This window comes from Corylus avellana, chromosome 1 (assembly GCF_965113065.1).
Source record: "Corylus avellana chromosome 1, dhCorAvel1.hap1.2, whole genome shotgun sequence".
Classification (NCBI taxonomy): domain Eukaryota; kingdom Viridiplantae; phylum Streptophyta; class Magnoliopsida; order Fagales; family Betulaceae; genus Corylus; species Corylus avellana.
This window is the reverse complement of record NC_142490.1, coordinates 39546076-39690254: the sequence shown is the minus strand read 5'-3', so window position 1 is coordinate 39690254 and position 144179 is coordinate 39546076. Positions and strand designations below refer to the sequence as shown.

The 144179-nt window shown below is 36.2% G+C and overlaps 9 protein-coding genes and 1 pseudogene across 11 annotated transcripts; 8 read left to right on the top strand and 2 right to left on the bottom strand.

Moving 5' to 3' along the window:
* Positions 1 to 18112: 18112 nt before the first annotated feature.
* LOC148589823 (uncharacterized) lies at positions 18113 to 19426 on the top strand. Its single transcript, XM_088512378.1, has 2 exons — positions 18113 to 18732; positions 18918 to 19426. Exons 1-2 carry the CDS (start codon positions 18114 to 18116, stop codon positions 18956 to 18958), a joined length of 660 nt encoding a protein of 219 aa, XP_088368504.1. The 5' UTR covers position 18113; the 3' UTR covers positions 18959 to 19426.
* Positions 19427 to 43366: 23940 nt separating this feature from the next.
* LOC148589822 (glutamate receptor 2.2-like) lies at positions 43367 to 45998 on the top strand (annotated as a pseudogene).
* Positions 43976 to 54711, top strand: LOC132169772 (glutamate receptor 3.4-like). Of its 2 annotated transcripts, XM_088510730.1 has the most exons (7): positions 43976 to 45200; positions 45898 to 45911; positions 46310 to 46391; positions 47011 to 47235; positions 47370 to 47725; positions 53371 to 53416; positions 54251 to 54711. In XM_088510730.1, exons 4-7 carry the CDS (start codon positions 47019 to 47021, stop codon positions 54709 to 54711), a joined length of 1080 nt encoding a protein of 359 aa, XP_088366856.1. In that variant the 5' UTR covers positions 43976 to 45200; positions 45898 to 45911; positions 46310 to 46391; positions 47011 to 47018. The 2 variants fall into 2 exon arrangements, with proteins under 2 accessions (XP_088366856.1, XP_088366855.1); XM_088510729.1 differs by lacking the exon at positions 45898 to 45911 and having other exon boundaries at positions 43979 to 45193; positions 46247 to 46391.
* Positions 54712 to 59059: 4348 nt separating this feature from the next.
* On the top strand, positions 59060 to 60448 carry LOC148589821 (zinc finger BED domain-containing protein RICESLEEPER 2-like). Its single transcript, XM_088515240.1, has 2 exons — positions 59060 to 60275; positions 60408 to 60448. Exons 1-2 carry the CDS (start codon positions 59060 to 59062, stop codon positions 60446 to 60448), a joined length of 1257 nt encoding a protein of 418 aa, XP_088371366.1.
* A 4360-nt stretch (positions 60449 to 64808) lies between these two features.
* On the top strand, positions 64809 to 69370 carry LOC132171621 (glutamate receptor 2.7). The gene is made up of 5 exons (XM_059582991.2): positions 64809 to 65193; positions 65272 to 66509; positions 67317 to 67626; positions 68041 to 68438; positions 68782 to 69370. Exons 1-5 carry the CDS (start codon positions 64830 to 64832, stop codon positions 69256 to 69258), a joined length of 2787 nt encoding a protein of 928 aa, XP_059438974.2. The 5' UTR covers positions 64809 to 64829; the 3' UTR covers positions 69259 to 69370.
* Positions 69371 to 81282: 11912 nt separating this feature from the next.
* On the top strand, positions 81283 to 100832 carry LOC132170627 (RNA helicase family protein). Of its 2 annotated transcripts, XM_059581673.2 has the most exons (23): positions 81283 to 81476; positions 81573 to 81717; positions 83199 to 83273; positions 87682 to 87771; positions 87995 to 88074; positions 88447 to 88516; positions 88631 to 88716; positions 89384 to 89447; positions 89614 to 89709; positions 92735 to 92840; positions 93566 to 93612; positions 93719 to 93802; positions 93905 to 93958; positions 94422 to 94522; positions 95424 to 95514; positions 96279 to 96443; positions 97162 to 97251; positions 97700 to 97771; positions 98612 to 98710; positions 98971 to 99057; positions 99622 to 99675; positions 99830 to 99909; positions 100423 to 100832. In XM_059581673.2, exons 1-23 carry the CDS (start codon positions 81370 to 81372, stop codon positions 100568 to 100570), a joined length of 2091 nt encoding a protein of 696 aa, XP_059437656.2. In that variant the 5' UTR covers positions 81283 to 81369; the 3' UTR covers positions 100571 to 100832. The 2 variants fall into 2 exon arrangements, with proteins under 2 accessions (XP_059437656.2, XP_059437657.2); XM_059581674.2 differs by lacking the exon at positions 81283 to 81476 and having other exon boundaries at positions 81627 to 81717; positions 87686 to 87771.
* A 3896-nt stretch (positions 100833 to 104728) lies between these two features.
* Positions 104729 to 107373, top strand: LOC132173100 (sodium/calcium exchanger NCL1-like). The gene is made up of 5 exons (XM_059584679.2): positions 104729 to 104902; positions 105956 to 106077; positions 106169 to 106433; positions 106715 to 107017; positions 107125 to 107373. Exons 1-5 carry the CDS (start codon positions 104768 to 104770, stop codon positions 107371 to 107373), a joined length of 1074 nt encoding a protein of 357 aa, XP_059440662.2. The 5' UTR covers positions 104729 to 104767.
* A 2991-nt stretch (positions 107374 to 110364) lies between these two features.
* On the bottom strand, positions 110365 to 111113 carry LOC132168536 (uncharacterized). The gene is made up of 3 exons (XM_059579529.2): positions 110989 to 111113; positions 110768 to 110894; positions 110365 to 110655 (listed from the first exon to the last, which is right to left on the bottom strand). The coding sequence occupies exons 1-3, from the start codon at positions 111111 to 111113 to the stop codon at positions 110482 to 110484; spliced, it is 426 nt and encodes a 141-aa protein (XP_059435512.2). The 3' UTR covers positions 110365 to 110481.
* Positions 111114 to 116680: 5567 nt separating this feature from the next.
* Positions 116681 to 117799, bottom strand: LOC132172455 (E3 ubiquitin-protein ligase ATL41-like). Its single transcript, XM_059583964.2, has one exon. The coding sequence runs from the start codon at positions 117686 to 117688 to the stop codon at positions 116954 to 116956; it is 735 nt and encodes a 244-aa protein (XP_059439947.2). The 5' UTR covers positions 117689 to 117799; the 3' UTR covers positions 116681 to 116953.
* Positions 117800 to 124584: 6785 nt separating this feature from the next.
* IQD9 (IQ-domain 9) lies at positions 124585 to 130477 on the top strand. Its single transcript, XM_059583090.2, has 6 exons — positions 124585 to 124733; positions 125356 to 125474; positions 126428 to 126565; positions 128903 to 129130; positions 129694 to 129807; positions 129876 to 130477. The coding sequence occupies exons 2-6, from the start codon at positions 125394 to 125396 to the stop codon at positions 130224 to 130226; spliced, it is 912 nt and encodes a 303-aa protein (XP_059439073.2). The 5' UTR covers positions 124585 to 124733; positions 125356 to 125393; the 3' UTR covers positions 130227 to 130477.
* Positions 130478 to 144179: the final 13702 nt, after the last annotated feature.

Genomic DNA, 144179 nt, shown 5'->3' with positions numbered 1-144179 from the left:
ACTGTAGCTACAGTGTGCTCGAGCGCACACGCGCGGCAGAGACTAAAAAGAGTCCAAAATTGATAAGTTTTTCTAGGTCTCCCAATCCGACTGGGAGACTGAATTACGATTTTTCTGGGATTCCTAGGGCTACTAGGACTCTCCTAAGCCTTATAAATAGGCCTCTAAGCATTGAGAAAAAACACACCGCCTCTTAGAGCTAAAATTTCAGTAAATTGTCTGTGGAGCCTAGAAGATCATGAGCAGCTAAACCCAATTGTGGGGTATTGATGTAGCCCTTTCCAAGCACAATGGTTTGATTGTATTTAATTTTTAGTTCTTTTATTTATGCATATTGATTGTATAACTCTGAGGATTGCTACAATTGATTTATGTTCTTCATATTAAATGCAATTGTTCTTAAATTCCAATTCAATATTAGTAAAATTCTTATCTTGTCTTAGAAATTATTTTATTATTATTGAACTCAAATCATTCTTATTTTCTGTGATCATGAGAATGATGGTTATACAATGGTTCTTAATCGACATGCAATCAACAGGGTTAGATAGACCATACCTAGGAAAGACGGATTGTACTACACCCTAGCTTAGTGTAATTTAGGTAGACGATCCGTGCCAACCGAAGATGGGTTATGCTATTCCATTGATTGTATGAAATTATTTCTCAATCATGTTTTTCTTGTTTGAATTATAATATGCATAAAATAAAAAGCTTGAATTGAATACAATTGACCATTGATGTGTGGATCGTGGTGAAGTCAATACTCTACTCTCTCTCTCATATATTTACTCCTTTTATTTTCATGCACTTTAGTTTTTAAGCAAATCAAATCAAATCCCCCTTTTAATTAAGTTAACTTTAATCTTTTAAATTTTGATAATTAAACCCCTGCAGTCCTTGAGGTTCGACACCCTCAATATAGCCCTATCCTACAGGATTCGTACTATTGCGAGTGGTAATTTATTTTTTTGATATTTTTGGTCACAAAAATACCACATCAGGGGGTAAGTCTAAAGATTTTGTGAATGTTAATGCACATAATACCCATGCCAGTTTAGTGGTGAACTCTATGTAAGAGTTTAATCATGCCGGTTTTCCATAGGTGTGATATAGATATATAATACATGCTTATAATCATAAGTAACAGTGATAGTTCAATAGTATTGTAACGACTCAGGGAAAAGCGTTAGCCACATTTGCGCTATCACCCCAAAATGACTAGTCAATTTAGAGTTTCCCTAGAATTCATTATAAAGCCCAGTTTCACCTAATAACTAGGTAATGTGAGACTTAGTACTCATGACTATCTTTATAAACTACCCACTCTATGTGTGCTTCTATCATCTTCCCAATATGGGACCAAGGTGTTACAAACTCTCTCTCTTAAATTCTTAACGTTGTCGTTAAATATGGGACTGAGGTGATACCACATGACCTAACGTTACTAGGTGGCTCTGATAGCACTTGTAACGACCCTGGGAAAAGCATTAGCCACATCTGCACTATCACCCTAAAATGACTAGTCAATTTGGAGCTTCTCTAGAATTCATTATAAAGCCCAATTTCACCTAGTAGCTAGACAATGTGAGACTTAGCACTCAAGACTATCTTTATAAACTACCCACTCTATGTGGGCTTCTTCTCATCTTCCCAATATGGGACCGGGGTGTTACAAGTATGGTCTACCTAAGATATTACCCCTTCTAAGGAGGATTGGCGCTGTCCCGAGGGACTTGTAATACAACACCGGATCCCCAGATATTGTACGCTACCGTAGATAACATTAGTGGCACGACCTAGTCCAACCTTGGGTGGCCCACATCACTAATGATTTACGCCTTGTAGTGACCGCCCGTTAAGGCTGCACTAGTCACGAAATAACCATTAGATCCAAGGGCCATATAACAACACACATACTTGACCATAAAGTTAACATGTATAGTAAGCCCATGGCCGTTATCCCGCACGTACCGGTGTATCATGTCATACGATGCAATTTATCTTGTCCATATTTTACATGCATGCTTTAACAAGTCTCACTTTTGTTAACATATTAAGTACAACATTTTTCACAAATGCTAGAGTTCATGTGTAGCAGAAAATATGTTTCCGTGAGAGTTGCAAACATGCATGTTTTGATACACAAAATAGACATGCAAATGTGGGAAAATAAAGGCAAGCATTATGTGAGTTAAAACTCACCTGGGTCGATTAAAGTCTATGAGAAATCCTCCAATAAGTTCGGGTTCTCCAAATCTGTGGAAAATCCCCCTATTAGTCCTAAGTTCACTAAACCAAATCCTAGGCTCAAAAACAGGGGTCGTTGGGTACTTGGCCAAAAAGGCAATCTCCTGAACGTTCCTTGGCGAGCTCTCGACCTATGGACGAGCGTTCGTCCAGTGAGGTTCAGGTGGAAACCTCATTTGACCCACTTATTTCTCGAGCTTTCTAATGGTTTCTTATGCTATCAAAAGGCTTTCTATCACTATTCTAAGCATAACAATGTTCTTAAACAGTAAAATTAAATAGGGAAATGCTAACCAACAAAAAGCTTACAACAACTAAGCTATCACTACAAAAAAAAAAAAAACAAGGTTTACTAACGCTTGGAATAGAGGTGCTTTAATAAAACATCCCCTTATAGGGACGTTTTATGGTGTAAACGACACATAATAAAATTAGCAACGCTTACGCAGAAAAACATCCTCTTAATTCGAGACATTCCAATAGAGCATGCCCCAATTTAGTTAATTAAGTGTGTCTGGCTGGCAAGCGCCCTTAATTAGGGACGCGCTGCTTGCCCTTAATTAAGGGCGCCTGGATGGTAAGCGCCATTAATTAGGGGCGCCTGCCAGCTAGGCGCCCTAAAATAATGACACCTGGATAGCAGGCGCACCGAAATTATTTTTAGTTATATAAGGGAACTAGTTGCTCAAACATTAAGTTATATCAAAAAAAACTTAAACACGATAAATGATAAAAGATAAAGGAAGAACAACATAAAACTTGAAATTCTAATGTTGGCTTATCTTTTATCCTTTAATGTTGGCTTATATAACTTAAACACAATAAAAATTATTTTATTTTGTTCTTCCTTTATCTTTTATCCTTTTATAGGGGAACTAGCTACTCAAACACAATTCATTACCGTTGACTTAAGAACATATATATGATTGCATAATATACATTTGCATCTATTTATATATAGGTGAGAATGGATTAACAAATGAAGATGAGTATGCAGCTGATGCAGAAGGCGACCATCATGGATCATCACAAAGTATGTATAGATCTTCATATTTTAGTACTTGTAATATAATCTAGTTATATATAGGTTTGCACTTTCAAAATAGTTAGATATAGGTTTGTAATTTAATATTTTTTTTGGTTTTATCATTTGCAGGTAATCGTTAAGTGACGTACGTATACTTAACTTGTTAGGTTGGGTACGTATTTGATGCCAAGTGCTAAGTGAACCCGTTGATATATTTTATTTCATATGCAATATAAAATTTTTGTAAACTTTTTAAAGAGGTGGTACATACTGTGTTTATAATATCGTTTTGGATATTTTATTTCATATGTATGGTACAATTTTTGTTAACTCTTTAAGATGTGGTACACTTTGTGTTTATCATATCATCATTTTGAATTTAGATGTCTTATAAGAGATGAGATTGTATATATGGATTAGATATGTATTGTGAGATATGTATAAGATTGTATCAGATTGATGAATGGAGAAAATATTTATGGATTAATGCAATATTTATGGACAAAATATGCAATACAATATTGTATTGCGTACTGTATATCAGGAGAAAATAAAAAATATATATGCATTGCATGGGAAAACATTTTCGCCATATATTAATTATTGGAGGCGCTTCGCGGTGTGGAAGCGCTCCCATATAGAAATAGGGGCGCTTTATATGCAAACGTCCCCTTTTATGAAAGGGGACGCTTGCCCACTTAAGTGCCCCCTTTTTAGAATGAGGGCGCTTCCAAGACAAGCTCTCCCTTTTAAAAAAGAGGGTGCTTGCCTAGGAAGCGCCCTCATTCTAAAAAATGGGCATTTTTCACCACTAAGCGCCTCCTTTTAAAAATAGGGGCCCTTTGTTCCAAACGTCCCTTTTTTTACGCGTTTTTTAGTAAAAAAAAGGTCTCAAACTTAAATTCTAGTAGCCATAAAAACCGACGTGTCCCAAGTACCCCTAATCAAGCGTTACGAAATCAATAGAAACCTTTTTTTGGACAAAAATGCCCCAAATAACCATGTCACTAAACCTTGTTTTTTTTTTGTGGTGTATTTCGAACGAAACTCAAGAAAATGGTAAATATTACCTCAACCGAGCAAGACCACCAAGTAAAATCCACCAATACCCACAAAATCTCAGTACTCTCACAAAAACCAAAATGACAGAGTTTCCTTAAGCTTCTGGGGTGGAGAAAATAGAACGGGGTTATGTAGTATTTATAGGGGTGAGTCTAAGGGTAAAATGGTGAATAACAGGAAAGGGGCGAGCACCCGTGTACTGTTGTTCAGTGGGGTTAGGTGGCAGGTGACACGCGCAGGTAAAAACTAGCTGTCAACAAAAGGTCAACGAGTGCTTGACCTGGTCCCTACCCGAGCCTTCGTGTACGGTTGTTAGGCAAGCGCTTGTGTGTGGTCCCCCACACGAGCATTCATCTACTTTAGCTTCGAGATCCAAAAATTTTCAAAAATGCCCCTCCAGATGTCCCTAGTGGCCTAAAGCCTAATTAACCCTTTAATTAAGTTGTCTTGAGCATAATTGATTATTTGGATCACTAGAAATAGACCATCCATGTAGCACCCTAGATTTTAAAAGTCTTATTTTAGATATATTTATTTGATGATGATTAGGTAATGACATTTATTCTTTAGGAATTTATTAGATCATATGAGATTGATTTGAGATTATATCTGATTGTTTTATTGGGTGATTTAAGAGATATGATAATTGATGATCGATTAATAGAATTTGGAGTATGATTATAATAGTTAGTGATTGATTAAATAAGGACAATAGACAGATTATTTTAAAATGCGAGTTAACCTGCAATACTTGCTCATAATCACCTTATCTTTAATTCTCTTTTATTTTATTATTACTTTTTATTATTTTTCTCCACATCTTTGCCGACCAACCCACCTAATTCCTATTTATTTTTCTTCTCCTTTCTGCATTTTCTTCACAGCAGCCCCACACCCATTCATTCTCCTTTGAATTATTGACTAATGCTTTGTTCTTTAGTTCTCTCTCTTTGACCGACAACCCCATCCACATTTCTTCTTCTTCTTCTTTCTTTGTTTCTTTGCTTATTTATTTTCCTCCCTTTAGTTGAATCAGAGCAAAATTGAGAAAGGGAGAGAGAGCCTGTGAGAAGGAGAGCTAAGAGAGATGGAAGCAGAACATGGGAGATTGAGAGGGAGATTTTGGAGATAGTGAGAGAAATATAGAAATAGAGACAATGAGAGATATTGAAAGAAAGAGAAAATGTGCGAAGCAGAATGGGTTTCAACCAGAAATTACCTATGATGATCTATTCATGTAATCCATTGTAAGTATTCTTATTTACTGAGAGTGATATTAATATTCAATAATACAAATCTTTGTAATTTTATTAAATACCTGGCTTTTTGATATAATTGCTTCAACAATGATTTATATTATTGTGAATCAATTGACTCATTACTTTACAGTTTTTGTAGTGCTTGCAGGAATGGAAAGTCAAGGTAATTATGCAGTTGTGATTAAAGCTTCATATTTGAGATGTACAGAGATTCTAAGTTGGTGAAGTTTGTCTAGAGTTTATACAGTCATATAGATTTGTATAAATGCCTTGTTTGGCATAATTGTGGGTATTTTGTATAAAGAAAAGTATTTTTAAGAGTATTGTTTTGTATTGATAAATTTCAAATTTTTCGCTGTTTAAGATTATTTCAGCGTAACACTCAATTTATTTACAAGATAAAAGAAGAGAAATATCAGGATGTTATAAAATAGTATCAAAGCATTGCCTAGCCTAAGATGGTGGGAGCGTACACAAGTCTATGAGGGCCACTAGTGGACATACGTTGGTGATGCCAAAAGTGGGTTATATTATTAGGGTGTCAATTAAGACACAATGAAATGTGTAAGGGCCAAAAGTTAAGGGCCGAGAATGAAGAAATTTCCTGAAGATTACCAACGGTGACATTGGTGCCCAAGAATAGTGCTTGTGGTGTCTCACATCACCTGAGTATGGAATATGTTATGGTATTTACTCTATGAATGGATTACAGTTTAAAGTTATTTTGTAACTTGAGTAAGTTATGGTTTAAGTATGATTTGTTTAAAAATTTGGTCACTCAATTTGAAGTTATGTGGTAATTTATGGGTTTTAATTTCGAGGACGAAATTCCTTTAAGGAGGAAAGATTGTAGCACTCCAGATTTTAAAAGTCTTATTTTAGATATATTTATTTGATGATGATTAGGTAATGATATTTATTCTTGAGGAATTTATTAGATCATATGAGATTGATTTGAGATTATATCTGATTGTTTTATTGGGTGATTTAAGAGATATGATAATTGATGACCGATTAATAGAATTTGGAGTATGATTATAATAGTTGGTGACTGATTAAATAAGGACAATAGATAGATTATTTTAAAATGCGAGTTAACCTGCAATACTTGCTCATAATCACCTTATCTTTATTTTTTCTTTTATTATTACTTTTTATTATTTTTCGCCACATCTTTGCCTACAAACCCACCTAATTCCTTTTTTTTTTCTTCTCCTTTCCCCATTTTCTTCACAGCAACCCCACACCCACTCATTCACCTTCTTTGAATTATTGACTAATGCTTTGTTCTTTAGTTCTCTCTCTTTGACAGACAGCCCCATCCACCTTTCTTCTTCTTCTTCTCCTTTCTTTGTTTCTTTGCTTATTTATTCTCCTTCCTTTAGTTGAATCAGAGCAAAACTGAGAAAGGGAGAGAGAGCCTGTGAGAAGGAGAGCTAAGAGAGATGGAAGTAGAACATGGGAGATTGAGAGGGAGTTTTTGGAGACACTGAGAAAAATATAGAAATAGTGACAGTGAGAGATATTAAAAGAAAGAGAAACTGTGCGAAGCAAAATGGGTTTCAACAAGTAATTACCTATGATGATCCATTCATGTAATCCACTCTAAGTATTCTTATTTACTGAGAGTGATATTGATATTCAATAATACAAATCTTTGTAGTTTTATTAAATGTCTGGCCTTTTGATATAATTGCTTCAATAATAACTTATATTATTGTGAATCAATTAACTCATTATTTTACAGTTTTTGTAGTGCTTGCAGGAATGGAAAGTCAAGGTAATTATGCAATTGTGATTAGAGCTTCATATTTGAGATGTATAGAGATTCTATGTTGGTGAAGTTTGTCTAGAGTTTATACAATCACATAGATTTGTATAAATGCCTTTTTAGATTTTCCGTTGTGTAAGATTATTTCAGTGTAACACTCAATTTATTTACAAGATAAAAGAAGAGAAATATCGGGATGTTACAATCCAGCTGAGACTGCAATAGATAAAACAATACAAATTGTTATTGGTTTAATCATAGGAATATAGGTCTCCTCAAAATCAATCCTGGCCTGCTAATGAAAACCCTTGGCAACTAGTCTTGCCTTATATCTCTCAGTACTCCCATCTGCTTTTTGCTTGATTCGGAAAACCCACTTCGATCCTACAATATTCATAGTAGGTTTAGGAGAAACAAGGGTCCATGTTTCATTTTTCAACAATGTATTGAACTCATCAGCCATAGCATCTCTCCCAACTGCATGCTTGACTATGGATGAATAACAGGTGGGTTCCACCTTAGGAGAAGCAACCGATGTATCCAAGGCATGAGGTAGAGGGTATTTAATGGTTCCATCTGGAAGTAATTTTGGCTTGTGAATTTTATTGCGAGCACGAGTGACTATGGAATGGACTGGAGGAGGAGGTGAAGATGGTACATTGGACAAAGGATCTATGTTTTTTGGAGAAGATGTATGACCAAGGGACATGCTTGGAGCATTGTGCTCAAGAGCAAGTTGGACCACAGTTGGAGATGAACAAAAATCGAGAGAGAGAGAGAGAAAAGGAGATGTGGCGTAATTTATGGGTTGAATCACGTGTGGTGTAGGAGAGTTTGAATGAAGATGAGATTCTAGAGAGAATCACACGCAAGCTGATTTTGTGGGATGACGTGATTTATGTGTGGTATCACATGTGGTGCAAGAGAGTTTGAATGAAGATGAGATTGTTGGAGAGAATCATGTGGAAGTTGATTTTCTTGGATAATGTTGGACTCTTGTAGAAAAGAATCACGTGTAGTTGATGGTGTTTCACGTGATGGACTACTGGATAATAGTGGGGACTCTTGTGAACATGTATATGTGGACTGGGAGACCTGACGAAATTTTGGCAATGTAATATTTGATGGAGAGGTAGGTATGGGACTCTTGACCAGAGACGAGCAGAGGTGATATCCAAGCATTGATACCTGATGTGGGATTTACCGTACCCAATAAAAACACAAGATTTAGATCGAAAAGAAAATTTATGAGAGTTATAGGGTCTAAGATATGGCCAACATTCACACCAAAAAAAATTTAAAAATTTATAATTAGGTGTTTTGTGGAACAGAAGCTCATAAGGAGATTTGAAACGATTGACACTTGAAGGAATTTTATTAATGAGGAAACGAGCTGTTTAAAAGGAACATGAGAGTAAGCAAGCGAGGAAAGACTAGTGTCAACAATATGTCTATGTTTTCGCTCGACACTGCCATTTTGATGATGAGTATGAGGGCAAGTTTTGCAATGGGAAATCCATGAGAGGCGAAAAATTTTTTGTAAAGCAACAATTCCCCCCCCCCCCCCCCCCAATCAATTTGGACAGCTTTGATGTTACGATTTAAAAATGTTTCAACCGATTGTAACACTTAGAGGTCAGATGACCAACCCTGTTGCATATTTGGCAAACAAGACGATTTTGGGAAGAAGATTGTTGACAGAACTGATGGAAACCACAACCATGCCCCTACCTCTTCCACGGCTAGAAGATTGACCTGAGTGAGGTGAAAATGTCTTCTGATTTTTGCCAGAACTGGAACTGTTCCATTGTACAACATTCGTTTGTGGGAACAATAATATCACCTAGAGCATGAAAAGATTCAAGTCATTGTTCATGAATTAATATATGACCATACAAGTTGTCAAGCATAACTGGCTGAAGATGAGTTGTATAATTGGTGACAAGTGAGTCATATTCTACACTCAACCTTGCAAAGATGCTGGACACCAAGTCGGATTCTTTGACAGGTTCACCAATGGCAGCCAAGTTTTGTGCCGAAGTTTGAGCCTTTTCAAAGTAATCAGAGATAGACATTGCCCCTTTCTTTAATGATGCAAGTTGGAAGCGGGACTGCATCACATGTGCCTTGGATTGACAGGAAAACATTTTATCCAAGGTGACCCAAACCTTACGTGAGGTTTTCAGGTTAACAACATGTGCCAAGATGTTTGTAGACAGAGAAGAAATCAAGGCACTCAAGATAAGTTTATCTTGTCGATACCAAGTTGAGTAAGCTGGATTCTCAACCATAGCAGCTGAGGTGCACGTGCTACTTGCGGAGGCAATATGACATGGAGGACATGGTAATTCTCCAATGACATAACCAAAGAAATTATGTCTTTCCAAATAAGGGACAATGATGGTGTGCCATAGAGGATAATTGGCACTTGTAAGATGATAGATGGAAAGGTTAGTGAGGTTTTGTGGTGTAGGTGTTGCTGATGGTTGGGTGACGGAGATATTGGTAGTTTTCTCAGACATAATGTTTAAAATAGGAGGAGAAAAAAAAAATTGGTGGAAGTAGCAGTAAGTGACGTTTTTCTTAAAGCTCTAATACCATATAATGACAAATGGATATTGATTTGTAAAGTGTTAATAAAGTCTTTATCTTCTCATGTATTTATAAGCAGACTTACAAGTGAAGTTTGAAATATACAAACAACTACGATCTTATCCTAACAACTATGATATTATCCTAAGATAATGCTAGTACAAATAAATCAAATTATACAACAAAACAACTAGAGATACAATCTAAACAAATTGAAACAACGTGAGATACAATCTAAACAAATTGAGGTAAGATTATCTCATGTAATATTTGTAATAAGATTATAAGATCCAATAGTGAAAACCCTCATTTTCATAGCACTGCAAGAGCTCGATCGACCTGCAGCACTTTGATTTTCCCAAAGTTCTCCCAAAACCCCACCTTTTGGCTACTTTTCACTTCAACAAATCCATAGACATTGTAAACTACATGTATACATGGAAAATTACCAATTTAAAATGTTGGAAAACTTCAAACTTTCAAATCTATAAATAAAACATATATATTTTTAAAAAACCTCTACTTTTGTAAAGACACCATTTTAAAACCTTGTTTTCATCCTAACCAAATTTGGCAAGCACAACGACGCATTTACGGACATTTTTCGCGTGCCATACAATCCCCTTTTTATACTTTTATCAAAACATCTATTAAAACCCTATTCTATCAAAACTCCATTACAATAATACAACCACTCATGTGGCATCATAATATTTCAATGGTTTTAGTATCGTATAATACTACACTTGCATTATAACGACGCTATGATAAGTACAAACGAATGGAAAATGAAAGTGCGAAGGGTCACATCTTCACGGCCACACGCTACTCCAGAATTTGTCGAGGTTCCACCTTAGGGCTATTGTGTGCAAAGCAAGTCACTACTGCATCAAGAGCATCGGTGGCCGCTCTATAAGACTGCACCTCGGTTTGAAGTTATTTTTGGCCGTGTCAATTGCGACAAGGATGTGTATGGTGTAGCTACAATCCATTGCACTTGAGGGCTACTCGATGGGGCATATCGTGACATGCACGTATCACACTAAAGATGGGCGAGGATGATGGGACCTATACATCATTGATCGGAAACGACTGCTTGGCTAGGGATTGTATCACAAACAAAGAGACAAGAGGAAGGGAAAAACTATGGAACTTTTGAGGCACAATAAGATGGGTCACGAGTGATAAGAAAGTTGTGAATAACTTTGTTAAATTACTAATTATCCCAAAAGCTTAAGCTGATAGGAAGAATTAAATTTAATCACTTAATCATTACTTTAACATTCACCTTCATGTGTGGTCTCAAACTCTCTTTTGATAGGTGAGGCCCAACACGTGAAATATTTAATTTAAATAGGGGGTGAATTGACGGAGTCAATGTTCGATACTAGGACCATTAACTTTGATATCATATTAAATTATTAGTTATCCCAAAAGTTTAACTTATCTCTTAAGATAAACTCTTTGAAACCCTTTGTGTTTTTTTCCCCACATCTTTCATGATGCTTCACCGCCTACTTGTGATTGCCTCCTCGGGAGGAGGTGTGGTTTCCATCCTCCTCCCCTCTCTTTCATTTTCTTATTTTTGTGTCGCTTTCGCTTTCGCCTTGTTTTTCTCCATTTTTCTAATTCTTGGTGTTCGTTGATCCTATACCTAGATTGCCGCTCGATTTTCCAACTTTTCAACCACCACAGAAGTGCTGCACCTGGCCTCCATTCCGCCCTTTCCCTTAGCCACATCTACCCTTATCCTCGCTATTGATAGTTTTTTCAGATTTGTCATTTTTCACCAATCCTACCCTTTAACGTGCCACACCACTGCCCTATACAGCCTCTTTGAGTCTCACACTCTCCTGTCTGCCTCACACGCTCACACGCATGGCCCTCATATGCACTTGTTGGCACGTGGAGTATACACGCTTCTGGCCCGCCATTAGTTGCCTCCCGCCACCACCACTTCCTCCCCTGCAGCAATAGTTTGGCTTTTTGTTGTATTTATGTCTTTGTTGTTCTTTTATTGTTTTTCTATAATGCTTTTTTTATTGCTTTCCTGGTTGTTTTTGGTGAGTTCCTATGTTCCAAATCTGACGTGGTTTAATCTTGTAATGGAGATTTGTACCCCGTGTCCATTTCTTATTGATAAAATCCATTTGGTCTAATGTGGTTTGATCTTGTAGTAGAGACTTTTGTAGCCAATGTCTATTTCTTGTTGGTGGAATCCGTTTGGTTCTCGAGAATACTTCCCTTGCACAACCACTTCATGGTGGTTGCTACCTTTACCATTTGAGACTCCTCATCGAATTTCTTTGCCCTTTGTTAACGTTTCATGTGGTCCTTAGAAAGGCCCGAATCCTTTATGGTTCTATTGCCTATTATTTATTTATTTTTCCTTGTTTTTTTTTTTTTTTTTTTTTCAGATTTTGTTGTTGGGGAGCACATCCTTTTTCAATTTGATCCCCTGTAACCCCTTTTCCACTATTGACAAAAAAAAAAAAAAAAAAAAAAAGGAGAAAGGTTGTGTTTGGCAAACCGATTCATCCACTCGTTACTATTCACACACCATTTTCCTAAAAAAATAAAAATAAAAATAAAAAACATTCTAACTTTATTTTTTTTTCTTCACTTTTTATATTATATTATTCACTTTTTATTACTATTCAAATAAAAAATAATAACAAAACAAAACCTTTTCACTTTTCATACAAAAAATTTCAGAACTTTATATCACATCAATTATTTCTAATAGAGTAAGAAATGCAAAACCATTTACCTAACAATAACAAAAAGAGAGAGGAGAAGAAAACAGTAGAGTTAAAATAATATTTTAAAAAATAAAGTGTGAAATATATAATTCGTGGAAAAGGTAGTAGATACAATAAACAAATTGAGAAAACTCCACATATCTCTCAAACTACCACCTAATTGACAATGTCCCCCCAAACTTTCAATTGTGATAATGTCCCCCCAAACTACCTAAAATTATCAATATCCCCTAATGACAAAAATACCATATATATATATATATATATATATATATATATAACTTAAAAAAAAAATGAAAAAGGGAGTGACAATTTATTTTAAGAATCGTTGTGAAAAAAAATTTAAATTTGTTTGTTTGTTGTTTTTTAATTTATAGGAATATTTTTGTTTTATTGACAAATATTTAAGGTTATTTTTGTTTTTTTTTTACTAAGAGGATATTGTCAATTTTTTAGTAGTTTAAGAGGATATTATCGTAATTGAAAGTTTGAGAGGAACATTACCGATCGGGTAATAGTTCAGAGGAAGAATGTGGTCTTTACCCCAAGAAATTTGTAATTTGAGCAGTAAAATAGTTTTGTTGGAAATGTTGTGACAATTTTGTTTTTAACCATTCTATTAATCCTGAAAACCCTCTTCAAAAAAAAAAAAAAAAAAAATTCCTGAGAACCCCGATGTTTCGCCTACAGGCTACAGTGAGAACCGGCTAAAAGCTTCTACAAGTAGCAGCGAACCAATACGAACGCGTAGAAGCAAAGCACGACAAACAATGTCGCAGTTCTGGAAGCAGGCACCGAGAAGCCTTGTATAGTCGACAACGAAGAAGGCGGAGTTCTCTTCCTCTCGGCTTCTGCTTCTTCCTCTTCCTCTTCCAGGTGTTCTTCTTCTTCTGCATTATGATTTTGATTTACATTTTTTTGGTGTTTTTCGCTTGTTTAAGTTTGTTTTTGGATGTTATATTTCAGTTGTAGATTCGGGTATGCGAGTGTGGAGAAGCAGGCACAGAGGCTTCCTGTGTACAAGTACCGCACAGCCATTCTCTACTTGGTTGAGACTCACGCCACTACCATTATTGTTGGCGAGACCGGTAGCGGCAAGACCACCCAGATTCCTTAGGTTCGCTTTCCTTTGTTTTATTGATGCAGGACAAATAGAATTTGAAAGATAAAAAGCAGAAAAGGGGAAAAAGAAAGGGATTGAGTCACAAAATCTAAAGAGAAGGGGAAGAAGAGGAGTCACACCTCACAAAATCTGTTTAGTTAGTTATCAATTCTAGTCAGTCTCCATAGAAGTACAAAGTAACACTTGAAAGTACACCCAAATCCTAATCCTAATTTGACTAACTTTGGGCCAAGTTTATTATTGAATTACATAACACACTAATTCTTAAAATTTAGTCATCCAAAAAAAAAAAATTCTTAAAATTTAAATAAAATATAAAATTGAATACTAATAACTTTATTAATTAATAAAACCTAAGTAAAACCAAAGACCCAATTAACTTTGTCTTATCCTGCATCATTTATACTCAAATGGGTTTGTTTGTTTCTTGGGAAAAAACAAGAGAAATCCATTGAAAATGTTTGTTTTTGCTTTTTGGGTCTATTTTATGCTCTTTCTGGTACCAAGTAAAGTTGTAATCTATGTTTATAGAAGGTATTTGTTTTAAGAGTAATGCTAAAAATCACATTTTTGGTAGTCCAACCATTGGATTAGTTTTGTTTAAAAAAAAATTTCAAAGTTTAGTTCGGACTGCCAAGTACTTATGGGATAAAATATGGTTTCTAGCATTTCTCTTTGTTTTATATGCATCACTTGAGGTCATTTTGCTTTTGTTGGTTGCTGAGAAACCAAAGGAGAATAACAGAAATTCGAAGTTAAAACTATATAATTGCCAGTTTTTTTTTTTTCCACCCAATTTTTCAGGAATTATTTACAGCTAATTTATTTTACATTTCATTTATCTTTCATCAGTTTGTTGGGGCGTGTTTGATGCCTTGGAAGTTGGGTTATTTCAATGTCTTTATGTAGGCACTTGAAGTAGGGCGTTGAATTCTTTGATTATAGCATTTCTAATTATCATGTTCAGAATTTCATGAAATGCCTTTAGGGATTTGTGCTTTGTCCAATCACACAGAATACAAATGTTCGGTTGATTGATTTTCATCAAATGACTCGGAGATCCCTAACTTGTTAGTGCCTGTTTGTGATTGCATTTAAGAAATAGAGCTTTTAAGTTAAAAGGCGTTTTTTGACAAAAACTTCATTTTTAAGCTTTTGTCAAAAGTGTATTTTGGCAATTTTTAAGATTTTTAGACCCTTAAAAGCGCTGTTAATTTTTTTACTGAATGAATACTTTTTTCTTCACACAGACTTTTTGAGTGTTAAATACTGTTCAGTTTGAATGTTAACCCTTATTTTCTCAAACTGTAGTACCTCAAAGAAGCAGGTTGGGCTGATGGTGGGCGGCTAATAGCATGCGCTCAACCGGCCAAGACGATTGGCTGTCCAGGTGAGTTTTAGTTTGTGCTACTGCTTTAAATGCTATCTCATCATACATACAGAATAACTTGTTTACTTCTTTTAATTGAGTTCAATTTTCAGTTGCTTATAGTGGTTTTAAAATGGATGGTTGTTATAATATCATTATTAATATTGTCAAACTTGCTCAATCTGGTTGTAGTTCAGAAATTAAAATCTTTAGATTCGCTAATTTATTTTTTTATGTTTAGACTGTGAGTTGTTAGTCCCATGGTTTCTTGAAGGCATCATTTGTGGCTGCGGAAAGAAACCTATACCAAGGATGATAGTCATGCGAGTTAGGCTACTACTAAGACTACAATTTGGAAACATCAAACTTCTTTGCTTGGGCCATACTGTCCTCAACCCCCTCATAACTAGGGGTGGGCATCTACTCTGATGGAGTAGGAAATGCCCTCTCTGACTTTGATGGAGGCAAACTTCCACCGAAGCAGGAAGCGTTGGAAACCTTAGACATCATGTTTGACAAAGGTAATTTTCGAGCCGATGCTGACTTCCAAAGGTCGGTTGGAAGTTGGTTTGGAAAGTTGGTGGCTACTGAAGGTGGGTGGCCACCACATATCAAGTGGTGGCCGTTGCACATAAAGTCGTGGCCGCCATCATCAAGCGGCCAAAACTCAAATAGAGAGAAAGGTGAAGATCACAACCATTGATAGAAAAAATCCTAACCATTTGTTGTGCGCTCAGCTTTTTATGCAATGGAATGATATGTGAATCATGAAATGAACATAAGTTGTGTGTTCATAGGGTTGTGAAAATACATTTATTGGCAAGTTATGCTCATGTCATCCGCTCAGATTTTTTTATTTATTTATTTTCTTTTTTTAAGGCCGGGTCAGGGTGGGTGCCGTACACTTTTAAAATGATATTTCCATTACTTATTAGAAAAAAAAAGGGTCGTGTTGGGTCAGAATTTTTCAGATATCTTATATTCTCATTCTGACTTCTTATAAAATTTTAGAAATTCTCCTTAAAGTAATGATTAAGCGATTAAATTTACCTATTCTTATCGGCTCAAGCTTTTGAAATAAGTGGTGATTTAAAATGTAATAGAATTGGTAATAAATAGTTAGGGACATACTAACCAACAGAAGTTACTCTATAAGGCTGCCGGATAGAGAGGGAGAGTTTGCGAGCCTTGGACGTTTTGTTGAAGTTCTGAACTGCAATTTCCATGCAGATTTTCTCTTCTTTGCCTATACGGGAATTGACATCAATGATGGCACCAATCTTCATAACTTCGTCACCAATGGTGGCTTCAGCTCCATAGTAGAGAACGAAAGGAAAAGAGACGAATGCAAGAAAGAGAACCACTGATCTTGAGATTTTGGTCACCATTACAACTGACCAAGCCGTTGGCGGAAATTTTGGGATAGGGAGTTAATTACTGATTCGGGTTTAAATGGCTTCTTTTGGTTTCTTGCTGATTATCAAACTAAAACAAAATAAATGTGATTGGTTTCTAGGAAAACGAAGGAAATTGGTAGGAAACTGGGCATGAAAGTTCACTTCTTTGACTTGGTTTGCTAGAAGACAACATTAATTAATCATTCGGTTACGTACAGCTAGTGTATGCTACCAGTTTGTAATCCTGCAGCTTAGACTTGTCGCTGTTTCTTGCAACTCTGTTTGCTTGCCTACGTTTCTTGCAACTCTGTTTGCTTGCCTAGTTTCTTATAGATCGAAGAAGAGAGATGAGTCGTGACTGAGGAGGTCAAAGCTGTTAAGGAACCAATAGAGTCTGTTTTATAGTTGTTCTTATCTTTTAGTATTATCCTTATAGTTGTTCTTATCTCTTCTCTTTAGTGTTCTAGTTGTATTTGTTTTACTTATTTGTATTGAATTAGGTCTCCTAGTTTGTATCAAGTTTGGGTTTGTCAAACTTGATTACAATTGTAACTCTTTGCCTATATATACAATGAGAACGAAGCTGAGACTTCATTCTGCCAAAAGCAATTTTCTTTGCTTTCTTTCATGGTATCAGAGCCTTACGGTTCATACCCCTCTCAATAAGATCCTTGACCCTCTCAAATTTTTGGGCCTTCTTCAACGGAATCAGCTTCTTCTCCAGGCAAATTCGCAGCTCTTCTTGCTGCCCTCAGATCACCTTTTCTCTTGCCGCACCTGCTGTACTGCACCAACATTGCCGCACTGCACCAGATTGCCGCACCTACTTTCTTTCTTCTTGCTGCACCAAATTACAGCCTCATTGCTGTTCTTCTCCTTGCCGCACTAGACCATAGCCGCATCTCCTTGCCGTGTCCTTGATACTGCACTCATGACGCAATCCAGCGACGCTGCTCTATCTTTCACAATGCCAAACATTGCGCATCTCTGTCAATCCAAGCTCGATGACAGCAACTATCTCGGATGGGTATTTCAATTTAAGCCCATCCTCAAAACTAACGGCTTGATGGGCATTGTTGATGGCTCTGAGCCATGCCCACCAAAGCTTATTCCATCTTCTCCGGACAAAACTACTCCTGATGTCCCAAATCCAGAATATATTCTCTGGGAAAAGAAAGACCAATGTATTCTCAGTTGGTTCATTGCAACCTTAACTGCTCCACTTGTGCCTACTATTTATGGGTGTAAAACCTCCAATCAAGTATGGAAAACCCTTGCCACTCGTTATGCTTCTCCATCAAGGTCTCACGTCACTCAATTGAGACGCCAACTTCAGACTCTCAGACAAGGTAATAATCCATGTGTTACCTTTATTCGAAGTGCAAAATCCTTGGCTGACCAGCTAGCTATCGCCGGCAGCCCCATCACCGATGATGACCTTGTATCCTACATCATTGGTGGATTAAGCTCCACCTAAAATTCTTTTGTCATGACCTACTCCATGATAACAAAGAATACCACTATGTCTCTTGAAGAATTTCAGTCTGAATTACTTGGACACGAGCAACTCATTGAACATCAGGCTGCCATTGATGAACCACAATCCTTTGCCATGACTGCTCAGAAGCCAGGTTACAAACAGAGATTCAACAACCAAAGGAAACATTTCTCCAATTACAGAAATTCCTATCCCTCAAAGAAGACTTTCAACGGATCTCCTGGTATACTCCCAACCCCTGCTTTCTCCCAAGGAAAAACTATTACTGGAAGCACTAGCAACTACACTCCAAGAAGCAATTCTCCCAACAACTACACTCCAAGGAGAAATAACTACACTACAAGGAGAAATTCTCAACCTGGCATCCTCTCATCCAACAAACCTCTTTGTCAGATATGTGGCCGCTCCAATCATCAAGCATTGGACTGCTTTCATCGCATGGATTATTCATTCCAAGGACGACATCCACCATCTGAACTTGCTGCAATGGTTTCCCAATCCAACGATCTACAAGATGAAGATGAATGGCTTGCTGACAGTGGAGCCAATACTCACATCACTAATGACTTGGAAAATCTAACTCTGCAGCAACCATATCAGGGTAATGAGACAGTAGCAGTAGGTAATGGTAATGGACTTGGTATCTCCCACACTGGCTCTTCCTCTTTTCTTCGCTCAAATCAACTCCTACATCTTAAAAATATCTTACATTGTCCTGATGCTACAACAAATTTACTTTCAATAAATAAATTTTGTCATGACAATAATTGCCATTTTAAACTAACTGATACCTATTTCTTGATTAAGGACAACCTCACAGGGAAGATCCTCCTACAAGGGGCAAGTGAAGATGGTCTCTACCCATTAAGGCTACAACACTTCACCAAAAATAAAGTCAGAGCATTTACTGCGCAAATTGGGATCAGGGTGTCTTCTTCAGTTTGGCACAACCGCTTAGGGCATCCAAGTCATCAAATCTTGCAGCATCTGCTTCACAACTACTACCTTCCTGTGTCTTCAGTTAAGTCGAGTCAATCTATTTGTGTTTCATGTCAATTAGGAAAGAGCAAAAAATTACCCTTTATTGAGTCAAGTCGTATTACCACTGCTCCATTGGAGCTTATTCATAGTGATGTATGGATTTCTCCTTTATCTTCAATCAATGGAAGCAAATGTTATGTTATCTTTATTGATGATTTCTCTAGATACACCTGGCTATTTCCTCTAAAACTCAAATCAGATGTTTTTGAAACCTTTGTTAAATTCAAGTGCTTGATAGAAAATTTATTTTCCCTTAAAATTAAACAACTTCAAACAGATGGGGGTGGTGAATACACCTCTCGTAACTTTACTAAATTTCTGTCAACACATGGTGTTCTTCATCGAGTCACATGTCCACATACATCTCAACAAAATGGAGTTTCAGAAAGAAAACATAGGCATATCATTGAATCTGGTCTTAGTCTCCTAGCTCAATCCCACCTTTCTTCTAAATACTGGGTTGAAGCTGTCAGTACTGCCGTGTATCTCATCAATAGATTGCCTACCCCTACTCTTCAAAATTCAAGTCCTTTCACCAAACTCTACAATAAGGAGCCAGACTACACCTTTTTAAAAACTTTTGGTTGTGCTTGTTATCCTCTCTTAAGACCCTATGCCAAACACAAATTGGAATTCAGAAGCAAACAATGCATCTTCCTTGGATATTGTACCCACCAAAAGGGTTACAAGTGCCTTGATCCCATCTCCAATCGTGTATATGTCTCTAGACATGTTATTTTTGATGAATTGGTGTTCCCTGCACAGAATAGAGTAGCATCTTCATCCCCTAACGGATCAGATCCTTCCCCTACAGGTATTGTTCTTGATCATTCTCATTTTTACTCTATGAATAATTCTGACTCTAATACTGTTCAGACCTCACCCCCAATCACCTTGCCTTCCCCAGCACAAGTACCTATTCTAAACACTCCCCTAACTACCCCTACTGCCGAATTACTACCACCTACCCCTGATCATATCCCCCACCTAGATCAATCCTTACTTCAGCTTTTGCCTGCACCTACTGAACCAGCCTCTCCTCATATTGTCACAAGATCTATGACTGGAAACTCCAAACCTAAGTCTTTTCCCAACTATCAGCTATTCCTATCCTTAAAATCAACCAAGCATCCACTAAAATCCTTTCATGCTACACACTTGCCTTCTATCCCTACCACATTTGCTCAGGCTGTTTCTAACCCTAAATGGTTTGCTGCAATGGAAAGTGAACTTCAAGCTTTAGTTGACAATGGTACTTGGTCTCTCTGCCCTAGACCTTCACATCGAAACATCATCAAGAATAAGTGGGTTTTTCGGCTAAAGGAAAAATCAGATGGCACTATTGAAAGATACAAGGCAAGACTAGTGGCTAAGGGTTTCCAACAAAGAGATGGTATTGACTACACTGAAACCTTCAGTCCAGTTATAAAACCAGCCACTATACGGATCCTACTATCCTTAGCAATCCACTACAATTGGCCCCTCAAGCAATTGGATGTCTCTAATGCCTTCCTTCATGGTTACTTGAATGAAGAAGTCCTCATGGAGCAGCCTACTGGTTTTGTTGATGCAGCTTTTCCAGATCATGTTTGTAAGCTCAAAAAGGCCCTCTATGGTCTAAAGCAAGCCCCACGAGCTTGGTTTCATAGATTGTCACAAGCTCTTCTCCATCTTGGTTTTGTTGGATCCTTAGTAGATACCTCTCTTTTTATGCTTCATCAAGGCTCTGTTCATATTTACATACTGATATATGTTGATGATATCATAGTAACAGGTACAGATTCATCTATCATGGAGACTTTCATCCACGGCCTTCAAATGGAATTTAAGTTGAAAGATCTTGGTTGCCTTTCATACTTCCTAGGCATCCATGTCCTTCGTGACAAAACTGGCTTGCATCTAAATCAAGGTAAATACATTATTGATTTACTTGATCGTGTGCAAATGCTTGGAGCAAAGCCCTATGCCGCACCCTGCACTTCAGGTAAGAAGCTCACCAAGCTTGATGGTGATACTCTACCAGATCCCACAACCTATCGTCATATCATTGGAGCTCTACAATACTGCACACTCACAAGACCTGACATAGCCTACACTGTCAATCAATTGTGTCAATTTCTCCATTGTCCAACTACAGAACATATGAAGGCTGCTAAAAGAGTTCTAAGGTATCTCAAAGGCACACCAGATCATGGCCTTCACTTCACTTCAGGTCCTCTTCAACTTCAGGCATACTGTGACTCTGACTGGGCAGGGGATCCTCTTGATCGCAGATCCACTACAGGGTATTGTGTTTTCTTCGGCTCCAACTTAGTATCTTGGCATGCCAAGAAGCAGCCTGTTGTCTCGAGATCTAGCACCGAGGCTGAATATCGTGCAATGGCCATTACAGCTGCTGAACTCTCATGGCTTCGAATGCTACTCAAAGAATTGCAAGTTTCTCTCCATGATCCTCCTGTACTCTGGTGTGATAACATAGGAGCTATTGCTTTAGCTTCTAATCCCATCTACCATGCTCGTACCAAGCATATAGAAGTTGACTACCACTTCATCCGTGAGAAAATTCTTCACAAAGATCTTTGTGCTAGCTACATCCCAACTCAAGATCAATGTGCTGATATCTTTACAAAGGGCCTTACCTCCTCTCGATTTCTTTTCCTCAGAGACAAACTCATGGTTACTCCCCCTCCCATTCGTTTGAGGGGGGCTGTTAAGGAACCAATAGAGTCTGTTTTATAGTTGTTCTTATCTTTTAGTATTATCCTTATAGTTGTTCTTATCTCTTCTCTTTAGTGTTCTAGTTGTATTTGTTTTACTTATTTGTATTGAATTAGGTCTCCTAGTTTGTATCAAGTTTGGGTTTGTCAAACTTGATTACAATTGTAACTCTTTGCCTATATATACAATGAGAACGAAGCTGAGACTTCATTCCGCCAAAAGCAATTTTCTTTGCTTTCTTTCAAAAGCTAGCGGTCGGTGCTGCCGGCCTCTTTCATGGAAATCGTGGACGGCTAACATATTCAATTGATAAGATTATGATAGAATATAAATTTAATAATTTAATTTTTCAATTCTTACTTCTTTAAACTGTTAAAATAATAATTGATAATTTAATATGATTTTAGAGGGTAAGTTTAAAGTCAAATCATATTTCTGTCATTCAAGGGAGAAAAGAAGTGTCTTTGAGGTTTGCAGTTAAAGATTTGAAATCCAACAACATGCAAACACGACTCATAGCTTTTTGTCGGGCTTGTAATCTAAAGCTTTGTTTTTTTTTTTTTTTTTTTTTTTGCCGTAAGGTGTTCTCCAAATTAATAACATTGACTCGCGATCACTAAGATATCCCCCGTCGTGAGAGAACGATGAGAATTCTACGGTCAGTCGCTGTTGAACTATAATGAATTTTCGAGAGTCACAACAGAAATGGAAAACAAAAATTAATCTCGGAGCTTTGACTAAAGCTCACGTTGAAGAGAATTGATCAATGGCTTTGAAGTCCTTGAACCCGCGGCTCCAAAATCTTCAGATCTTTCTTTTATGTTCTTTTTTCTTTTGTAAAGTAAGTGCTTAATTAAAAGTAATTATAAAAGAAAATAATAAAATAATAAAATTTAAAAACAAAAAATAATAAAAAACTTGGGGTGGCCGGCCACCCCATTTTTGGCATTGGGGTGGCTTCGGCCACCCCAACCGGCGGTTGGGGGTGGTCAAAGCCACCATGGCCCTTGGGGGTGGCCGATCCACCCCCAAGGGCCATGGGGGTGGCTTCGGCCACCCCCAAATGGCGGTTAGGGGTGGCATCTGGTCCTTGGGGGGTGGATCGGCCACCCCCAAGGGCCAAACCCAAATTTTTTTTAAAAAAAAATTGAGTTTGACCCTTGGGGGTGGCCGATCCACCCCCAAGGGCCATGGTGGTGGCTTTGGCCACCCCCAACCAGCAGTTGGGGGTGGCCAAAGCCACCCCAATGCCAAAAATGGGGTGGCCGGCCATCCCATATGGCAAAATTGGGGTGGCCGGCCACCCCAAGTTTTTTATTATTTTTTGTTTTTAAATTTTATTATTTTCTTTTATAATTACTTTTTAAATTTTAAATATTATTTTATTATTTTAAAGGTTTTTTAATTTAATGGGACACGTGGCAGGATCCTGGCCTTTGGATTAAAATGGACGGCCAGGATCCCCTAATTTTAGAATCTAGAATCCCCTGAGGATTTCAGGGGATCCAAATTCAGAGCAATTTTGGTACGGTGTGAATACGGCATTCTCCGCTTCCCAACCTTTGTTCTTTGTGCTCCGATGACCACTACAAAACAATAACTAGATAAAGAGAATAATCATAACATTTTATTCTTTATTTGTTCATGATTACAATTTTAATGTATTCAATAGGATCCAAAGAATTTCTAACCATATTTATAATATTTGACTTCTATGGCTTATCTTACCTACACCACATATGCTCTATATACAAAGAGGACTTCTTATAACACAATATATATAATATCAAATCAATATAACAAACATGTAATTTTATAGGGTATTATAATGATAGATGTAGGATTCTACCACCAAACCACTATGAATTGTTGTATTATTCTCTCCCAATACCTTTTATATTTATAATATGAGAAATGATAATATATAATTCATAATCTCATCTTTCACCTATATCCATGGATGAGTAAATTCACCCATGATTTTGTGAGACCCACATGTGGGTTCAACAAATCTAATAGTGGATTTACCAAAAGGATGTGTGAGAGATGTGAGGGAGAATGATATTTAACATGACGCTTCTATTTTTTTTAGGGAAATCTTTCATATTCATTCCTTAAAAAAAGATAATTAAGAGCATAAAGCTCTTACATCAGAAAGCATAAACCTCTCATAAATCATAGCTAAAGCTATGAGGTTATAGCGTCATAGAGACAAACATAAGAATCTTACAATCAACTCCTATCTATGATTTCAATGTTCGCTAACCCATGTCCAAACTTCAGTTATAGAACAAATCTGTTCCAGGCATACTCAATCTAATACATAAGTAGCCCATATTCCCAACTTTTATTTTCTCGGTCATTAAAGTAAAACTCTCACACCGAAACTAATCATCATCGACCCAAAGGCCAAGATAAAAACTTTCACAAAACAAAATAAAAAAACTAGCAAACAGCAACTACAGCTAGGGCGAGTGAGGCGAATCACACTGGCTGGCGCATGGTAGACGAGATGGAGCTGTTTTGCCGAGGAGCACAGTGGGTCGGTGCGTGGCTAAGTGAAATCAGTTGAGAAGACTAGATCTAAAGCCCACTTGATTTTGAGGAAGCGAAGTGCGGTCCAACAGATTGGAGGGTGGATGGGGCCATGTAGCATAACATAAACAAAGGAATGGCCAGAGCAACTTGACTACTCGGAAATGCCAAAAAAATAAAGTGAAAAAGAAAAATAGAAAAAAAAATTAAAAAAAATAAAGGGGAGGGGGAGGAAAGAAGAGGGGAGTTGGGGGGGGGGGGTGGTTCTAGGTTTTCTCCTAGAGAGAAAAACCAAGGGCTGGCTATAACATGACGCTTCTAATATTTTTATAAAAGATTGAACCATCTCCTGTTATAACTTTGCATGTAGGATCTCTTATAATATAGTATACTATCAAATCAATCCAGTTAGAATTTATATATTTTCCATTTTTTCAATATTAGGCTGATATCAAATATTGGGGTTCAAATTGAAAAAGATGTCAAACTTCAGGGGGTAAAGTGCATTTTCTTCAATATTCTTTATTTAAGGGTTGATTGTAATCAAATCTCAAATTTCAAGAATTTGATTTCCATACTTGTATTTACTCACTACTACCTTTGTATCGTAAATAAACAAGTCAATGAGCACAATATAGTTCTATAGGCTATTCAGAGTTGTGGACGTATATGTCTAAAGCCGAACCACCCGTAGTTATTTGTCTTTCTTTTTTCTCTTGCTTCCGCTGTTATTCTTGTATTTTATATTTACCCATGAACTTCAACATGGTACCCGGGCTTAATCATTATTTCAACAAATACAATAAAAATATGAGGGATGATAGAGATATAACTTTAATTTAGACATAAAAATTGTCATTTAAAAAAAAAATGGTCATTATTATGAAGAAAAAGACCATTTAAAAAAAAATACCAAATAAAAAAAGAACCACATAGGATGTTATTGCTTCATAAGTTTTTTTATTTATTTATTATTATTATTATTATTTTTTAAATGACCATATAAGAGAAAAGTTGTGCCAAAAAGTTGCGCATTTATCATTTATCTTTTTTATATGGTATTTTTTTTAGAAATGATAAAGGCACAACTTTTAGCCCAACTTTTCCTTATCTGTGAGCCTAGTTTATACTGAGAATATTAAATTAGACATTAAATATATTTTCCTAATATATTTGATTTAACTTAAGACCAAAATTTATACTAAAGCATTCTTAGCCATCCTAATAAATTTCTGGGGTGTTACATCGGCGGCCGGATTGCACTTGTCATCGTTGCAACCGCAGGCACATGTGTTGTAAGGTATAACAGAGTCATTGTAATAGGCAAAGAACACTACAAAAAATTTACTCATCAGGTGCGACTTATTAGGGGCGACTTTTGACAGTCACCCCTAATAGTTAAGTATTAGCGTCCACATCCATGTGGACGCTAATAGCCGATCGAAAAGATGAATATTAGCGTCCACTCTGCAGTGGACGCTAATAACTCGACCCCAATGTACACGCGGGAATTATTCAAGAGGCGGGAAAAAGATCAAAAGTCGACCCTAAAGACTAGGTAGAAAAAAAAAATAAAAAAAAATAAAAAAAATTGAAGAGCAATAGCATCCACTCAAAGTGGACGCTAAAAACCAATTATTAGGGTCGACAAAATAGACCCTAAAGAGTAAGTAGAAAAAATAAAAAAAAAATAAAAAAAAAAAATTGAAGAGCAATAGCGTCCACTCAAAGTGGACGCTAAAGACCAATTATTAGGGTCGACTTTGAAAGTCGACCCTAAAGATTAGGTAGAAAAAATTAAAAAATAAAATTGAAGAGCAATAGCATCCACTCAAAGTGGACGCTAAAGACCAATTATTAGGGTCGACTTTCAATCGACTTTGAAAGTCGACCCTAAAGAATAGGTAGAAAAAATTAAAAAATAAATAAAAAAATAAAATTGAAGATCAATAGCGTCCACTTTGAGTGGACGCTAAAGACCAATTATTATGGTCGACTTTGTCGACCCTAAAGACTAGGTAGAAAAAATTAAAAAATAAAATTGAAGAGCAATAGCGTATACTCAAAGTGAATGCTAAAGACCAATTATTAGGATCGACTTTCAAAGTCGACCCTAAAGACTAGATAGAAAAAATTAAAAAATAAAATTGAAGAGCAATAGCATCCACTCAAAGTGGACACTAAATACCAATTATTAGGGTCAACTTTCAAAGTTAACCCTAATACTTAAGTAAAGTCGACCCTAAAGAGTAGGTAGAAAAAATTAAAAAATAAAATTAAAGAGCAATAGCGTCCACTCAAAGTGGACCCTAATACTTAAGTATAGTCGACCCTAAAGACTAGGTAGAAAAAATTAAAAAATAAAATTGAAAAGCAATAGCATCCACTCAAAGTGGACGCTAAAGATCAATTATTTGAAAGTCGACCCTAAAGAGTAGGTAGAAAAAATTTAAAAAAAAAAAATTAAAAATTAAAATTGATGACCAATAGCGTCCACTAAAAGTGAACGCTGAAGACACAAAGTCGACCCTAAAGAGTAGTCCAAGCTTACTTAAATAAAAATAAATAAAAAGCAAAGTAAACTAAGAAATAGTTTAAAAAATTGTTTACAAAATGGTTTAAAAAAAAATGACCAAAATGAATATTAAGAACCTCAAGGTTCAAAAAATGGTTAAAAAATAGAATAAAATTTTTTGTTATTATATACGTGTAATTAAAATTTATAACATAGATGGACTTTTTTTTTTTGAAAAGTAATGTAAAACATACATTGACTTATAACATACATTGAAACTAAGTCTCTAGATACTTAATTATTGTATTAGTATGTATTTGTATATTTATATCATATTATATATGTATAATTTTTTATTATATAATCATATGATTTAATAATCAGTTGATCATGTCATATAATTATATAAATTATAGTGATAATACATTATACTTAAATATTATGAAACTCTTTTTTTTTTTTTTTGAAGAAAACAAATATTATGAAACTTAATTCATGAAGAATAGGACAAAGTTTTCTTTAAAAAAAAAAAAAAATTATTAGATCATGTTCATATGTATTATCATTCTAATTACACTAGATCATACTTAATTAACTAATTAAGTATGATCTAATGTAATTAGAATGATAATACATATCATCATATCATTGTTTTTTGAAAATAGTTAACTTACTTAGTAATACTTGTTGTTTTTTAAAAAAATGGAACTTACTTAGTAATACTAAGTTAGTATATATTAACAAACAAGTATATATATATTAAGTAACATATAATTTGTTTTTGTCAAAATAACTGGCCTATAGTAAATTATACTAGGTTAGTAATTTAATTTATTAACTTAGTTAATATGTTAGTTTATTAAAATAACTAGTTATTAAGTATTTGGGTACTTAATTGTTGTATTTGTATGAGTTTGTATACTTCTGACTTATGTCATATTATACATGTATATTTTGTTATTATATAATCATATGATTTAATCATCAATTGATCATTTTATATAATCATATAGATTATAATGGTAGACCATATGATGTAACATTTAACTTATAATGATATCTACACCATAATACTCTAAACATAACAAGAGCATATATTTCTAAACAAACACATTGTTGATTATAATATTAATCACTTAATTTGTGATATATATGATCATATGATATAATAATTCACATAATCTTTAGATCATGTGATCTACCACTTAACTTAATATATAGTAATACTAAGTTAGTATATAGTAACTAACAAGTATGTATATATATATATATATATATATAATACTCATACAAATATTAAGTAACATAATTTTTTTGTTTGTCAAAATAACCTATAGTTAATTATAGTAAGTTAGTAATTTAATATATGTTAACTTAGTTAATATGTTAGTTTATTAACTAACTAGTTACTAGTTAGTATGTCAATACTAATATATAACACACACATGTATAATAAAATAAGTAATATACATAGAAGTATTGAGTAACATTTACTTAATTATATTTACTTAATATATATTAATTAACTAAATAATATGTTAATTTATGAACTAACTAGTTAGTATGTCAACTAATACATACACATAAATATTAAATTATTCATATAACATATACTATTTAATTACTAATATATATATATATATATATATATATATATATATATATATATATAAGGAATTAATTGAGGAAAGTGGTAGAACGACCCCGTTTTAGGGAAAATTTTTGCCGGGATCCATCAATTATATTTCGGGCTAGATATTTCGCACAAAATTTTTGTTTCCCTTGCTCACCTCCCTCATCACTCTCACTATCGATCTCACTCTCACTCTCGATCTCTCTCCCTCAAAAACACCCCCCTCTCACTCGATCTCTCTCCTGATGCTCACCTCTCTCTCACTCCGGTACCCAGTGACCCGCACGGTTGGCCAACCCACCGGCCATCTTCTCCAGTCGAAACTGGCCGGCCATCTCCCCAATCGATCAACGTATCCTCTCTCTACGGCACCCAGATAGTGCTCTCTCTCTCCGGCCGGCGATTATTCCACCATTACTGTTCCTGCACTAGTGAGTCTCTCTCTGTCTCTGTCTCGATTTTTCTTTGTCTCTACTGTCTCTTTAAGTTGTCGATTTGGGATTGTAATAGTCAGATTTTTTATGTATTATGATTTTTAGGAGAATTAGGGATTTTAAATTCAGCAAAATTCTTGATTCAGTTTTGGGGTTTGTTTGAGTTTCTGGGTTAATAAACATTAAACCCATTAAGATATTTCAGTTGCAAAGCAGTCAAGGCACTTGAAAACTTGATTTTTGAAGATTGACAAATTGGGGTTGTGTTGAGCTCTAAATTGAATCATTATATATTTTCCTTTTAAAACCAAATGATGCCTTTGATTTTCCCCTTCATGCTTTGGTATTGCCTTGGATAAAGGGCTTGAGTTGCAGGAAGGGGGTTTGGGTGGAGTAATGCAGGTTTATGCATGATGAACCTATTGAGTTCACTCTAGAATGATGAACAATAATCAATGAATTCTTTTAGGCTGTCAGGTTCCACTGAGAATCAAATTGAAAATTTTAATCCATCGTTCATTACAGGTTTATGCATCTCATGGGAGTCAACCCTCTACAATAAATGGTGAGAATTTTTTCCCTCATTCTACTTGCTCTTAATTTTCTATAGGTCACCTGCATTGACATACGTTAAATTACCTTAACTTTATAAGTTTTAGTACAGTACCAAAGATTATTATATGTATTGTTATAAAAATTACCTTAACTTGAAAGTATTAGTTTGGTTTTCCATTCATTGGCATTATATTAGTTCATATATTGGTTTAAATGTTCTTTGAATTTCTTACTGGTTATAAAAATGAGTTCGTAGAACTTCAATCTTAGTGATGTTTTGTGTTTCTTTTACATCCCTTCCTATGCTCATACCATACATTCATCATGGTACATACACATTGGAAGAACTAAAAATGGAGGCATTCATGAGAAGTTTGATGCAGAGCCTGTTGGTAATGAGGACAAGATGAGAAAATACCAGTTGACATAGTTGTTTTGTCTCTCCTGTATTTCATTCATAATCAACATATCTTGTATAGTTTCTTATGTTTTTTAGTTTGAAGCACCTTTCTTTCGGCTATTACCTTAATTTTGTTATTTGTTGAAACACATTATATGCTTGTATGGGCATTAAACTTCTGAGAAATTTGCTTCTTTTAACTCTTCACTATAGTTCATATTTTTCCTGCAAAAGTAATTAGGGCAGATGTACCTTTAACTTTTCAGGTTTTAAAGAGGAGGTTTTCGGGCTTGCAAATGGGGAACTTTTTCCAGAATTTGGAATGTGCAAGATGCTGATCATCTTGATGCAATTGGTGCAATTGGTAATGTGCCCTTTTGTATAAAATGCATCCATATTATCCTGGGTTAGCTACTTGAAAAGTGAGCTGCACATTAAGATACATGTGTGCATAAAGATTTTCTCTTTGTTTATTTAATGTACTTGTTTCTTTTGCTGATTTAATTCAACTTGTCGCGATGCCATTATTTGATACTGCATTACACACTGGAAGAAATTCTTTATTGACAAGCTATGCACAAATCTTAAGCTGTCTCTCAATTTCAGGTATTGCTCGTTGCTTTACTTTTGGTGGAAGTAGGAGCAGGGTGCTGCACGATCCTAAGATTCAGCCTCGATCAGATTTATCCAAGGAACAGTACATGAAGAAAGATGAGCAGACTACTGTGAATCATTTTCATTAGAAGCTTCTGAAGCTGAAGGATTTGATGAAAACCAAGGTAAAAGCAAACTTGCCTGCCCAGGTTTTCTTATCATTTGTGTGCTTAATATGAACTTACAACACAACAGATGCATGTGCATTATTAGACTTATATACATTTATATTCACTATATAAATTCAGGCTGGGCAAAAGAGGGCTGAGAAAAGGCACAAGTTCATGGAGGAGTTTCTAAAGGAGTTCTATGAAGAGTGGGATGGGAGAGCTTAAAAGAGAAACCTGTTGTTACTGTCAGCAATTTGATCCTTCAATTTAACACAACAATGAAATGATTTGATTTCCTAGTTCTTTTATATTCTAACAACACATGGACAAAACGCCAATTATGTTTTGGATGAATGGACTTTGCATGTTATTGAAATGGTAATAATTCAGAATGCCAGAATTTTTTTAGCTAAAACTATGAATATTTTTTGTTGTCGGTATTTTCTGAAAGTGAAATTCCCAGAAGTTTTCCTATTATTTGTTATTCTAGAGTACTTTGTTGCCAATCTGATCTGGCATTTTGAGTGGATGGCAGTGGACGATGTTGATCTAACGGAGAAGGAGGAGTTCTTGGTTGTCATGAAGAATCCTGTGCGTGCCCAGGTTATCCCAAGAGTCAAATAGATACCCTGCACATACTACTTCTTCTGAGTATATGAATAAGAAGGCCCTTTATGTATTTTTCTATAGTATCTTTGGTTAAAAATCACTCTTTTGTATTGAAAAAATGGGTAATAAAAACTAATGCATTTATGGTTGTTTTACTTTTACCAATCTTTCATTAGATTTTATTAGATATATTTGTCCTAGCTTGATCCCAGACTATGGCTGGTCTAACATGCACCAAATCAATATTAAATATCAAACATTGTATATCCCTAGTACAGATTTATGTATTAGCTAAGCATGTATATCTGTACATTTACACCAACACACTTGGACCATTCCACTCTGTGTTGAGACATATATCCCCCACATAGATATATAAAATTTTCTGCCTAGCTTTGATAAACTAAAATTTGAGGGTAATGGACTGGAAGCCTGGGTAACCATCTGTCTTAATGGGGTGAAAACACTTATTGCTTCAAATCATGTGCTTTTTTCAAAATAGAAAGTGTTTTTCCTTCATGTATTCTACTTTTATAATGTCTGACATTTGCTTATAATCTTATCTCTTGTTTTGCACAGGATAAGACCTCTTTGGCCTATGAACCAGTTATGGCGATGAGCAAGCAAGGTATTAGACCAATTTCTTGTTTTGCACAGGAAAAGTTTTGTTTATGAATACATAATTGTTACCAAGCAAGGTTTATCAAATAATTGTTACAAGCAGACATGGGATAGGTATCAAGTGAGTCAATTCAATTTATCCTGTGCGGTCTTGGAGCCGATTATGATCTAATCATATCTTTTATGGTCCCATTTTATTTTAAGGCATATAAATGATGTCCTGAAGCCATCGTTTGTTACAGTTATTGGTGAACAAGACACTCTATGAGAAAACCTTAGCAAGTGGCTTTGGCTCAGTTCATTTTCTTTTAGATGCTTCTGAACAACAGCAAGTGAGAATTCTTTCAGTTTTATGAATGTATTTATCTTTCTGCATCGTATAGGTTTTATTGGGTCCAGAGTATGTTTTTGCATAGTGGAAGGTTTTAAATCAGCCACATCCTTTAGGATTGAATTTGATCATGTCAGGTTTAGTTCCATGTCAACATCAAGATAGTGGATTGGGACTAAATTATTAGTCTTGTTTAGCCATTTAAAGGGACTTTTTTTCCTCCATTCTATATGGTTGAACAGAAACTATTTGATTTATTTATATGTTAACAATATGGACTGTCTTTATGTGGTCTGAGGGAGAAGTCTTAAGTAATGTAACTCATAATTTTAGTTATGTGGTGGAAAATTTTAAATAGCTTTCAAAGAAGTACAGGTAAGGAAAAGATAAAATTACCGCCAAACATGCACATCATTTTTCAGTTTAATGGATCTCTTAAACCAGCATATAATGATTATAAAATAGAGCCCAAAATGGATTCTAAGGCAGCCAAGAGAAATCTAAGTTCCACGAGTATATGAATTTGTTCCCTGGTTCTGTGATCGATCGCACTCCAAGTGCGATCAATCGCAAAATGTCGAAAACCTACTGGTACTGCGATCGATCGCACACGATTGTGCGATCGATCGCAGATTATCTTTTTTTTTTTTTAGGACCATTAGGGTCCACTTTGTGGACACTAATGGTTAACTATCAGCGTCCACTTTGGTTTAGACGTTGATAGTTAATTTTTTTTTTTTAATTTTTTTAGGACCATTAGGGTCCACTTTGTGGACGCTAATGATTAACTATCAGCGTCCACTTTTAGTGGATGCTAATGGTTGACTATTAGGGTCGACTATGGCTTTCGTTTATATCATCTTTAGGGTCAAAACATTTCGACTTTTAGGTTCGATAAAGTGGACGCTAAAAGTGATCTTTAGGGTCGACTTTAAGTGGACATTGATAATCATGCATTTGATCATTAAGGGTCGGGCTATTAGCGTCGACACCTTTAGGGTCGAAAAGTCGATGTTGTTGTCAACAGCGTCCACTTTAGGACTTTTAGGGTCGACTCCAAGTCGCCCCTAAAGACCTAAATTCTTGTAGTGGAAGGATTCTTGACCCAGCAATGCTTGGGAATGGGGTTGGGGGGTGGCCAAGGGTGGCATCCCCACCGCTGGCCACCCCTTCAACTTTTTTTTCTTTTTACTTTAAATTTTATTTTTAAATTAAATTAATAAAAAATTATTATGCTGATATGGCAAAACGGTGTTTTTTGATTGGGACTAACGGGCGTTACAAAAATATAATGGTAGAAATTTTATTGGCATTCCAATTAATCAAGAGGGTAAAAATTCGAGAAAAAAAAAACCTAGGAATTTTTTAAGTTTGGCAGGTTGACTTAGGGATTTATAATATATTTACCCATTTATTTATTTTATTTTATTAAATTTATCATTAAACCTATAAATTTATTTTCACAGTAAAAGAATAGGGTTTCTTTTATTGATTAAAAAGATAGTGGGAAGCCTTAGAAAATGAAGCTAGAATCATTAAACCAAATACAACAATTCATGAAACCACTTGGTATATAGATCAGCAAAAAACTGCTATAAGAACCATAAATTTTATGCTGAATAATATCCTTGAAAGCTTGCAGTCCTACTCTCCTTTTGTAAAATTTCGGTGCATGGAAACATAAAGTGATTATTTGTGTTGTGACTAATATGGTTATCGTTTACTTCTCAATACAGTTGATATTCCTTAAGACCACGTGAATCCAAACCCAAAAAGGTTCGTTGATCATTCTAGTTAAATCAAACTCATCCTTTAATTACATTTTTTGTGTTTAAATTTTGTTAATTGTTGCGGGTGGAACGAACAGGGCGCGCTTTGATGTGTTCTCCTTTTTATGTTTTGTTGTCTAATCTCTTTGTCTACATTAACTCTCAACTACATTTATATATAAAATCTTATTGATGGGATGTATATGGTTCATATATTTTTTGCATCTATGGTAATAATCAATTTGTCACACGTTATCCTCCCAAATCATAGAATTCATTATTTTTTTTTTTCACTCTACGCATGCAAGTCCCCCTGCAAGCATGCTGTTTTTATCCCCCCCACTCGTTGTCCGGGTCAACAGTGTTATGAAATGGGAAGAACACGAGGATCAACTGATTGACGTTCTGAGAGAATTCCTTGAAGAAGGTATACGACCACTATATGGTCAAAAATTAATTCCTCGCATTGTTCAAAGGCTAAACAACCAACTTAATGATGGCACTCAGAATACGGATTACCAAGTCGGTGAGAAAATTTGTCGCCTAAGAGAGGTGCATGCCGATTACTCGTCCCTTAAAAATGACAACATTGGTATTGGGTTTGGTTGGGATGATGATCGTGGGACGATCAATGCAACTCCTGATTAATGGGAACAAATCCGAACCATAAGCCTTTACCTTTATTAGTAACATTTATTTATTGTTATATCATTTGACTTACTAAATTAAGGTTGTGCTACTTTTTTTTTTTTTTTTTTTTTCTTTTAACGGGATCTGAAATTGAAAAGGTATTACAAATTTCGTACGTGGAAAGAAATTTAAATTACACATATTTAGGCAATGTCTAGCCTAGTAAGAGTGCAGTACTGTAAGGCTCCAACAATGTGTCTACATGCAGTAGGATCTAGTAGAGCATCACCATCCATCTTTGTGAGCTTCTGGCCTAAGGTGCATGGAGCTGCAAAGAGCTTAACTCCAATCATGTTGACCCGTGTAAGGAGATCAACTATATATTTGCTTTGATTGAGATGTAGTCCAGCCTTGTCTCTGAAAACATGGATGCCAAGGAAGTAGGACAGGCAGCCTATATCCTTGAGTTTGAATTCTTGCTGCAAACTACAAATAACTGATGCAATGACAGTGGAGTCAGTATCAGTGATTATAATGTCATCAACATATATTATTATAAATAGATGGACTGAATCTCAATGAAGTATGAAGAGGGATGTGTCTACTAAAGAGCCAATGAATCCCAGGTGAAGGAAAGCCTGTGAAAGTCTATGAAACCAAGCCCTATGCTCTTGTTTTTGACCATAAAGAGCCTTTTTTAGCTTGCATACATGACGAGGGAGCTTACTGTCCACAAAACTAGTAGGTTGTTCCATATATACTTCCTCATATAAATGACCATGTATGAATGCATTTGATACATCCAGTTGTTTGAGTGGCCAGTTGTAATGCATTGCTAGACAGAGAAGTATGCATATGGTGGCTGGTTTAATGACTGGACTGAAGGTCTCCTTATAGTCTATTCCATCTCTTTGTTGAAAGCCTTTAGCTACAAGTCTAGCTTTGTACCTCTCTATTGAGCCATCTGCGTGCTATCTCACCTTGTCCACCCATTTATTCTTGATGATGTTGTTGTTTGATGGTCTAGGGCATAGAGTCCAAGTGCCATTATCAAGAAGAGCTTGGATTTCACTTTCCATGGCAGCGAACCAATGAGGAATGGGAGCAGCCTTAGCAAAGGTAGTTGGGATTGGAGGGAGAATAGAGCTAGTCATAGCCTTGAGAGGGTGTTTGGTGGATTTAAGAGAGTGGTATAGTTTGTAATCTAGAAAGGGTTTAGGTTTAGAAATTCCTGTCATTGATCTGATAACCATGTGTGGAGATAAATGTTCAGATGTGGGAGATATAATTTGAAGCAAAGAAGCATCAGAAGAGGGGACAATAGGGTTAGGCTGAGATGATGAAGGTAAAGGGGGTTCATCATTCTGAGAAACAAATTCAGAAGGTAGGGCAGGTGACTAAAGGTTTGGGGATGAATTCTGAGGGGATGAATTTTGAGGTGTGCTACTGTCATTGGGAGGTGCTGATGGAGATGGTATATTGGTGGGTAAGGCTATGGATGGAATGACAGTAGTATGAGCAGTTTGGTCATTGGTAGATAACTAAGATGAAATATTTTCAACACTTTCTAGTCTAGGTGGTGAAGCATGAATAGAAAGAAAGTGAGATGGATCAAGAACCATACCTGATCGAAGAGAATCACCCCCTGGAAGAGTAGTAGTGGCTACTCTACCCTAAGCAGAAAATAGCACTTCATCAAATACCACATGTCTGAAAACATAGATTCGGTTGGAAGTGGGATCAAGACACTTATACCCTTTTTGGTTTGAGTTGTAACCTAGAAAGACACATTGTTTGCTTCGAAACTCTAACTTGTGTTTGGTGTAAGACTTTAAGAGAGGATAACAGGCACAACCAAAGGTTTTCAAGAAGATATAGTCAGATTTTTTTTGAAAAGTTTGTGAAAGGGACTAAAGTTATTGAGAATGGATGTAGGTAATCTGTTTACGAGATAAACTGAGGTACTAACAGCTTCTACCCAATATTTAGGGGAAAGATGTGATTGAGCTAAGAGGCTTAGGCCAATTTCTATGACATGTCTCTACTTTCTTTCGGCAATGCCATTCTGTTGGGAGGTGTGTGGATAGGTTAACCTATGAAGGATTCCATTGGTAGATAGGAAGCTTTGGAATTTGTTTGAGATGTACTCTCCACCACCATCGGTTTGGAGTTGTTTGATTTTGAGAGTGAAATAGTTTTCAACAAGACATTTAAATTTGACAAAAGCATCAAACGCATCAGATTTGTGTTTAAGAGTGAACAATCATGTATATCTTGAGAAATCATTTATAAAAAGAACATAGCAAGTGCTTCCATTTATTGACTGAATTGGAGAAATCCGCACATCCTATGAATAAGCTCTAAAGGGGCATGAGAAATTCAACTAGACTTAGAAAAAATTAATTGTTTGTTGTTGCCTAACTGACAAGAGACATTAAGGGACTGACTCGACTGAATTAAAGATATTGGAAGCTGATGCTTGTTGAGAATCTACTACACAACAGGTTTACTGGGGTGTACTAATCTATTGTGCCATATTAAGGGAGGTACTTTGACTCCAATGTGGCAAGTGAGAGCTCTCACTTTGTTTCTGGTGAAGTGCTGCAGCTGAATAGGGTAGAAGCCATCCTTACTGGCCCCTTGCAAGAGGATCCTTCTTGTGAGGTTGTCCTTAATCAAAAAATAGGTTGCTGTTAGTTCAAACACACAATTGGTATCACAGTAGAATTTATTTATAGAGAGAAGGTTTGCAGCAGCATCAGGGCAATGTAAGATGTCATTAAGGTAAAGCAAGGAATTTGAGGTGGGAAAGGAGGAGGAACCAGTATGGGAGATACCAAGCCCACTACCATTACCTATTGCCACTGTCTTATTGCCCTCGTATGGTTGCTATATGTTCAATTTGTCCAAGTCAAGTGTGATATGGATGTTAGCCCCTCTGTCTGCTAACCAATGATCCTCATCTTCTAGAGCAATGGATTGAGATGATATCGCAACAAGGTCTAATAGTGGATGGCGCCCTTGGAAAGCAAAGTCCATTCTGTGGAAACAATCGAGAGCTTGGTGGTTAACTCTGCCACAGATTTGGCATGGAGTCTTGTTTGCTGCAAAATTGCTGGAGATGGCTGCTCTGTTTGGATTAAAGTGCTTAGGGCAATCTAATAATTTGTTTTGCCTTGGATAGGCATGTTTTATAATCAAGTTAATACATGCTCTATATCAATCACAAGTGCTCAGTAATAAGGGGTGCCAACTGCCATGCATTCATACTTATAAACAACAAAATGCTCAAGAATAAGGGATGAGTCTTTCTGTGGAAAAGACTCATCCCTCCGCCTGGATGACTTTATAAACAACAAAATAAACTATAGTTGTGCAGATATTACTTTCCTATTTTCGAACCCAAAAAAAAACTGAGCCCTTTTTTTTTTATTTTTTTTCTAATAGAATAAGCCCTTTAGGTTAAGTATTAATATATGTATAGGTAAGGTGTGTCAGTTCTCCTAAATTTCCAAATAATGGTGGCTCTATATCTTCATTCTTGCTTCCATTGGTGAAACCTTGTTATGGAGCACATTAGAACTAAACAAGGAATGCATTATCCTTAAGAATATTGAAGGAATACATGTTTCTAAGAATATTGAAGTGTTAACCCATGATACCCATCCATGGATGACTTCAAAAGGTGAGTTTCTCCTAAATTTTGTGAAACAAGAAGACTTTTTCCCATCCATGCATATACGTTGATTTACAAGGAGAGTATAAATTGTCGTTTATACAAGAATCAATTGTATGCGATCTTTTCCTTTGAGTAGCAGTAGACTGTTGGCGTGGTCTCCACGATTTCTTTATAAGTTGACATGGTCTTCTTGTTTTGCATTGCTAGCGATTATTGCCTTTGTTGAATAGTGTTGCCTTGTGTGAATGGATAGAATTCAAATGCATGCTTTATAAGGAAAGAATTCCATAATTCGTAATTCACCAAATCACGTTTGGTTGACTTACTGGTCTACATGTTTGACTTCAAATATTTTTAACCCTTTTAGAAAAAATGTTTTTTTTTAAATATTTCTCTGCGTTTAACTTGTACCTAAAAAGAGAGATTGCGAAAAATGACCTAGCGACTTCTTGCAACCTCTAGTGATGGTCCGATAGCTTCTGATGGTGGTCTAGCTAGATTTGAGAAGATAATCTCAAACTTAAAAAATATTTTACAGTTTTAGAAAAGGTTTCATTTATTTTTCTCTTAGGCTCCGTTTACTTCGACATAAAAATGATTTTCGTCGGAAAATATTTTCAGGAAAGCAATTTTTTCTAAGAATATTTTATGTCGAAAACATTTTTAAGGCGTTTACTGTGCACACGGAAAATAATTTTTTTAAAAATATTTTTTTATATATATTTTTTTCCAATAAGGTCCCCGCCGGGACCTCCACAAGACATATTCGAGACCTCGCAAGGACCTGCTAGGGACCTTGCCGAGACTTGATCGGAACCTCGTCGGGACCTGCCCAGGACTTGACCGGGACCTGCCCTGGACTTCTTATGGACCCGCTGGGACCCACCCAGTACTTGACCGGGACTTGACCAGGACTTGATCAGGACTTGCCTCGGACCCCGCCGGGACTTGACCGGGACCCACCCGGGACTTGCTAGGGACCAAACCGAGACCTGCTAGGGACTTGACCGGGACCCCGACGGGACTTGACCAGAACCTGCCCGGGACTTGACCGGGCAAGTCCCGAGCGGGTCTTGGGCAGGTATGGTCAAGTCTCGGGCAGGGACCTAGGCAAGTCCCTGGCCAGTCTTGGTCAAGTCCCAGCAGGTCCTGGGCAAGTCCCGATCAAGTCTCGAGCAAGTCCTAGGTGTGTCCCGATTAAGTCTCGGTCAAGTCCCGAGTGGGTCCTAGCCGGGTCCCACCGGGGTCCCACGTAAGTCCCGAGCGGGTTTCGGGTGGGCCCTGGGCGGGTTCCTGTCAAATCCTGGTCAAGTCTCAAGCGAGTCTCGGTTAAGTCCTAGGCGGGTCCCGGTCAAGTCCAGAGTAGGTCCTATCAGATGCCGGGCGGGTCCCGGGCAGGTCTCGGGTGGGTCCTAGACGGGTCCTGGGCGAGTCCCGGTCAAGTTTCGGCGAGGTTCTGGACGGGTCTTAGCAAGTTCCATCGATTTAAGAATGAAATACTCATAGTCGGAAAATGGTTTATGGTTTTCAAAACTGTAAACCATTTTCCGAAAATTAAAGAAGAATTTCTGGTCAAAAAGAAAATATTTTCCGTTGACCACTATTTTACGTCGAAGTAAATACCATAAAATGTGAAAATTATTTTCTAAAAACTATTTTACGTCGAAATAAACGGAGCCATCGGAAAATATTTTCAGGAAAGTCATTTTCCTTAAAATGTTTTATGTTGAAAACATTTTACGGCGTTTACCGTGCACACGAAATTTTTTTTTTTTTTTAATATCTTTTTCTATATATTTTTTTTTCCAATAAGGTCCCCGCTGGGACCTGCACAGGACTTGTTCGAGACTCCGCAAGGACCTGCCCTGGACCCCGCCGAGACTTGATCGGGACATGTCTAGGACCTTGCCGGGACCTGCCCGAGACTTGATTGGGACTTGCCCGGGACCCCGCCGGGACCAGCCCAGGACTTGACCAAGACTTAACCGAGACTTGCCCGGGACCCCGCCAGGACCTGCCCGGGACTTGACCAGGATCCTGCTAGGACTTGACCTAGACCCACCCGAGACTTGCCCGAGGCCCTCTCGAGACTTATCTGAGACCTCGTTGAGACTTGACGGGAACCCGCCCGGGACTTGCTAGGGACCCCGCCAAGACTTGACCGAGACCCTAAGGGGACTTGATCGGGACCTACCCAGGACCCGACCGAGCAAGTCCCGGGCGGGTCTTGGGTAAGCCCGGTCAAGTCTTGGGCGGTTCCCAGCGGGATCCTAGGCAAGTCCTGGGTGGGTCTCGGTCAAGTCCCGACAGGTCTTGGTCAAGTCCCGGCGGGTCCCGATTAGGTCTCGGGCAGGCCCTGTCAAGTCCTAAGCGGGTCTCGATCAAGTCTAGGGCAAGTCCTAGGCGGGTCCCGGTCAAGTCTTGGTCAGGTCCCAGTCAAGTCTCGAGCGGGTCCCGTCGGGGTCCTGGGCAAGTCCTAAGCAGGTCCCGGTCAGGTCCCAGGCGAGTCCCGGTCAGGTCCCGAGCAGGTCCCTAGCAAGTTGCGGCCTGTTCCCGGGTGCGTCTCGGCCAAGTCCCGAGTGGGTCCCGGTCAAGTCCCATGCAGGTCCTGGCGAGTGCTAGGTCTAGTCCCGAGAGGGTCCCGGTCAGGTCCCCAACAGGTCCCGAGCAAGTCCCGATCAAGTCCCGGGCAAGTCCTAGCGGGGTCCCGGTCAAGTCCAGGGCAAGTCCCGGCGGGGTCCGGGCGGTTCCCGGTCAAGTCCTGGGCGGGTCCCGATCAAGTCTTGGGCAGGTTCAGGCAGGTCCCGTTCAAGTCCGGTTAGGTCCCGGGCTGGTCCTTACGCAGTCCTAAGTAGGTCCTATGCGAGTCCCGGTCAAGTCCCTGCGAGGTTTTGGGCGGATTTTGACAAGGTCTATAGATTTAAAAATGAGATGCTCATAATCGGAAAATGGTTTATGGTTTTCAAAACTGTAAACCCTTTTCCAAAAATCAAAGAAAAATTTTAGGTCAAAAGGAAAATATTTTCCGTTGAGCACTATTTTACGTCGAAGTAAACACCGTAAAATGCGGAAATCATTTTTTGGAAACCATTTTACATCAAAGTAAACGAAGCCAATATTGTTTGCATCTGAAACGGTCAATTAAATGCACATTAAATATATATTATAATCCATATAATTATTTGAAATACCAAAAATAAATCATTTTATTTATTTATTTGAGATAAAGCTAACAGTCCCCTACTATTTCAAATCACTTTGATAACTAGCTAGTAAATGAAAATTTTGTGCATTTTTTTCAAAAATAAGTCGCTTCAATGAGCGTGTCTTTTGTACTTGAACTTTCACCGAGTGTAGATATATTGAGACTACGCATGTCAAGGTGATCAGTGAACAAATCTTAAAGTGATAATCCTATTATACTAGTCGGATATATTACATGAGTTTATTTTCTGATTCTCCGAGTGTTTCACTTATTCTGCACTTTTCTGTCCCTGTGCAATATCCCAATTTCATGAGAGCTCTTGGTACGATCAATACTATAGGAAGCGGTCACACTTCCTACTCTCATATAGGTAAGTTCATCAAAAGTGATCCTATTTCACCTCGACAATTTTGTCTATGAACTTTCTTTTGGTTTTCATAACCATACTTCTCAATCACTTTCTAAATGTAATGAGATTGTATCAAGGATAAGCCATCAATTATTCTCACAATTTTGATCACGAAGATCACATCAGCCTCTCCAATATCCTTAATGTCAAAGTCAGAAGAAAGAAACTTTTTAGCTTCTTCTACACATTGAAGGTTACTGCCAAATATTAATATATCATCTACATACAAACGAATAATCACACTATATTTATAATACACATTTATGTACACCATTCACTCTAAATTCAAGAGATAAAACTATTTTATCAATTTTTGCATGATATAGTTTAGGAGCTTGTTTTAAACCATATAAAGACTTAATCAATTTACAAACTTTATACTCATGTCTTGGCAAAACAAAACTTTTAGGTTACTCCATATAAATCTCTTCATCTAGGTCACCATTTAGAAACACAATTTTTACATCCATTTGGTGAACAACTAAATTATTAACAGTAACAAGAGAAATTAAAACTCAAACATTGCATATTCATTCATGCAATAGGAGCATATGCGTCAAAATAGTCTATCCCTTCTCTTTTTCTATAACCTTTAGAAACAAAACAGGCTTTAAACTTATTAAAGGTACAATCAGCATTATGTGTTTTTTTTTTCCTTCTAAATATCCATTTACATCCTATTGCTTTTTCTTTTTTTTCTTTTTTTGAATAGAATTGAGATTCTTATATCATAACTTGAAAAGTCTAGAGTACAAAGACTCCAAACAGCAAGAGCTAAACGCTCTAAGAGGAGAATATCTTGAATACAACATGGAATTTCTTCCAACCAAATCTGTTCAGTCTCCAGCCCGCCAATAGCCCTTTGAGCAAGACAATGGGCGACTGTGTTACCTTCCCTGTGAATATGCATTGCGCGCCAGCTTCGGAAGCAAGATAAGCCCATCTTGATGTCCTCAATGATGTGCCCATAAGAACTCCAGTTCTGGGAGATAGCAAGAATGGCTTTGATAACTTTTTGAGCCTCTGTCTCTATGAGATCATTCTGGGCGGATAGGAGATACAAATCATCAAGATACGCCAGGGTGGTTCGACCTCATTGTCGACACTCTTGGTATTGTTGGAATAACGATTGCTCAAATTCCGATGATAAAAATCGTGCCTTGAGTAGCCGCTTCGTCTTCAACCATGAAGTCATCGGCCTCTTCCCTTGTCGGGCTTAGGAAACCTGTAATTGTTCCCACCAAGCAAATGCTCCTCCTTTGAACTTGTATGCCAACAACTTCACCTTGTGATCCTCGTGAAAACTCATATAATTAAAGAACCTATCTACCTCCATCACCTAATCTAATAAATCTTTGATGTGAAAATGTCCGCCGAATGATGGGAGATCAATCTTCATCCGGTATTCATGGGATTCCTCCCTACCATAATCCTGACACCTAGGTTGCTCTCCATAAACACCTCAGTAGCCAGCACCTTCATAGACATTCCCCATATTGCCAGTATATGAGTGCAGGCCGCTGGTGATGAAACGAAGTCTTCATCATCACTAAAATCATCATAGACCGGTGGTCAGTTTATGAGTACAGGCCGCTCGTGATGAACAAGCCTCACTCGGATCCCATCATTATCATAGGCATCATTGTCCTTGTGATTACGATTACGACCCAATTGCAACTGGCAGAACGCCTGCTGCCTCGTCTACTGGAACTCCTAGAATTCGGCTCTCGAAAGGATTTGTAAGCTGAAATTGTGTGTATTTTAATTCTGCTATAAGGATGAGTTTTCTAGATTTGGCTGTCCCAAAATGGTTTTACTGCTAAGGGGTTCTTCAATGAGTTTCCACTTCATCACCTAAATTGTTATGTCTGATTAGTTTATTGCTTTACTTATTTTGGTAATTGTTGTGTGGCTGTTAAATTTTTAAATTAATTAATTATATTACTGTTTTTAATACTAAAATGCACCAACAATTTACATTAATAGAATCTATAAATTTTGGTATGTAACAGCTCAAGAATTGATCAGAGAGGAAAAGGTGAAAGTGATTATTGGCATGCACACATGGCAGGAAGCCGTTGTAGTAGCTGATGTTGGAGGGCAAGCTAATGTTCCGGTCATTTCGTTTGCAGCACCAGCCATCAACCCACCTGTAACATCGCTTCGTTGGCCTTATTTGATACAAATGGCTAAAAATGGTTTTGAACAAATAAAGTGTATTGCAGATATTGTTCAGGACTGCAATTGGCGAAGGGTCATAGCGATTTATGAAGATGAAACATATGGTGGTGATTCCGGAAAGTTAGCAATTTTATCTGAGACTCTCCGAAATGTTGGTTCGAAAATTGAGTACCGTTTGGTTCTGCCACCACATCCTTTGGTGTCTGACCCTGAACATGTTGTCCATGAAGAGCTGGATAAGCTAGTGAACAAACAAAGTCTCGGGTTTTCATAGTTCTTCAGTCATCAGTAGAGATGGCGACTCATTTGTTTAGAGAAGCTAAGCAGATGGGACTTGTAGGAAATGACTCATCTTGGATTATTGCAGACAACATTGCAAATTTGCTGCACTCTGTTAATGATTCCGTCATATCCTCCATGGAAGGTGCATTAGGAATCAAGACTAACTATTCTGAGAATCAAGATTTTTATGCCGAGTTTCGGAAAATTTTCAGAGCTTAATATCCGGAGGAGCATAACTGTGACCCTGGAATTTATGCCCTGCGAGCATACGACAGCATTAGAATTGTTATACAAGCGATAGAGAAAATGTCTGGTAACACTACTAGTCAAAAGATGTTGTTAGAAAAAATATTATCAAGCCATTTCTTCGGTCTAAGTGGAAAAATACATTTTGAAGCAGGCCAACTCACAGACACTCCTATATTGACAATTATTAACGTTGTTGGGAAGGGGTACGAGGAAATAGACTTGTGGAAACCAGAGTTTGGTTTCAGAAAAGGAGAAAAGAAAATTTTGGCCAGTCATGTAATTTGGCCTGGGAATTTAAATCGGACTCCGAAAGGTTGGGAAATACCTACTCATGCAAAGCCACTGAAAATTGGAATTCCTGCTAAAGCAACATTTGAAGTTTGTGAAGGTTGAGTATAGGGAGAAACCGCATCCGAACAAATATGATGGTTTCTCCATTCAAATTTTCTGGAAGGTGCTGGAACTCTTAGAGTTTGATCTGCCTCACCAATTTGTGGAATATAATGGCACCTACACTGATCTGGTTTATGTTAGGAAATTAATCCTATTTCTTAAGACCCGTAAGATGCGAAAAATAAGAAGAATGAGGAATAACAAAGATAAGCAATCACATACGACACAACGATTTAAGTGGTTCGGCTTAACAAGCCTACATCCACTGACGGAGACGACCCGGAGAAAATCCACTATCAAAAGATGGAGTACAAAAATAGTAGAGAGAAAATCACTCAGATCCCAAAGCCCCAATACACCCAAATCTCACTATTACACAAGAAAGATTATTCCCAAAATAGAATACAAAAGACAGATGTACAAACTCTTCTTTTGCTGGAACAGATGGCGGCTGATCTCTATTTTCTTCTCTCACTCTGCAGCACCCTTTTTTCTTCTAATCACTTGTTTTTGGCTCCTCCAAAAACCACCAAGAAGAAAACACCCTTGCTGCCTTTGTACCTCCTCTCAAATTCTCTCTTTTTTCTCCTCCCTTGGTGCTTCACGTTTTTTACACACACAAATTCACCTTGTGTTTTGTTCCTTATATAGAAGCTTAACTTTCTTTTTACATGTTGGTCTAAGATTTCTACTATAAGTCAAATAAGGAGTCCAATTACACATAGGAGAATGACTCCAAAACAAACTTGGACAAAAGTATCCTAAACTCAAAAAAAGTAGAGAACTAGTAGGGCCCACGTGTGATAGGTGGCAAGTTACACCTAACAGTTTATCGTGTCTTTAATAAGGTAACAGCTTTTTCTCCGCCATTTGTCATTGAGAAGTCCTTATTCAATGAAAATCTGAGGTCCACGATACACTATAAACTTAATTAATGTTCAATTATTATGTGCCAATTCTGTTTACTGATTTTACCATAAACAGGAAGCCTTATTATTGTACAAACCACTGCTTTTCGATTTAATATTATATGTAAATGATACACCACCCATTTGTATTGTGTTTTTTTGCCTGAGCAATACAAATCCGTAAGTAATATTCTATGAATAACTTTAACTAAAGCCCCTAGGAAAAGCAGTGAATCTTTGAGTAACTACTTTCTCTCTCTCTCTCTTTTATATAGTTACAATCAATTGTTCTGATTAGGTGTGTATGCTTGTCATGTGGGTCGAAATACAATAAAAAGACTTATGACGCTGTCATTGGCGACGTGACCATACTTGCCGACCGGTTGCAATGCGTGGATTTTATACTTCCATATACGAGTTGTCAGATTTGGTGACTTGCTTTCACAAGTCTTATCGTGGGCCTACAGCAGTATGGCATCCATATTTTTTGACTTGTTTTTCTCTCACACACGTTCATTTTGCTCTCCATTGATTGAGCTTCTTCTAGAAGCTTTGTGAAAAGGCTGGCTTTGTTTTATTATTTGAAGCCATTCGGTCATAGAAGAGGAGGGCAGCAACTTTAGCCGAAAAGAGAGAAAGAAGAAAAAGAAACGCTTGCCGAGAGAGACAGAGAGGGGCTTGTGCTGCATAGAGAAAAAGGCGTACACCATTTTTTTTCATTTTGATCTCACTTTTAGAGTGCTGAAATGCTAAAAGAATTTTAGAGAATATTATTTTTCTCTTTTGTGTTTAATTCTCTTTTAAATGAAATTGGAGTGTATTGAAGCTTTTGGGTTTGAGTGGTTTTGTTTGTACTACTTTTTGTACTCTACTTTTTTGTTAGTAAATTTTTCCTGAATTATCTCCGCAAGTGGATATAGGCTTGTTAAGCCGAATCACTTAAATCTTAGTGTCCTGTGTAGTTGTGTTATTTTTATATTCTGTACTTTTCTATTTCTTTGGTGATCTTGGAATTTACATTTGTCACAACATGAGTCAGATTTGGCGATGATAGTTCCGGCAAAACTTGAAGGTTCAGTACCAATGACATTTACCAAACCTTTCACCTGGAGAATGTGGGAGGTGACTGGTGCCATCTTGATGTACACGATGATCATTGTTTGGTTCCTAGAGCGCCAATCGAATCCAGAATTTAGTGACCCATGGAAGAATCAAATTAGCACTGCACTTTGGTTTACCTTCTCCTCTCTATTCTTTGCTCATAGTAAGTATAAAGTATCAATATTAGTATAGAGCCGCCCATCGACATTCTATTATATATGCTAGCTCTATGGAAAACTAACTAATTGCTTTAGTTATGATTTGAAAGCACTCATATCACATGGTTTGATGTTGCAGGGGAGAAAGTCCACAACAACTTAACACATATGGTTGTTGCAGTGTGGCTCTTTCTCGTGTTGATACTAACCTCAAGCTACACTGCTAGTCTGTCGTCAATGCTCACCGTGCAAAAACTGGAACCAAATGTTACAGATATTGAGTGGTTAAAGAAGAACAACTTGAAAGTTGGTTGCGATGGCGGTCCATTCGAACAGAAATATATCGAGAATGTGCTTAACTTCAAGCCAGAGAATATCGTGAAGGTTGTCAGAGAAGACAAGTTCCCAAAGGAATTCAAAAGCAACAACATAAATGTTGCCTTTCTTGAACTCCCATATGAGAAAGTTTTCCTCGATAAGTATTGCAAGGCATACACTGGCACTAGGGCCGGCAATTTTGACACGACCCGCAAATCCGACACGAACACGACACGAAAAAACAGGTATTGGGTTTGGGCTAATCGGGTTCGGGTCGTAATCGGGTCTACCCGATTAAGACCCGGAAATTTCGTGTCTGGCGGGTCGACCCGCCAGACACGATTACTGTGCGGGTCTGGCTGGTCGACCCGCCAGACCCGCATAGTATCCGGGTCTGGCGGGTCTGGCGGGTCGACCCGCCAGACCTGGTTTTTTTTTTTTCTTTTTCCTGGACCCGTCACCCGCCAACCGCAACCCGGTTTGTTTTTTTCTTGGTTTTTTTCTGGACCCGGCACTGGGGCACGCACGACTCTCTTCTCTCTCGCCTCAGTCTCCTCAGACACTCCTCACGTCAGACTTCAGTAAGTCAGTTTGCTTACTTTACCAATTACCATTTGATTTTTGAACTAAAAAGTAAAAATAAGTCTCTCTAGTCTCTGTAACGTAAGCGTAACCTAACCCTCTCCCTGACTCCCTCTCACTCGGTCTCTCCCTCTCCCTCCGTCACCGACAGTCCGGCATCCCACAGTCCCACTCGGCCACTCGTGACTCTCCCCGTCTCCCGATTCTCCCTCTCTCTCTCTCGGGTCTCCACAGCTCCACTCTCCCAGTCTCCCTCCTCCTCGTGGGCCTCCTCCGCTCCTCGCCGTTAGGAACTTAGGGGCCTTAGGCGTTAGCAAGAGCCAAGAACGTACCTCACCGTCGCCGACTCGCCGTCCTCACCGAGTCACCGTTGCCGTCAGCCGCAGGCCCGCAGCTCTCTGTCTCTCGTGGTATGTCTCTGACTCTGATTTTTTTTTTTTTTTTTTTTGTAAGTCTAGACTTTGATTTTAATTGTTTGAAAATTTTATATATATTGACATTGTAGTCTGTAGACTCTGATTTTGAATCTTGGATTGTTTGAATTTTTGATATATATTTGTCTTTCAAGCAATTATGTGAATCATGTGATATTATATGGTTTAGGGTTTATACCTTAATGGCTTAATTACATTTCTCTGACTCTGATTTTTTTTTTTTTTTTTTGTAAGTCTAGACTTTGATTTTAATTGTTTGAAAATTTTATATATATTGACATTGTAGACTCTGATTTTGAATCTTGGATTGTTTGAATTTTTGATATATATTTGTCTTTCAAGCAATTATGTGAATCATGTGATATTATATGGTTTAGGGTTTATACCTTAATGGCTTAATTACATTTCTCTGACTCTGATTTTTTTTTTTTTTTTTTTTGTAAGTCTAGACTTTGATTTTAATTGTTTGAAAATTTTATATATATTGACATTGTAGACTCTGATTTTGAATCTTGGATTGTTTGAATTTTTGATATATATTTGTCTTTCAAGCAATTATGTGAATCATGTGATATTATATGGTTTAGGGTTTATACCTTAATGGCTTAATTACATTTTTTTTACTATATATTAGTGTACATAATTTTGCTAAATCATTGATTGAATTTGCATTGTTGAACAATTTATGGCAAATATGGCCAAAGCAATGATTTTTTTTAATTAAAAATAAAGATTTTAAAAACTTAAAACTGAAAATAAAATTGGGGGATTAAAAGTAGAATGGAACTTCATAAAGAGAGAGAGAGGAAAATAAAAAAGATATTTAGATTAACCATAGTTGCTTATTGCAAGATTTGGGTTGGATTATTTTATTTCACTTAGCTATATAGCTTTTAATTTATTCTTAAATATTTAATTTATAGTTATATAGCATATAGTCATTAGTCATATACTTTAATAGTTTAACTAATGATTATGTAATTTATGTGTGTAGATGAATATTGAAGAAGTTCTTGAAGATGCATTCGACATTGATGACGATGTGGTCGAATTACCGTCACTAGAAGGTGACTCTGTTTCTGTGGGGACTGGGAGTAACAAAAAGGGAAAGAAGCGGAGGAGGACCTCAACTGTTTGGCAATATTATGATGTCGTTCCCAATACGGATCCAAATGACCCGGAGGTGTGGGCAAAATGCAAGACATGTGGTAATAGGTACAAGGCTCGAAGTTCATATGGGACTGGGAATTTGAGAAAGCACATTCAAGTTTGTGGGGGGGCAAACACTCGTGATGTTGGGCAGATGCTCTTAGCTGGGAAAGCAGGATCTCTGTCAGTAAGTGGCTCTAAATTTGATCCCAAAGTATATAGAGAATTGTTGGTTGCTTTGATTATTAAGCATGATTTGCCCTTTTCATTTGTTGAATATGATGGTTTAAGACAATTACATCAGTACTTGCGTGGTGATGTACCCTCTATATCTAGAAATACTGCTAAGGCAGATTTGGTTAAGATGCATATGAGGGAGAAAGAAAAGATTAAATCTATGTTGCATGCTTGTCCTGGGAGGATTTGTTTAACATCTGATATGTGGACGTCTTTGACAACCGATGGATATATGTGCCTTACTGCACATTTTATTAACAAAGATTGGGTATTAACTAAAAGGGTGTTAAACTTTTCTTTTATGCCCCCACCACATGATGGTGTTTCTTTGAAAGAAAAGATATATGATTTGCTACAAGAGTGGGGGATTGAGAACAAGATTTTTACTATAACATTGGACAATGCTTCTGCTAATGATCGTTGTGTTGACTTTTTAAAGCAAACACTGAACATTAAGAAAGCCCTTCTTTGTGAAGGTGAGTTCTTTCATATGCGTTGTTGTGCCCATATTCTTAACTTGATTGTGCAAGATGGATTAAAAGAAATTGATGATGCTATCGAAAAGGTTCGAGATAGCGTAAAGTATATTAAGGGATCACAAGGGCGAAAACAAAAATTTCTTCATGCGGTAAATCAAATGTCATTGGACAGTCATAAGGGATTAAAACAAGATGTGCCAACCAGATGGAATTCTACTTATCTTATGCTTGAGAGTGCTATTCATTATCGTAGTGCTTTTAGTTATTTGGCAATGATTGATTCAAACTATACACCGCATTGTCCTAGTGCACTTGAGTAGGAAAAGGTGGGTGATATCAGTAGTTTCTTAGCTTGCTTTTATGAAGCTACATGTGTTTTTTCTGGTACTAAGTATCTTACTGCCAACCTATACTTTCCCGTAGTTGCCATGATTTATTTATCTTTGAAGGAAGACATTGTGAGTGAAGATGAGCATAGAAGATTAATGGCAACTCAAATGATCTCTAAATTCGAGAAATATTGGTTAGAATTCAGTGCAGTGTTGGCCATAGCAGTTATATTAGATCCTCGTTATAAGCTTCATCTTGTAAATTATTACTATACGAAGATCTATGGAGTTATGGATTCTATACAATTCGAGAATGTTCGTGAGAAAATTAAGAATCTTTTTATGGAGTATAGTGCTTCTTCTAATACTTCAAGTTCAAGCTCCATAACTGCTCGGCGCCCCCAAGTACCTAGAGCAAAACTATCTTGGCAAAAGGTGAATAATATCATTAATTTCTTATCTTTTTTGTAACTTAGTATATATATATATATATATATATATATATATATATATATATATATATACTCACTTATTTATGTTTATATTCTCTTTGTTTTATACTTTCATGTAGGACTATTTAGCATTTGCTGGAGATGATATTAATTTTTAAAAGAATCAATTGGACATTTATTTGGAGGAGCCTAGGTCTGTCGATTTGGATGATACATTTGACATCCTTTCATTTTGGAAAGGAAATCAATTTCGATATCCTGAAGTAGCTGCTATAGCTCGTGATGTTTTGAGTATTCCTGTTTCTACTGTTGCTTCGGAATCCACTTTTAGCATTGGTGGACGTGTGATTGATCAATATAGGAGTTCACTCAAGCCTGACATTGCTGAGGCATTAGTTTGCACCAAAGATTGGTTATATGGAGATGAAGGTAATATTAGTTATTTCCATATTTAATTTCTTCGTTTATGTGTATTATTTTTTTATTACACTATAATAAAATAATACTAATTCTTCTTATTTTTTGATATAGAACTCACACAAATGAAGTTGGACTTGGATGGCAAAGAAGATGATGTTTTGACAATTTCCTGTGACATTCCAGATTCATCTGGAGCACAATCTATTAATATTTCTTAAACTGATTATATTTGTAGTGTTTTATAATTTATATCTTTGGACTTTGATTATATGGGTGGATCATGGATGCCTTCATGGATCCTTAAGTGGAGTGGCATAATAGACATTGGCTCATGGGAACCTATTTTGTATTTTGCAAGGAATTATGAATCTAATGTTGATGTAGTTTTGAGTTTTGTTTCTTTTTGTATTTATTATTTTGTTTTTGTTAGCTTTTTTTTTATTTCGTTGCTAAAATGAAAATCACTTAAATTATAACTATTCTATTATATTACACATTTTGATAAATGTATTTGCAGTATGAAAGTATCAAATATGAGTAGAAAATTACTAGATATCGAATGTTAATTGTTACTGGCGGGATTATATGCATATGAGAAGTGAATTTCACAGACCACAGTCCTCAAAAGGATTGGCCACCATGGAAAGCAAAACCCACCAGAAACAAGAATCCTACCATTGCTTGAGCATGCACTGGGGAAAAAGAATCCTGTCATTAAAGCCTAACACTCTTTTCCACTTCCCTGGCCAGTGGTCACCCTAAGAGGACAAGGCTACTCAAATAATGTCACAACCAACTTCAACTCCAGATGCTGCAGCCTTCTCGAAGAATGGGATTCCAATGCATATCTTTGTATCCACAGAAACTATTCACCACCAACCCATTCTTCACTTCAACAATCTAGGGAAGAAAATTCGATGGAACCCTCACACAAAACATTGGGTTGAAAAGTCAACAATCTCCAGTTCCACATATAAAATCCTATCCAACTTCCTTAAACCCTTCCAAAACATTTATGATCTCTTTTTTTCCTGAAACCCACTCCAGGAGACCCTTTAACCTCCTCTGTCTTTGCACAATTAAATAAGGATCTTGGTCTTCTATGGCTCTCATAGTCTCATGGTCATGGAATTCAAAAATATTGAGTCTTGGCCCAGGGTTGGATGCTAAAAAAAATGTCTGAGAATTTGTATCTTTATTCAAATTAATTTTTTAACACTTTTGTTACATGTGGGACTAAATTATAAGTGAACTATTTTAATAAATGAACTTACTTGTTTTAACTTTTAACTTTTAAGTTTAGGTGAAATTATGAGTTTAGTAATTTATTTTGGAGTACAATTTGTCAATTACGGTCACTTTCCAATTTTTTTTTTTTTTTCTTATCCTTTATTAAAACCTTTAATCTCTTAGAAGTTAGAACTCAATTTTTTGCATTGACTATATTGATGTATTAGTATTATTATTACAATTTTGAATTTTAATTTTTTTTTTTAAAAAAAAAAAATTATAGTTTAGGGTAATCGGGTCGTGTCGGGTCGTGTCTACCCATTTATACCCGGTTATTTTAAACGGGTAAAACGGGTCGTGTCGGGTTACCCGATTATTTTCGTGTCATAATCGTGTCAAACCCGATTACCCGTTTAGCTAAACGGGTCGTGTCTGGGTATAAGCTAATCGTGTAATGGGTACCCGCGGGTCTAATCGGGTCGTGTATGGGTACCCATTTTGCCACCCCTAACTGGCACCATATATTCCACAAGATCTGGAGGATTGGGCCTTGCGAGTGTTAACTGAAACATTGCAACAAACTCACTTCCACGCACACACCCCTTAAATTTTAGAATAATGCCTCTTGATATTCTTTATTATGCATTCATAATTCTAATAATAGAGTATACTCTGTTTAAAAGATGTTCAACTTTGCAAAGAAACAATTTTGCACAGAGTCTACAGCAGCTAAACTAATTGAGTAATGCTATACAAACTTCCACTTCTTCACACTCATAAGTAGCTTTTAAACTTGTCATTGAATTTGTGATAGATCTTTATTGATTTTGAACATAATACTGGTTTTAAAAGCAATCTATATATGGATGTAAAGAAATAAGAGTGTGTATATGTATAGCATTACTGAAACTAATTTCATTTCCCATTCAAGTTAATGCTTATGCTTAGAATGGTGCAGCTAGAGAGATAACTGGACATAAAATACATGTTAGATATTTATTAAACCAACTGTACGTACCAAGTTGGATCCCCTACTTTTTCTGTCATACGTACATATATGAGACCTGCTATTTAGTACACCTTAGGATTCACAAACACTCATGTATGAGTCCTACAAATTTAATGGTTGATTTTCAAAATGAGAGGATAGGAAAATTAATATAAGAAAGCATTTCTCTACGTATATATGCGGATGCGTGTTTTTGTTTATCTATTCCATATATACCTACATTAATTATTGTATAAGTTTTGGGCAGGGCCAATTAAGAAACCCCTTTAAGGTTTAACTTTTTCCTTTTATCACCCTTTTGGAGTCCTCTTAGAAAGTAAAAATCTGTTTCATCTACTACCAACAAGACCTATAGAAATCTTCTTTTGTTCCCCATTCAAGCATTCCAGAAAGGTTCGCCATTTACCAGGGATTTTTCTGAAGCCATTCTAAAGCTATCGGAGAAGGGTGAGTTAAAGTCACTGGAAGATAAATGGTTGACTCCCTCACAAGAATGCTCACCCAACAGAACTTCCAGCAAACCTGAAAGCTTGAGCCTCCGGAGCTTTGAGGTTCTCTATCTACTATCTTTTGGCACCTCTACCATTTGTCTTCTACTATCGCTAATCCGCTTACCAATAGATCGTTGGCAACATCAAGTTCCAGGTGATGAGAGCGTTTGGAAGATGGTTAGACTCGTAAGATACTTGAACAACAAGAATCTGCAAAGAGCTCCAGCTTTGGCGGACACAGACGACAGCTTATGGAAGAAAGCAGCTACACTAGTAAAATACTTTTATATGAACAAAGCAAGAAGCGCTCCAACTCGGGCAGATACATCGGCTACAAATGAGACGCATTAGATGACGTAATCCTCTTATCCTGGCCGGGTTTTTAATCCTCATCAAGAGAATGTGGTTGGTTAGATATGAAGTAGTAATGAATAAAGTTTATGTTGATTATCATTATCTATCAATGTTGGTTATAAAACCATTGTATTTAAATGACAATTTCTGATGGAATAAAGTTTATGATTGATATTATATATTTAGGGTTAAATATTCTTTTGCTTCTTAGGATTTAAACTCTTTATTTTTTTCCCTTAGTATATGAGATTTTCATAAAGACGAAGATGGTACTTCCGATAAAATTCCGTCCAAAACTTAACAGAATGTCACATCAGTACCAATCAAATGTTATCACGTATCATATAATTAATTTTTTTAAAAAAAAAAAAACCTAAAAAGGATTAAAAAAATTATATTCTTACAAGAAAAAAAATATATATTGGCCACCCCATCTGGCCAGTTTGGGGTGGCTGGGCCACCCCAAGGAGCTAAAGGGGTGGCCCTCTCACTCGCAGTAGTTCCAGCTCTCTCTCTCCACAACTATGGCTTCCTTCATTTCCAACCTCTCTTCGATTCCTGTGTCAATCTCCATTGTGCCTTCATCTTCCTCTTCCTCTATGGGTTTTATAGCATAACTACATGTTTCTTTTGAGGAATAGATTGGAATTCCAAGTCTTCAAAATCAGTGAAGCTCAGAGAGGACTGGAGGAACAGCTCCAAACCCCCATCCGACAAACTAGCCAAAGGGGTGGCCGAAACCACCCTCAAACCCATTGGGGTGGTTTCGGCCACCCCTTTGGCTCCAAGCCACCCCATCCGGCCATGGGGGTGGCGGGGTCCGGCCATGGGGGTGGCTCGCCACCCTCATATCAGCCAGATGGGGTGGCCCATGGCCAAAGGGCTTGGCCAGCGGAGTCACCCCAAATTTTTTTTTCTTTTTTCTTTTTTCTTTTTTTTCTTTTTTGAAAAAAACATAAATATTTAATCTTTTTAATTTATTTAAAAAATATTTTCTTAAAAAAATTAATTATATGACACGTGGTGGCATTTGATTGGTTCTGACGTGACGTTTCGTTAAGTTTTGGACGAAATTTTATCGGAGGTACCATCTCCATCTTTATGAAAACAACATGTACCTTCTATGATAAAAATGAAACTTTAAGGGAGAAAAAAAATATAGAGTTTAAACCTTGGGGAGCAAAAGAGTATTTAATCCTATTATTTATTAGGTGAAAGTTTCACTTACTTCCATCAACTTTGTTCCCGTTTACAATCATATCCGAAAGTTAAAAAATTCTCAATTTAATGCACCAATCTTTTAACAAATTTGTAATGTCATTCATCCGATAAGATTTTTTGTTAAATTCTAATGGAGGCCTTAAAATTTTTTAAAATACCTTTATTTTTTTAAATATTTAATTAAAGTATTTAGGGTAAAGTCCATTTAACCCTCTCAAACTACCACCCCAATGATAATCTACCCTCCAAACTATCAATTACAACAATTTACCCCATAAACTACCAAAACAGTGATAATGGACCCCCAATGCTAGCAAAACAATGAAATTACGCCCATAGAATTTTTAATAAGACAAAAATACCCATAAAATTTTGAAAAAAAAAAGTTAATTTTTAGTTTTATTTTTAGAAAGGGTAATTTCATCATTTTTTTAAAATTGGGGGTACAGTGTCGTTGTTTTGATAGTTTGAGGGATAAATTGTCACAATTGATAATTTGAGGGGTAAATTATTATTGGGATGATAGTTTGAAGGAATTAAATAGACTTTACCCAAGTATTTATGTAATTTTATAAATTGTATTTGAGAAAGTTTTCCTACCATCCATAAATATTGCAAGGGTACACTAGCATAATACGTACCACCAAATTTGGAGGATTGGGCATTGTAAGTAGTTTTTGTTTGTGCCTTTTCCATGCATACATTATTGTAGGGCTGAGCAGATTCACCGAGTGCCGAGTTTCGACCGAGTGCCGACCGAGTTCCGACCGGCACCGACGAGAAGACGGACGGTAGGCGGCGGGAATTTCCTCTTTCCGACATTTTTCGGTCGGTAGGCAGTACAAGCTTTCTGGAAGTCGGTTTTCGCCATTACCGACCCGACTCATACCGACATTCAAAACGACGTCGTTTTGATTAATTTTAAAAATACTTATATATGTCTACTCAAAACGGCGCCGTTTTGAGTAGCATATATATATATCTCTCTTCTCAGTTCTCATCGTGCGCCCTAACCCATTTCCCCCAAATTCCCAACCCTAGCGCCGCAGCCCTCGGCCCCTCGTGAGTCCGTGCCTTCCTCTCAGTCTCAGCCCTAACCCATTTCCCCCAAGTTCCCAACCCTAGCGCCGCAGCCCTCGTGAGTCTGTGCCCTCCTCTCAGTCTCAACCCTAACCCATTTCCCCCAAGTTCCCAACGCTAGCGCCGCAGCCCTCGTGAGTCGTGAGTCCGTGACCGGTGACCCTCCTGTCATCTCTTCGTCTCCTCTCCGCGGCTCCGCCTCTTAGCCGTCGACCGTCACTGTCTTGGGTCCCCGACGTCGGTCGTCTTCTCTTCTCAGTTCACCGTTTCTCCCAACGAAAACGACTAAACAAAGTATTCTTCTGATTACCTGATTGTTTTAGATTTTTTTGTTTGATTAATAATGTTTTTCACCTTGTACTCTTCTGTTCTTCTTTAAAGATCTTTACTTGAGTTGGGTACTTGGGTGTTACAAAACTTCATGCTCAACAGCTCAAGTGAAAGGGTTTGATCTTACTCTAGAGACCTATGTTAACGGAGAATATAGTACTCTATTTTTATCAGTTCTCTTTCGGATTTTGACAATGCCTTAATTAATAATTTAAAAATGTGATGAAAAAAGATTAAAAACAATATCTACTCCTGCGGTCCTGCCTTAATAATTTAAAAATGCTATCTTCATAGTTCATAATAACTAACATTATTGTGAAAATAAATATTTCACTTAATTGTGATTTCACTGATTTGAGTCATTTGACCTTACTTTTCATTTTGAAAATTTAAAGTCAAAAATAAAATATTTAACCAAAATTTAAGAGAGGAAAGGGTTATCATTGAGGATTTTTTGTCATTATTGAGGGTTTTTTTCTCATTATATAATCACTCACAAATGGATTCTCATGCTGCCACTTTTGCGAAAGCTCCACCTGCTTCTGCAAAGTCTGCTGCTACTGCTGCTTCTTCTGCAAAGTCTTTACCTGCTACTGCTACTGCAAGGTCTTCACCTGCTGCTACTACTGCAAGGTCTTCACCTGCTGCTGCTACTGAAAGGTCTTCTCCTGCTGCTGCTGTTGAAAGGTCTTCTCCTGCTGCTGCTGCTGCGGAGGGAATTTTACCCGTACCTTCGCCGACTACATCAGGTGGTGCTTCTCATACTTCATCTCTTGATATTCCAGTTACTCCCATGGAAGTTGAAGATGTTGAATATGAGTCTGGGAATGTTCATAGAAGTAGTAGTGTAAGGGATGCTAGTTCTATAGGAACTGGAAGGGGTCGTGGGAGTCATGGGAGTCGTGGGGGTCGTCCACCACAACCTAGGAAACAAAAAAATATGTCCAAACCATCTGCAGCATGGGAACATTTCACTAGGGATGAGAGTTCTTCCCAAGATGACCCTATGGCCCATTGTAATTATTGTGGGTCTGCTTACAAGTGTCACCCTAAAATTAATGGGACCTCTTCCATGCTTTACCATGTCAATACGTGCCCAAAGTATAAGATCCATAAGAGTAAACAAGATAAGAGTCAACAAATGTTTACCTTTGAGGCTAGGAAGGGGGAGGGTAATGCATTGATGATTGCAAAGTATGATGAAAAAAAAATAAGGGCTGCACTTATTGAAATGATTATTGAGGATGAGTTGCCTTTTATGTTTGTGGATGGAAATGGGTTTAAGAAGTTCATGAAAGTAGTTGAGCCCCGCTTCAACATTCCTTTTCGCTTTACAACGATGAAGGATTGTGTGAAAACGTATTTAAGGGCTAAGAGTGATTTGAAGCATATGTTTATGACAACTAATCAAAGGGTTTGCTTGACCACCGACACATGGAATTCTATTCAAAATATGAACTATATGTGTGTGACTGCACATTTCATTAACCAAAAATGGACATTGCATAGAAGATTGTTGTCATTCCGTCAAGTGTCGGATCATAAGGGCATCACAATTGGGAGGGCATTAGAGGAGTGTTTAGTAGAATGGGGCATTAGTAGGCTTTTGACAATTACGGTTGACAATGCCTCCGCCAATAATAAGGCACTGGATTGGTTGAAACAACGAACAATGTACGATGAAGACACTATTTCTTTTAATGAATTTCTTCATATGAGATGTAGTGCCCATATTCTTAATCTAATTGTGCAAAGTGGTTTAAAAGATGCTCATGACTCAATTGAGAGGGTCCGAAATGTGGTTAGGTATGTGAAGTCCTCCCCCAAAAGACTAGAAAGGTTTAAGTCTTGTGCAGATAGACAAAAGGTTGCTTGTCAGGCCTCCTTGGTTCTTGATGTTCCCACTAGATGGAACTCAACCTATTCCATGTTGGAGGTAGCAGAGAAGTATAGAAGGGCATTTGAGCTTTTGCAAGAGGAAGATGGGCCTCTTATGCGTTATTTAAATCGAATTGTTGGAGGAAGAAAGGGGTTGGGGCCTCCCAAGGAGGATGATTGGAACAATGTTCGTCATTTTGTACAATTTTTGAAGGTCTTTTATGATGTCACTATGAAAATTTCTGGTTCTTTGTGTTCAACTGCAAACTTGTTTTTCCAACAACTTTGTAGTGTTCGTAGGCAAGTGCTAAATTATGCTGGAAGTCCTGATCCTTTGGTGAGTGCTATGGCTAGGCAAATGAAAGTAAAATATGACAAATATTGGGGAAACTTTGAGAAAATAAACCAGTTGTTATTTGTGGCAGTTGTTCTTGATCCTCAGTACATGCTAGTTGCTTTTGAATATTGGTGTCAAATGAACCTCTCACAAGAGATGGCGAAAAATCTTGTTGATAAAGTGAAGGAGGACATAAATAATATATTTGACCAATATGTGAGCACTAGGGGAAATGTGCCAATGATGAGTGTCAATGATGAGGTACAAAGTCGAGAGGCTCCACATTGTCATGCTTCAACATCATCCGAGTGCGTTTCATTCGACGATGACTCTTTCTTGAGTGAGTTTCATTCATTCCGAGCATCAAGAAATTTGATGGATTGTAAAACTGAGATAGAGCAATATTGTTTGGAGGATGTTGAATCACCAAGTATAACCTTTGATATTTTGAATTGGTGGAAAGTTAATTCAACAAAGTTTCTGATCCTCTCCGAGGTAGCACGGGATGTGTTGGCCATTCCAGTTACCACAGTTGCCTCAGAATCAGCATTTAGCACCGGAGGTCGTGTGCTTGATCCATTTAGGAGTTCTTTGGCTCCAAAAAAAGTTGAGGCACTTATATGTACGCAAAATTGGTTGAGATCTTCTCCCGTTAGTTTGCGTGACACATTCTTGTCTAAGGTTGATGATGGCGAGAGCTACAAGCTAGATTTAGGTATTAAATTATTTCCTACTTACTACAATGAATTTCAAATATACTTAATTGGTTCTTTCATTGAATAATTTAATTGTTTCCAATTCCATTTTCTAAGTTTTCTAATGTTTTTCTTGTTTTTTCTTGTGGTAGAAATTATGTCCAATATTATTAATGTTGACGAGGCCGATTAAGGATTGAGACTTTCTCACATGGTGTTTTTTGGTTGGTTTTATTGACTTTCTTAGTTGATTTAATTAATTGGTTATTTACTTGTTGGCATCATATTTGAATTAACCTTATATATTCTGTTAGGGTTGTTGCTGACTTGCTTGGGAAGCTTGGGAAGCTTGGGACTAATTATGATCTTATGAGAAGACTACTATTTTGAGACTACTTTGTAAAATTAGTTTATGTGTTGGTTTCCTTTAGAATTTAGACTACTTAGTTGCTTAACTTGTTTATGAGTTTATGTTTTGAACTCTTCATATTTGTGTTTGCTTGATTGCTTTATTGCTTGATTGTTTATTTGATTATTTGATTGCTTGATTGTTTGATTATTTGATTTGATTGCTTGATTGTTTGATTATTTGATTATTTGATTATTTGATTGATGCTATAAATAATGATTGGAACTGTTGGGGAATTTTTTGCTTATTATGTGATATTGTGTATATATATGTTTGCTTGTTATTTGGTATTTGTTTGGCAACTTTGGCTTATTATGTTTATATTTGATTGTTCTATTATTTGATTTATGGACTGAAAAGTATTGGATGTTTTAACAAATATATATGTTTGCTTGTTATTTGGTATTTGTTTGGCAACTTTGGCTTATTATGTTTATATTTGATTGTTCTATTATTTGATTTATAGACTGAAAAGTATTGGATGTTTTAACAAATATATATGTTTGCTTGTTATTTGGTATTTGTTTGGCAAATTTGGCTTATTATGTTTATATTTGATTGTTCTATTATTTGATAATTGATTTATAGACTGAAAAAGTATTGGATGTTTTAACAAATCGTTTTTCACAATCCTATCAAATTTCAGTTTTGTTATGTAATTGAAATTTTACTTGTAAAAAACATTTGAAAGCTTTGATTTTTTTTTACCAAAGTAAACTGGCTCTGGGCAGTATCCAGAAAAAATAACAAAAATTCTGTCAGTTTTATCAGCAAACAATGGTAAAATCGAAAGCCCAGCAAATTTTTAACATCAAAAAATTTTTATCAGCCCATCAAACTAATCAAAGTTTTAACCAAAATATCTGAAAATTCGGCCCAATTCGACCCAAAAATGGGTATGTACAGTAGGCCCAATACAAAAACTAGGCCCAGCCCAACCGAGAATTACCGACCGACACCGACCGACTTTGTCGGTAACGGTCGGTTTCGGTAATGTTGTCGGGCGGTAGAAGTCGATTAATTAACCGACTATACCGACTTTGTCGGGGCGGAATGCGAAACGGAAAATTTCATACCGTAACCGACTTTACCGACCGATACTCACCCCTACATTATTGTTTGAGTTTTCACCCTTTTGGAATCTTCTCCTACTGCTAATAGAAATATTCCTTTGCTCCCCCATTCAGGCCTTCCAAAAAGGGTCGCCATTTGTGAGGGATTTTTCTGAAGCCATTCTAGACCTATCAGAGAAGTTACTGCAAGATATATATATGGTTGACTCCCTCACATGAGTGCTCACCCGGCCGACGTAACTTCCAGCTAACCAGAATGCTCATATAAATTCTATTCGAATTTAATTCATTTAATAAATGAGCCGATAATGAATACAACATTAGGCTCGATCATCAAATAAGTTATACTCCAATAAACTTGGCTAGATCAACTTGTATAAGCTTTTATAAACTCGTATAACTTCATTTGTATTATATTTTGTTATAGTATTATTTTAATTTTGTAATTAGAACATCTTAAGTAAAGATAAATTATCTTCATAAGTAGTAGATATAGATTGAGTTATTGTTATTGTGAGTCTTGATATAGACATGTGTGTTTGTATGTATATCATGAGTGCTTGTGTTTGTGTATGTATAAATATATGAGTTCATAATGAATTTATACACAGAGATATAAATTTGAGATTGGATTATTTAAGATTCAAGTTAATCTACTTAATTAACTAAAATGATAAATCTTAATAATAACTAATTAAATATTATTTACCAAAAAAATAAATAATCATGATATTAATTTACTTTCTATAAGAAATAAATAGTTTTAGTGTTAAATGCCCTTTTAGTAGGGCTGACAATTTTGACACGACCCACAAACCCAACACGAACACGACATGAAGTTACCGGATTTGGGTTTACCCTAAACGGGTTTAAGTCATAAACAGGTTAACCCATTTATTTTGTGTCTGGCGGTTCAACCCGCAAGTGACCCAGTAGACACATTTATAATTTTTTTAAAAAAAAAAAAAAATCCAAAAGGACAAAGGACCTCCTAAACCTAAAACATTTTTTCTTTTCCAACTCTCCTCACACTCTCACGCCATGCCACCCCCTCTTCTTTCTCCATCACTCTTTGATTTTCCTCTCTTTCTGTTAGGTGTGACTTGCCACCCATCACACGTGGGCCCCACTAGTTCTCTACTCCTTTTGGGTTTAGGAGACTTTTGTCCAAGTTTGATTTAGAGTCCTTCTCCTATGTGTAATTGGACTCCTTGTTTGATTTATAGTAGGAGTCCTAGACCAACATGTAAAAGGAGAGTTAAAGCTTCTATATAAGGAACAAAGCACAAGGTGAATTTGTGTGTGTGCCAAAAACGTGAAGCACCAAAGGGAGGAGAAAAAGGAGAGAATTTGAGAGAAGGAGGTACAAGGGCAGCAAGGGTGTTTTCTTCTTGGTGATTTTTGGAGGAGCCAAAAACAAGTGATTAGAAGAAAAAGGGTGCTGCAGAGTGAGAGAAGAAAATAGAGATCAGCCGCCATCTGTTCCAGCAAAAGAAGAGTTTGTACATCTGTCTTTTGTATTCTGTTTTGGGAATAATCTTTCTTGTGTGATAGTGAGATTTGGGTGTATTGGGGCTTTGGGATTTGAGTGATTTTTCTCTCTACTATTTTTGTACTCCATCTTTTGATAGTGGATTTTCTCCGGGTTGTCTCCGCCAGTGGATGTAGGCTTGTTAAGCCGAACCACTTAAATCTTTGAGTCGTGTGTGATTGCTTATCTTTGTTATTCCGCATTCTTCTTATTTTTTGCATCTCACGGGTCTTGGGAAATAGGATTAATTTCCTAACACTTTCTCCCTCTCACAGACTCACTCTCTCCGGTTGCCGCTCACCACTCTCTATCTCCACTCGCTGCCGACGTCGCACTCTACCGCTCTCCCCCTCTCCCCCTCTCTCTCTCGCCGCTGACGTCACACTCTACCGAGGTTTAGCTCAAGTTATGTTTAGAGAGCATAAAGGACTACCAAATTCTATTGCTAAAGGCCGACTCTAACACGAGTTACACTTGGAATTTAGATCTGTTTTTATTACAATTGGAAGTGGAGTTAGTGCATTGTGATTGCTTATGGGAGTTTGTACGTATAATAAGTATAGTCATGGATAATGATCTCCATTTGAACTATTTTCTACCATTGTTTGTTTGTTTTATTGTTCCTTTGTCCTTTCCCAGATGTAATTTTGGGAATGTTAAATATGATTTTATAATGTTTGGTTTTCTGCAATTTCAACATCATTTCTTCTTCCCTGTCTTAAACCGTTCATGCAAGAAAGACCGCATTTCGTCTAGCCTATTTTGCATTTAATTTTCAAATTTTAAATGGGTCATGTCGGGTCATGTCAATCTAATACGACCCATTATTTTAAACGGATTAAGGAAGTCGTGTTGGGTAACTCGTGAAATAGTCGTGTCATGTTCGGGTTTGGAAGGATGACCCGTTTAGCTAAACGGGTCGTGTGTGGGTTTACCCTAAACTAGTAGCGGATTATTACGAGTCGTAAACGGCTTGACCTACCAACCCATTTTGCGAGCCCTACCTTTTAGTACCTGAGTTTTAACACTTTCATTTTTTCTCACCAATATTTTGTTTTGTACCATAAATGGTACCCTGTCTTATGGATAAATACGGAGTTAGTACTTCCATCTATATTACATAAAAAAATAAAAAATAAAAGCTGAAGGATTGCCACGTCAGCCAAATCAAAACATGACATGTGTCCTATTTCCTAATAAAATTGAAAATGATGTTTAAAAAATTAAAAATAATAATAAAAAACAAAAAAAAAAAAAAAATTGAATTCATAGTTCCAATAGGGTGAGTTAAGTTTTACTTTGACCAGGCTGAGTTATTTTGAAGGGAAAGCTGCCCTTAACAGTCAAGTCAAAGATATACCAAACAAGTCAATCATTAAAAAAAAAAAAAAAATCAAAGACACCAAACAAAATCCAACAAAATATGCCAAATTCTACTCTAACATTTCCTATGTGCCGTTTCGTGTTTTCTCAAGTCAATTCAAAGAGAGCAAAATCTACGAAATTCCATGCCGCCACAGCTAGCGCAGTTCCGCGTCTTCTCTCTAACGTCGGTATATATATGTATATAACAAGTGCTGGAATAGAGCCTTCTGAGAATTTATTTATTTTTTGTTTATTCTTTTGTGTACACAAATTATCAAATCCCAAAATGGGTTTTCCTTTCTTTACAAGTTACATAGTGGTAAAATTTTGCCACCTCTTTCCCCTGCTCATCATCTCTGTTCTTCTCTTTATCTCCGATGGAGCTCAACCTGCTAACACAACCAAAGTTACAAATATCGGTGTAATCATTGATGTCACGTCCCGAATCGGGAAAGAAGAGAAAACAGCCATTGAAATTGCAGCTGCAAACTTCAACGGCAAGCTGTCCCTCCATTTCCAGGACTCTGGCCAATTAGACCCCCTTCAAGTTGCTTCTGCTGGTAAGTAAATTTTGAAGTTTTAAATTTACTAGCTCTTCCTCCTTCCTGTATTTATATAATTTCTTACTTTTACTGCAGCTGAGGAGCTGATTAAGGAAAAGAAAGTGGATGTAATTATTGGCATGAACAAATGGGAGGAAGCCGCACTCGTAGCTTCTGTTGGAAACAGGGAAAAAGTTCCTATCATTTCATTCGCAGCTCCCGCCAGAACCCCACCGCAGATGGAACACCGCTGGCCTTTCTTGATACAAATGGCTAACAACGGTTCTGAACAAATCAAATGCATTGCAGATATTATTCGGGAGTACAAATGGAAAAGGGTTGTGGTGATATATGAAGATGATGCGTACGGCAGTGAGTCAGGGATGTCGGCTCTGCTCTCCAAGGCTCTGCAGGATTTTGATTCAGAGATTGAGTACCGTTTAGTTCTTCCCCCACCTTCTTCTCTGTCTTCTCCAAAAGGGTTTGTTCTGGACGAGCTGCTGAAGCTGCAGAAAGCAACAAAATCTCGAGTTTTTGTTGTTCTTCAGTCATCGTTGTCGATGTTGACTCATTTGTTCAGAGAAGCTTATAAAGCTGGACTTGTAGGGAGAGAGTCAGCTTGGATTCTCTCTGACAGTGTAACAAGTTTCCTGGATTCTGTTGACAGCTCTACTATTTCCTCTATGAAAGGTGTTTTAGGGATCAAGATCACCTACAACTCTAGTACTACTGATTCTTATACAGATTTCTATACTGGGTTCTCAAAAAAATTCCAATCCGAGTATCCAGAGGAAGCTAACCCTAAGCCGGGAATTCATGCTCTACGAGCATATGATAGCATTACAGCCATTTCACTGGCCATGGAGACAACGACAGAGATGTTGTTAGGGAATATCGTATCAAGCAGATTCTCTGGTTTAAGTGGAGAAATACGTTTCGAAGAAGGAAAGCTGATGCAAATTCCCCCATTGAGGATTGTAAATGTGGTTGACCAGGGGAATAAGAGGTATGAAGAATTAGAGTTTTGGGTACCAGAGAAAAGCGCACAACGTTTGGCTGGCTCGGTAATTTGGCCCGGGAAATTTAGCAGAAGATCACCAAAAGGCTGGGCAATGCCTAGTGATGGGAATCCATTGATAATTGGAGTTCCTGGTAGGACTTCGTTCGAGAAGTTTGTGAAGGTAGATAACAGCAGCAAAGATGATATCAAATATGATGGTTGGTGCATTGAAGTTTTCAAGAAGGTGCTATCTAATTTGAGTTATAGTTTGCCATATGAATTTCAGCCCTTCTATGGCACCTATGACGAATTGATTATCAGAGTCTCTAACAAGGTAACAACTTTAACTCATACAATTAAATTCTTTTTCTTTTACCCATTTTTTTTTTTAGTAACAAGATTGTTGGGACATGATGCTGCAAGAGCTCTAAAAATAGGTACGCTAGAAGCGATATCAAGGTCCATAAAGGGCTTGAGTTTGTCTCCCTTAACATTTAATTGATTTAAGGTGGAATGATAACTCACGTTCTGACAAATGGTATCAAAGTCAGAAAGTTATGGGAGCGTCATCGTGAGAGGGTGATTGTTGAGAAACAATTGCGTTCATTGCGACCGCTCTAAAAACATGCTTGTCGGGTGCAATGTCAAGGTCCATAAAAGACTTAAGTTTGTTTCTCTTAATGCCAATTGATATTAGGTGGAATGACAGCTCACGGTCCGACAAAAACATACCTTTTACTTCTGAAAGAAATAACCATGTGTTTTCAAATTAAGCATTATTACGAAGGTATAGGATATCTAAAAACCGATTGGATAACTCTTGTTTGAGAAGGGTTTTTAATGATTGAAAGTTAACCATTTTTTATTATACTTTCTTCTGACGTTGATTTCTCAAAATTCTGAATCTTCTCATCTCTAACTTGCACTTCAAGAAAACTAATGCGAGACTTTTCCGATAGTTTGTCTATGTTTGACTGGCTTCTTAATTTCCAAAGGGACGGAGAAGCCCCTTGGAACATCTTGACTTTCTCATTTGACGGTGATTTTTTTTTTTTTTTTTTTTTTTTTTTGAATTTTCCAACTACAATTTCTTGTTTCTGATAAAGACTACCTTTGTCATGTGGAACAAAAACAACGGAAGACTTATGATGCTGTGGTTGGTGACGTGACCATATTGGCTAACAGATTGGAATACGTAGAATTTACTCAGCCATACGTCGAGTCAGGTTTGTCCATGATAGTTCCTGCAAAACCTGAAGGGTCAGCAGCATGGATGTTTTTGAAGCCTTTCACTTGGGAAATGTGGGCTGTGACTGGTGCCATCATGCTTTATACAATGCTTATAATTTGGTTCTTGGAGCATCGATTCAATCCAGAATTTAGTGGCGCATTGAAGAATCAGATTGGCACCACGTTTTGGTTCACATTCTCCTCTCTGTTCTTCGCTCACAGTAAGTACCAAATTTCTAGAATTATGACAAGCAACATTGTATGATGCTTTCCCCATCTCTGTTTTGAAGTAAATATCTCATTGTCTCTTTATTTCTGTATATATTTTCAGTTAATTTTCTGTCACAGACATTGATCATATTGCAGAATTTAATTACATTCTGACTTACTCCTCTATGTGCATGTGGAGTTTTAGCTAGGTTTATGTTTGAGTTTTAGGATGCTAGAATACCTAAAAAATGACAAGGTAGCAGCCTTGGGTTTGCATTATCTGAAAACTTACTTGTTTGTGAATCAAAGATTAATTGCATTATTTGATATGATACAAGAATTTGCTGACAACATATATAGAGCCAATATTGCAGAGATGGACTTTTCTAATGAGTGATTGTGAACTCCATGGTTTTTCTTTGCAGAAGAGAAAATTAATAGCAACTTGACCCGAGTGGTGGTGGTAGTATGGCTTTTTGTTGTGTGGATCTTAACCTCGAGCTACACTGCTAGCCTGTCTTCTATGCTCACTGTGCAACGAATGCAACCTGTTAATACAGATATCGAGTATCTAAAGAGCAGCAACTCAAGAGTTGGTTGTGATAATGATTCATTTGTCAGGAATTACCTGGAGGATGTGATTGGATTCAATTCACATAACATCATCACAGTTTTTAATGAAACTGATTACACAGGGCTATTTGAGAACAAGACCATAACTGCAGCCTTTCTAGAACTTCCATATAAGAAGCTTTTCATCAACAAGCATTGCAAGGGATACACTGCCACCACACCTACCTATAAATTTGGAGGATTTGGCTTTGTGAGTAGTTACTACAACTTTCTAATACTCCATTTGCCTTTTCAATTATGTCATATCTTTGAGAATTCTTAGCAGAAAAGAAACAATTCTGTAGATCTTTCTCAAACTTTCCATGCATGGTGGCCAAAACTAGTTGATATTCTCTAGGTTTCATCAAATAACTCCTTGCTTATTTTCAGAGAAATGGTTTTAAAAGTTACAAATGTTTAAACACGTAAATTTTAAATAAATACAAATCAAAACAATCTACCTTTTCTTCTATCATCCATTTTGGGGTCTCATAAGAAAATAGCATATTTTTTCTCTGATGGGAGGGAATGATCAGTTCTTATCTTCCATGCAGGCATTCCAGAGAGGTTCCCCAATAGCCAGGGATTTTTCAGCATCAATTTTAAGGTTATTAGAAGACGGTAAGCTCACACCACTCGAAGATGAATGGCTGACTCCTTCGAAGGAGTGTGCAGTGAATGTAACATCCACTAGTGCAGAACATTTGAGCCTCCAGAGCTTCTGGGGTCTCTACCTTATATCTGGTGCAATTTCTACCATTTGTTTTCTACTATCATTAATCCGCTTACTAAAGAGTTATCAACATCAACAAGAAGCATGCGAAGGCAATGCAACTCCAAGTGATACAAGTGCTTGGAACAAGGCGGTTGGACTTGCAAGATACTTTTACAATGGAGAGATCAATAGTCCAGGGAGATCTCCTTCTTTTGCTCCCACCACAGATGAATGGATTTCTTGGGAGTACGTGAGCACCTCTGATACTCCGGACAATATTCATGCCTCAGCACCTGCTGAAATTGAAATGCCATAGACCTCCTTATATATTGAATGCACCAAAACTACAAAAGTTAGGAATTATAAGGTGAAGAATTTATGAGCTTCTTGTCATATTGGTTATAAATACATTTCTTTTTTTTCTTTTTTTTCTTTTTTTATGAATAAGCATTTATTTTAAAAAATAAAAAATAAATAAAAAAAAAAAAGAAGCAAAAGAGAAACCTGCATAAGGCCCTCACAATAAAAAGAAGTAGAAACAACACATCAACGACACAATTAGCCTGCAATGCACAGCAAAAACCAGAAATGGCTGACAATCAGAAAGCAAAAACTAAAGATTAATTGGCACATAGAACATTTTCAAAGATATCCCAAGAACTAACCCATATTCTGCTGGAAGAGTTAGAATTGGCACATAGAACATCTTTAGAGATATCTCAAGAACTAATTAACCCTTAAAAATCTTGGGAATCCTGTCTAAAAAACAAAAACAAAAACAAAAAAAAAAAAAAAAAAAAAGATCTTAGGAATCCTTTGCGAATATAATGACATATGGATATTGATTTGTAAAGCCTTAATAAGGTCTTTATCTTCTCATGTATTTATAAGCAGACTTACAAGTGAAGTTTGTAATATACAAACAACTGCAATCTTATCCTAACAACTATGATATTATCCTAAGATAATGCTGTTACAAATAAATCAAATTATACAGTCAAAACAACTAGAGATACAATCTAAACAAATTGAAACAACATGAGATACACTCTAAACAAATTGAGATAAGATTATCTCATGCAATATTGTAATAAGATTATGAGATCCAATATTCCCCCTCAATCCAAATGTTTGAGAACATACGTTAAGATTGGTTCTAAGAGTATCAAACCGAGTTGAAACTAAGGGCTTGGTAAGTACGTCAGCCAATTGATCTTTGCTGGACAAGAATTTGGCTGTGAGGGATTTTTTAGCCACTAGTTCTCGTACAAAATGATAGTCAATGGCTATGTGTTTTATGCGGGCATGAACATCGGATTTGACGTTAAATATGTTGCACCAATGTTATCGCAATATAAAATTGGTGCAATGGAGAGGAAAAATCCAAGTTCCTTTAGCAATGACTGAATCCAAAGTAATTCTGCAGAGGCATTGGCTAAGGCCTTATATTCAGATTATGTGCTTGACCGTGAGATTGTAGGCTGCTTCTTGGACGTCCAAGATATGAGATTGCAGTTGAGAAATGTGCAGTAGCCTAAAGTTGATTTTCTATCATCCAAACATCCAGCCCAATCAGCATCTGAGAATGCTACTAATTGTTTGGATGTAGATGGACGAATGAGAAGACCATATGAGATAGTTTGCTTTAAATAAAGAATCCTTTTGATGGCAGTCTAATGAACATCACGAGGATCATAAGAAAACTGAGATACCTTATTTACAGCAAAGGCTATGTCAGGCCGTGTGATTGACAGGTAGTGTAGAGCACCAACAGTGCTACGGTATAGAGTAGGATCGGACATAGATGTGCCATCAAATTTGCTAAGAGGAGTAGCCTTCAACATTGGAGAAGAAAAAGGTTTTGCAGATTGCATATTTGTCCAGCCATTGGAGAATGTCAGCTATATACCTCTGTTGAGACAAATGAAGTCCAGTTGCAGTATGGTTCACTTCCACACCCAAAAATAAAGTTAATGAACCAAGGTCTTTAATAGGAAATTAAAGCTTGAGAGACTGAATGAGATTATTCACAGCCGACACTAAGAAGAACCTGTTAGAGGGATGTCATCAACATAGACTAAAGCAATAAACAAATTCCATCAGAATTAAAAATAAATAAGGATGTGTCTGCTTTTGAAGCCATAAATCCCAATTCAATTAGGCGATGGCTGAGTCACGAGAACCAAGCATGAGGTGCTTGTTTGAGACCATATAACGCCTTCTTTAAGAGACACTGCATTTGGTTGTTGAGGATGAACAAAGCTAATTGGTTGATACATATAAACTATCTCATTGAAAAAGCCATGAAGAAAAGCATTACTAACATCCACCTGTTTAATAGTGTAACGACCCCGATGAGAAAATCAATTAACTAGTAATTGACATCATGGTTCGTCTCCCAGCCTTATTTCACACGGGACAAGATTCAGGGATCATAACCTCTCTTATTGGATAGAATTCAGCAGAAGACTTTTAAACTATAGGAAAGGAGAACGATAATTAAAATAACCACACATTCATATACCAGAGTAACTTAATACCTCATATCATAAAGATAAGTCATCAAATGTATCGGCCATCAGACCATCATCAGAACAAAATATTACATTTCCAAATCATAACTGTCTTACAAAAGATCCACAGATCAAATCTTAAGCTTAAGTAGGGCTAAAGAAATAATAATCTCGATCATGTCTACTCGGGCAGTTCCTCCATCATCCCGCTTGGACTTCAACCACTCAGAGTCCATATCCTCAAAAATGACTCGAATCAGGTCTTGTGCAATCACCCATGTCGGGACCAAAGACATCTTCGTCTAGGCTAGCTAAACCGCGCAATTATTCATAGTGGAGGAGGAAAACATAAAAATATGGGGTAAGTGTAAAGACTTTGTGAATGTTAATGCACATAATACCCATGCCAGTTTAGTGATGAACTTTAGGCAGCAATTTAATCATGCCGGTTCTTTATAGGTGTGATATAGATATATAATACATGTTTATAATCATAAGTAATAGTGATAGTTCAACAGTTTGGTCTACCCGAGATATTAGCCATTCTCAGCAAGATCGGCACTGTCCCGAGGGACCTGTAATACAACACCGGTGCCCCGAATATTGTACACTACCATCCTTAACATTAGTGGCATGACCTAGTCCGACCTCGGGTGATCCACACCACTAATGATGTACGTCTTGTAGTGACTGCCCGTTAAGACTGTGCCAGTCACAAAACAACCATTGGATCTAGGGCCCATATAACAACACACATATTTGATCATAAAGTTAACATGTATAGTAAGCCATTGGCTGTTATCCCGCACGTACCGGTGTATCATGTCATACGATGCAATTTATCTTATTCGTATTTTACATGCATGCTTTTACAAGTCTCACTTTTGTTAACATGCTAAGTACAACGATTTTCACAAATACTAGAGTTCATGTGTAGCAGAAAATATGTTTCCATAAGAGTTGCAAATATTCATGTTTTGATATACAAAATAGACGTGTAAATGTGAAAAAATAAAGGCGAGCATTATGTGACTTAAAACTCACCTGGGTCAATTAAAGTCTCTGAGAAATCCTCCAATAAGTTCAGGTTCTCCAAATCTGTGGAAAATCCCCCCATTAGTCCTAAGTTTACTAAACAAAATCCTAGGCTCAAAAACAGGGGTCGTTGGGCGCTCAGCCAAAAAGGCCATCTCCTGAACGTTCCTGGGCGAGCGCTCGACCTATGAACGAGCTTTCGTCCAGTGAGGTTCAGGTAAAAATCTCATTTGACCCACTTATTTCTTGAGCTTTCTAACGATTTCTTATGCTATCAAAAGGCTTTCTAACACTATTCTAAGCATAACAATGTTCTTAAATAGTAAGATTAAATCTAAGCAAGAGGGAAACGCTAACCAATAAAAAGCTTACAACAACTAAGCTATTTAGAACGAAACTCAAGAAAATGGTAAAGATTACCTCAACCGAGCAAGACCTCCAAGTAAACTCCACCAACACTCACAAAATCTCATTACTCTCACAAAAACCAAAATGACAGAGTTTCCTTAAGCTTCTGGGGTGGAGAAAATCGAATGGAGTTGAGTGGTATTTATAAGGGTGAGTTTAAAGGCAAAATGGTGAATAACAAGAAATGGGTGAGTGCTCGTGGTACTACAGGGAGTGAGCGCTCGTGTACTGTTGCTCAGAGGGGTCAGGTGACAGGTGACACACGCAGGTCAACAAGTGCTCGACTTGGTCCCTTCACGAGCGTCCATGTATGGTTGTCAGGCAAGCGCTCGTGTGTGGTCTCCCACACGAGCGTTTGTCTACTGTAGCTCTGAGATCCAAAAATTCCAAAAAATGCCCCTCCAGATGTCCCTAGTGTCCTAAAGCCTAATTAACCCTTAATTAAGCTGTCTTGAGCATAATTGATTATTTGGATCACTACAAATAGACCATCCAGCTGAGACTGCAATAGATAAAACAATACGAATTGTTATTGGTTTAATCACTAGAATATAGGTCTCCTCAAAATTAATCCTGGTTTGCTGATGAAAACCCTTGGCAACTAGTCTTGCCTTATATCTCTCAATACTCCTGGCTCTGTTTGACAACCGTGTGTGGGCAACGGCGTTGGGCAAAACACTGTTCAGTCAATTTGACATTGCCTGCCAAAAGTCTGCAGGAATTGATGGAGGGAACAGTATCCTTACTTCAAAACCAGCGCATATTTCTCTCCATTTACTATTTTTCAAAAATGCCCTTGCAACAAGGCTTGTGATATTTTTTCTTGCTTTTCTATAGTTCAAAAATGCCAGGGCATTTTTGGAAAAGAGTAAATGGAGAGAAATGGGCACTGGTTTTGAAGTAAGGATAATGTTCCCTCCATCAATTCCTGCAGACTTTTGGCAGACAATGTCAAATTGACTGAACAGTGTTTTGCCCAACGCCGTTGCCCACACACGGTTGTCAAACAACGCCCCCATCTGCTTTTTGCTTGATTCAGAAAACCCACTTCGATCCTACAATATTCATAGTAGGATTAGGAGAAACAAGGGTCCATGTTCTATTTTTCAACAATGTATTAAACTCATCAGCCATAGCATCTCTCTAAACTGCATGCTTAACTGTGGATGAATAACATGTGGGTTCCACCTTAAGAGAAGCAACCGATGCAGCCAAGGCATGAGGTAGAGGGTATTTAATGGTTCCATTTGGAAGTAATTTTGGCTTGTGAATTTTGTTGCAAGCACGAGTGACTATGGAATGGACTGGAGAAGGAGGTGAAGATGGTACATTGGACAAAGGATCTGTGTTTTCTGGAGATGATGCATGACCAAGGGTCATGCTTGGAGCATTGTGCTCAGAAGCAAGTTGGACCATAGTTGGAGATGAAACAAAATCAGGAGAGAAAGAGAAAGAGAAAGAGAGAGAGAGAAGGAGATGTGGCGTGATTTATGGGTTGGTTCACTTGTGGTGCAGGACAGCAGGAGAGTTTGAATGAAGATGAGATTCTTGGAGAGAATCACATGCAAGTTGATTTTGTGGGATGACGTGATTTATGTGTGGTATCACGTGTGGTGCAGGAGAGTTTGAATGAAGATGAGATTGTTGGAGAGAATCATATGGAAGCTGATTTTCTCGGATAATGTTGGACTCTTGTAGAAGAGAATCACGTGTAGTTGATGGTGTTTCATGTGATGGACTATTGGCTAATAGTGGGGACTCTTGTGAACGTGTATATGTGGGCTGGGGAGACCTGACGAAATTTTGGAAATGTAATAATTGATGGAGAGGTAGGTATGGGACTCTTGACCTGATGAAAATGAAAGACTTATTCGTTAAAGATAACGTGACGAGCTATAAAGAGACGACCAGAGGTGATATCCAAGCATTGATACCCGATGTGGGATTTACTGTCCCCAATAAAAACACAAGATTTGGATCGAAAAGAAAATTTATAGCCAACATTCACACCCAAAAACTTTTAAAAATTTATAATCAGGTGTTTTGTGGAACAAAAGCTCATAGGGAGATTTGAAATGATTGACACTTGAAGGAATTTTATTAATGAGGAAACAAGATATTTAAAAGGAACATAAGAGTGAGCAAGCAAGGAAAGACCATTATCAACAATATGTCTGTGTTTTCACTCAACACTGCCATTTTTTTATGATGAGTATGAGGACAAGTTTTGCAATGGGAAATCCACGAGAGGCGAAATTTTTTTGTAAAGCAACAAATCCCCCCCCCCCCCCCCCCCCTCCATCAGTTTCAACCATAACAATACCATAATTTTATATTGAGAAAATACAATAAAGACGCCAGATTTGTAAGTAATTGGAAAAAGCCATGAATACTTGCTAAAACCATCCACAATGTAAAGAAAATAACGTTTGTTATTAGAAGATAAAATATGAGCAAGGCCCTATACATCCAAATAAATAAGATCCAAAGGATCTTTTGACACTGATAACAAAACATCAAAATGAAGCGTATGTAATTTACCTTGTTGACATGCAGAACAAACCAAGGTTGATTTATTGGACAACACTGGAAGATGATGCTTGGACAAAACACGATGAACTAATGGAGTGGCACGATGACCAAGACAGCAATGCCATTGATCAACAGAGACACGTTCACCAACAAAAGCAGCACGAGTGGATGAGAAGAGAGAGGTAGGCGGCCAAGGATAGAGTCCTCCCTTACTCGGGCCTTGGAGAAGTAAATTCCCCAACGAAGATCCTTAACACGAAAGAAATAAGGATGAAACTCAATAAAAACTTGGTTATCATGAGTAAATTGATTAACATAAATTAATTTTTTTTTTTTCAATTTGAGGAACATAGAGCAAATTGTTCAAAGAAAAAATTCAGTTAGAGGAAGGAATTTTAGCAAGACCAGTGTGAAGAATATCAAAACTTTGGCCATTACCAACTCTAATTTTATCAGTGCCTTTGTATTCGTCAGCCTTAAGATTGAGGTTGGACAAATCATTAGTTAGATGATTTGTTGCAACAGTATCATGATACCAATTGAGATTAGGTACATAATTTTGAGTGATGAGATAAGCAGCCGAATTTGGGGTTTCACTGTGGTATGAATGATTGAACCGATTATAATACTTAGAGGCAAGATGACCAACTCTATTGCATATTTGGCAAAAAGGACGATTTTGGGAAGAAGATTGTTGAGAGAATTGATGGAAACCACAACCATGCCCCTACCTCTTCCACGGCTAGAAGATTGACCTGAGTGAGGTGAAAATGTCTTCTAATTTTTGCCAGAATTGGAACTGTTCCGTTGTACAACATTCATTTATGGGAACAATAATATCATCTGCGGCATGAAAAGATTCAAGTCGTCGTTCATGAATTAATAGATGACCATACAAGTTGTCAAGCATAACTGGCTCAAGATGAGTTGTATAATTGGTGACAAGTGAGTCATATTCTAGACTCAATCTTGCAAAGATGCTGGAAACCAAGTCGGATTCTTTGATAGGTTCACCAATGGCAGCCAAGTTTTATGCCAAAGTTTGTGCCTTTTCAAAGTAATCAGAGATAGACATTGCCCTTTTCTTCAACGGTGCAAGTTGGAAGCGAGATTGCATCACATGTGCCTTGGATTGAAAGGCAAACATTTTCTCCAAGATGACCCAAACCTTACGTGAGGTTTTCAGGTTAACAACATGTGCCAAGATGTTTGTAGAAAGAGAAGAAATCAAGGCACTCAAGATAAGTTTATCTTGTTGATACCTAGGTTGAGTAAGTTGGATTCTCAACCATAGCTGCTGAGGTGGATGTGCTACTTGCGGAGACAATACGATGTGGAGGACATGGTAATTCTCCAATGACATAACCGAAGAAATTATGTCTTTCCAAATAAGGGACAATGATGGTGCGCTATAGTGGATAATTGGCACTCGTAAGACGATATATGGAAAGGTTGGTGAGGTTTTGTGGTGTAGGTGTTGCCGATGGTTGGGTGATGAAGATATTGGTAGTTTTCTCAGACATAATATTTAAAATAGGAGGAGAAAAAAAAATTGGCGGAAGTAGCAGTAAGTAACGTTTGTCATAAAGCTCTAATACTATATAATGACAAATGGATATTGATTTGTAAAGTCTTAATAAGGTCTTTATCTTCTCATATATTTATAAGCAAACTTACAAGTGAAGTTTGAAATATACAAATAACTGCGATCTTATCCTAACAACTATGATATTATCCTAAGATAATGTTGGTACAAATAAATCAAATTATACAATTAAAACAACTAGAGATACAATTTAAACAAATTAAAACAACCTGAGATACAATCTAAACAAATTGAGATAAGATTATCTCATGTAATATTTGTAAGATTATAAGATCCAATAGTGAAAACCCTAATTTTCATAGCATTGCAAGAGTTCGATCGACCAACACTTTGATTTTCCCAAAGTTCTCCCAAAACCCCGCCTTTTATGTACTTTTCACTTCAACGGATCCATAGAGACATTGTAAACTACATGTATACATGGAAAATTACCAATTTAAAATGTTGGAAAACTTCAAACTTTCAAATCTATAATATATATATGGGGAAAATGCAGTTTACCCCCTGAAGTTTCAGGGGTTTTTCAATTTTAACCCCAAAGTTCAAAAATTGGCAATCTACCCCCCTGAAGTTTAAAAAATTGACAATTTAAATCCCTCGTTCAATTTTTCGTCTAAATGGACGGAAATCTATGAAATTACATCATTACCCTCAGGCTTTTTTTTTTTTTTTTAATTTCTGTCCAATTTAACGGAAATTAGTAACAGAAGGTTTAAATTGCCAATTTTTGAAACTTCAGGGGGGTAGATTGCCAATTTTTGAACTTTGGGGTTAAAATTGAAAAACTCCTGAAACTTCAGGGGGTAAACTGCATTTTCCCATATATATATATATATATATATATATAAACCTCTACTTTTGTAAAAACACCATTTTTAAACCTTGTTTTCATCCTAACCAAATTTGGCAAGCACAACGACGCATTTACGCATATTTTTCCTTGCCGTACAATCCCTTTTTTATACTTTTATCAAAACATCTATTAAAACCCTATTCTATCAAAACTCCATTACAATAACACAACCACTCATGTGGTATCATAATATTTCAATGGTTTTAGTATAGTATAATACTACACTCACATTATAAAGACGCTATGATAAGTACAAATGAATGGAAAATGAAAGTGCGAAAGGTCACATCTTCACGACCAAACGCTACGCCAGAATTTGTTGAGGTTCCACTGTAGGGCTATTGTGTGCAAAGCAAGCCACTACTGCATCAAGAGCATGGGTGGTCGCCCCACGAGACTGCACCCCGTTTTGAAGTTATTTTTGGATGTGTTAATTGCGACAAGGATGTGTATGGTGGAGCGACAGTCCATTGCACTTAAGGGCTGCTTGATGGGGCATATCGTGACATGCATGAATCACATTAAAGATGGGCAAGAATGATGGGACCTATACATCATTGATCGGAAACGACTGCTTGGCTAGGGATAGTATCACTGTTGTCACAATTACCTACCTAAATTAATAGGCAAATAATTGGATGTTTTACCTGTAAGTGCATGAGGTCAACACAGTAGTATAGGGTGCAAGTACGGGGTCATTCCCACGAGGATTGCTAAATTTTGTTTAAAATTAATTCCAAAAGTAAAATAAAACAAAGATTGGATTTGAGTTGATAATGATAAAAAGATAGAACTTTAATATCCACCACTAATTACATTTAGCTAATATATCAATATGTCAATGTTTTGATCATATTATGAATATCTAATGTTTGTCAACCTAAGGGCATTGGTGTCTACTCCTTAAGCTATTGATTTTCCTAAGTAACGAATTAGGCATGAGTATTTACTCTAATTTTTTTCTTTTTTAAATGATTTAGCATGGGTGTCTACTAAGTTGTTCTTTAAGAAAGCATAAAACTGTAGAAATCGACAAACACATGAGGCCTAGGGCATGAGTGTCTACTCCTGGTTCCCCATGTTGATTAAACCCAGGACTCGGTCATCCAATAAGATGGGTCACTAGTGATAAGAAAGTTGTGAATAGCTTTGTTAAATTACTTGTTATCTCAAAAGATTAAGCTGATAGGAAGATGTAAATTTAATTACTTAATCATTACTTTAACACTCACCCTCACGTGTAGTCTCAAACTCCCTTTTAATGGGTGAGGCCCAACACGTAAAATATTTAATTTAAATAGAGGATAAATTGACGGAGTCAAGGTTTGATACCAGGACCATTAACTTTGATATCATGTTAAATTATTTGTTATCCAAAAAGCTTAACTTATCTCTTGAGATAAACTCTTTGAAACCCTTTGTGATTTTTTCCCCACATCTTTCATGATGCTTCACCACCTACTTGTGATTGCCTCCTTGGGAGGAGGTGTGGCTTCCATCCTCCTCCCCTCTCTTTTATTTTCTTATTTTTGTGAAAACTTTCCCTTTGTTTTTCTCCATTTTTTTTTTTTTAATTTATTCTTGGTGTTCGCTGATCCTTTCCTAGATTGCCGCTCGATTTTCCACTTTTTCGACCACCACAGAAGTGCTGCACCTGGCCTCCATTTCGCCCTCCCGTTAGCCACATCTACCGTTATCCTCGCTATTGATAGTTTTTTCTTTTCAGATTTGTCATTTTTCACTAATCCTACCCTTTCACTTGCCACACCACTGCCCTATACAGCTTCTTTGAGTCTCGTTGCTACCCTGCATTGTCTTGTCTGCTTCACACACTCATGCACATGGCCCTCACATGCACTCATTGGCACATGGAGTCTACACGCTTCTGGCCCGCCATTAGTTGCCTTCCACCGCCGCCACTTCCTCCCCTGTGGCAATAGTTTGGCTTTTAGTTGTATTTTTGTGTTTGTTGTTTTTCTGTAATGCTTTTTTTTTTTATTGCTTTCCTAGTTGTTTTTGGTGAGTTCTTATCTTCCAAATCTGATGTGGTTTAATCTTGTAGTGGAGACTTTTGTAGCCCGTGTCCATTTCTTATTGATGGAATCCATTTGGTTTGATGTGGTTTGATCTTGTAGTAGAGACTTTTGTAGCCGATGTCTATTTCTTGTTGATGGAATCCGTTTGGTTCTCGAGAATACTTCCCTTGCACAACCACTTCATGGTGGTTGCTACTTTTACCATTTGAGACTCCTCATCGAGTTCCTTTTCCCTTTGTTACCGCTTCATGTGGCCCTTAGAAAGGCCTGAATCCTTTCTGGTTCTATTGCCTATTATTTGTTTTTTTTTTCCTTGTATTTTTTTTTTTTTTTCTGTTCAGATTTTGTTGTTGGGAGCCTACCCTTTTTCAATTTGATCCCTTGTAACCCTTTTTGCACTATTGTCCGGAAAAAAGAAAAAAAGAAAGAAAGAGAAATGTTGTGTTTGGCAAACCGTTTCATCCACTCATTACTATTCACACACCATTTTCCTAAAAAAAATCAAAACAAAAAAAATTCTAACTTTATTTATTTATTTTTTTTCACCTTTTATATTACATTATTCACTTTTTATTACTATTCAAACAAAAAAATAACCAAAAAACAAAACCTTTTCACTTTTCATACAAAAAATTTCATAACTGGATATCACATCAATTATTTCTAATACAATAAGAAATGCAAAACCATTTGCCTAACAATAACTAAAAGAGAGAGGAGAAGAAAACGGTAGAGTTAAAATAATATTTTAAAAAATAGAGTGTGAAATATATAATTCGTGGAAAAGGTAGTAGATACAATAAACAAATTGAGAAAAGTTCACATATCTCTCAAACTACCACCTAATTGATAATGTTTCTCCAAACTTTTAATTGTAATAATGTCTCCTCCAAACTATTAAAAATTGTCAATGTCCCCCTTAATGACGAAAATACACTTAACAAAATTAATATATATATATATATATATATATATATATATAAAACTTAAAAAAAAAAATGAAAAAGGGAGTGACAATTTTTTTTAAGAAATCGTTTTTGTTAAAAAAAATTTTAATTTGTATGTTTTTTTGTTGTTTTTTAATTTATAGAAATATTTTTGTTTTATTGACAAATATTTAAGGTTATTTTTGTTATTATTATTTTTTTTTGCTAACATTGAGAGATATTGTCAAATTTTTAATAGTTTTAGGGGATATTGTCGTAATTCTAAGTGAAAGGAACATTGGATTAGTAATTTTGAGGGAGAAGGTGGACTTTACGTCTTTACCCAAACAAATTTGTAATTTGAGCAGTAAAATAGTTTTGTTGGAAATGTTGTGACAATTTTGTTTGTAACCCTTCTATTAATCCTGAAAACTACTGGCTACAGTGAGAACCGGCTAAAAGCTTCTACGAGTAGCAGCGAACCAATACGAACGCGTAGAAGCAAAGCATTACGAACAATGTCGCAGTTCTGGAAGCCAGGCACCGAGAAGCCTCGTCTAGTCGACGACGAAGAAGGCGGAGTCCTCTTCCTCTCGGCTTCTGCTTCTTCCTCTTCCTCTTCCAGGTGTTCTTCTTCTTCTTCATTGTGATTTTGATTTACATTTTTTTTGGTGTTTTTCGCTTTTTAAGTTTGTTTTTGGATGTTATATTTGAGTTGTAGATTCGGGTATGCGAGTGTGGAGAAGCAGAGACAGAGGCTTCCTGTGTACAAGTACCGCACAGCCATTCTCTACTTGGTTGAGACTCACGCCACTACCATTATTGTTGGCGAGACCGGTAGCGGCAAGACCACCCAGATTCCTCAGGTTCGCTTTCCTTTGTTTTATTGATGCAGGACAAATAGAATTTGAAAGATAAAAAGCAGAAAAGGGGAAAAAGAAAGGGATTGAGTCACAAAATCTAAAGAGAAGGGGAAGAAGAGGAGTCACACCTCACAAAATCTGTTTAGTTAGTTATCAATTCTAGTCAGTCTCCATAGGAGTACAAAATAACACTTGAAAGTACACCGAAATCCTAATCCTAATTTGACTAACTTTGGGCCAAGTTTATTATTGAATTACATAATAACACTAATTCTTAAAATTTATTCATCCAAAAAAAAAAAAAAAATCTTAAAATTTAAATAAAATATAAAATTAAATACTAATAACTTTATTAATTAATAAAACTTAGGTAAAATTAAAGACCCAATTAACTTTGTCTTATCCTGCTTCATTTATACTCAAATGGGTTTGTTTGTTTCTCGGGAAAAAAACGAGAGAAATCCATTGAAAATGTTTGTTTTTGTTTTTTGGGTCTATTTTATGCTCTTTCTGGTACCAAGTAAAGTTGTAATCTATGTTTATAGAAGGTATTTGTTTTAAGAGTAATGCTAGAAATCACATTTCTGGTAGTACAACCATTGGATTAGTTTTGTTTAAAAAAAATTTCAAGGGTTAGCTGGGACTGCCAAGTTATGGGATAAAAATATGGTTTCTAGCATTTCTCTTTGTTTTATATGCATCACTTGAGGTCATTTTGCTTTTGTTTGGTTGCTGAGAAACCCAAAGAGAATAACAGAAATTGGAAGTTAAATCTATATAATTGCCAGTTTTTTTTTTCCACCCAATTTTTCAGGAATTATTTACAGCTAATTTATTTTACATTTCATTTATCTTTCATCAGTTTGTTTATGGAACTAGGTGTTGGGGTGTGTTTGACGCCTTGGAAGTTGGGTTATTTCAATGTCTTTTATGTAGGCACTCGAAGTAGGGCGTTGAATTCTTTGATTATAGCATTTCTAATTATCATGTTCAGAATTTCATGAAATGCCTTTTGGGATTTGTGCTTTGTCTAATCGCATAGAATACAAATGTTCGGTTGGTTGATTTTCATCAAATGACTCCGAGATCTCTAACCTGTTAGAGCTTGTTTGTGATTGCATTTAAGAAACAGAGCTTTTAAGTCAAAAAACTCTTTTTGGCAAAAGCTTCATTTTTAAGCTTTTGCCAAAAGTGTGTTTTGGCTATTTTTAGGCTTTTTGGACCCTTAAAAGCGCTTTTAATTTTTTTTACCGAACGAGTACTTTTTTCTTCAAACGGACTTTTTCAGTGTTAAAATCACTTTTAGGCTCTTCAAATGCAATCCCAAATAGACCCTTAATATCAAATGTTTTGTTTGTTCTTTTTTAACACTCTAGTCTGTCGATGTTTTCAGTTATAAATCTTGGTTGGGCATTTTGAAATTCTTCCAATGGATTAATATACTGTTAAGTTTGAATGTTAACCCTTATTTTCTCAAACTGCAGTACCTCAAAGAAGCAGGTTGGGCTGATGGTGGGCGGCTAATAGCATGCACTCAACCAAGACGATTGGCTGTCCAGGTGAGTTTTAGTTTGTGCTACTGCTTTAAATGCTATCTCATCATACATACAGAATAACTTGTTTACTTCTTTTAATTGAGTTCAATTTTCAGTTGCTTATAGTGGTTTTAAAATGGATGGTTGTTATAATATCATTATTAATATTGTCAAACTAGCTCAATCTGGTTGTAGTTCAGAAATTAAAATCTTTAGATTCTCTAATTTATTTTTTTATGTTTAGATCGTGAGTTGTTAGTCCCATCGTTTCTTGAAGGCATCATTTGTGGCTGCGGAAAGAAACCTATTCCAAGGATGATAGTCATGCGAGTTAGGCTACTACTAAGACTACAATTTGGAAACGTCAAACTTCATTTTCTTGGGCCATACCATCCTCAACCCCCTCATAAGTAGGGGTGGGCATCTACTCTGATGGAGTCAGAAATGCCTTCTCTGACTTTGGTGGAGGCAAACTTCCACCGAAGTAGGAAGCGTTGGAAACCTTAGACATCATGTTTGACAAAGGTAATTTCCAAGCCGATGCTGACTTCCTAAGGTCGGTTGGAAGTTGGTTTGGAAAGTCGGTGGCTACTGAAGGTGGGTGGCCACCACATATCAAGTGGTGGCCATTGCACATAAAGTCGTGGCCGCCATCATCAATCGGCCAAAACTCAAATAGAGAGAAAGGTGAAGATCACAACCATTGATAGAAAAAATCCTAACCATTTGTTGTGTGCTCAGCTTTTTATGCAATGGAATGATATGTGAATCATGAAATGAACATAAGTTGTGTGTTTATAGGGTTGTGAAAATACATTTATTGGCAAGTTATGCTCATGTCATCCGCTCAGATTTTTTATTTATTTATTTTCTTTTTTGAAGGCCGGGTCAGGGTGGGTGTCTTACGCTTTTAAAATGATATTTCCATTACTTATTCGAAAATAAAGAGTCGTGTTGGGTCAGAATTTTTCAGATATCTTATATTCTCATTCTGACTTCTGACCTGACTTGGGTCAGAAATCAAAACAAGATTCTAACAGCCAACCCACCCTCCATTGGAAGTTGACCTGAGTGGGTCGGAATTGGGTTGGATGTCAAATTTTCTAGGATTTGAACACCCCTACTCACAAGTAGGGGATAGTTGGACCTAAATGCCACACATTGTGGCCGGAAGGCCACTACTCTTTTTTTTTCTTTTTTTTTTTAATTTTTAATTTTTATTTTTATAAGTACATGGAGTTCATTAAAAACCAAAGGGTGCACCCAAGTACACAAGAAGTATATAAGAGAAACAGCTAAGTGAAAAAGAAAAGAGATAAAAATAGTCATGAAAAATAGAAATGTGAAAACAATCATAAGCGGCTATCCATTGAAAGAGGGTGTGGAAATAGCTCTGTCATCATCCTCTCACTATCTTCAAAGATTTGGTTATTTCTATTTCTCCAAATGCACCACATCAAATAGAGCGGAACCATCGTCTACATAGCTTTACTTTGAGAATTACCAAACTGCCTTCTCCAACAAGCCATATCTCACCTGATGAGGCATGGCCTACGCTAAATTGAATTACCTGAAAATAGAGTACCATAAGTCAACAAGGCCACTAGTAGGAATAGATATCAAGTGTCTCTTCCTCCATACTATACTTTCTTATTCTCTTTATTTGACAATGTTCTTTATAATGGGGACTCTTGACACTTTCTAGATTAATACAAGTCAAAGGACGTTAGGAACCAAAAGTGGCATTAATGCTCCTCCGAGGGTGGCTTTTTTCGTATGGACGGCGGTTATGGGGAAAATTTTAACATTGGACAACCTACGAAAGAAGAACATCATTGTGACGGAATGGTGTTGTATGTGCAAGAAGAGTGGCGAATCTATTGATCACCTTTTAGTGCATTGTGAAGCTGCTGTAGAGGTATGGAACATGATCCTCCAGCTATTTGGTATAACATGGGTGATGCCGGGGAGTTTGAAGGAATGCTTGGGAAGTTGGAGAGGGCAAAGGGGAAAGCGGACAGCCATGCACATTTGGAGGATGGCTTCTTTGTGTGTAATGTGGTCCTTATGGAGAGAAAGGAATGCGCGGAGCTTTGAGGATCGTGAAATGGGAACTATAGAATTGAAGAAAAGGGTGCTCCAAACACTCTACTCTTGGAGGGTCTTGGGGTCTTCTTTGCAAGCTTCAACACTTACGGAATTTATCGATCTATGTGCGTCCTTTTCAGTTTAAAGCTCGTGTAGTGTGTAGTGGGTTCTTTTGTATACTCCCTGTATACATGGGTTGCGGCCCTTGCGCTTTTAAATACATTGACTTTTACCTATCAAAAAAAAAAAAAAAGGTTTCTTTGGTTGTTGATGAAGCTTCTGGAGACAAGACCAAAAGAAAAAGAGAAAGAAAAGTGATGAGAGAAAGAAGGAGATGAGAGAGAGAGAAAGAGAGAAAAAGAAGTGAAAGCTAAAAATGTTATTTTAATGATATAGGGAAAGGTTTAGAGAATCTATTGTGTGGTGTATTTGGATAGGGAAGCAAAAAGTAATTTGGTTCCCTAAATTTTGGGAAAATTGTTGGTGTCGGCTGGGAATGCTCTTAAATGTCTTGTCCTGAACTTATGATTATTGTGCATATGTGTCATATGATTAACTCCATGTGGCATCATAAACTTTATAGAATTAGGGATTTCTGAATCCTAGTGATTAATGTGATTTCTGACTGAAATTTGACTTAATTGAACATATAGAGACACATGCATACAAACACCTAAAGGGTAAGCAATTCATGTATTTTGGGAGTATACAAGAGAAAAGCATCATCAGTAAGGCGTAATTCCCAAAGATTGAAGCATCTGAATAATCAAAAAGGGATTTTCCTTAAGCTTATATTATTTACACCAAACAACAAACAACCAGAATGAGAATAAGAAAAAATTCACACCAAACAACCAGAATCAGAATGAAAAAAGATATTCATCTTGGAAGCATCTTGTGTAGAGAGGACTTCAGGTATTGCTAGGTGTATGGACCATTTAAGTTCTATTAGTTGAAATGAATGCCCATCAATGACAATAATCATATCATAGATTTTGTTGATTGAACTTATATTATTTCTATCGGTGAATATCAAGGACAAAGGACAGTAGGTTCATAAGGATGGAGGATAGCCTGATCGTTGTGGCCGTGTTGGGGATTGGTGCCTTGTTGGATGTGTCTCTGCCATTTCTCCATACCTTACCCAGATGGAGGGTGCCCACGGTTTGGAGATCATGAGAGATGCTGTTAGGAAATCCCCACCGGCTAAGGGTCTTCTACGGCAGGGGTTTCTCAACCTCTGTTCATCTGCGGTGGCTCTGAGGAAGGATAAGGGAGGTGTTATCAAATCCCTGTCAAGTTTGGCTTCGTCATCGGCGATAGGTTTGAGGGATGTTGAGGACGCGGAGGATCTTTCTTCCCCTCTGGGTATTTTCTCCCCATCTCTCCATTGGATTGGGCTCTTTGTTCTCATAAGGATATGGGCCGATGGTAGGGATGTCGTGTGAGGGGAACGAGGATCAGGCTGTGGCTATCTTGATAGACATCGTAGAGGATTGGTTGCCGGAGATTAAGGGTGCCTGTTCTAGATGTAGAAGGGAGCTTCTAAACCTAAAATGCTCCATAAATTATGATTTGATAGGCACGTCCTCAAGGTGGGGGAAAGGTAAGGCTCACGCTTTTTAGCGTTAAGATCTTTTTGTGGGTCTCAAGTTTGAGGGCTTTTGTTGTTTTGTGGGTTTTGGGTGTCTGTGTTAGGTGTTTTCCTTTGTATACTCCCTTACGCTTTTAATACAATCTTCATTACTTATCAAAAATAAAAAATAAAAAATATCAAAGACAGAGAGGCATAGTGTGTATTATTCATTCTAGGTCATTTGTGAGCAGGGGAAGTATGTGTATGCCATTAATTCTATTGTTCTTGTGCATACTTTTATATTTTTGCTTCAGTTGGTGGGAGATAACAAAGTAACTTTGATGGGCTAAATGGGATAGAATAGGTGATGCTTGCTGCGTTCCTTTCACTGAAATTCAAGGAGAAGAGTGAACATATAACATTAACACGAAATCCTCTCACTCTCCACTTCGTGTACTCAATCAATCCCTGTATGTCTAAATGATGTTGAAAACATTTTAGATTTATCATTTTTACCATGTGGGAGGGATTCGTATAATTTTGAATGAATCAAGTGGGATGTAAACGTTTGGGGTTACTGATTTTTCTTGTGATTCTAAAATATCAGATGTATTCATTTTTTTGGATTGAAAAATTAAGCCCCAGTGTGCTGTCGGTTCTGTTGGAAATCTCAAATGCGTAATTTTAATTTCTTGTCAGCTGCAGATACAGTTTTATTGTTTTCATTATAATTCTTTTCTTATAAATATTAGCTGTATTGCTTCTTAGGCAGTTGCTTCAAGGGTGGCCGAAGAAATGGGGGTCAAGCTTGGTGAGGAAGTTGGCTACACGATTCGATTTGAAGATCTTATGAATCCAGTGAGACCTTTTACTTTCTTTTCAAGCTGTGAATAATTATTTTATCAGATTATCCTCTAATGTTGTTTGGGCGTAGTCTACACCAGAATGCTGCATCATGCATTGATTTATCATCTGATTATTTGGAAAGTTCTGGTCTATTAGCTAGACTTTGAGGAACATCATTTGTTACTTTTAGTTCTTTACTATGAATGCTGAGAATTTCGCTGTTATGGCAGGACAGGGTACAACTATGATAAAGTTTCTAACAGATGGGGTGTTACTGAGGGAAATGATGGATGATCCTCTTTTGACCAAGTATAGGTATTAATTCCAACTCTAAATTTTATGCTCTTTGATTTTGTAAGCCTATCTTTTAACTCTATCTACTTTTCTTTCTTTGTTTCTCTGTATTGCTGCTGTGAGAAATTCATGATTTTAAAAACTAACTTACTACCTGATATGCTTGTTGGTTAGTTTTAGCTGGTCTGCAGAGGCACTTTTACAGGGATAACCAAATATTATAATTAGAAGCAATGCCTCTTATTTTATGATTTTTTGTTGTTTTTGTTTTAGAGAGTTGATGTATGATTCAACCTAAACTTTGAATGTCTAATATTATTATTATTACTATTACTATTGTTGTTGTTGTTGTTGCCATAACATTTTCCCCTTAAAATTTGACTATTGTTTCAGTGTCATAATGGTAGATGAGGCTCATGAAAGGTCTATTTCAACTGACATATTACTTGGTCTACTGAAAAAGGTAACTGGGACATATTTTAGATGGTTTGGGAAACTGAAGTGTAATTTTTGTTCTTTCACTATTTTTGATTTGGTTCCTACCTTTTTGTACATTTGCTTATTGCTGAATTTCCAGATTCAACGGCGTCGATCTGACCTGCGTCTGATTATCTCCTCCGCTACAATCGAAGCAAAATCAATGTCTACTTTCTTCCAAATAAGGTTCCCTTTTTTTCCCTCTAAGCTGCTGAGCGAAGTTACATTCTGTACTTTCTTTGTTTGGTTGCTTGTGCCATGCTTTTGGTTTTGGCATTCCAACTGATGTTGAGTCACCTTTAATAATCAAATTCTTTTTATTTTTATTTTTATTTTTTATTTTTATAAAAAAAAAAAAGAAACCAGATTTCTTTTACAGGATTGGGAAGTTTGCACTTTACATTGCACCTCTTTTACATTATAATTGTTTTGTGTAGCCTGGTGTTTGATTAAAAGAACATAATCTGACTCCTCTGATATATCTTAAGGGAAGTTATAGAATTCTTTAATATATATATATATATATATTAGTTTCAAAAGTCATAGCATCAACTTGAATTTCAATTACATTTACCTTTGTATATAGTTTACTTTTGGATGTGCCGATTTTTAACCTTCAAAAACATTGGTACAGGAGAGGTTTGTTATGGTCATAGTGTGCCGTTCGTCATTGACTTGCTTTCTTCTCTTTTCCTATATTACATGGTCTGAATATTTATTCGCAATTTTACTTGCTTAAATTTTATGTAAATTCTAGCTGTATTTAATAGGTTGCCAACTACTTTACTGTCTTTTTATCAGTATCCTAAGCCGATAATAGTTTAAATCTCTTTTTTGTTGTAAATAACAATAGGCGTCGATCATTGGAAGCTGCGGAGAGTGGACCAAGGATGGAGCCTGCAATCCTTTCAGTTGAGGTATGTTGTGCTGGCAATTCTGTCTCTCTCTCTTCAAACAGTGTTTCTAAGTTTATGAGGTTGCTTCAATTTTTATTTTTTTTAAGTGAAGTTATCTTCAGGTAACATTATCATATAACATGGATATTACAAAATTAAGGTGTCATTGCAATCTCTTTACTTTCAGGGTAGAGGCTTTAATGTACAAATTCATTTTGTCGAGGAGCCTGTCCAGGACTATATTCGGTCTACTGTTTCAACAGTATTGTCAATCCATGATCAGGTACTTATAATTCTTTAAGGGATCTCTCGTAGAATACTTTTGAACCAGAGGATCTCTTGTTAATAATAAAATTTTTCTAAGATAACTAAAGAAAGAATGTGTCCAATTCAGATGTCTAACCATCTCTATTTCGTTGATTCTTTGCATTTTTAATTTTTTTTAACTGCCAATGCCTTAGGCCCACCTTTCTTAATGCTTCTTGTGTTCTTAGATGGTCACTACTCAGCATATTTCTTAGTAAATTTCTAACCTGTCAAAAGATGTGTGTTATAGCCCCTTGCTTATTCATTAACTTTGTAACATTGATTTGGTCTATCATGACATCTCATATGCAGTTGGATGTACACTGTACCTTTGCTAGTGACATATGCTTAGGGTGATGCTCCTACAGCAGGGAACTTTTAAAGAAAGTTTATAACTAAAATGTAAAGTAGAGAAACTAACAGATTTCTCCGCATCAAGCATTAAGTCTATAGTTTTAGAAGTGATATGTGGAGTAAATCTCCTTGCCAAGGAGTCATGAGTCCTTTGATTTACCATTTTTGCCATTGTTAAAATATTGAATGAAGCAAACATTGAGGTGTTATGTCATCTTTCTTGAAAGCTTGTTTTCTTGTTTCTTGACCATAGGTATTTGTGAGTGTCAGTGTGTTCCGTGACCACCACTATATATGACAATTAACCAAATGGTTAATGCTATGTTATTTTACAATTTTTCCCTCGGATGTTGTAGAAAGTGTAATATTTTTTTCTTACAAACTTTGATGTAAAACTTGTTTTTTCTCCATTTGAAGGTTACCTAATTGAACCTAATTTCTTAAACCTCAACGTAACAATCCACTCTTCATAATGCATCCAATTACATTTTAGTCCCTTACCTACTATCCTTTTGTAATGGATTAAAAGCCTATTTGAACTCTTCTGAATCCCTTATACAAGACCTATCTTACCTCAACCTTAAAATTCCCTCTCTTTTCCTTAGGAACCCTTCATCTTTCAGTTGCAAATAATCTTGTTCCAACAAAGTTAAAAAGCGGGTCCGAACGAAGCACTTTGAGCTCGATGCTTTCGAATGGGCTTTGTTGCAGTTGTGATCGGGGCATTCTGGGCTGGCTTGATCAAATGCACTTTGATTGTGGTTGCTTTTGAGGCATTCGAGGGCTATTTCGCGCATCCTGTGATGATCTCGTTCGAACGCAAACCATACTGTTCAAGTGGGAACGTACATAAACTAATTTTCTACGTAAAAATTCCTCCAAATCCTGTTCTCTCCAACACCACTCCCTTCTTCCACGTTACACAACACAAGAATCCTCAGACAACCTCAAAACATCCATTACAACAACAAAATCAAGTCTTTTACCCAAACCCTAATTGTACATTTTCCTCATTTCTCCACAAACCACAACACACACTGCACTACCCACAACTTCACCACTCCATTAACTCAAATACCCATCTTCAAAACACAAACTACAAACCTTATCTAAATATCAAACCCTGAGATCACAATATCTACTCCTTATCTTCGTCCAAGTAACAACTGCAATCACCAAAAATCTTGCTAATGACATCATTTAATCAAAATCCGTAACAAACACTTAGAGTCCAAGAATCAAACGGAGAGAACAGTAGAAACATCTTACCTGTTCAAGCTTTTACTCCTCAAGCAGCTCCTCCAACCTTTTCTTCAAGCCCTTCCTTTCTCCCTTCCTTTCTCTCTTTCTCTCTCTACTTATCTCTCTCTAACTCACTCAAGTTCTCTTTGCTCTCTCTCTCTCTCTCTCTCTTGACTTAGACAAACGAAGGGGAAGAAAATAACTTATCCTTCAAGTCTCTACATTTTAAACTCCCGTTTTACTCTTTGAGAACTGATCTCGTTCAAACTGGATTTTACGCATTAAATGCACATCAAATCTCACCTACCTCACACATGTGATCAATCATGGCAGTTGATCTTCACCTGCCATTCATGCGCACAACGACATGTAGAGATGCCATTTTGTTCAAACGGGGCACTTTTTGTGTTCGAACGCTGTGTATCCAACTCAGCGACACGTGGAGATTCCTTCCATTCAAACGAGCTCCAATCTTGTTCGAATGTGACACCTCAAATCCGACATTTCTAAGTTTTTTCTTACAAATTTAATCCCTTTGTGATCAAATGCCTATGAGCCTCACCATACTCCATCCATTTTCACCAAATATATACACTTATCTTAATCATTCTCATAATTTTTTGTCCCTAAATTCAAATTTCTATTTTCTTTTTGGGTGTTTTCTGATGCGGGTTTCTACAACTATTAGATAACATACGTAGCATATCATACAATCAGGATCAAGTGAGCATGATGAAAGGATCAGGTCTTGGAAGAAACATTTTGTTTTTTTTGAAAAAAAAATCTATTTACATGATTTAGGGAGAAGGATTAATAGTAAACCAATTTTTATTGCTCAAGAAAAAAAAAAAAAAAAGCATAGGGTGAAAGCATAAAAAGTTAGAAAAGAAATACATCCACCAGCTATTAGGAATGTTGCCATCTTTGAAAGCTGTCAAACAGAGCTTTCCAATCAGTAGCCATTCTGCCATTCAGATTGCAACTCATCCTAACTATGTTAAAAATTAGTGGAAATTGACAGATTGAACGTGCTTATTACTATACGACCTTAAGTAGAACTTGAAGCTAACTTTCTTTTCAGGGAATTTTGTTTTCTAGGTGTATATATAAAAGCTTTGAATGAGTTTAAAACAAGTCGACTCGAGTTCACATATGAGCAGTTCCTGAGCCTAAATTGATTAGAACCGAGCTTATACAAGTTTGGTTTGTTTAATAATCGAGCCATAATATTTGTTCAAACTTGCTAGTTTATAAACAAATAGAACTCGAGTCGTGCTTGAACTTTTCATGGACAGCTCAGTTTTGTAGTCCTACTAATGAGTACGGGATGGTATTTCTTTGATTACTCAATATGAAACAATTTTTTCATGAACAAGTCTAGTATATGTTATGTTTGTTGCTTATAGGAACCCATGGGTGATATTCTGGTATTTCTTACTGGTCAAGATGATATTGATGCCTCTATTCAGTTACTAAATGAAGAAGCTCAAAGCAATGGAAAGAACTCTTCAGGTATGAGTGACCAAGCATCTCAAAGTAGTTGTAATTTGCTAAACCCTAAACCCTAAATATCTTGACTAGTGATTTTCTACATTTGTGCATCTCAAAGTTGTAATTTGCTAAAACACATTTACTCTAACGTACATATATGTGTTACTGGTGTATGTTTAGAACTATATGCATTCATATAGCCACACATTTGAGTTTGTTGATGTGTATTAGGTGCTCCATGTTCCATGGATGGTTTGGTATTTGAAAATTCTGTGGCATAATATCACAATCCACCTCATTTAGATCTTTTGTTGGCACTCTCCTTTCCTTCCCTCCCTCCTTCCTTTTTTTTTTTTTTTTTTTTCTGTCCTTTTCTGGGCATTCACATGATCATACTACAATACACGAGATCATGGTTCATGGACTACCTTAATTTACTTGTACTAGCAAAGAACAACGATCCCATATTGCTTTTTGCACTGGTATTGGATTGATTGTACTGAATTGGCAAGATTACATGTTCATCTTGCAATGTAGTATTTGACCACCCCAAGGGTGGCTCAATCAGTGAAGGACTAAGCCTTATGAAGCAGAGGTTACTAGTTCGAATCTCCCCTTTCCCTTCTCCTTAGAGCCAAAAAAAAAAAAAAAAAGTGTAGTAGTTATTACATTTTGTTGGACTTATTCATACTTGCTATGAAATATAATTATTAGACATAATCGTACGAGTATACCTTCATTTTCAGGATTGATTGTTTTGCCTCTGTACTCCGGGCTTCCGCGGGCGGAACAGGTTAGTGATATATTAATGTGTTATGTGGGTGCGGTAAACTGATTTTTTTGGAGATTTAGTTAACCCATTTGTGATTTATTGACTACCTTTTTTGCTTTCCATGTAGGAGCTGATTTTTTCTCCAACTCCTAGAGGGAAGAGGAAAGTAGTGATATCAACAAATATAGCAGAGACATCGTTGACTTTGGAGGTAACATATCTGCACTTTAGAGAAATTTTTTGTTGGACGTGATTAGGACAAAGCAACCAGACAATTTGTTTTCATACAACCTTATTCTACTGATACATACAGGGCATTGTCTATGTTGTTGATAGTGGATTCTCAAAACAGCGATTCTACAATCCGGTACTGAACTAGTCATTGAAATGTTCAAATTTATTTGGTGGAGTGATTAGTTCCCATATATTCTCATACTTCAAATTACTACCTGAGCATCTATCATTTATTTAGTTATGGAGTTGTCCTAACAATTTGTCTGGGAATATTAATTGCTATGCATTATTAGCTTTATCTGATTTTGTTTTGTATTCTTAGTTGTTTATTAAGCAGTTGATCATAGTGTTGAGTTCTTCGATTTGGATGGGCATTGGGATAATTTCATTTTCTGAATTGTTTATAAACATGCTAAGCTGTCATTTAAATATCATATTTATTCTTCCTTATGCCCTCTATATGCTAGTTTGCATTTAAAACTTGAAGTTCCATTATGATTGACTCTAGTCGCATCTAATATCATGTCTATTCTTTTCAATAATAAAATCTTTTGCCCTTTTCTTTTCTTTTTAATTTTTGGTTTACTTCACTACAGATTTCAGATATTGAGAATCTGGTGGTGGCACCTATATCCAAGGCATCTGCTAGACAAAGGGCTGGTAGGGCTGGAAGAGTTCGACCTGGGAAGTGTTACAGGTGCCTTTTCTACAGGAAATTACTTAACACCAGGGTCAATCAGTTTCTTTTTAACTTGTATGAAGCGGCATGTCATTTATATCACCATTGCTGATTATTTATTTATTTCTTGCTTAGACCTGTGGCATTCATATCATTATAATTGCATCAGTCAAGCATTCAATCAAATTTTACATGTTGAGTAGTATGTTTTACTCCTTGAGCATTAACAACAAGCACCGCTATGTTCTTATCTTGCCTTGATTCTGTTATGCAGTTGGGCATTCCTGAAGCATGTAACCAATCAATGCACCTTCACCAAAAAAAATTCCTTTAACTGATGCTATATGTGTACCTTCAACCAACATTTTTTAGGAAAACAATTGTGTGCTTTTATATGAAGAAATATTTATACTTGTTAATAGTACAATACTAAGCAAAAGGTACAAACGTGCTTGTGTGAAATGAGTCTGGAAAAAGCCAAGTTCACACTTTTGAATATATTTGTAATGATATGGGTGTACTCTTATTCTTAGGTGCAAATTATGTTTAACTCTACGTAGTCATGACTCATGGGTTACTGAATGTTCAGGAATTCAATCATATCTTTGATATTCTCAATTTATTTTATTAGTATTTTCCTTTCTTTTTATTTTATTAGTATTTTCCACGTAATATTTTATTCCCATCGTTTCTTCCTTTTTCTCAAATCTTTTATTCCCTTCTTTTCTGCATTGTGCCAAGTCTAATAAGTTGCTATTTGAAGTTGTAGAGATGAGAAGCTAATTGTGACATATCTTTTGCTGTCATTCATTGTTTCCTCAAAATTAATCATATCAGGAACTTTTATGTGCACATTCCCACTGGTTTTCTGGTTATTTATGACGGTTGTTTCTTGACCTTTTCATCTTGTTGCTGCAAGGCTATATACTGAAGAGTATTTTGTCAATGAAATGTCTGCGGAGGGTATTCCGGAGATGCAAAGATCAAACCTTGTCTCCTGTGTGATTCAGGTATGAAGTTTTTGTGTCCACACCTTCCCTTTTCTTCTACTTTATTGGTGTCAAAATGATTGGGTTGATGAACTGATGTATCTGCAATAATTGCATTCTTTGAAGAATGCATTTTTCACATTTCTTAAAATGATAGTCTTCTGATTTATGGTAGCGGTCATAAATTGCAGTGGCGTAAAAAGTGGAGTGACATAGCTCAAACTAGGTTTCCTTCTGCCTTTATGATGAGTTACCCGCAACACTCCTCTATATCCTTCATGCATAAATTGTTACAGGGATTCGTATTTCCTGAAGCTACGCACGAGTTGATTGGTTCTCTAGATTACCATTGTCATCTAGTTTGTGGAACACTTGTTAACATCACCAACAACACTTTTAAGCTTCAAAGCTATGTAGTGTGAAGTATAAACTTTATTCTTATTAGTGAGGGAACTCCAATTAGCAAATGATTTTTTTTTCAACCCCAACAAACTATCTACCCTTTCCTTGTGTTACTTGTACTTGCCTAATTGATTGTTCCACCAAGACTTGTAAAAAATATTGTACGAGTTTTCTTATTTACTAGTGGCTGAAATAAGTAAAGTATTATGATGGCTTTAATTAGTTTTTTACATGTTATAATTTTCTTGTGAACTGTTTTTTTGCTTCTCTGCAAGCAAGAACTTATACCAAATGATTAATCACAAATTCTTGCCTTGGAAGAGTATTTTTTTTTTCTTTGTAACAATAAATGAGATGCTAATTATTTTGTCCTAATCTCTCAGTTAAAAGCATTGGGCATAGATAATATCCTGGGCTTTGATTGGCCGGCATCTCCATCTCCTGAAGCAATGATTCGAGCACTTGAAATACTTTATTCACTTGGAGTCTTGGATGATGATGCCAAACTTACTTCACCAGCTGGATTTCAAGTAGCAGAGATTCCATTAGTATGTTTCGATATACTACTATATCATAATTGACCCATATTATTGCTCCTTTTTTAATGATTTAAATTGTGCAAGTGTTTTCCAAGTCTGCTGGATGTGGGAAATGGATGTTACTGCAAGCTAAATGCTGGCACGCCTAGTGATATATTTTACTGTATCTATTGCATATGAACCCAAATCACCCCACACCCCCCCCCCCCCCCCCCCCCCCCACTCTTCCCCTTCCCTCCCTGCCTCCCCAACACCCACCCTCCAAACAAACCAGAAAAAAAGAAGCCAGGCATATTCCTGATGCTCTTGCCTGATATTATATGGAACCATTAATTATATCATTGCTTACTTTATAGGAGCAATTTTTGTATTGGTCAAATGATCTTTGCTTGTTATTTTTTGGTTGCTTTGTTCATTATTTCCTTGATGTTAAGTGAGCCTATTAATTTTTTTTATATGTTCTTTGTTTAAGATCTGTCTGTTCTAATCAGTTTGAAATTAACATTTATGAAACCCAAGGCCTTGAAAATATTTTGTTTATCCATCAAACATCCGGATGTCGTTAGTCATTCCGTCATTATTTTTTTAACCTAACATTTTCTTGATGAGCATTGAATATTACCTGGGACGTGTTTCTTGTATTAGGTTTGTTTGAGACGTAGTTGATCTTTTACCCTATTATGTTTCGCATTCTAACTAAATAATGTTGAAAACTTGTACTTTGTAGGAACCAATGGTCTCGAAAATGATCCTTTCTTCGAGCGAACTTGGGTGTTCAGAGGAGATTATTACTATTGCTGCTACTCTCTCAGTCCAAGTAAATTGTTTTATATATATATTATCAGTTCCTCAGGCTCAACGAATATGAATAGTAAACACTGAATTTTAAAGTAAAAAACATGTGAAAAAAATTCTCTAACTGAGAAAGTCATGTTTGGCCTTATTTGCTCTTCTCCTCAGGAAAAAAAAAAAAAAACATTTAGGCCCTGTGGGCATTATCCCATATTACTAAGGTGGGAGTTGAGTGATGGCTTTATTAAGTGCCTAAGCTATCTTGTAAATTAAAGCACTTTCTCTTCTGTGAGATTGAGGCGTATGCTTAATGGCCTCATCTACTTCTCTTCTTCCTCTATTTACTTAAAAATAAATAGAAGGAAAAGAAAGTATATAGGAAAGATATCCATTCATACTATCATACAACTGATAAAACAACAGAAGTAATTTGCAAGTAAGTTTTGTTTCACATCTAACATGTTTTTTGGCAGTCCATTTGGGTGCCTGGGAGGGGAGTGAAAAAGGATATGGATGAAGCCAAGTTGAGATTTGCTGCTTCTGAGGTACTTGATTTGAATTTTTAATTCTCTTGGATAACTTTAAGAATTCCGAGTAGATTTACTGTACCTTTTGGGCATCAATTTTTGGTCTAGAGAATATTACACTAATCTGGCGTTTGGTTTGAGGAATCTAAAATTCCCTTGGCACCCACATATTCCTAGGAATGTGACGCTTGGAAATCTGGATTCCTGGAAATGTGACAAATCCACGTTTGGGAATGATTAGGAATCTGCTGGGATTCCTGAAATTATGAGATTTTTATGTTTGGTTTATTTCTAGGCATCCTATAGGAATTGTTTATGTTTCCCAACATATTGTTATTGTTTTTCTTTTTAAGTGTATAAGGTCGTTTTTTTTGTTTAGAGGGAAGAAAAAAACTTTTCCAGGATGAAGGGAATGTGGATTCGTACCTCTCTACAAGGGAGTCCACATTCCTAACAAAAGGAAGTTGGGGGTGGGTGGGAATCCAGATACCCGCGAACATAACGGGAAATTTTTGAAGATTCTCTGGAATCTTGAAAGATTACCCCTAACTAAACACCACAAAAAAGTCAGTTAGGCCTGTTTCCCCACACTGAGATGTTTCCACCTTGTGAGTGATCAAATTTCATGTTACAGAAATGCTTTGGTTTCATAATCATTGAGCATTCATAACGTGAAATTGTTATCTACATGTGAGTTTTAGATCTGTTAAATATCATTGCTTTTTGTACTTTGGCATGCGTATAATTGTACTACTGATATCTATTCAGTGCATCTTCCATACGGGGTCCAATAATTCCCTTTTTTGGTGTTATATATGATATCTTCTCTGCTCAATAATCATTTTGTAACAAATGCAGGGTGACCATGTGACATTCCTAAATGTTTACAAAGGGTTTCTTCAATCTGGCAAATCTTCTCAATGGTGTCATAAGAACTATTTGAACTACCAAGCCATGGTGCGTAGCTGCTTTAAAAAATTTAAGAATGTTTTTTATAGATAAATGTAACTCATGCATCTAATAAATATTTGATCTGTGACATCACATGGACGTATTTGAAGAGTTGACACCATTTGGTCACCGAAATGGCTTACCTTCTGTTATTCTCGGTTCCATACACCTTTAATGGCTGTAAATTTACTTGCTTTTAAATATCGTCATCTTGTGCACTTCATGTGTATAGTGTTTATGTTGATATTGGTGTAAATATTGTGCAGAAAAAGGTTGTTGAAATTAGAGAACAGCTCAGAAGAATAGCACAGAGATTAGGCATAGTCCTGAAATCTTGTGAAAGAGATATGCAGGTAAGTTTCTAGGCCAGTTACTGATATAATTATATGGCCCTGTAAAAGATTTATTCTCATCTTAAAACTAAGCAGTAGAACCAACCAATATATCCATCCGTGGACCACAGTGTGAAATCTGCACTCTTTTTTTCCTCTATCGCCCCCTATCCCATTTGTCACCGAAAGATGCCATGCTATTTTTACCTGCAAACTATTAGAAGCTATGTAGTGTTTTTAAACCATCATAATATGAGGATAGATCGGTATAGAGATGTATATAAGATGCATAATATGTATGTGAATATGAATTCCTTTTTTATATTTGCATATATATATATATATATATATATATATATAAGATTATATATATATATATACATGTAAATGATTAAAGATATTTTGTTCAGGTTTGAGAATCTCTAAGGCTAATTACTCCATTCTTCATTGGCTTTTCCTCATTCCCAGAACATTTGTGCCTTAGAACTTTGAATTAGTTATTGATTTTAGAGGAAGCAACCTTGTGTTGTTATATTCTGAACAGTTTGAGATGGTTGATGTTCTATTGTTTTTAATCTCTTCCAGGTGGTAAGAAAGGCAGTTACTGCTGGCTTTTTTGCTAATGCGTGTCGTTTAGAAGTGAGTATTTTCCTTATCTCGAATGCGCACCTGTATTCTTTTTGGAATATAAATTTATCTTCATCTTCTGGAGAAATCAATTTATTCTCGCACTTCCCTTTAACAATTTTCTGGTGAATGTCCCAATAAATTTATGGTTTTTATCTTGTCAAAGGCATTCACTCACAATGGGATGTACAAGACTGTCAGAGGGTCTCAAGAAGTGTATATTCACCCATCATCTGTGTTATTCAGGTTCGTACAGAAATTGGACTGCTATTTGACTCGATCTGTGATCAAGGAACTAATGGTGGTTTTTTTTTTTTTTTTTTTTTTGTGTGTGTGTGTGGGTAAATTACACTTTGACCTCAAACTTTCACTTTATTTGCACTTACACCTCCAAACTATGACTCTACAACTCGGATCTATAAACTATCAAAATGTTTCGAGTTGCCCCGTGTCAGATATACATGTGCTGTATATTTTTGTCTCAAACATTCCTCTGTTTTCGCCTTAGAGATTGCTACTGTTTCTAATATAGGGTATTCATTTCACATCAATTATAGGAGGCCCTTGCACTCTGTAGCCCTACTGTTTTCTTTTGTTAATCACACTAGTATATATATATATTCTCATTTGTTTCCCTATTGTTGTTTCTCCTTTTTTGTGCTTCATTCACAATGTCTTATTGTTTGGTGGGTACACGTGGTCGGTTGTGCGCATGCTATGGCTGTCTTAATTTCATCTAAAAAAATATTCATCATGCAGAGTTAACCCAAAATGGATTATATACCATTCCCTTGTCTCAACTGATCGGCAGTACATGCGCAATGTGATCTCCATAGATCCCTCTTGGCTAATGGAGGCTGCTCCACATTTTTACCAGCACCATCGTCATAATGCTACTGCCCACTGATCTTGCTGTTGGGGGAAGCAAATCGTGGGGCCTAGATCAGTTAGCCTAGGAATTTTCTTGTAATTATATGTATTAATCTTGAGAACTGTGCAGTCAAGGATGAGCTGCCTGCATTGTTTATTTCTCTTGCTGAAATATTGGATAGGAAATTTTGGGCTGGTTGATGCCTTCGCAGTTGGCTGTACTCATTTGACGCGCTCAAGTTATTTTTTTAATAGTTTTTTCATTAATATTCTTGTTTATGCAGCAATCATATTTTCAAGGGATAGAGATTCTCAACAATTTTTTTATTCAGATTGTTAGCAATTCGAATAACAAATGTGAGTCCTTTTATGGGAATCACTTGTCTGAGTAGATTTTGGGTAACCTGTCCTTTTGTTGGCACAGATAGATCCCATAAAATCTGTCCTGCATTTACTGTTTGAATTGTTGAGAATTTGATCCATCTTTTAAGTGATCCCTTTTGATTTTCCGAGGAGGAAGGAGGAAACATTATTGGACACATGTTTATATGTGTTTTAAACTGAATACGGGGGTGATGGAAGCCACATGCAAATTGAGATCTCGTCTTCAAAAAGTAGACAAAGTTTAATCTGCTTACCCGTCACCAAATCATTAAAGTATTAAATCCGTTGTCTATATCTTTGTGCCCGTAGTGTTTTATTGATACTCAAGAATTTCTCTTCATTTTCCTTGTAACTTTTTTCCGCATTTGATTAGACAAAAAAAAAAAAAAAAAAAAAAGAATTTCTCTTAATTTAATTTGAGCGGATCCATTGGCTCTCCACTAAATATAATTTATTTGTTCAACACCTACTATATATATACCATGGAAAATTCCTCGTGCACCATCTACACGCCAAAATGGACTGTTAGCTCATTTTGTTATGGATTCAATATGATATCAAAATCTTACTAAATTCAACTGGATTTTAGAAATTGGATCATGTGCAATGGCTGAATTTGCACGTCTTGTGCCACTTGCCTATATGTATTCATGACCCATTCATGTAGCAGCCAAGTTTAATATCAAGGGTGATGTTAAACATCACGCCCGGCGTGATGCACGCCGGGGTGATTTTATATTTTAAAATAATAAAATATAATATTTTATTATTATAATTATTAAAAAAAAAAAAAAAGCTTGGCATGCATGATCAAGCACGCCGGCGTTCTTAGTATCATGACCCTTAATATCAAATGTGCCACTGATGGACGGATGAGTCAAATTTCAGCAATATGGTGTGAGTAGCTCTTGGCTCGAAGTCACATAATTAAAGAAATGGGATTTGGCTTAGGTGCTGTAAACAAAATTATATTATTTTGTTATGTAATTTTTTTAATGGTTAAGATTTAATTTCAAGTTTTTATGAAAAAAATTAAATTAAATCTAGACCGTTAAACAAATTACGACACTTAAGTCAATTTTTTTTATTTATTTTTAAGTGTAAATTGAATCAAATAAGTTATTATCATTATTGTTATTATTGATAAGTAATTTCACTAAAATCGTACACTTCTAAAAGGGAAGCGGAGGCAAGGTTAATTACTGGTAAATCGTTTTCAAGAACTTTGGTGCCACACAAGATGTCTTCAAAACCTATCCTAGCAAGAAAGCGATGAAACGGGAATTTTCTAAGCCTTCAAAGTCAAATATTGAAAGTTCTAATGCACATGTCTGTTTTTGTGGAGTACGGTGAAAGACAAATTCAAACCCCCCTTTGCTTCCCATGGAAAAATGTCTGCTTCAATTAAGACTGGTAACTAAATTTGTAACATTTCAGTCTCATATTGAGAAGATAACATAAAAATGAGTGGATTATAAAAGAGCTCATTAGTGTTAAGTTTTACATTAGTTCCTTACTAAATAAGATTTGATTAGTTATTTGAGAGTGGTAATACAAATGTGACTAACGCTTTCTCTTAGTTGTTTCAAATGGTATTAGAGCACGTACTGGAGTACCACATGACGTGGCCTGATGAGGACGTCGGGAGTTTAATGGGAAGAGAGTAGAGGAGTGGTCTTAAAGCAAGTTGTATAAATCTGAATGCTTGCACGCTACCTCAGTTATATATCAACTACGACTAGACCTAGCTTTCCTTTCTTTATTTGAAAACTAGCGGGGAAAAAGCCTAGGACTGCTCTGTGTACAACTTGTGTCCTTTTGTCCATCTAAAAACTTCTCTTTTTTTTCTATTCCCATATAAAAACCTTCTTAAATCTCCCAAAAGTTGCTATCAAGTCCATTTTTCAGCTTTCTCGTCTTCAACACAATGTCAAGAGTCTCTTTAATCCTCCTCTCAATCCTCCTAATAACCCATTTAGGAGAGAGCCGTTCGTTGGGCAAGAATTCCAGCCTTATATCCGATGGCATACACCATGGAAATTAAGCCATTCTCCAGTCCTTGAAGTACTGGATTTCAAAGCAACAACGGTTACCTGTGAGCCCATCTATGGCTTCCTGCCTTGCACAACAGAGGTCTGGGGGCAGCTGTTCATGATAGTAATATACGAGGTTTTGCTGTCCATGGCAGGGACATATGTTTCCAATGGGTCCAACCTCTTCTTCCAAATGTTTGGAACTGGTGTCTTTGGTGCCAGCTTGTTCCATGTTCTTGGCACAATCCCACAAGTGGTTTTGGTACTTGGTAAGCATCTTCTCCTCTCACCATGTAATCAATAATACATGGGTGTTAACAGGTCGGAATAGATTTAATTAACTTTGTTTTAATTAATTATTTTCCCCTTGGGGTAAATCAAACTTAAGACCTACGCAACCCCCCATCCAACCCGATCTCCCAAGCGCAGACCTTGGGTGGCTTCTTAGCAAAGAAATCAATTGAAAATTAATATAGACGTTGCCTTAGAAATGATCATAATCATTAATTAGATTTTGACAAGTCAAATTTTTTATTTAATTATTTAAATAGGCGGAGAGTAAAAACTGGAGCAAAATTTGCCATATTGTGGACGGAATTAAAGATGGTATGTGGCATTTTCGTTTTCGGAGACTTGATCATGAAAAACATGACACCAATTCAGCTATTCATTGGCTCGTGAGGCCATTAGGTGTCATAGATCGAGTTTGGATTAAAGAAATCTCAACATGTATCTATGGTACTGTAAGCGGAGAGAAACTTATCTCTGAGTGATTGTTTGTTTATCAATAAAGTGTGAAATCTGTTAAAAAATAATAATAATAATAATAATGTTATTTAATAAACCGTTATAAGACTGTCATGTAACTTGATAATATAAAAGTGAAAATTTACTCTTAAATCAGCATTTGTAAAAATAAATAAATAATGGGTAGAGTTTTAGTACAATTGTATAGGTGATACTTTATATAATAGTATACTAAGTAACAGTACTCTTTTATCATTTCTATTTATTAATTATGGACTCTCACATCAATTTGTAAAAACATTTATAATAAAAATTATAGTATCTCTAACCACACTCGATCATGCTATTATTTCTGACTTCTTTAAGAACTTGTTAATACATCCTCAAGTTATTCGAGTAGGCAAATTTCAAGCAAGCATTTCTTTAATTTCCAGTAGAACGTAGAGGATTTACTATTTCCTAACATAAATATTAGTTATAATAACATGTATATAAATTAACAAATTACATTATTAATACTAATTAATTAGGATGATATATAACGAACTTAATTTCCTGGCTTCAAAACCATACACTGTAATCTCATTAAGTGCATGTTTGAATGAAGTGACTGGAGTGACAGCTACTACAGCTACGATTGAAACAATGGCAACAATGGCAATGGGCTTACTTGCAGGATCAACAATCATGACTCTAAGTTTAATCTGGGGTTCTGTCGTTGCTTTTGGTAGCTATGATCTTTCAAAGCCTTCAGCTAATTCATCAGAAGTGGAAAATAAGACACCATTCAGTTTAACCGGTTTCCCCCTTACCCTCGTGAATTGCGTAAAACGGGATTAAGATCCACGGCGATTAGCTACCCGAATTGCTATAAATTTCGACAGTTAATGTGAGAAAACCTCTCATATTTACTGTCAAAATTGCTAACAATTTTTGAGGTCGCTAATTACTCTTGATCTTGTCAAAATAAAATATCTTTAATCGATGTGATGATGCCCTTCTTTGTTTCTCTCTGTGGTGCAGGTTATGGTGTTAGCACTGATGTTGAGACCTTCTATACTGCAAGACTAATGATTGTATCGATGATCCCATTTCTCATGCTGCAACTGGCAAAAGTTCTCAATTCATCTTCAGGGACACGAATAGTAGTCTTAGTCTCCCTCCTTGTTACACTTTCTTTCCTAATCGTTTACTGCACCTTTCAGGTAACATTAATGGAACCCAAAAATCTTGTGTAATTTGATTGTATTTTGCACAAAACAATACCAAGCCGAAGGTTTTGAAAGAGATAGAAGAAGAGAAAATTTACACTTTTTTTTTTATTTTTTATTTTTTAATTTTTTTAATTTTTAATTTACTTTGTTTTTAAAATGCCGTAATAGAGTATACACATAAATGCATATACTTAGTACGTATTACTTTAAAGCAATAATTTGGTGTTAATTAATTGGCTTTATAATTAATGTTAATTTGATTTTTTGAGAAACTTCACTTTATACCTCTGAACTATTGTGTATTTTGAGAAGACCCCCCAAAATTCAAAAACTCTCAATTTACACCCCTGAACTTTCAATTTCAATCAATTTACCCCACTCCGTTAGTTTTAGCTGTTAACTTTTAATGGAAATGTCTAAAAAAACTAAATTACCCTTCAATTTTCATTTTTTTTTTCAAAAAAAAAAAAAAAATTAAGGGTTAATTTGGAATTTTTTTTTTTAAAAAAAAAGGGAAAATCCACTTTACCCCCTGAAGTTTCAGGGGTTTTTCAATTTGAACTCCAAAGTTTAAAAATTGGCAATGTACCCCCCTAATGTTTCAAAAATTTTCAATTTAAACCTTCCGTTACTAATTTCTGCTAAATTGGAGGGAAATTTTTTTAAAAAAGCATGAGGGTAATTACGTAATTTTATAGATTTCCGTCCAATTTGATGAAAATTAGTAACGGAATGTTTAAATTGAAAATTTTTGAAATATTAATTAGGATGGTACATTGCCAATTTTTAAACTTTGGGGTTCAAATTAAAAAACTCCTGAAACTTCAGGGGGGTAAAGTGGATTTTTCCCTAAAAAAAAAAAGTCAGGGAATGCGTAAATTGATTGAAATTGAAAGTTCAACAGTGTAAATTGAAATTTTTTTAATTTTAAGGGTCTTCTCAAAACGCACACAGTAGTTTAAGGGTCTAAAGTGAAGTTTCCCCTTGATTTTTTCTTTTTCTTTACGTGGAACTCGCTAACTAATTTTGAAATTTCTTTAACAGGTATTCCAGCCGTGGATTCAGAGCAGAAGACTTGAATACTTGCTGCGTAAGCATGTTCAGACAAACCTACTTCCAAGCCTTCGAACTGCTGGTGGCAGACCTAACCTAACACGTATAAAAGAGTAAGCTTCCTGACAAGAGTTCTACTCAAATTTTCAACGATTATTGCTGTTATGATCAAATGCATCAGTTACTCACTCCATATATTTGTAGGATTTTTCACAAAATGGATCAGAATAATGACAACTATATATCTCCTAAGGAGTTAAGAGCTTTAATCTTGGGAATACAAATAGAAGTAGGTGTAAATATGGATGACCTCGAAGAAGAGCTGATGAAGGAGTTCGATATATCTGGTGATTCTAATGTAACTGAAATTGAGTTCGTCGATGGAATCTCAAAATGGCTTTCTGAGTCTCAGAACTCTACGAGCGATAAAGATCAGGACAGGCCAAAGTTTTTTCGCAGCATCTCGGAGGTAAAGATTATCACCACTTACTTCAAAAGCTTAAATGGATAGAAAATGCTTAATTTAATTATTTAATTTATAATATCATACTCCTGTGTGAAATGTAAAGTCTAACACATGAAATGTTTAATTAAAATAAGAGGTGAATAACAGAGACAAGATTCGAATCCAGGACATTTACTCTGTTACCATGTTAAATTATCGTTTATTCATTCTAAAAACTTGAGCGGATAGGAGATGGTTAATTTAATCATTTACTTTATAATTTAACAAACACTTGTCGTTTGCAGAAAACAAGTGAAGAGCAGAAGAGTCTAGTGGCTCAGAAAAAAGCGACTAATAAGAGCACTGATAAAGGGTGGTTGAATTATGTTAAGGCAGGTTTTCTAATTGTTCTAGGAACTGCTATCACGATTGTGCTTGCACAGCCCCTTATGGAAACTCTCCAGGACTTCTCTAGCTCTGTAAACATCTCCTCCTTCATGGTATCATATGTTGTGATACCCTTTGCAATGAACTACAGACAGGTTCTGAGCACAATTACTTCTGCCAGAGAGAAGACAGAAAAAGCTATCTCCTTGACCTTTTCTGAGGTTTATTTCTCTCTCAAACTCATATTTCATTTGATCATGATCAGTTCATTCTTTTTGAACAATAGTTATAAGATTATATAACTTGACACTTTGAAAGTATTTGGCAGATTTATAATGGAGTATTCATGAACAACATGATGGGGTTAGCCATCTTCTTGGCTCTTGTTTACATACGGGATTTGTCTTGGGATGTCTCAGCTGAAATTCTGGTTGTTCTACTTATATGCACTGGGATGACTCTCTTTACCAGCTTCTGCACCAAATTCCCATTCTGGACTTCCATTCTTGCCTATCTTCTCTACCCCTTATCTCTTCTCCTCATTTATGTTCTCACCACTGTTTTTGGATGGTCCTAATTAACCCTATATATATATATATATATATACTGCTTCGATCAGAAAATAATTAGAGCTTCTTATGGGAAGACTTCTAAATATGTATTAAAATCCACAAAATATTCAAAATATTTCTCGGTGCTTTTGTCAAGCTACGATGTACTAATTATCTACCTTTTAGATTTCAAATTTCTCTCTCTCTATATATATATAGTATAGGTTTTTGTTAGATTTCACGCCTAGAGTTCATGATCATGAAATTAATGGACTGCAATTAAAGGATAAGAGTAGAGTGCCAAATTTTTTTTTTTTTTGTTTTTTTAAACGGAATCCATACCAGTTTCATTCATAGAAATCATGAGCATAAAGCTTTTACAAGCAATCATAGCCAAAGCTACGATGTTACAAGCATCACAGATGATGTATTACATTCAAGATCCGAAACCAATCCATTAAACCATGACTAATCTACATATTAAAAAATAAATCTGTGCCAAACAGATTCAAACTAATGCATAGGTAGTGCTTATTCCTCAGAACTGAGGGTAGATAAACCCCCAACCGAAACTCTTCATCCTCCAACCGAAACTCTTCATCCTTGACCCGAAAGCTATGATAACATTCACATCCACAACCCAAAGGTATGGACCATAACAAATAACCCAGAGGGCATCACACATGCAGATCAAGAGGGGACAAAGCCTTATCACAAGCAAAAAAAAGGGAAATAAAAGCGTCCAGGGAAATAAAGGGATTAAAACAGAAATACAAATAGAATAAAACCAGAGAATCACACTAAGTGGGTAACGGTAGCCGAAAGGAAGTCGATCGCGTGCTGGCCGGAAACAGACGCGAAAGGTGGCATTGGAGCTCATCATGGGGGGATACGAGGAAAGACCCGACAGCGGATGGTGAGTGGCAGAGCGGGTACGGAGGAGATTTGCGTCGCACACAAAACAAACTGGGAGGGAGTTTGAGTGAATCCCCCAAAAGCATCACCAAAGTGTGACAAATAGGTAAGGCAACAAAAACAACACACCAAAATACACGCTGAAAGACAGACATAAAGGAAAGGAAATAAAACAACCAGAAACGAAATTAAAAAAAAAAAAACAGGTGAAGAGAACCGAAATCAAACCACATTCGGAGAGACGGATCCAGTGCAAAAGGTGTGATAGGCACTGGCTGATTCGGGTAGCAAGGTGGTGGAGCACGCGTCGAGGTGGACCAGGCAACGAGCAGTCAATTGGGCAGAGATGACACGAACCAAATCCAAACCCGACCCAGCAACAAACGCGGGGGATGGAGAAGGGCGGAAGATTGGTCTCCAAAAAAACCCTAAAATCAGACAAGGGGCGGAGCGAGAGGGAGAGGAAGAAAACACCCAAAGAGCAAGGGACATCAAGTAAATAGACTAGCTCTAGGACAGAGGCAAGGGAGAGAAGAGGATGAGGGGGAGGAAGGGGGAGGGGTTCTCCCCCTCCGACAGTGCTCTCTACTAGAGATGAAACCCTAGCAGAGAGCGTCTTAATAAAGTGCCAAATGATGCTTCTCTATTATTATTCTCCAAATATGGAATCAATCACTATTTCTTAGAATATTAATAAATAATTAAATTAATAATTTCTTATTGGCATAAGCTTTTATATTTGCTTAATTCCTTTACATAGAGAAGATTTCCTTCATTCATTCTTTCTTTTTTGGTATGATTTTTTTTTAAAAAAAAAAAAAAAAATTTCTCAACCAGCTCCTTTTTTTATAATTAAAATTAAATTAATAAAAGAAAAGATAATACAAAATAATAATAATAATAATAGCTCCTAGTATCCTTCATTTGCACCATAATGATGCTATTCAATTATAAAAATAAGAGTAATAGTAGGCCTACATTTCACAACTCTTTTGTAACTTGCGTATTATTTATATATATATATATATATGTGTGTGTGTGTGTGTGTGTGTTTGCAAATATATATATATATATATATGTGTGTGTGTGTGTGTGTGTTTGCAAATGATTGGAGTTAACATCGATTTTTTTAATACTTTTTAATTATATGCTAATACGTATCAGTAAACTCAAAAGACTTGTAAGTCTGTCATTTCTCTTTTTCTAAATATAATAAATACGTAAAATGTGACCACGGTCTAGAGAAAAGTATATATATATAAGGTGTTGTTTGGTAAACAACAATGCACTGTTTATGAGTGGTGAAAAAAAATATGAGTGTAATAATTAGTATAGAAAAGTGAAAAAATTGTATTGAAAAGTGAGAAAATTTTGTTTTGTAGTGATTTTTTTATTTAAATAGTAATAAAAAATGAATGATGTGATATAAAAAGTGATAATGTTTTAATGTTGATTTTTTTGAAAAATGAGATGAAAAATGTGGGGGAATGTGATGTTGTTTACCAAACAACACCTAAGTGGTGTCCCTACGTAAGGTGCTGTGATCCAAAAACTGTCACTAAAAGAGGTTTTTTACTTTTTTTTCAATTGATTAAGAAAAAAAATTACATAGAGAATCTTTCTAATTAATTCCAGATTTGAAAGGAAGAAAAAATGGACGATCTTAAAACTGAAAGAGAGGTGAGCCCACTGAAAGAGGTTTGATCTCACGAGACCCTACAAATTAAAGTGCATGCACCTCATAAATCACATTTGACCATATATTTGAGTTGGGATCTTGAAGATAAGGCTAGCAAGATTGATGTTCATCTGCCAAATTTCATTTTTGTCAATCTCTTATATAATTCATGGAACCCACAAACGACTAAGTAAGCTTTTATTATAACATAAACAAACGTGTCAGCGTCTCTCTCGTGTCCTTAAGTCTTTCTCCACCCTATAAGTCATTCCAACTCTTTTTTTTAAATGCTCCATCACAAATATAATATTATTTAATAAACTATTATATGATTGACATATAACTTTAAATCAACAAAGGTCTGCAAAATAAATATTTACAGACTGATTATATATATATATATATATATATATATCCTCTCATGTCATATGTTCAACATTATCTTAACCATTAATTGGTGGCATTGACAATGATCAGTTGATCATGCTCCCAATCTTACATAGTTGTTTATGAGAATCTCAATTCTTGGTAAGCCAACCTCTTAGAGTTTGAGGTTGAGATCAATGCCATCTCCTTCTGCTTCACCTCTCTCACTGTTTAAGCTAATCCCTAATTCTTTCCTGCCCACCTGCTCCTTTAACTTTGAGAAGCCATGGAAAGGTTTTTTACAATCTAACCCATGTCCTGACCTTTGATGTGAGTCCTCAACGCTTTCCTTCAAATTATAATTTGTATAAAAAAAATAATAAAAATAAATAAAAGTCACCAAAATATATATCACGATTAATGGGAAAAGATAATGAACTACTGTGGAGCTTTCATCTTACTTGGATAGGAAGCAAGTCAAATTTGGAGAACTCTCCTTGAAGACTTTGTGTCGTGGGTGAAGGAATTGAAGGGGAGCCAAATGTATAGAAATTGTTCTGAGGTGCTGCTCCACCCCATCTTGTATCTCTGAGAAAGGTATTGAAACCAATTTCAACCAAAAATGGCAGCGAATTGAAAAGAAAGATCAGCAACAAGTGAAGATCAAGCTAGACAGACCAACCTGGAGATTGTGTTGGTGGGGTCAAAATCAAATGCACTGCGATTATCATATGAAGATGATTGGAAATGAAATTGAGGACCAGGGGAGTAGCCAACTGAGAAAGGCTTCGGCCTCCTCATGATCATGCCAAGCACCTATATAATACATAGTAATTAACCACATGTTTGTCACAAAAGATGACTTATCCATTTTCTCATCTCCCCTACTTTCTCAATCAGTTTAGAAAAGAAGGCAAAAAATCAGATAAATTCCATAAAAAAAAAAAATTGTGAAAAGATTGCATGCAAATAAGTCCACTTATTTACTAATTTTCTTTTCTTTTCCGATTTAATATTAGTACCCTTTTGTTTGCTTACTTGGAAACAGTATGAAAAAAAAAATATATATATATATATATATATAGCAAACAACTCAACACAAAACACTTAAAACTAACACTTAAAACTATTTTATGACACATTATAATTAAAAAGCATTAACAAATGGGGCCAATAACTTTGAGGAAATTAAACTTGCCTTCTCTTCCTCGGGCCAATTGGATGTGTAGTTAAGACAAGATCTTTGGTTTGAAGGGGGCTCCACATGGTGATACATTCCGGCCGACGATGGGGTTGCTAACAAAGATGGTGTCGCAAATCTAGGAAAATTATGATTTACCTGCAAGTTGCACACAATTATAATTAATTAATCTTAAAAAAATCTAGTGAAATCACATTATGGGCACGGTGATTTAATTAATATTTCACACTTTATGTTACCATCATAGCAGGATATTGGCAATGTTTCCTTCGTAGCAAATTAGAGGAAGGACACTGTGGATCATTGGAAAAATGTGTTCCTAATGGAATACCCGTGTCAGAATTGCTTCCGTCCACCCGATCCATATTCAACTGGCAAGAACCCAACGTTATGGCAAATAAACCCTGCTCAGGTAGAACCACACCCGACCCACCAGCAACACATACGCCGCCTCCTCCTCCGACACCTCCATTACCTCTTCCTAGTATTGTATTACTACTACCATTAGCATAAATGACACTCATTAGTGGAGGCGGCGGTGGAGGTAGTGGCATATGCAGCGGTGGCCGAGGCTGAGAATGATAAGGATCGTCAGTATTAGGGTCTTTCTTTTCCCGTTCGCGCAAGATCTTCTCCAGTTCAGCAACTCCGGGACCTCTTTTCGGAACCTTTCGACGCTTCGGAGGCTTTTTCAACGCCATAGTCCAACCACCTCCGCCATCTCCGCCACTACTGCCACCACCACTGCTACTATCGCTACACATTTTCTTCCGCCCGGTTCTTTTTTTTCTTTTTGATATTCCTGTGTCAAAATTTGAAGAAGTCGAAGAATCTAAACTTAAATATACAAAAGGAGGCAAACCCAAATGAGAGAGTTGAGAAGGTAACAAGAATCCCCATTTTCCAAGATCACATAGCTAAAACAAGTAACAAAATATTCAAATATACCGGAATATGTGGAAAGAAAATCTCAGAGGATGTTGGGGGTAGAATTCAGCCGCCCAGCTACGCGCAATGAACTAGTGGGAACACAAAAAAAACCCCCCTAGTTTTCAGCTAAGAGAATAGACAAGACAGACAAAGAAAGTATCCGAGTTTCCGGGATTTTCTCACTCCATTTGCTTTGTCCGAGAAAAATAATTCACAGAAGCATTTTGTCAAAGCGCGGAAATCCAAGCGATCATCATTTCTCGGTGCTTTCGCCAAAATCTTCTCTCCACTTTATTTATTTATTTTTTCTTTCCTATGTGAAAGCAAGCTTTTTAAGAGAACAGTTGTGTTAAACCAGTTGTCAAAGATCATGTAAAATCTACGAAAATCTTTGCCATTTTTTGGTTTTTGGTTTTTGGTTTTCTGAGCACGTTGTCTTTTGTACTTTGTGATAAGGTTTACAGCATGAAATATTAGAAGTAGGGGTATAAAGGAGCCAATTCTCAAAGATCTATTTTTGTTTGGATTTGGCTCATTTAAATTTTACTATGAATTAAAAAATTGAGCTTGAGGTCATAATAAGTTGAGCCGAACCAGCTCGCGAGTTGGTTCTTATATTTAATTTAATTTTTTTTTTAAATTATAAATTTAAACTTTAACTATACTCTTAAAGGGCTTAAGAAGCCAGTTTACATATGAGTATTTGCTTAGCTTGACTAGCCGAGTATGGAGCCTGGATCAATATAGTAAGGCACTCGGTTAGGCTCGTGAGCATCTCGTATGAGCAATTATGTGAACAACTCCCAATTCGAGCCTTATACGAGATGCTCACGAGTCGAGCCAAGCTTATTTCGTTTATATTCGAGCCAGTATTTATGCTCACAAAATGCCTCATTTAATAATTGAATTGAGCCTGAACTCGCTCGAGGGCTTGGCTCACTTAACACCTCTAATTACAAGGACTAGGAAGTGGGCCCCTACTGTGTAGTAAGTCATTAATTGGTTACCATATTTACCCTTTGAAAAGTCATTGCTCGATCCGTACTATCAGAAGTTTGGGTCTGTTTGTATTTGGCCAGTACTAGATATTCTATAGTGAAAAATATGTATGTTTTATTTTTTTAAATGGTTTTCAAACTGCAAGGTCAGGAAAATATATGTAGCATTTTTCTTTAGTTTAGTATTAAATGGTCTCCGATTAATATGTAATGGAGCACATATTTTGATTTTGATTTTTATATATCATCATTGACAAACTGCTTTTAATTACCTCTTCAAACTTTCAATCAAATTATAATGTCGTTTCAAAATTTAAAAGTTTGTAATTAATCTCTTAAACTATTAGTCCCTTTTACTGATCTCGATCTTATCATTAGGAATTTTTGTTAAGTCAGACAAAAAAAATAGGTCACCTCCCATATACATGACCCAAAAAGATAATAATACCCTATGTTAGATTTTTTAAAAAATGTTGTTCATTACCAATGGAGAGTTTCCATGACCGTTGAGACCAAATTTTGGGTTTCTGTGGGAGGATACCATCATACCCACAACCAGTCATGGGTCGGTCACGTGGGTATAACTTCTTTCTTTTAATTTTTAAATCTAAGGGCATATTTAATTTGTACTTTCACATATCTCATCGGGGTATAATGGATATTTCACGTCATTGTTGCATGCTGATATATAATTTTACACAGCCGAACCGGACTGTGCGTACGTACCTACAAATAGGACTGACAATTTTGACACGACCCATGAACCTGATACAAACACAACACAAAAAAAAATGTATTGGGTTTGGCCTTACCGGGTTCGGGTCTTAATCAGGTCTACCCGATTAAGACCCGGTTAATTTCATGTCCAGTTACTATTCGGGTTTGGTGGGTCGACCCGCCGGCCAGACCCGTTAAAAATAAAAAATAAAAAAAAATAAAAAAAAAAGTAAAAAAAATCTCCTAGTTGTATTATAAATGGACTATCTAATATGTATAAAGTTAAAAATTGCTAATTTTGTGAATGTGCTGATCTAGGCCTCCTATTTTTGATAATGAATGTGTGGATTTGGATTGTAAGGGTGCAAAATAGGCCATATATTGAGCTTGTATTACATTGCAATGATCCTAAGCCACATGATTTTTACTGAATTGGCTATGTTACCATTTATCATAAGATGAGTATGCATTAGACACATCTAAGTGATACCCAAAAAGAATAGTCAAAATTAGGCTCTACATATTTGCTTAACATAGCCCAGATCATCCTACTACACACTTGAGGTCATCAAGAATTTGAATGGGTGAACACTCTGTCGTATATTGAATGTGCATACTAAGACTATATAAGTGACTAAAAATTAACAATTTGTTAACAATTAACAATGTTATTGGTATTATTATTATTATTACATTTTTTTTTAATTTTAGGGTTTAGGGCTTTTTAAACGGGTCGGGTCGTGTGAGGTTACCTACTAAGAATACATGTCGTGTCGGATCATGTCAACCCGATATGACCCGGTTATTTTAAACAGTTTATGTCAAATTACCCGGCTATTTTTCGTGTTATAATCGTGTCAAACCTGCCAACCCGTTTAGCTAAACGAGTCATGTTTGTGTATAGGTTAATCGGGTCACTGGTCTATACGGGTCGTAATCGAATCGTGTCAAGTACTTGTTTTGCCAGCCTTACCTGCAAAACAAGGAAAAAACCACATATCCGATGGTTAGTTATTTAATATTCTAACTAGAAGGCTAAACAAAGAAAGTGTTGGGTTTTCGATGTCATATCTCTTTTTTAGATTTTACTAGCTAGTCAAAATAGCTAAAAATTACTTTCTTTTTTTTTTTTTTTTTTTTTTTTAACTATCTACTTTTTCAAAACATCTCTAGCAACACCACTGTTTTTAGTTATCACCTTTCACTATTTCATTTAAATCTTATTTTTGAAATATTTCTTTATTCTTTTTCTAACCACTACAAGCAATATAGTCATTAGCGACCAAACAAATAGCGGTGACGCTTACATGTCGCCGCTAATGATCACTGACCATTAGCGGCGACATGAGAGTCGCTGCTAATAGTAGCTGCTAATGATGAGTAAATAGTGGCGATTCTCAGGGTCACGGTTAATAACATGATCAAAATTTTTTTTTAAAAAAAAAAAAAAAATTAAAACAATTTGTCGTTGCTATTCAGTCCTGAATAGTAGTGACCCCCAAAGTCGCCGTTGATGAGGGGTCATTAGCGGCGACTTCATATTGAGAAGAGAAAAATAAAAAATTATAATAATTAAATGTTAATTAGCGGCGACATTATTCGGTCACCAATAGCGACGATCATATTTAAAATATAAATGTTAACATTTATATTTTTTAATGTTTGTCTTCTCCTGACCATCATATTTCTGAATATATGTCTTATTCTAACCATCATATTTTTAAATATTTTTCTTATTCTAACAGTCATATTTTTTAATATTTGTCTTTATCTTAATGGTTATATTTTTAAAAAATTTGGCTTTTCCTAATGGTGACATTTTCTAAAAACTTTATTTTTATCCTCAGTCATATTTTTTCAAAAAAGGTTACATGCTCTCAGTTGAGTCAGTTCTCGTACGTTCAATGTTGTAAAGAAATGAACGTTTGTCCTGTTTTCAAAAAAGATATAAGAAAGGGAGAGAGAAATTTATTATTTATTATTTTTTTAATGAGTGAATATTACTTACCAAATATAAAAGCATCATTTTGCTGAAGCTACCGAGAATGATGTTTTTTTTTTTTTTTTAATAAATGGTTCTTAGTGATTTTGCTCACCAAAATAGGAATGCTCTTATCCCGGATTCCTTTTGAGTGTGTCCCTCGTACGAGTTGTTTGATTGTTGGCCGCATAGTGAGATTTGGATAAAGTTTTCTTTCAAATTGAGTTGAAAATTTTTTTTTCATTTTAGTCTATAAAAAGTGACATGTGTCTTTTTTTTAAGGTTTCACATGTTCAGGGACACATGTCACTTTTATAGGCTAGATTGAAGGAAATTCCTTCAATCCAGTTTAAAGGAAAACTTTGTCTGTGGGCTTTTAGACTTTTATGGGACTCTCTTTGTTTAATTTTCTTTTTTTTTTATTTTTGTTTTATTAAAAAAAAAAATTATGATCATCTTTATTTTTTTGCTGCTTTAGAGACATTAACAGTATTTTAGTAATTTGAAAAAGACATTATCAATATAATGGTAATTTGAGGATGTTCCATAAACTAAAAAACCTTAGGGCATTAATGCAATATCCTTTTACATACATGCAATGGAAAACTACATAAATCAACACCAAAGTGAATCCTATAATATTTTGTCTTATGTAAACTGGGAAGGCAGTACTCATACAATATTGTCTGGTCCCATATGCTACAACATACTCATCACCAATATAAAAAATTGAACCCCATATTCATATATTTATACCAAGAATTTGAAAAATATATAATTACCTAAAAATACTAATTAATTAGGTAATTATACCCAGCAATCACTGTCTTTCTAGATCTTCTGCACCCACTTCATCATGATCTCCACAACTCTGAACCCTCCTAGACGATCTCTCCATGCTAAGCATCGTCCGAAATGAGCTTACTCTTGACCCGCCCGACCCACCCGCCTTCTCGAATTCAGCAGGCGGAGCCGTGGGTTGCACCGGATGAACCACCCTTGGCTCACCCGTGGGTTGCACCGGCTCCGCCTTCTCCAATTCAGCAGGCGGAGCCGTGGGTTGCACCGGATGAACCACCCTTGGCTCAGCCGCGGTGCGGCAGATGGGGCAAGTTGTGTTCGAGCTAAGCCACACATCAACGCACTCCACATGAAACATGTGCTTACAATTTGGTAGAACCCTGACGGTGGCCGCCTCCCCCACGGTGCTCAAGCAAATCGAGCACTCTACAGCTTCACTATGATCCGACGGTTTGTGAGTGAGCTTTGGCAGCGAGGCTATGACCGTTGGATCGAGACCTTTCCCGGCCGCCGGATGTCGGCGGATTTGATCATCCGGTGCAGCTTGGGTGGTGGTGGTGGTGGTGGTGGTTGTTGCCCTATACGGCGAATCACGCTGTCTTCTTTCTTGGCGTCTTAAGAGATATCTGGCGTAAATATGGAGGAGGACGATGATCACCACGACGGCGAATAGGGAGAAGATAGCGGTGCCCATGATCTTGCTGCTGATACCAAATCTATTGCCTTCATCATCAGTATCATCATCACGACCCATAGCTAGCTGCTCCCAAGCCTTTGATTATCTCTCAAATTCTTTCGATTTGCTAAGAGTTTATTTGTTTTAATATTTTCTATTTAACACATAAATATGACTTTGTTCTTGTGAAAGGTGGAAATGTCTTTGATAGGGAGCTTCCAGAAAAGTCGTTGGAGTAGGAATTTTGTACCGCCATCTTTTTCCAAGGCTTGACATTTGGGGAGGTGCTTCGGAAAATGTCAAACTAAAAATCACTAATTTTTTATGCTTTCATCATTTTGTGGAAATTAAAATGAGAGATCTTTCATGGCAATTGTGTTTCCTTTGACTCACGTATTCTTACTAGACCAATATCAATTTATTTAAGATTAAATGGTATCCTATATATGTCTGAGGTCGTACGCACACTACTGTGGAAAGCTAATTTTATTCTTGACAGAGGACTTAGAAAATGTTTTTAGTTGACGGAGGAAAATAACTACCATGAGGTATAAAATGGTTTACGGGTAAAATATTTTTCACTGCTATTCCACCCAAGCAAGTTATTATAAGGGATCCTTATGTGGCCTACCTGCCCCAACAAGTAGGCCTACACTGACCATTTTACAGTTGCTTATCCAAATTACAAGCAATGTGGATAGGAATTGCATTAGATCTCAGCCTTCTATTCTCGTACATTCTCTTCCTTCTTAATTCCTTTTCGCCTTCTCTCATTTCCTTGTACGTGCCTCCTTATATTATATAAAAATATAAGAAGTATTTGAAAATTTTCCATATGGCACAAAAGTTAAAAAAGTGGTTTTTGAAAAATTTTGAGTTTGCAAACAAACAATGAAACATAGCTATTATCAAGGGTAATGGTTCAATGGCTTAAGAAAGTTCTCAAGTGGTCAGGGTATGTAATAAAGCGTGAATTTAAATTTTCGCAATAAAGAATCATCACATATATCTAATTAGTATTAACCACCTTGGATTCTCATTGATACCCTGTTGGGATTAGGTCACACTATAGCTCAGTCAGACTTGAAAGAGTGTTTACGGTTTTCACTGTCTAGGCCCCTCCTATGCAGCTCACAGTGGGTAGGTGCTACTATATATGGTTACGCCCATGTAGGATAGCCACAATCGGTCTCCCCGGCCTACCTTTTTTGCTAAAAAAAAAAAAAAAAAAAAAAAGAAACATATATAGCCACTTTTTCCAAAAATAATTTCAGCTAAAAATATTTTACACCAAAATAAATGGGGCCTAAATTTCCCAACAATTTAGGAATGGCTGCCTACGTTTAATTTGATTAAGCTGTAATGTATACTTTTCTGGTGATTAAACCTATAACTTCAAATTAATATTTTATTTTTGTACAAATTTATCCTTCTTTTTTCTCCTCTCAATTTCTTAATTTTTTGGGTTTGGGAGAGTGAAAGCAAACAGGGGGCATGAGGAGGGTAGATGGTAAATTTTGGGCCTTGATAGTCTTAGCCATGCATGGACTTTTCTCATTGATTATGGGCCAGATGTTGATCAAACACTGGGCGCCTCTGCCTCATGTGTTACGTACGTAATTAAGCTTTGGAAATGATCAAGGTCGAAAGTGAAAGGGCCAACACTTTTCTAGGCTGCCATAATTGGCTTAATGTTTTCTACAAAATTAAACGTGAGAATTTGTATAACTTTCACATCTTATATATGTCGTATATATCACGTTATAAGAATGAAGACAAGGCTGAAGATCTAGAAGCACAACTTGATCTGTCTGACGATTTTATGTCCTGCCCTAATGATAGCATCTGAGCAGTATGAACAGAGGTTGTTGGGGGGGTATTTTCCTTTCCTTCTCCTTATTCAGTACTATTCCTGAGAGAAGTTATCATATCATATGACCTTTATTCAATGTAAGATGACACGCAGCCATGGAGTGAACATTAATTTTCTACCTTTTTTTTTTATCATCTAGTTATCATCATATACCATATATATAAAGAAACAAATTAATAAATACAAAACAAATGATATTGAGAAATTTGGAACATATAAAAACTTTAGTTCGTCTAATAAGATTTTTCTTTCTTAACATAAGAAGATTTTTGTCCAAAAAAATTTCATACCATTGTTTGAAAAAGAGAGTGGCTCGACCCCCCTTATGACCAAAAGTGTTAGAGATGATTTAGCCATCCTTAGAGACGTTGTTTTCTCTAAAGAACAGAGAGGGAAGGATTTGGTGTTCAATGCCAATGGCTGATGCTTCCCAAATTGTGTCCTCCTTGTCAAGCAATAGTCGATCCACAGCCTTAAGTTGAATGGCTCATGCTTCCCAGCTACGAAAAAGTCGATGCTACTCATAGCCGTTGCAGTGTTGCTTCTTCAACCTCACAGAGAAAAAGCTTCACATGATCAAGAACGTGTTCGAGGGGTTACTTGATGCTTGGTGAGTGGGCTTGTCTCACCGGTGGGTGGTGCTTTTGGATGAAGAAACAAACCCACATTAATTTGTTTAATCCCTTCTCCAATGCTACGATTGATCTCCCACCTTTTATCAGTGAATTCAAACTAGGTGCCCCTAAAGGCTAAAGCCTACTGATAAGTGCCAAATATTGCATATTTGAACCCCTTTATTTACATTAGTTAATCCTTTAGCTGTGTCGTTATTTAATATTTTGTGTTAGTTTTGTGTTTTTAGTGTTTTGTAAGTCATTGAAGAAAAAACTGCAGCTTTAAAGGAAAAAATGCGAAGTTTGGAAGAAAGCATACTTTGAGAAGACCTAGATGATGTGGTTAAATCTAACCAAATCCAAGAAAAGGTTAAATCAGATTAAAGTTCAGATTGGATAATATTTCGGATCGGATTCAAATTCAGATTCTGCACACGTCTTAGTATTTTGACCATAACTCTCCGGTCAAATATCGGATTGAAGTGATTCAAACGGCATTGGAAAGCTAGCTCAAAATACTACAATTTGTTGTGAAATAGGATTTTCGTAATTCGTACAGTTACTATGTCAAAATCGCCCCGCAATTAAGGACACAAATTTGGACGAATCCTATTCCGATTTCAGACTTCTATTTTAACTGGGAGACAGACCTCCGAATTATCTAGGTTTACTTGGGCTTCTAGGACTTCCCTAAGCCTATAAATAGACTTCTTTGCATTCAAGAAAAGACAGACAATCCCAGAGAGCAAAATTCTTTTGTTTAGTTTTTCTTTAGGTTTAGATTTAGGTTTAGATTTTATTTTTATGTGGAGCTAAATTCCCAACTAAGGTTGGGGATGAAGCCTCGCCGATGAAGAACATCAATACTTTTATATAAGTTTTTATTATTCTGATTTTATTGGGTTTTATATTTCAATTGTTTTACTTCTAATCAATTGTGTGGAGTAATTCTTGGATATCTCTTGTGATTCAAGGATACATGTGATGATTTGAGATAATTTCATATGATTGATTGCTTGGCTTTTAACTCATAAAAATTGGATATCCCTTGTGATTTGTTCTACGGATACATCTGGTGTTTCAATTTAATTTGGATTCCTTTTGTGATTTGGTCAATGAATGGATACATGGGATGGTTTTGATTAATTCTTTGAAGTATAGTAAAACATATATATGATTTAATTTGTGAGAACTTCAGATTAATATTGATGAATATAATGTATGTTGTTATGATTTGGTGAGTGTAAATTCCCAAACCTTAGTACCTTTATTCTTAGATTTACTTATTTTATTTAGTTTATGTTTATCCTTTAATTTTCAAAACTCAAAAATCAAAACCCTTTTGGAACTAGATTATGATTTAATTAGTTTAGATATAAATTGTTCTTTCAAAAATACAATTCTCTGTGGGATCGACCTCGCACTTGCAATCCATTAAACTACAATCGATTCGTGCACTTGCGAGTTAAATAAATTTGCACAACACCTACATACGGGTGTATTTGGCATTGTAATTTTATAGATAAAATGTACCATTTTAAACCAAATCGCAAATCATTGAAATATAAAAGCATTTGGCAGGGCCGGGAGCCAAGGTGTGACTTGGGCCCCCATCTTCCACTTTTGTTTTTTTTTGTTTTTTTATAGGGGCTTTTTTGTCTTATTAAAATTTTGGATTAATTATCTTTTTAATACTTAGGTTTTTATGTTTTTATTTTTTCTCACCTAGGTTTCAATTCGTATCACATATAGTACCTGACTTATATGTAAATATCAATTTAGTATCTCTATTAGTTAAACTAACGGACTGCAATGGGGTTGGTTTTGACTACCCCCAATAGCCTGTCTGTGAGTGGTTCGACCACCGCATGGCCTTTTGAGGGTGGCCAAAGGCCTTTGGGGGTGGTTTCGGCCACCCCTTTTTGGCCATTAGGAGTAGTTGAACCACCCCCAAAGGCATTATGAGTGGTTCGCACGACCACCAGATGGGCCGCAGGGGGCGGCCGAAACCACTTGCATGGCAGTCCATTAGTTTGGTTGACGGAATGGAGACAGAGATACTAAATTGGTATTTACCCATAAATCAGGTATCATCTATGATACGAATTGAAACCTAAGTAGGAAAAATAAAACCGTGAAATCCTAAGTACTAAAAATGTAATTAACCCTAAAAGGTTTTTAAGGTCGATCTTTTTATATTTTTGCAAGACAAAAAGGGTATATTATAATTTTTTTTGATAGTTTTAGAGGGACATTGATATAATTTTTAGTTTGAGAGGACAATTCAAATTGAGTATCAATTTGACGAGGCACACATATTTTTCTCAAACAAAAAACGCTTTTCAATTCGTATTGCATTCTTGTTTAGTCACTATTTCGAAAACATTTTTACACATGTTTCTCGTAGTCATCAACAAATAATTCAAAATTCAAAGCATATTTCAAAATAAAAACACTTTTCAAATCTAGATTTCATTAAAAACATTTTAACTTTTATATCAAATCAAAATATTTTCTTCACACTTAAAAAACACTTTCTAAAAATCGTTATCAAACATCTATTTTTGTCTCTACGTTACCAAACGGCCAATACAATCAACAGTCGTCTCTCATAAGGATTGGTCAACTTCTTTTGGTTGGTCCATCTTACCCGTTTTCTTTATTGAAATTGCATGTCAATTGAAAATGCTCAACAAATTCTTATGATAGGACCGGACCAGGTGGTTAAGCGGACTCCTCTTATGGGTGATTAGATAACATCACACTATATCATGCATGTACATTCACAATATGGTCAATTATGGATAAAATTTTGAAAAAAATTATATTTAGATGTTAAGTTTTCATTTGATTTGGATTTAGTCATTTAGTTTTTAATTTCAAGAATAAAATCCTTAAGGCTCTGTTTGGGAAGAGCCTTGAAGTTTTTTTTTTTAATTAATTAATTACTTAATTTATTATTATTATTATTTTATTTTAGTAGCAACAATTGATTGATGTAAAAAAAAGAAAAGAAAAGTAAAAGTATGAAAAAGTGAAAAATGAACCTTTTTTTATTTTTTTTATTTAAATAGTAGTAAAAGGTAATTAATGTGATGTAAAAAGTATGAATATTAGGAATTGATTTTTTTTTTTTTTTTGATGAATAGAGATCGGCTCTTACCAAAATATAGCCTTAGGTTTTGCCCAAGTTTTAAACTGGTCATTCTATCACTTTGTCGTCAAAGTTAACAGTTTTTCATTTGCCACGTGTGTCATTTGACACGCCAAAATCCATATTAGCACCCAATATCAATGCTGGTGTCAAAATTAACAGTTTTCCTTCTAATGCTATAAATCCAAAAGATTAGGATGACGAAAAATATGGTTTTTATTTATTTTTCTTTGTTCTTTGTTTTTTTTTTCTTTTTTTGTATGGAAGATCGACTTGACACATTGATATTAGTGTTTTTTTTTTACATGTTTACACACAAGGAAGGCCGCTGGCTTGTTAATTGAGACACATGCGACATATGACATCATTAATTTTCCGTCAAATAAACCCAATGACTAAATTCAACTCAAATAAAAAACTTAGGGACTACATATGATTTTTCCCTAAAAATTTTCATGCCGGGGTAAATTATAAGGACTTTTTTAGAAAAAAAAAAAAAATAGTTAATTTGTGGGATCCATCTTATAAGACATATTAAATTTTTGAATTTTTCAAACTTTTGAAGGGCTTCAGCCCCAATTTTAAATGAAAATCAATTATTAAAAATAAAAAATAAAAGAAAATCAATTATTAAAAATTAAAAAAGAAAATGATCACAAAAAAAATGTGCTTTTACTCAAAAATTTATTAGAAATTTTCTCTTTTTTACTTCGAACCAAAACTGCAAACTCAACAACAGGATTCCGTAACTCAGTTGGTTAGAGCGTTGCTCTTAGGAGAGATTGAGAGAGGGTGGCGATTTCGGTCCTCGCTCGCCCAGAGCACCTTGGACATATTGCCCTACTTCCAGTAACCAACAAAATTACAAGAATTATTTTTGGTACAATCAATGATGAGAATTTCCCTTTGGAGAAATATATGTTTTTGTTAAAAATGGTAAAAATCCAAATAAGAAAGGCAGCCCATCACCATCAAGCATTATCTCCGTTTGTTCTGCTGTCGCTGTAGCCACCCTTTGATGAAGTCTTGACCTTTTAAACAAAAGAAAAAAAAACCCACAACAACTACGCCTCTGACCACACAACACAACATTCACGCCCACATGAGTTGTAGCGTTGGTTGAGCCCTTTGATTGAGGAGAGAGAGAGAGAGACAGAGAGCCAGACAGAACAACAAACAGGAGAGAGTGAGAGACAGAGAGAGAGAGAAAAAGACAGAGATTTTTATCATTTATTAATACTATGATATTATTTTGCTTAACATCTTTCGAGGAGTAAATAGAATTGAAATAAAAATAAAGAAAGAAACAAAAGCTGGTGTTGGGCCATGGAGATCCACATTGCTTACCCACCTTTTATTCTTTTCTCGGGCTTTGCTTCTCCTTTACTACTACTAATACTATTGTCAACACCTTTTTGTTTCAAGATCTTGAGCGCCCATTTTCCCAAAGAGTGTATTGGACCTTTTGGAGCTTCTTCTCTGGTACGTCATGCTTACTCAGATACTCTCTTGTTTTGCTCGTGTTTCTTGCTTTCAGTTCTGGGATGAAAAATGGGGATACCCAGTTGATGTTTGGGAGGGATGGGATGGGGTGGGATCTGGAAGTTGATTGTAAGATAATTACAAGTACTATTGCAGATTGTTTTGGAAACCAGTTGTTATTTTCTATGATTAGATTGTTGGACTGTGGTTTCTCTATGATACTATTGACTGTTCCTTCTGTTTTTATTTGTTTTTTTCTTGAAGTTTTGATGAGTATATGATAATGTATTGATGATTCATGGACTTAATGGCTTAATTAGTGATCAATTGGTGAAGGGTATCTTGCATGTTATTATGAAATTATGATACTTTTTCTTTGATTCGAATTTACTTAATAATGCAATTTTAGTTCTTTTTATATTGCTCTGTATTTGTGACTTGGGTTGCTATTGTTTTATTATAACAAGATGTGGCAAGCCTCATAAATTTTATGGAGACTGTCTGGTTGGTTGCTGAGAACTCTAGGAAAAAAGAAACTGAAAATTGTAAACTCTAATACTTGATATGTTTGATGTGTTCTTAATGCTGATTTTGATTAGATCTACATTGGAATTACTTTCAGGGTTATGTTAAGTTGGACACAGATTCTTAATAGCAGGGATGGGTTCTGGACAATGGTTTAAGACGATAATCAGGTTAAAGAAAGCAAAAGTTGGCAGTTCAAAACAAGTGAAGGTGAAGGTATAGAGCCTATCAATTGCAAAATATTTCTAAATTTGGTTTGGCCCAGCTCTGTATTTCCTTACTTCAAATGAGTATCCAAACTGTCAATTTTACCTGCTTGTCATTGCTTATTGTAAACCAAAAATATATATTAATCCCTTGAATGTCCTCATGATTTGTTATCTTCATACTAATTTGCAGTCCCATTGGATCAAATTGTTTTGCAAACCATTTGTTATTTTCTATGATTAGATGGTTGGAATGAGATTTCCCTATGATACTATTGATTGTTCCTTGTGTTTTTATTTGTTTTTCTTGAAGTTTCTCTATGATACTAAGCTTTGGAAATGAGTCAAATCTCATTTCTAGGTCGAAAGTGAAAGGGCCAACACTTTTCTAGGCGTCGAGAAACCGTGCTATTGGCTTAATTTTTTCTACAACTATCATGTTTTTCTTCCACCTTGGATTAACATAGGTTTCAACTTCACTAGTTTGTTATCTTCACACTAATTTGCAGTCCCTTTGGATAATTGCATTGGCTCCTATCAATTACAGACTCAGAATTGAAACCAAGGAGCTGTTATTACTGAATTATGTTCTATTACTTGAAGATTGAAGAGGGAATTTAGTTAGGAACTTGGGAAACATGAATAGATTTTGTCAAGCTTTGGGATTTATTTCTTATCTTATTAATGGTCCTGTTATCATTTGTCATCCAGTACATGCTGGAAGGTATAACTCCATCTGCCATTGGCATGATATATGTGAAGGATGTTTAATGTTGCTTTTCATGAACAGAATTCTCTTACATAATAATAAAAGTCAATGACATTATGAATCAACTGGTAATATTACTATGAACTATAATGGGTTTACTTTATTTATTTTTTTATTTATCCTGTATTTGATATCTCCAGTCTGAAGTTAATGTATAGTTGCTTATTCTCATCGTTTCTAACACTTTGTTACAGGGATCCTCAGCTTCTGCAAAATCAAATGCCTTAAAATCGAAGAATCGTACTTGGAAAGAGTCTTCTGGTTTTGCCAATGGCATGCCAGTTGAGGATATTGCTGCAACACGGATTCAAACTGCATTCAGGGCATACAAGGTATGTCGTGTTATAGACTGCACGGACTGAAGTCCTAAATATATAGGTCTAAGATTAGTTGGTTATTGTGGCGCGCCATCCTTTGTATGTATGTATGTATTTTTTTTTTTTTTTTTTTTTTTCCGTTTTTTTCATCTATTTTTCATTTTTCCTTCTTTTGGTGCCAATCTACAAGCACTTCTGTTGGTTGATTTGCATTTCTCAAGAGGAACTGATACTTAGATTTTCAGTCACACGGGCACACTGCAATATTTATACAACATTTTGCAAAGAGCATATCCATCTGATTATAATATCCATTTAACATCATGCATTGACAAGAATGGGTTTTTGATTTAGTCAGTGATGGAAGAATGGGTTTTGATTTAGTCAGTGATGGATAACAGTAGGAGATCCAAGTAAAACAAAGGGCATCATTTGGAGGTGATGTAGGACTGACAGCAAATCTGATGTAAGATAGCACATGTCCATGTGCTTACCTTTATTCGGTAAAGCTTAGTGAAAATTTTTAGGTTTGAAGTTTTAGATGATGGGAAAAAAAAAAAAAAAAAAATGTAGTAGAAGCCTTTTGACTTAAATTGGGCTTGAAAAGTGATTTTTTAAAGAGTTTTAAGAATTGCAGGGCTTTTCCCTGGCAGCAGGAATTTTAGGGGAATTAGGGTTTGTGGTGGAAACGGCTGGAAAAATATACTAGGTTCAGGTTTAATTATCGAGTAACAATGAGTATGTTTTAAAGATCAAAATAAGCGAGAAAAGGAAGGAATCAGATCAGACCTGAGGATATTGGACAGTAACGGGAACTATAGTGGATCTGGTTTTATGGGTTTTGGAGACTAATCAAAGGTAGGTTCTATTAAGGTTTTAATTGGGTTCTAAGGGTGAGAAATCAAAGTCTAGTTGCAAGATTTCAAGTTGCTGGAAATTAAAGAGCAAGAAGAAGAAGAAAACAATGATCTAGGTATCATGCATAACTTTCCTAAGCATTACACTTAGGGTTCCTTCGCATCACACCTTAAAGTAGTATCGCATCGCATGAATCTTTAAATCAATCTTTGCTGAAAATTCTCATAGAACACATTATTCATTGAACATAAAAACTATTATATATATATATATATATGGAAAATGCTAGGTACTCTCCCGATATTCTTTTGGCGTTCTCTTGGTCCTAGGTAGATATTAATGTCTAAACCTAAGATCTCTTTTCGGGATTTGACTATTAAGCCTAACTAAGACCCACAATTTTTTTATAATTAACTTGTAAAACCCACAAATGAAATTCCAATAACATAATGAAACCCAAATAAGACCCAAGGGACAAAAGTACAGCCTGTGTCTATAAATCCATAATTCTCGAAATAACCCTGACTCTTAAAATAAAGTATATATGAACCTCTCGTATTACGAGCCATTTTGATTTTAAAACTCGATTTTTTATTTTTTGAACTATAGGTCCCCGGTTCTCAATTTTATTTTATTTTTTTAAGTCTTAAGAAGGTATAACTAGAAAGAAAAAAAGTTTTCGTTTCAAAATTTGATGAAATTCCTAACAGAAGTCTTTGATTTAAAACCAGTCAAACTCTGGTTTTAAAGTCAAAAATAAAAAAACTTGAGTTCTCACATAAAGAAACTCTAACTAAGACTCAATTGCTCCAAATGTAACTATCAACAGCATTGATTAGACCCTACATCAAATTTAGACCATATTTTTAAATGATTTTGGTATTTAAACTTCCTTTTCCGGGAGATTTTAGCTGCCTGCATGGTCTTAAATCCTTAGTTAGGTAGTGATGTGGGACAAAAACACTTGGGAAGAAAGTTTGAGGAAAGAGAATAGGATTCCTGCCAGATGGAAGGCATTGCATGAAAGCACCATAGTTTTAGCACATTACCCTCAGGTGTCTTTAGTCCCTGTTATATGAGGGTAAAGTGCTGTTTGTTTTTCTAATTTGACATTTTTGCCCTGTTAACTGTAGTTACAGATGTTATATGAACCTTGAAGGATTTACTCGTTTCCCTTCTAGTAACAGAAATTTTAATTGATCTCTGCTGTATAATTGGCGACAATTCTATTCTACTACTGCTTAGTTCTAAATTATACGGTTAGCAGTTGGCCAATGTATAGTCACTAGGCAAATAAGAACCCTACATTTCCTTCTTAGGTGGCTAACTCATCAAATCCTCAAAGAGTTATAGACTTAATACTGTAAGAGGGACAGTGTAGTCATTCATTGCCAATTTGTTGATGTCATGAAGAAGAATTATTTTTGTTTTACTGGTTCTTATGGTTCAATGATTTAGTTTCACATCTTTCTGATTTATTTTGACCTCTTGCAGGCTAGGAAAACCTTACGTCGTTTGAAAGGTATAGTAAGGCTACAGACCCTGACCCAAAATTATCCTGTTAAGAGGCAAGCTACAACAACATTGAGCCATCTTCACTCGTGGAGCAAAATACAAGCCCAGATAAGAGCTCGCAGACTGTGTATGGTGACAGAAGGTCGGCTTAGACAGAAGAAATTAGAGAATCAACTAAAACTTGAGGCAAAGCTTCATGACCTAGAGGTTAGACCACCTGCTCCCATGTGTGAGGACTTGCATGACATGAACCTATCAATAATAGTGCCAAATTATCTATCGACTACATGGCATCTCTTTCCTTTAATATTATGAAGGGATGTCTGGATTCCTTGTTCTCTGTCTGTCTGTTTCTGAAAGTAAAATTTCAGAGTTGTTAGACGGGGTTGCATCCAGGGAATTCTTGGTCCTTTAGAACTTAACATTCCTCTGGATAGCAATACTGAGATTCTTGATCCTTTATGCCATTGGTGCTTTCTTGAAAAAAAAAAAAAAAAAAAAAAAAGGGAAAAGAAAAGGAAAAGATTAAGATTTAAAGTATGATTTTTTTTTTCTTGGTAACTAGTCTATAATTCATTCTTCAGCGTGTCATTTGGGGAAAAATTACCCTGAGGCGTACGTTTCCTTTTTCGATTTGAAGATCAGAGGCTTGAGGACATCCATTTAGCTGATTGTTGCAACAAGCCTACACCCCTTGTGTCTTCCAATTAAAAATATTTAATAGATGGACCTTTTTGAATCCAATTAACTCACTCTCAATGGATAACCAGGTGGAATGGTGTGGTGGCTCTGAAACGATGGACGAAATTCTTGCAAGGATACATCAGAGAGAAGATGCAGCTGTTAAGCGGGAGCGAACTATGGCCTATGCCTTTTCTCATCAGGTATGTCATTCTCATTGCTTTGGCTCACAGAATCCATTTGGAATGAATACTAATTACATGATTTGCAGTGGAGAGCCAACTCTAGTCAGGGTTTTGGTAATTATGAACTTAGTAAAACTAATTGGGGTTGGAGCTGGTTGGAACGTTGGATTGCTGCGCGCCCATGGGAAAGCCGTGTCCCCCCCAAGTCTATTAGCCCAAAGAAACCCCAGAGTACACAGTCTAGCAAGGTTGGTAGAAATGTAAGTCCATTGCAACCTAAAACATCTGTTTCAGTCAAACCTCCTTCGGCTAATGGGAGGGGAATCACAAAGGTGGCCCGGAGATTGTCTTACCCGGCTGCCGAAAAACCTGCTGCAAAAGAAGGGAGCATTAAAGCTGAAGAGGCAAACAATAAGAAAGAACAGTTGGTATCGTAGCGCAGATGGAAATGTGAGGGAAACCCCATTTTTTATTTATGTGCTTCTATCTGATTTTTTTGCATAGTGGAGTGGCTTGGTAGTAATATGCTTTGGCCTGCGGTACAGAATAACTGGAAAGACCTGGATATGGGACTGACCTAGCCATTGTTTCCTCCTTACACTTCTTATTATTATTTTTTTTCCCTATAATGTATAGATTCAAAGGAAGACAATATATTATTTCTGGTGTAGATATCTGTTGGTGATGATTTGGAAAGGCTGGTAATTGTTATTTCTATTGTTTGTTCTCTTCCATATGTCTTTGCCAGTGTGCTGAGATGGCTCATGCAGCTGCAGGCCTTAACATATGTAAGTAACATTTTACCATATTCCCATCCCCTTGTTTATAAGGTCCACACTTCCTTCACATAGCAGTAAAAATTATCATCCGATCCAATATTCAATGGTGATTCTTTCAAAATTCAATGGTGATTTTCATTGCCATGTTAGTGTAAACTTGGAAGTGCATGTGCATTATCATGTTATTAATTATACTACAAAAGAAATTTATCCCTAATACCCCTCTTTAGAATGCATTACATATTGTGAATCTCAAGGAACATTATACCTTCATTCTTTCGAAAAAGACGAAGGAAAATAGTGATAAATCTTTGAATAAGGCAATGATTGTGAAGTTCTTGAGCATAGTGGTTTATAAGGTCCCATTTCACAGATGCAACTCAGACTGAAAATGGACATAAATATTCCAAAATCTGTGTTGAGAACATTACAATGAGAGGAAAACTTAAGCATGTGACGCCACAAAAAGTTATTCTCACGTGGAGTAGGTGGATTATTAAGGTGTTTATAGATGCTAAGTTCCACATTGATTTTTGACTATGTGAGAATGAGCTTTACAAGTAATTTTAGAGAGCTTCAATTGTAACTTGACTAGTTCTTTTAAAGTGATAGTATAGATGTAGCTAGCGTTTTTTTTTTTTTTTTTTTTTTTGAATGCATTGCATTGTGTGGGCTCTGAAGAGAATGTTAAAGATTTGAGTCAAAGAAACTGTAACTGTTACATGAATACGTAACGGGATAGATTATAGGTTCTGAGGGAACCTAGACCTTAGATTCAAAGGGAACCTAGACCTTTTAGATTTTGAGGAAACCTAAAAAACCCTTTTCAAACTCAAGGTTTGGGATTAATTTTCTGATACATTTTTATTAAAATATCATCATTTAAATAGGAAGATTACAATGACTTAGACTTGGAGTAAAACTCCTACACTAGAGATAAACCTAGAAAGATAACTAATGCAATCCTGACTCTAAAATAAATAACTAGATAATTGAAATACAAATAGATACATGTCTATCTCTAATCTAAAAATACTGATAACAAAACTAATCTAAATGAAATCTAATTCATTTTAAATATAAATCTACTATAATATAATGTCTACTTTATTCCTATGTTACTTCCATAACAATCCTTCCCCCTTAAAGAGACCTTGTCCTCAAGGTCTAGAAATTCTTTTCTTCCAATGTTGCCCCCCATTTTTGCATTTTTTCGTCTTTGGCCTTTCATCCTCTTCCTAGGTGGTCGTTCTCTCGGCTGATGCACTTCCATTTTTGCAAGCATGGTGGTCATCAAATACAACCAAAACTGTAACCAGTGTGTATCGATTCTCAACACACAGGTCTTGTCTTTTTGATCCATCATCTTTGTTTGCATCCATGGAAGTCGTTCTGCTTGTTTCAGGTGGTTGCAGCATGAGGACTTTATTGTTGGTGGTGAGATTTCAACATGGTGAAATGGATCTTGTGGGTTAACAAGGTTGTTGATGTCTTCGGTTGGCTGGAAATCCAGTGATGGCATGGGATACGGTGGTAGCACCATTTGTGGCTGCTCATAGCAATGAAGTTCATCGTTGTTATCAGCTAAACCATCATCGAATTTGGCAGACAATTTTTTCTTGAATCATCTCATTATTTTCTTCCATCTTCTTCATAAAGCCTTCAACTATAGTCATGAGGTTTCCTAGCTGCTTCTCAAGTCGATCCAGCCTTGGATTCGCCATTGATAAGATCTTGGCTCTGATACCAAATGTTACGTGAATACGTAACGGGATAGATTATAGGTTCTGAGGGAACCTAGACCTTAGATTCAAAGGGAACCTAGACCTTTTAGATTTTGAGGAAACCTAAAAAACCCTTTTCAAACTCAAGGTTTGGGATTAATTTTCTGATGCCTTTTTATTAAAATATCATCATTTAAATAGCAAGATTACAATGACTTAGACTTGGAGTAAAACTCCTACACTAGAGATAAACCTAGAAAGATAACTAATGCAATCCTGACTCTAAAATAAATAACTAGATAATTGAAATACAAATAGATACATGTCTATCTCTAATCTAAAAATACTGATAACAAAACTAATCTAAATGAAATCTAATTCATTTTAAATATAAATCTACTATAATATAATGTCTACTTTATTCCTATGTTACTTCCATAACAGTAACACCCCGAAAATTAGTTAGTACTACATTGGGCAGATGTGGCTAGCGTTTTCGTGAACATTACATAAGATTTGTTTGGTCTTGTGATTTCGCACTATTAAAACAACAAATTACGATTTTAACAAACACTTAGTTGTGTTTTTATAAAATTACGTTTTCATTAATTGCTTTTTGAAATTGCTATTTTTCAAAATACATGATTTGAAACCATTAAATCAAACTGACTTCACATTGGACCGATAATCAAATCTAACGTTCATGGGATTATTGAAATTCACGAAGGATTACAAGTCTTTCAAATGAAACGTATTTTCCTATGATTGGGTTAAGCTTATCACCTTTATTTTTTCTTCTACCTGAGCAATACAAATGAAAAGGAAAAGGGAAGCGGTAAGTTTATGATTATTATTATTATTATTATTATTATTATTATTATTATTTAACTTCACAAATGCCTTTGGAACTTTCATGCGTTTTGAGAAAATTTCTCAAAGTTCAGAAACTCTTAATTTCACCCCCTCGAACTTTTAATTTAATGCAATCTACACCCATATGTTAGGATTTGGTGTTAAATAGACAATAAAATTGACGAAATGATTTTTATACACCTAGAACTTTTATAAAATTCTAAATTTGCCCTTAATTTCACATTTAAAAAACGTTGAGGGTAATTTGATACTTTTTATAGCCTCATTTAGGATTTAACGCCAAATCTTAACGAATTAGGTAGATTGCATCAAATTAGAAGTTCAATGGGTGAAATTGAGAGTTTGAACTTTGGGAAGTCTTTCTCAAATCGCTTGGAAATTCACGAGGCCTTTGTGAAGTTAACTTCCTCCTCCTCCTACCATTTTTTTATTTTTTTATTTTTTATTTTTTGTAATTGGATAAGTTTATGACTTGATAGTAGGGATGTTGATAGTTTGAAAAAAAAAAAATAATAATAATAAATAATCTACCTCTGTCATTGACCAGCCTGTAGGCTGTATCCTTGTATGAATTCTGTTTAAGGGAAAACCAGATTCAAAATTAGGCCATGTGGTTCCATTGGGGGCTTCCTAGCGGCTATGGAGCAGGATAATTAGGTGTCAGAAAAGGATGAAAAAAACAGTAGAAGAAACGATAGACTATTTTATTTGGACATAACTATAATTATATTTGTTCGAAAGTAATCGGTGACAAAAAGAGCTTAAACATTAAAAACTGCATTAACTCTTTTAGCGCATATTTGAGATTGCGTTTGAAAGGTTTAAAAATGTTTTTAACACTCAAAAGTGCGTTTGAAGAAAAAAAGTATTTGTTTAGTAAAAAAATTAAAAGCGCTTTTAATGGTTCAAAAAGCTTAAAAATGGCCAAAAAAACACTTTTGACAAAAGCTTTAAAATGAAGTTTTTCGCAAAAAATTCTTTTTGACTTAAAAATTTTATTTTTCAAACGCAATCCCAAACAAACTCTTAAACCCGGTTGATAATAAGTTGAGGTATTGTTGAATTGACTATTGGCATGATTATAATAGTACTTACTCGAAGATAACCAATAACAAGAAGAACCTAAAAAGTAAAAACTGCATTCACTCCCTTAAACCCCTTAAACCCAGTTGATAATTAAGTTGAATTATTGCAGATTTTGTTGCCGTAAAAGCACACGTAATAAATTCCACCAGATTTTCTTGGCTTGTAAAGCAGATTTGCTGTAAACCCAAGATCTTGAATTTATACCAACAAGTCTTTAAGTATTAATTCCTTGGAGCACCTGCACCGTCACGTTAAGCAAACTGCAAACATACGCTACAGCCACACAGTTTCCAGCTGCAGCACAACCCAAAACACAATGGCGAAAATTTCATCTGAATTCGCTTTCTGGGTCATCTTTTTGGTCATCACATCTGGTGAGCCCTCTCTCTCTCTCTCTCTCATATAACTGTTGCGTGAGTTGAGAAATGTAACACTATTGATCAGCAGGCGTGCCATTCCGGAGGGTGCCAGCCGCTGAAGCAAGGGGGCCATTTCGGTGTCCCCGCATGATCGACTGCAACAGTGTGTGCCAAGGATTCCCCAACTGCTGCGTTGACGGCCTATGCATTTGCGCCGCTTGCAATTACACTTCTCCGCCCAACGGGAAATAAATTAATATTGCGAAGTAGTTTTTCCCTCCACTGTGAACAAGTTGATTAAATAAAAGTAGCATTTAACGTGGAGTTCAAACAATTCTGAATGTTTTTATCGATGCTCTTAATTTACTGTAACCAATTAGGAGAATAGAAGGGACCAAATGAAAGGGTAATATTTACACCATCTCGTGATTGACAAGCACAAGACAAAAGGAATTCATGCGCTGTACGTAGTTGATGAATTGCCCAAAAGAGCTTTAATCCATTAAAATGGGATCCAACTTGAATCTGCTGGAAATGGCTTGTTCTCGTGCTCGAATTGAGGCTCTACAGTAAGGTAGGGGGCATTTATTGATCAGTTGCAATGCTTTTTGTTTTTGGGGTCAAACTGCCACCATACTAAGGGGGCTGAAGTCGGTGAATGGAGGAGGAAACTCAGAGAGGGTTTGAATTGAGCAGCACGAATTCTCTTCGGTTAGGACTCCGACCAAAAAGGAAAAAGCACAAAAGGGATTCGGGTTGATTCCTCACTTTTAGTTTGTTGTGAATCTTGTGGTTTGCTTGTGGAAGGCAACACTAACCGCAGGGTTAATTCTTGGAATCATAGACCAAAAAAGATCCATATTGGATCGGAATTATATATACATATAGTCGATACAACTGATTGCAAACCATACGCCAACTGCAAATGCCTATTATGAAAAGGAGATTGATAGAGTCATAGAGGTAAGCTTGGAGAGTTATTGGGTGTGCTACCGCGGATGCCTCGCTTTAGGGCTAAGCAAATTACCGATTAACCGACTTTCGACTGACACCGACCGTTACCGACTAAATGGGGGACAATAGGCGGCATGATTTTTTTTATTCCGAATTTTTCGGTTCGGTAGGCGGAAGAGGTTTTTTAACCGAACCAACTTTCGACCGACTTTACCGACAAATTTGCCACTTTTCCACATACCGACATAACCGACACCGACTTTACAGACTTCCGACCGACACCGACTTTACCGACCACATTTGGTTTGAAATGCGAAATAAAATAAAATTTGACAGAATAAGTCAGTGAAATAACCGACTTTATCGACATTGTCAGTTCGAAAGGCGAAAATAAAAATTTTCTACCGAAACCGACATTACCGACCGACGCTCAGCCCTACCTCGCTTCGTTGGAGCATCATCAATGAGCTCTCTAAAGTTTAACTAAAAAATCTACTTTTGTTATTTTATCTAACTACTTTTTACATGCACCAAAAATATAAAGCGCTCTAAAAATTTTTCTACTTTAACTAAATATTAGTTTTATTGATTGTTAGTTGGTTGAAACTTTTGCCGCTCACTATCTGCCTGCTCTCTAAATATTTTTCTACTTTAAATAAATACCAAGCTCTCTATATATTATCTTTTGCCACTCGCTGTCTACCAACCCTTTGTATTTATGGGAGGGAAACATAAATGCCCTTTGCTCCTTGACGCCCTGCAATTGTCATCCTTGTCTTTTACTGGACGAGGTGGCAGGAGATAATTCTCTACTACATGTCTTCTATTATTTCGAGGTGAGTAGATTAACCCTTTACTGCTTACCAATCGCCACCAAACTGTTACCAATCGACGACTGACTTCCAATGGTCGGTAGGTGGGATAACAATACTATTTCGATATCGGTTCGATTGGTAGGCGAGATAATTTTTTTTTTTTTTTTTTGTTGGTAAACCGACAATTATGTTAAATTTTAAATTTTAACATATTGTAGGTTTTTCAAGTGAATTTAACATATTGCTAAACTGACTTAATTGATTTTTCGAGTGAATTTTTAATTTATTTGGTAGGTTTCTCTATTATGTTCATCTAACTGATTTGTGGTTGTCCTTTTGGTCTGTATTCCATAAATTTACTTTTTCTTTTCATTTATAAAGCACATGTTTGACTGATTCTATAGTTACAAGGAACTTGATAAATCTTAACATAAAAACTTGTAACCGAACACACATTAACCGACTTAACCGAACACATATTAACCAACTGACAAATTAATTGAAAGAGTCGAAATTAACTTATATACCAATTATCCCCTAATTCTCATATCTGACTTAGCTAACATGTCAGGTGTTAGATCATGGATCAGCCATATTAGGCCCAACAAAACAATCATTCGGCCCATATTACAAGCTCGGTTATTTACACCCGCTTACCGAACTTAAGCTCGGTAATTTTATACCCACCTAAGTTCGGTATATGACACTCAGTTCAAAGACTCGGTGAACCGAGTCTAGCATATACTCCCGAAGGTTCTCCTCAGGAGGCTTTATCTGCTTATGTGGCATTCTCCTATTATTCATCAATACAATATATGACACATGGATCCTCGGTAGGACCACTATGCCAGATAAGCAACGACTATCTGATGCCTATAAATGAGGTCTCATCTCAGTTTTTGGGGACCTCTCTCTTTCCTTAATCGGATATTCTCAATTCTCTTCATCTCATTTATAATCCTCTAAGTTTATATTTTTTTCTTAAACACAGTGACTGATTTAGGCATCAGAGCTATTCCTCGCCGGCTAACACCGGTAGCTTTGATCCTTTTCTTATTATTTTGTAGTTAGGTGATTCTTTGGACATCACAATATTCACAGGGTTCGTGCTACGTCATCATTCGGAAAATTGTGTTTAAATAGTTTGGCGCAGTCTGTGGGAATCGATTTTTATCGGTTCTTACTAATTTCAAAATTCCGATATGGTGAATACATCCCCACACCCTATTCCGAATGTTCAAAGTGATGTTCCAGGAACATCACATGATCCGAATACTCAAACAGTTTTATTAGAAGGTTTAATGAGGCGAATTGTTGAATCAATTGAAGCTATGAAGAAACAAAATGAAGATATTGTTTCTAGGTTACTTCCTAGAAAAGATCTAGTATTAGAAGAAAGGCATGAAGAAATATTTAGGGAGCCACAACTACCAATCCGACAACAATCAATTCGGCAAGATGATGAAAGTTCAGTACATGAAAGCCATAATACTGTCCGAACAAAAGAAAATTCTCACCGAGAACAGTATTGTAATGATATACATCTTGGTGGCAAGTCTCATCATGATGAATCTAATTATGTTAAGTCTCATCATAGTCACTCACATCATGTAAAGCCCGAGGAGGTTATTGTAAACAAAGATGTTCAAGATCTTAAAGAAAAATATGAAAAAATGGCTCTTTTGATTGAAAATGGTAAAAATTGGTCTGTGACCAAGGATCTTATGCAGTATACCAATTTACCTTTTACTGATCGGGTGATGAGATTTCCTCTTCCTAATAAGTTTAAGGTTCCTTGAGTTGATAAGTTTGATGGAAGTGGAGATCCTTCTGATCATATGGAAAGTTTCCGACTCATATCATTCTTCATGATACCCCTAACGAAATTGCTTGCCGAGCTTTTCCTTTAACTCTGAAAGGGATTGCTAAAGATTGGTTTGGAGGCTTGAGTCCTAAATCTGTTGATAGTTTTGATTCTCTCGGACGACAATTTCTAAGTCAATTTCTTATGATTCGGAAGAGAAAGAAAAGTCCTGCATATTTGTTATCTCTTACACAAGGGAAAACCGAATCTTTAAAAGATTATATGCTACGGTTTAATCGGTAGAAGTTGACAGTGGAAAATCCGAATGAGTATATAGTTCTTTCAGCTTTGATACATGGAATAAAAATTGATGGGCCATTGATGGCTGAATTAGCTCGGAAACTGACTTTGGGAACTCTCCGACAATTTATGAATAAAGCTGAGGAATTTATCAATCAAGAAGAAACTATTTCAGCTTTGATGAAGTCTATAGCTGAAGGAGGTAAGCCAATTTCTAACCCTACTAAAGCAACATCAAGGGCATTCGTTGAAAAGAAGAAGAAAAATCAGCAAAAATTTAAAAAATCCAGAAAAGAAGATTGAGCTACTACACAAGCGGAATCAACAGCAGTATGTACGATGGACACCTTTAAATATAACTGTTTACAAGGTGTTCATGGAGGTGAGGAAAGATCCGAACTTCAGATGGCCAGGAAGGATGAAAGCTCTTCCCCAAAATCGTAATATTCAGAAATTCTATGAATGTCATAATGATCATGGACATTATACCGAGAATTGTATAAGTCTTCGGTTTGAGATTGAAAAGTTTCTAAAGAATGGGAAGTTATTAAAATTCCTAGATGAAGAAAAGGGGAAAGATAGCAATCCTCATAACAGTCAAAATCAAAGGTCGGAGCAGAATAATGATAATTCGCGTAATCAGAAGCAAAGATGTGATGAACTGAGGATTTCTCAGAACAATCAACAAAGTTCTCATAATCATACTATTGTTGGTGAGATTCAAATAATTTCAGGAGGATTAGCTTGTAGAGGAGAATCTAGATCGGCAAGGAAAGCTTATGCAAGGCAAGCAAAAATGGAAGAAATTTTCTTTCTTGAAAAGCCTTCCCAAATACAAAAACAAGATCCAATGATCCTGACGTTTTCAGAAGAAGATGCAAAAGAGATTTCAATGCTTTATGATGATGCACGAGTAATAACTGTAACAGTGGCTAACCATGCTGTTCACCGAGTTTTAGTGGACAATGGTAGCTCGGCAGATATTTTGTGTTGGACAGTCTTTCAGCAACTGGGTATTGGTCGGGAAAAAAATCAAACATGTTTTGTCACCATTGATCGGGTTTGCAGGAGAGCATGTTCAACCGAGAGGATTGATTTCTCTTCCTATTACAGCAAGAACTACTCCTAAACAATCTACTATTATGGTGAATTTTTTGGTAGTTGACCGACCATCAGCTTATAATGCAATTATTGGTCACCCAACTTTGAATCAGTTGAGAGCTGCAACTTCCACTTATCATCTGAAGATGAAGTTTTTGACAATTGAATGAGTTGGTGAGGTTAAAGGTGATCAGGTTGAAGCAAGAAGGTGTTGTAATACATCTTTGAAAAGATCTTCAAAGTTAGCATTATTGACGATCGGTAATGTGGGTAGTGAAAAGAAGATTCAGTTGAAAAAAGAACCAGACGAGCAGTTGATTGATATATCGATAGCAGAAGGGAAAATTGTAAAGATCGAGTCTCAGTTGACTTCAGAAGTTAAAGAAATTCTTATTCAATTTATTCAGGAAAATTTGAAAGTCCTCGCATGGTCTCGTGAAGTTATGCTTGAGATTGATCTGAAAGATATTGTTCAACAGTTAAATGTGGATCCAGAGATAAGACCAGTGAAGCAGAAGCGAAGACAGTTTGCTTCTAAAAGAAACATGGCTATTGCCGAGGAAGTAGATAAATTGCCCAAAGCTTAGTTTATTGAAGAAGTATATTATCCTTATTTGGTTGGCTAATATAGTAATGGTAAAAAAATCTAATGAAAAATGGAGGATGTGTGTAGATTTCACTGATCTTAACAAGCCCCGCCCAAAAGACAGTTTTCCATTGCCACATATCAGTTCATTGGTTGATTCGACAGCTAGATATGAGTTGCTAAGTTTCATGGATGCATTTTCTAGCTACAATCAAATCTTCATGCACCCATTTGATCAAGATAAAACAGCATTTATTACTGACCGAGGTTTATACTATTACAAAGTTATGCTTTTCGGTTTAAAGAATGCTGGTGCTACTTATCAAAGGTTAGTAAACAAAATGTTTTAGGAACAAATCAGGAAGAATATGAAAGTTTATGTTGATGATATGCTAGTCAAGAGTAAGCTACAAACAGATCATGTGAAGTATTTACAAGAAGCATTCATAACGTTGAAGCGGTACAAAATGAAGCTGAATCCTAAAAAGTGTGCTTTTGGAGTTTCATCAGGAAAGTTTCTCAATTACATGGTGTCAAACTGAGGAATAAAAGCCAATCTTGAAAAAATTCAAGCAGTATTAGATATGCAGTCTTCGAAGAATACAAAGCAAGTTCAGTAGTTAACAGGAAGGATTGCAGGGTTAAACAGGTTCATTTCTCGTTCTACTGATAAATGTCTTCCTTTCCTTAAATTTTAAGAAAACCATTTAAGTGGTTTGAAGAATGTGAACAAGCATTTGAGCAACTAAAAAAGTATTTGGTCAGTCCACCTCTGCTGAGCCGAACTGTTCCTGGCGAAATATTGTATTTGTATTTAGCTATATCTCTAATTGCGGTCAGTGCAGCTCTAATTCGGGAAGAAGGAGTTCAAAAACCAGTATATTTCATCAACCGAGCATTACGTGGCACCGAAGAAAGATATGTGCAAATGGAAAAGCTTGCTTTTGCTTTAACAATTGCATCAAGAAAGCTTCGACCATATTTTCAAGCTCATACAATCAATGTGCTAACCGAGTATCTATTGAAGAAAGTGCTTTGGAAATTGGATTTATCTGGTCAGTTAGTTAATTGGGCGATTGAACTTAGTGAATTTGATATACAGTTTGTTTCACGAAATGCTATCAAAGGTCAAGCACTTGCAGATTTTTTGATAGAATTTACTAATATGCAATACCTAGAAGTGTGGCCGAAAGACAAGACATGAGTGATTTATGTGGATGGGTCATTTACAAAGAAGAATGGTGGAGCTGAAGTAGTATTAATTACACCAGATGGGAAAGAATTAAATAGTTCTTTGAGATTAGAATTCAAAACTACTAATAACGATGCAGAGTATGAAGCAGTCATAGCTGGACTCGGTTTAGCCTGAGAGATGGAAGCAAAGTTTGTAAAAGTACGTAGTGATTTTCAAGTAATTTTGGCCACATTTGTGGTGAGTTTGAAACCAAGGGAAGTAAAATGGAGCTATATTTGTCTAAAGTACAGAATATGCAGAAGTTTTTCCAAAGTTCTATATTGTTAAAATCCCGAGATAAGAAAATGAAAAAGCAAACTCTTTAGCTCGAATGGGTTCAGCAATTGATGATGAAATGGAAGACACTGCTCAACCAATTAAAGTTTTACAACAACCTGCTATAACCGAGAAGGTCATGCTTTTAACAATAGAAGTTATGCCTGCTTGGGCTGCAGAAATAGTTGAATATTTAGAAAGAGGTGTTCTGCCAGAGGATAAAAAGAAAGCAGTGCAATTAAAGAAAAAGGCTGCTCGATTCATTCTACTCAATGGAGTTCTTCTTAAACGAGGTTTTATGTTACCTCTTCTTAAGTGCGTTTCTAAAGAAGAAGGTAATTATATTCTTCAGGAGATCCATGAAGGGATTTGTGGCAGTCATTCGGGAGCAAGAGTGTTAGCACACAAAGCTATTAAAGCAGGATTTTTCTGGCCGGATATGAATCAAGACTCCATGCAAATAGTCAAAACTTGTGACAATTGCCAACGGTTTGCTAATATTATTAAGCAACCTCCTGAGGAGCTTAGTTCAATCTCTTCACCTTGGTCATTCTCACAGTGGGGGGTGGATATAGTAGGACCGTTACCTTGAGGAAAATCGGGTGTTCGGTTTGCTATAGTTGCTGTAGATTATTTCACCAAATGGGCAAAGGTAGAAGTCTTAGTAAATATTACAGCAAAGAGTATTGAAAAATTTCTTTGGAAAAATATTATCGGTCGGTATGGAATTTCACATGTATTTGTCACAGATAATGGCAAACAATTCGACTGTGATTCATTCTGGGAATGGTGTGCTAGACTTCCTATTAGAAATTATTTCTCATCTCCAGGACATCCTCAAGCAAACAGGCAAGTGGAAGCAACAAATAAGACTATATTCAAAATTCTGAAGAAAAAGCTCAGTCAACGTAAAGGAAGTTGGGCAGAGGATCTTCCAGAAGTTTTATGGGCATATCGCACTACCAGAAAAACTCCAACTGAGGAAAATCCTTATGCATTAACTTTTGGGACCGAGGCAATCATTCCAGCTGAAATTGGATCAGGGAGTTTTCGTGTAGAAACTTTTAATTCTGAGCTTAACAATGAAGGTCTGAAGCTGCATCTCGATCTTTCGCAAGAAAAGCGTGATCAAGCTCAGATAACTATGGTAACATATCAGCAGAGGATAGCTCGGTATTTTAATTAGCGAGTTAAACATCGCAGTTTTAAAGTTGGAGATTTGGTCTTGAAAAAAGTCACTATAGCCACTAAAGATTCAGCTAATGGAAAATTAGCACCAAACTGGGAAGGACCATACAAAGTAATTGAATATTCAAGAACAGGAGCATATCATCTCACAGACTTTGAAGGAAAACAACTCCAACGACCATGGAATGCTAAACATCTTAAGAAGTATTTTGTATAAAAATTATAATTTCAGAGATTCATCTTTTGTTATTCTGCTATTGTAAAATAAGTGTTTTATGAATAAAGAATCTTCTGAAGTTATAATCATACAAAAATCTTAATTTACATAGCAGACCAGATGCTCTACTCCACACTCGGAAAATATAGCTGAACTAAGCGCTTTTCCGAGCATCCAATTTGGAAATATAGTTGTTAAATAGCGCTTTCCCGAGCTTAGTTCGGTGAAATACAACCGAGACACTTTCCCGAGGATGACTTCGGAAATATAGCTGAACTAAGTGCTTTCCGAACTTAACCTTTAAACGAAGGTTCACCTTAGTGAAATATAGCAAGGTGCTTTCCTGGGCATAACTCGAAGAAATATAGCCAATGGGCTTTGTTAAATGCTTAAATATTCATATTTTAGCCTTTAACTTACATGTGTTAATTGATGTGGTATTTTTGTGACCAAAAATATCAATTATAAAAATAACCACTCGCAATAGGACGAATCTTTGTAGGATACGGCTATAGAGAGGGTGTCGAACCTCAAGGACTGCAGGGGTTTTATTATCAAAATTTAAAAGATTAAAATCAACTTAATTAAAAGAGATATTTGATTTCATTTTCTTTAAAAACTAAAGTGCATGAAAATAAAAGAGATTTAAAATAAGAGAGAGAGTGTAAGGGATTGACTTCACCTCTATCCGCACAACAATGGTTAATCATAATTAATTCCAGAAATTCATTCTATGCATGTTATAAATAAACAAGAAACTACCTTATTAAAGAATAAGCATAATCTATCTTCGGTTGGCACGGATCGTCCACCTAACCACTAAGATGCGGTACGACCCGTCTTTCCTAGGTATAAATTATCAAATTCTTTAATAGGATACATACAATCAATGAATAAGTGTAACCCATCTTCGGTTGGCACGGACTGTCTACCTAAATTACACTAAACTAGGGTGTAGTACAATCCGTCTTCCCTAGGCATGGCCTATCAAATCCTATTGATCATATGTCAATTAAACCCATTGTATAACCATCATCCTCATAATCACAGAAAACAAGAATGATTTGAGATCAATAAAAGTAAAATACTTTCTA

Bases quoted from the DNA above. Each gene is read 5' to 3' on its own strand.
- LOC132168536 (XM_059579529.2), bottom strand. From the start codon at position 111,113: ATGATCATGAGGAGGCCGAAGCCTTTCTCAGTTGGCTACTCCCCTGGT. The intron at 110,895-110,988 runs GTTGGTCTGTCT...TACCTTTCTCAG, and splicing joins CCCACCAACACAATCTCCAG to AGATACAAGATGGGGTGGAG. The intron at 110,656-110,767 runs GTAAGATGAAAG...TATAATTTGAAG, and splicing joins TTGACTTGCTTCCTATCCAA to GAAAGCGTTGAGGACTCACA.
- LOC132173100 (XM_059584679.2), top strand. From the start codon at position 104,768: ATGATTGTATCGATGATCCCATTTCTCATGCTGCAACTGGCAAAAGTT. The intron at 106,078-106,168 runs GTAAGCTTCCTG...ATATATTTGTAG, and splicing joins AACCTAACACGTATAAAAGA to GATTTTTCACAAAATGGATC. The intron at 107,018-107,124 runs GTTTATTTCTCT...AGTATTTGGCAG, and splicing joins TCTCCTTGACCTTTTCTGAG to ATTTATAATGGAGTATTCAT.
- LOC132172455 (XM_059583964.2), bottom strand. From the start codon at position 117,688: ATGGGTCGTGATGATGATACTGATGATGAAGGCAATAGATTTGGTATC.
- LOC132169772 (XM_088510730.1), top strand. From the start codon at position 47,019: ATGATAGTTCCGGCAAAACTTGAAGGTTCAGTACCAATGACATTTACC. The intron at 47,236-47,369 runs GTAAGTATAAAG...TTGATGTTGCAG, and splicing joins CTCTCTATTCTTTGCTCATA to GGGAGAAAGTCCACAACAAC. The intron at 47,726-53,370 runs ACTGGCACTAGG...TTGCCACCCCTA, and splicing joins ATAAGTATTGCAAGGCATAC to ACTGGCACCATATATTCCAC.
- LOC148589823 (XM_088512378.1), top strand. From the start codon at position 18,114: ATGATAACAAAGAATACCACTATGTCTCTTGAAGAATTTCAGTCTGAA. The intron at 18,733-18,917 runs GTAATGGTAATG...TTCTTGATTAAG, and splicing joins TAATGAGACAGTAGCAGTAG to GACAACCTCACAGGGAAGAT.
- LOC132171621 (XM_059582991.2), top strand. From the start codon at position 64,830: ATGTATATAACAAGTGCTGGAATAGAGCCTTCTGAGAATTTATTTATT. The intron at 66,510-67,316 runs GTAACAACTTTA...AAACAACGGAAG, and splicing joins TTATCAGAGTCTCTAACAAG to ACTTATGATGCTGTGGTTGG. The intron at 68,439-68,781 runs GTGAGTAGTTAC...TCTTCCATGCAG, and splicing joins AATTTGGAGGATTTGGCTTT to GCATTCCAGAGAGGTTCCCC.
- LOC132170627 (XM_059581673.2), top strand. From the start codon at position 81,370: ATGTCGCAGTTCTGGAAGCCAGGCACCGAGAAGCCTCGTCTAGTCGAC. The intron at 96,444-97,161 runs GTATGTTTCGAT...TGTACTTTGTAG, and splicing joins AAGTAGCAGAGATTCCATTA to GAACCAATGGTCTCGAAAAT. The intron at 97,772-98,611 runs GTACTTGATTTG...TAACAAATGCAG, and splicing joins TGAGATTTGCTGCTTCTGAG to GGTGACCATGTGACATTCCT.
- IQD9 (XM_059583090.2), top strand. From the start codon at position 125,394: ATGGGTTCTGGACAATGGTTTAAGACGATAATCAGGTTAAAGAAAGCA. The intron at 126,566-128,902 runs GTATGTCGTGTT...GACCTCTTGCAG, and splicing joins CTGCATTCAGGGCATACAAG to GCTAGGAAAACCTTACGTCG. The intron at 129,808-129,875 runs GTATGTCATTCT...CATGATTTGCAG, and splicing joins CCTATGCCTTTTCTCATCAG to TGGAGAGCCAACTCTAGTCA.
- LOC148589821 (XM_088515240.1), top strand. From the start codon at position 59,060: ATGAGATGTAGTGCCCATATTCTTAATCTAATTGTGCAAAGTGGTTTA. The intron at 60,276-60,407 runs GTATTAAATTAT...TTCTTGTGGTAG, and splicing joins GAGCTACAAGCTAGATTTAG to AAATTATGTCCAATATTATT.